The sequence below is a fragment of the Saccopteryx leptura genome, chromosome 2, assembly GCF_036850995.1.
Source record: "Saccopteryx leptura isolate mSacLep1 chromosome 2, mSacLep1_pri_phased_curated, whole genome shotgun sequence".
Lineage (NCBI taxonomy): Eukaryota > Metazoa > Chordata > Mammalia > Chiroptera > Emballonuridae > Saccopteryx > Saccopteryx leptura.
The window spans coordinates 346,957,587-347,095,806 of NC_089504.1; the positions used below are offsets into that span (position 1 = coordinate 346,957,587).

General features: G+C 53.4%; 6 protein-coding genes and 3 pseudogenes across 11 annotated transcripts; 3 read left to right on the top strand and 6 right to left on the bottom strand.

Moving 5' to 3' along the window:
* Positions 1 to 9,893: 9,893 nt before the first annotated feature.
* Positions 9,894 to 11,921, top strand: LOC136392238 (microfibrillar-associated protein 1-like; annotated as a pseudogene).
* An 8,188-nt stretch (positions 11,922 to 20,109) lies between these two features.
* PGAP3 (post-GPI attachment to proteins phospholipase 3) lies at positions 20,110 to 37,846 on the top strand. Of its 3 annotated transcripts, XM_066364294.1 has the most exons (8): positions 20,110 to 20,377; positions 22,477 to 22,574; positions 23,352 to 23,504; positions 33,728 to 33,790; positions 34,400 to 34,461; positions 34,855 to 34,991; positions 35,251 to 35,455; positions 35,631 to 37,846. In XM_066364294.1, exons 1-8 carry the CDS (start codon positions 20,197 to 20,199, stop codon positions 35,689 to 35,691), a joined length of 960 nt encoding a protein of 319 aa, XP_066220391.1. In that variant the 5' UTR covers positions 20,110 to 20,196; the 3' UTR covers positions 35,692 to 37,846. The 3 variants fall into 3 exon arrangements, with proteins under 3 accessions (XP_066220391.1, XP_066220392.1, XP_066220393.1); XM_066364295.1 differs by lacking the exon at positions 34,855 to 34,991; XM_066364296.1 differs by lacking the exons at positions 34,855 to 34,991; positions 35,251 to 35,455.
* Positions 37,847 to 38,417: 571 nt separating this feature from the next.
* Positions 38,418 to 40,240, bottom strand: PNMT (phenylethanolamine N-methyltransferase). Its single transcript, XM_066366381.1, has 3 exons — positions 39,901 to 40,240; positions 39,076 to 39,283; positions 38,418 to 38,945 (listed from the first exon to the last, which is right to left on the bottom strand). Exons 1-3 carry the CDS (start codon positions 40,100 to 40,102, stop codon positions 38,510 to 38,512), a joined length of 846 nt encoding a protein of 281 aa, XP_066222478.1. The 5' UTR covers positions 40,103 to 40,240; the 3' UTR covers positions 38,418 to 38,509.
* Positions 40,241 to 41,921: 1,681 nt separating this feature from the next.
* TCAP (titin-cap) lies at positions 41,922 to 43,151 on the bottom strand. Its single transcript, XM_066364297.1, has 2 exons — positions 42,993 to 43,151; positions 41,922 to 42,767 (listed from the first exon to the last, which is right to left on the bottom strand). The coding sequence occupies exons 1-2, from the start codon at positions 43,100 to 43,102 to the stop codon at positions 42,374 to 42,376; spliced, it is 504 nt and encodes a 167-aa protein (XP_066220394.1). The 5' UTR covers positions 43,103 to 43,151; the 3' UTR covers positions 41,922 to 42,373.
* Positions 43,152 to 44,912: 1,761 nt separating this feature from the next.
* Positions 44,913 to 74,688, bottom strand: STARD3 (StAR related lipid transfer domain containing 3). 4 transcript variants are annotated; one of them, XM_066364300.1, is made up of 17 exons: positions 74,539 to 74,687; positions 57,710 to 57,846; positions 54,758 to 54,850; positions 53,574 to 53,846; positions 50,858 to 50,935; positions 50,405 to 50,482; positions 50,233 to 50,286; positions 49,729 to 49,846; positions 49,428 to 49,526; positions 49,162 to 49,217; positions 48,693 to 48,785; positions 47,989 to 48,051; positions 47,726 to 47,821; positions 47,311 to 47,390; positions 47,117 to 47,221; positions 46,029 to 46,122; positions 44,913 to 45,618 (listed from the first exon to the last, which is right to left on the bottom strand). In XM_066364300.1, the coding sequence occupies exons 4-17, from the start codon at positions 53,793 to 53,795 to the stop codon at positions 45,514 to 45,516; spliced, it is 1,341 nt and encodes a 446-aa protein (XP_066220397.1). In that variant the 5' UTR covers positions 53,796 to 53,846; positions 54,758 to 54,850; positions 57,710 to 57,846; positions 74,539 to 74,687; the 3' UTR covers positions 44,913 to 45,513. The 4 variants fall into 4 exon arrangements, with proteins under 4 accessions (XP_066220397.1, XP_066220396.1, XP_066220395.1 ...); XM_066364299.1 differs by having other exon boundaries at positions 54,758 to 54,921; XM_066364298.1 differs by lacking the exon at positions 54,758 to 54,850.
* A 488-nt stretch (positions 74,689 to 75,176) lies between these two features.
* LOC136392244 (small ribosomal subunit protein uS13-like) lies at positions 75,177 to 75,854 on the bottom strand (annotated as a pseudogene).
* Positions 75,855 to 75,908: 54 nt separating this feature from the next.
* On the bottom strand, positions 75,909 to 85,141 carry PPP1R1B (protein phosphatase 1 regulatory inhibitor subunit 1B). Its single transcript, XM_066364302.1, has 7 exons — positions 84,645 to 85,141; positions 82,919 to 82,979; positions 82,472 to 82,494; positions 81,995 to 82,070; positions 78,208 to 78,402; positions 76,805 to 76,924; positions 75,909 to 76,717 (listed from the first exon to the last, which is right to left on the bottom strand). Exons 1-7 carry the CDS (start codon positions 84,723 to 84,725, stop codon positions 76,668 to 76,670), a joined length of 606 nt encoding a protein of 201 aa, XP_066220399.1. The 5' UTR covers positions 84,726 to 85,141; the 3' UTR covers positions 75,909 to 76,667.
* Positions 85,142 to 105,709: 20,568 nt separating this feature from the next.
* NEUROD2 (neuronal differentiation 2) lies at positions 105,710 to 106,991 on the top strand. Its single transcript, XM_066366382.1, has one exon. It carries the CDS (start codon positions 105,710 to 105,712, stop codon positions 106,859 to 106,861), a length of 1,152 nt encoding a protein of 383 aa, XP_066222479.1. The 3' UTR covers positions 106,862 to 106,991.
* A 16,976-nt stretch (positions 106,992 to 123,967) lies between these two features.
* Positions 123,968 to 125,506, bottom strand: LOC136392343 (small ribosomal subunit protein eS1-like; annotated as a pseudogene).
* Between the last annotated feature and the right edge of the window lie 12,714 nt (positions 125,507 to 138,220).

Here is a 138,220-nt window from a genome sequence, read left to right on the forward strand (position 1 = left end):
CCAGGACTCCTTGGCGCCCAGTCTCGAATCTTTTAGGTGTCTTTTCCAGTATGAAAAGCATGGTTTTAAGAAGGTCCAGACGTTTGGGGAGCGAGGGTCAAATTGCAGGGACCTTCAATTTGAAGAGCATCCCTTGTTTCTTTACAACTAGGGCATTCAGCACCAATTTTTCCAACGTTCCTTCTTTCTCCCTTACTATCCATTAGCCCACTCAGTTCCATCTCCCCACCCTGCATTCTACCTGGAGCCCCAGGCCTTGTACTCAAGCTCCAGTGGGGGGGGGGGGGGTATAGGGAGTGGAAGAAAGGCATGTTTTTGTTAGAAATTCCAATAAAATGCTTCATGAGACATACCTCTTACACTAACAAATTATTCCTGTTTATCTGAAATTCACATTTAACTGGGCATCCTTATTCTTATTTGCTAAATCTGGCCACTCTGGTTGGAATGCCTCAGCCAAGGGCATGCTTGACCTGCTCATGAGGGGATCAGAGGCACCTACTAGGGACTGAAGAGTGGTCACTAGCATTTCTTAAGCTGTGTCTATATTCCCCAGCATGGAGACAGGGAGGAGAACTGGAGAACAGGGATCAGAAAGACCTGAGTTCAAAACTCCACTCTACCACATCTTAGCTGTGTGAACTTGGGCAAGTGACTGAGCCTTTCTTGGTCTGTTTGCTCACTTGTAAAATAACATCTGGCATTCTGTGGTAGGGGTTAAAGGAGATGATGCCTACTGAAGCACTCAGCACAGTACTTACTTAGCACATAGTAGTTGCTCAATAAATGGTCTCAGGGTTAGTTATACTGCTGCAGATCCAGGTTTTGTGGAGCCCAAACCTTATGAAATTTGGGAGACTCTCTAGGAAAAGAAATACAAAGTTTTGAATACAAGATTTGACACATGTTTCCAGCTCTAACAAGTGATACCTCAAGGATCAGTCATGAATCCAATTAACATAATCAAGACAAGTTTACTGTTTGTTTGCTTGTTTGTTTGTTTAATAGAATGTAAAAGATTCATGAACATCACATGTTGCAAGGGTGAATGTGGGTAATGGCATATGTGTCTTGACCATGAAGTCCAATGGATTTATTCTTTGGATGATAGTCACAAATGTTCAAGAAATACTATTGTGTCTAGGGACACAGCTGCCTTTCAGGATGGGTATCAACACCTCTATTTTCTCTAGGGTGCAAGTTAAGAGAGAGGGTGAGGGTCAAGGAAATAGAGGCTCAAACCAGTTAACCAATTTACCCAGGATCCTCTCAGGGCTAATGAGGAAAAAGTCAAACATCCAGCAAAATCATCCCTTTACCTTCACCCCATCACACAGCCCAAGACCTGGTCAAAGTGCCTCTCAGCCCTTCAGGGTGACGAGACAGTTTATCTGCCTCCAGAAGTCACTTGCTAGTCACACACAGGAGGGCTTATGCATGGATATGTGTGCATTAGGCCTTCAAGAGACCATCAGGGTGTTAGGGTCTGGGTCAGCGATGCCCCTTCTCTTCTAGGCCCACCCTCCCCTGACATGGAGTTAGAAGGGTTGGTTTGGCCAGGACAGCTGCTGTGGCACCATCCTTTACTGGATCCCCCATGCTGTGCCACTCTGTCCTAGAACCACACTCCTCAACTCACTGAGGAAGCGGGTGTTATCTTTGTTTTGCAGAAGAGGCAACCTGAGGTTCCCAGATAATGGGAACTGAGGCAGGAAGCTTTGCCTTCATCCATTCCACTCCAGAGCCCCAAATTAAGAGTACCATGAACCCACCTTCACCTCAGGCCTCTGCAAGGGAGCCAAAAGAGGGTCCTCCAGAAATCCTGTAGCTAACTACAGGTCCCACCCCCCTCCTGCCCTGCCAAGCCAACCCAAGCCAACCCAAGCCAACCCAAGCCAACCCAATCCAAGCCAAACCAAGCCAAGCCAAGCCCACCTCTCTGCATCCCAGATCCCAGAAGAAAACTCGAACTGAAGACAATAGTCTGCCCCAACGGGCTGCCAAGATGGGGCGGAGCCAGCGGGCTGGAGTGGGATGGGGGAGGAGCGGAGGTCAGAACTCACACCCCCAGGAGGAGGCTCGAGAAGGGCCGAGGCTCCCAGAGAGAATAAGCCCATTCAGAGCTGGGAAGGAAGGGAAAAAGGCTTGTCTGGTGTTTGACAAGAGGAGAGGAAGGGGGGCAAGGGTGGGCGCTTCTGATTCGCTTCTCCCCTCCACTGCCTGGCAGGAGAGCGGAGGAAAGAGGATGTCTGTGGGACAAAGGCTGAGGGGGGAGAGCACGGGGGGGGGGGGGGGGGGCTGGGAGACCAACATGGTTGCTGGAGGAGCCCGAGAGTTTGCCAGCAGGTTCCAGTGCGGACCCTGCGACACTGGAGGGAGGGAGACAGCTACAGAGAGGGGCGACCCTGCTACACTGGAGGGAGGGAGACAGCTACAGAGGAGAGGGGCGACTGCAGCACGGAGGGAAGCCAACCAAGGGGCAGAGGACGATGCACGAGAGGTGTTTGGGTGACAGGTGCCCGGCCTTTGGGAAGGAGAGGTGACCACTGGCACTTGGGAGGCAAGAAGGGGCTCTGACTTAGGGAAAGTGACCTCCAAGTGTTCATAAACCGGGGTCTGAAATCAGTGGCTTGTGAAATGCCAATCAATCATTGACCAGCACCCACTCACTGAGACTGGGGGGCACAGGAGGGGTGTGTGTGTGTGTGTATGTGTGTGTGGTGTGTGTGGTGTGTGTGGTGTGTGTGTATGGTGTGTGTGTGTGTGTCCGCACCAGAGTCTCCTCCTTCTGCCTACCTCACCAGCCAGCCTGGGTCAGAGGAGGACTGAAAACAAACAGAAAAGGGAGGAGACAGTCCACAGTCCAAGGTCTAGGCCACAAAGTGAGGCCTACCCCAAAGGGCCTTGAGTCTGGGGCATGGATTGCTGAGGAAGTGTTTGTATGAATTCGTTACTTGGAAGGAGTCCTCGAGAGTAGGCACCAGGACTCCCTGGAGCCACAGAATAATTTGGAACATTGTGATAAGAAAATCTGTACTTCCTAAAGGTGGCCTTTTAAGAATACCGTACTTGTGATCTGCCTGACCTGTGGTGGCAGAGTGGATAAAGCATCAACCTGGAACACTGAGGTTGCCAGTTCGAAACCCCTGGCCTGACCAGTCAAAACATGCAGGAAGCAACTATGAGTTGATGCTTCCCACTCCTCCCCCCTCCCTGCTACCCTTGCCTTTCTCTCTTTCTTTCTCTTTCTCTTCTCTCTAAAATCAATAAATTAAAAATAAAATAAAATCAATAAGTAGAATCTTAAAAAAAAAGATTATTTGCAATCTAACCACTGGAGGGTCGCTCTTTGGGCCCATGGGCCAGGTTCAGTCCCAGTTGCTAGGTTTAAAGAGGGGCATGCTGATCACCCTCCCCGGCCCCTCTCCCTGCCATCCCTAGGTCCTTCTCTCTTCCGAGGCTGCTTTGCCAAGACAGAAAGCACTCCTATACTCTCAGCCCACCTGGTTTTAATGCACAGACATGTGCTTCCATCCTGGCCCGTGCATCCAGGCTGTCAAGGTTTGTGTTCCTATGTCCTGTGCCGGCCACTTAACCTGTGCGGAGGTCTTTCCTAAGAGAGTCGCTGGACTGTGTGGCCTTGTATAAGGCTTCACTTTGCTGGCTGAAATAAGCAGAGTTGGATTGAATGGTTCCCGGTCACAGCGTTTAGGATTTGGAGTGGGGGGCAATGACTCCTTTCAAAACTCCATGCTTATCCCTTGAAAGCCCTATTGAGCCATCCCTCTGCCCAATTTCCAGTTCTTTGTTTTCACGAGCACTGCTTCCTCCTTGTGTTCCATTTGGCCCTTCAGGACCCCAGCTCATCCCCCTTATGCGTCAACACAGACCAGTGGGGTTATGAAGGAAGACTTGCTTGCCTCTCTGGCTTTGGGTTTCAGGAAGAGGAGCCTAGTATGGGGGTTGGGAACGAGTCTCCCCAGAAAGTGCCACTCTGGCATGCAGATTATTTCGAGCTGTAAACAGTTAAAGCCCAACAAACTCTGGAAGAGTTTTGTTTTTGTTTTTATAACCTCCCCCTCTCCTGGCTAAAGAGCTTCAGAAAGAAAATCCTGCTTCAGGAAGGGAACCTTAGCATAATCACTTTAATATAAAATACATATGAATTAAGGGTGTCAGAGAGGATCCAAGCAAAAATCGGTTCACTAGATTGCCCTCTGCACCCCATTGTTTCTAGGTGGCCCTGCAAGAATTTGTTTACCAAGCCCTGGCCAGGTCACTCAGTTACTTGGAGCATTGTCCCCATGCATCGAGGTTGTGGGTTTGATCCCCAGTCAGGGCACATGCAAGAATCAACCAATGAATGCATAAGTGAGTAGAACAACAAATCAATGTTTCTCTCTCTCTCTCAAATATCAATAAATAAAACTTAGAAAAACAGTAATCAACAATGAATGCATAAGTGAGTAGAACAACAAATCAATGTTTCTCTCTCTCTCTCAAATATCAATAAATAAAACTTAGAAAAACAACAATCAACCAATGAATGTGTAAATGAATAGGACACTAGGTCGATGTTTCTCTCTCTCTCTAAAAATAAATAAATAAATAAAATTTTATATCAATAAAAAGATTTTGTTTACCAAATATTTGCTTCTTTTTGTCTGTGCTTACCATGCCCTCCTCAGTCCAAAATAACATTTATACATAATTTTGCCTATCGTCTTTAGAATTTTCATGCTTCTGTGAATTACCTCTGAGCATATATAAAAATTTTATTTTCTCAGCCTGACCTGTGGTGGTGCAGTGGATAAAGAGTCGACCTGGAACACCGAGGTCACCAGTTCAAAACCCTGCACTTGTCTGGTCAAGGCACATATGGGAGTTGAAGCTTCCTGCTCCTCCCCCCTTTCTCTCTCTCTCTCCTCTCTAAAATGAGTAAATAAATAAATTAATTAATTTTAAAAAATTTATTTTCTTTTTATTTTTTTTTTTTAGATTTTATTTATTCATTTTTAGAGAAAGAGTAGGCAAACCAAGGGCTTTTTTTTTCTTTTTTTTTTTCTTTACAGAGACAGAGAGTGAGTCAGAGAGGGATAGACAGGGACAGACAGACAGGAATGACAGACAGACAGGAATGGAGAGAGATGAGAAACATCAATCATTAGTTTTTCATTGCGCGTTGCAACACCTTAGTTGTTCATTGGTTGCTTTCTCATATGTGCCTTGACCGCGGGCCTTCAGCAGACCGAGTAACCCCTTGCTGGAGCCAGCAACTTTGGGTTCAAGCTGGTGGGCTTTTTGCTCAAACCAGATGAGCCTGCGCTCAAGCTGGCAACCTCGGGGTCTTGAACCTGCGTCCTCTGCATCCCAGTCCGACGCTTTATCCATTGCGCCACCGCCTGGTCAGGCCCAAGGGCTTCTTTTTAAGATTTTATTTTATTTATTCTAGAGAGCAGAGAGACAGAGAAGGCGGGAGGAGCAAGAAGCATCAACTCTCATATGTGCCTCGACAGGGCAAGCCCAGGGTTTCAAACCAGTGACCTCAGTGTTCCAGACGCTTTATCCTCTGTGCCACCACAGGTCAGGCCTGAATTTCTCTTGTTAACCTGCTGTCTTTTAAATTATTTGACCAGCCAGAAGAACTAAAAGGGTAAGGGGAAAGTTTCCTTGGCCCTGACACTAAGAAGCTTCTCAATGCAATCGTAAGACCTGGTCTGGTGGAGCTGTTCTAGTTTCAAGTGATGTCATTCACCAACCCCACACTGTTTTTTGTTTTGTTTTGTTTTGTTTTGTTTTGTTTTGTTTTGTGTGTGTCTGGGTGTGTGTGTGTGGCAGAGAGAGAGTCAGAGAGAGGGACAGATAGGGACAGACAGACAGAAACGGAGATATGAGAAACATCAATTCTTTGTTGCGGCTCCTTAGTTGTTCATTGCTTTCTCATATGTGCCATGATGGGGGGTGGCTACAGCAGCCTGAGTGACCCCTTGCTCAAACCAGTGACCTTGGGCTCAAGTTAGTGAGCCTTGCTCAAACCAGATGAGCCCACACTCAAGCTGGCGACCTCGGGGCCTCGAACCTGGGTCCTCTGTGTCCCAGTTCGACGCTCTATCCACTGCGCCATTGCCTGGTCAGGCAGGGGCCAATCATTCTATAAGATTTTGTCAATTCCTCTTCCAATTTGTCTGCACCTTCCCCACCCCACCACCATCTGGTCTAAGCTGCTATCCTTTGCCCACAGGTGGAGGCGCTGGCCTTTGATCTCCTGCTGCTGCTGCTTTCAATGTCCCCCCAGCCCCTCCTTCCCCACCACAGCCAAAGTGAATGTTTTAAATAAAAATCAGGTCGTTTAATTCCCTCCACTGCTAAAACACCTCCCAATTGCTTCCTTTGGCCTAAACCTTTCACCTTGACCTTCTTTTTTGTTTTTCAAAAATGCCAAACTTGTTTCTGCCTGAGGGCATTTGCACTGGCTGCTCTCTCAGCCTAGAACAATCTGCCCTGAGGTATTAGCAAAGCCGGTTTCTTCTGGTCTTGCAGGTTTCTGCTCAAATGTTACTTTCTTTTTCAAAAAGACTTTCTCTGACCGCCCAGGGTAGCCTCTCCCTCCTTCCTCATTCCCTTCTTCTGCTCTGTACCTCTCTACTACATTATCCAATTACATATAACTCAACACTTCACTATATGAAATTGTTCTTTTAACATTTTTCTTTATTTTTAATTGGTGATATAGACAGATGGTACAGAATTTTAATTTTTTATTTATTTATTCATTTCAGAGAGAAGAGAGAGAGAGAAGGGGAGAGGAGGAGAAGGAAGCATCAACTCCCATATGTGCCTTGACCAGGCAAGCCCAGGGTTTCGAACCAGTGACCTCAGCATTCCAGGTCGATGCTTTATCCACTGCGCCATCACAGGTCAGGGCCAGGTGGTACAGAATTTTAACGGTACAAAAATAAAACGTCTCTCACTTCGTAGACACACAGTTTTCCTTTTCCCAAATGCAACTATTTCCACTTTCTTATGTATCTTTCTAGATTTATTCTCTAAAATAACAAACATAATATACACCCATTATATATTTTTTAAAGATTTTATTTATTGGTTTTAGAGAGGGAGAGAAGGGGGGATAGGAGTGGGAAGCATCAACTCATAGTAGCTGCTTCTTGTTTGTTCCTTGACCCGGCAAGCTTGGAGTTTTGTTTTTTTGTTTTGTTTTGTTTTGTTTTTCTCCGGAAACGGGGAGAGACAGTCAGTCAGACTCCCGCATGCGCCCGACCGGGATCCACTGGGCATGCCCACCAGGGGACGATGCTCTGCCCACCAGGGGGCGATGCTCTGCCCCTCCGGGGGTCGCTCTGTTGCGACCAGAGCCACTCTAGCACCTGGGGCAGAGGCCGAGGAGCCATCCCCAGCACCCGGGCCATCTTTGCTCCAGTGGAGCCTCGGCTGCGGGAGGGGAAGAGAGAGACAGAGAGGAAGGAGAGGGGGAGGGGTGGAGAAGCAGATGGGCGCTTCTCCTGTGTGCCCTGGCCAGGAATCGAACCCGGGACTCCTGCACGCCAGGCTGACGCTCTACCACTGAGCCAACCAGCCAGGGCCAAATTTTGTCTCTTATTGAAAGCGAAAGGGAGTTCTTCAGATACCCTTAATCATTTTAGAGAACTTAAAACCAAATGACCCAGTTGTCCTTGTAAGTTAGGAGATTTCCATATCCTTCTCCCTCTATTTTCCAAAGAAAGGACAGGGCAGAAAGCCTGACTTTTCCTCTTTAAAATGGCGTTGCCGGCCCTGGCCGGTTTGCTCAGTGGTAGAGCGTTGGACTGGTGTGCAGGAGTCCCGGGTTTGACTCCCGGCCAGGGCACACAGGAGAAGCGCCCATCTGCTTCTCCACCCCTCCCCCTCTCCTTCCTCTCTGTCTCTCTCTTCCCCTCCCGCAGCCAAGGCTCCATTGGAGCAAAGTTGGCCCGGGCGCTGAGGATGGCTCCATGGCCTCTGCCTCAGGCGCTAGAATGGCTCTGGTTGCAACAGAGTGACGCCCCAGAGGGGCAGAGCATCGCCTCCTGGTGGGCATGCCGTGCGGGTGGATCCCAGTCAGGCACATGCAGGAGTCTGACTGCCTCCCCATTTCCAGCTTCAGAAAAATACAAAAAAATAAAATAAAATAAAATGGCGTTGCCAATACTAAGTTTTACAGCTCTCTGGCACCTTACCACAAAAGAAACTTCAATTTGCCTTTCTATTTATTTATGCATTCATTGGTTGATTCTTGTATGTGCCCTGACCAGGGAATGAACCCACAACTTTGGTGTATCCGGATAATGCTCTAACCAACAGAGCTACCCGGCCAGGGCTATACACTCTTATTTTTTTCACATGAAGTAACATGTATAGACACATACACACACATACACACTGTTTACATCTTGCTTTTCACACTTACCAAGAACATGAAGGTTTTCCCATGTCAGTACATTATAAATCCTCCCATTCCTATTAATTTCTGTTCAGCATTCCATTGTAATTGTATGGATTTTTCTCAATTAATGTAATTCATTCCCTATCAATGTACATTTAGTTGTTTCCTTTTCTTTTTCTATTGAAAATAGCAAACATTGTTGCCATGAATAGCTTTGTACTTAGACCATTTTGTACTTGTGTAGGTATACCTAGGAGAGAAATTGCTGGTTAGAAGGGTTGTGCAAATTGCTGGATTAAGAGTTATGTATAGCCTGACCTGTGGTGGCGCAGTGGATAAAGCGTTGACCTGGAAATGCTGAGGTCGCCGGTTCGAAACCCTGGGCTTGCCTGGTCAAGGCACATATGGGAGTTGATGCTTCCACCTCCTCCCCCTATCTCTCTCCTCTCTCTCTCTCTCTCTCCCCCTCTCTCTCCTCTCTAAAATGAATAAATAAAATAAAAATTAAAAAAAAAAAAGAAAAGAAAATATTAAAAAAAAAAAAAAAAAAAAAAAGAGTTATGTATAATTGCCTGACCAGGCAGTGGCTCAGTGGCTCACTAGAGCGTCAGACTGGGATGCTGAGGACCCAGGTTCGAGACCCCGAGGTTGCCGGCTTGAGCGCAGGCTCATCTGGTTTGAGCAAAGCTCACCGGCTTGGACCCAAGGTCGCTGGCTTGAGCAAGGGGTTACTCAGTCTGCTGTAGCCCCACGGTCAAGGCACATATGAGAAAGCAATCAATGAACAACTAAGGTGTCGCAACGAAAAACTGATGATTGATGCTTCTCATCTCTCTCTGATCCAGTCTGTCTGTCCCTATCTGTCCCTCTCTCTGAGATAGACTCTCTCTCTGTCTCTGTAAAAAAAAAAAAAAAAAAAAGAGTTATGTATAATTCATAGTCTAATAGTGCTAAATTATCCTACATAGTGATCATACCAATGTGCTCTTACATTAGCAATGAAATTATCTTTTTTTTTTTAATGTCAGTTTTTTTTATTTTTTATTCATCTTTAGAGAGGAAAGGGAGAGACAGAGAGAGAAGGGGGAAGGTGCTGGAAGCATCAACTCCCATATGTGCCTTGACCAGGCAAGCCCAGGGTTTTGAACCGGCGGCCTCAGCATTTCCAGGTCGACGCTTTATCCACTGCGCCACCACAGGTCAGGCTGAAATTATCTTAATCTTTTGTTTAATACTTGTTGATTTTGTGTACTGCCCGTCTCCCTCTCTGACCACCAGAAGGAAAGGGCCTTGTTCATCATTCTGTCTCCAGAGTCTCACACATGGTAAACTGCGATAAATATTTGAGGAATAAAGACCTCTCATTGGGTGTTTCTGTCAGTCGCGCTGCAGCGTCTAGTACCTCTAGGACCAGAAGAGGATTTTCTGTTCTTCGACATTGTAGCTGTTTACTATTGGAATCAGTGAAGTTTCGGGAGTACCGCCGCGGCCATGAACATGTCGGTCCCAAGCGCACTCATGAAACAACCGCCCATTCAGTCCACGGCCGGTGCTGTCCCTGTTCGCAATGAGAAAGGTGAGATTTCGATGGAAAAAGTGATGGTAAAACGTTATGTATCTGGAAAGAGGCCAGACTGTGCCCCTATGGAGTCCTTAGCTGAGGAGGATGAAGAATTTCATCAGTTCATTAAGAAAGCCAAAGAACAAGAAGCAGAGCCTGAGGAACAGGAGGAGGATTCCTAGCGACCCTCGGCTCCGGCGTTTGCAGAACCGTGTTAGTGCAGATGTGGAAGAGAGATCGGCTCGACATCGGAAATAGTGGAGCCTGAAGTGATAGGAGAAAGTGACTCCGAAGTAGAAGGAGATGCTTGGCGCGTGGAACGAGAAGACAGCAGTGAAGAAGAAGAGGAAGAAATCGATGATGAGGAAATAGAGCGGCGGCGTGGCATGTGTCAGCGAGCACGGGAGAGAAAAAATGAAGAGATGGAAGTCATGGACGTGGAAGATGAAGGACGGTCTGGGGAGGAGTCAGAATCAGAGTCCGAGTATGAAGAGTACACAGGCAGCCTGACCAGGTGGTGGCGCAGTGGATAGAGCGTCGGACTGGGATGCGGAAGGACCCAGGTTTCGAGACCCCCAAGCTCACCAGCTTGAGCACGGGCTCATCTGGCTTGAGCAAAGAGCTCACCAGCTTGGACCCAAGGTCGCTGGCTCCAGCAGGGGGTTACTCGGTCTGCTGAAGGCCCACGGTCAAGGCACATATGAGAAAGCAATCAATGAACAACTAAGAAGTCGCAACGTGCAATGAGAAACTGATGATTGATGCTTCTCATCTCTCTCCGTTCCTGTCTGTCTCTGCCTCTGTTAAAAAAAAAAAAAAAGAGTACACAGGCAGTGAAGATGAGATGGAGCCCTGGCCGGTTGGCTCAGTGGTAGAGCGTCGGACTGGCGTGCGGAAGTCCTGGGTTCGATTCCTGGCCAGGGCACACAGGAGAGGCGCCCATCTGCTTCTCCACCCCTCCCCCTCTCCTTCCTCTCTGTCTCTCTCTTCCCCTCCCGCAGCCGAGGCTCCATTGGAGCAAAGATGGCCCGGGCGCTGGGGATGGCTCCTTGGCCTCTGCCCCAGGCGCTAGAGTGGCTCTGGTCACAACAGAGCGACGCCCCAGAGGGGCAGAGCATCGCCCCCTGGTGGGCAGAGCATCGCCCCCTGGTGGGCATGCCGGGTGGATCCCCGTCGGGCGCATGCGGGAGTCTGTCTGACTGTCTCTCCCCGTTTCCAGCTTCAGAAAAATACAAAAAAAAAAAAAAAAAAAAAAAAAAATTTGAGATGGAGCCTCGTCTCAAGCCAGTCTTCATTCGAAAGAAGGATCGAGTAACAGTTCAAGATCGTGAAGCTGTGATCTTGGCTGAGGAGAGGCGCAAGCCCACACTCAGGACTGTAGAGACCAAGACAGAGCTGGAGGGAAACAAGCGGCCCCTGGCTGCACTGCTGCACTGAATACTGACGATGAAAATGGTGAGGGGGAAAATGAGGCATGGAAAGTTCCGGAGCTAAAGAGAATCAAGAGGGACAGAGAAGGAGAAGGCAGAAATCGAACGTATGAGAAACCTAACCGAGGAAGAGAGGCGAGCTGAGCTTCGGGCGAATGGCCAAGTTATTACCAACAAAGCTGTTTAGGGCAAACACAAGTTCTTACAGAAGTATTATCACCAGGGTGCCTTCTTCATGGATGAGGATGAAGAAGTATACAAGGGAGATTTCAGTGCACCTTCCCTGGAGGATCATTTCAACAAAACCATCCTTCCCAAAGTCATGCAGGTCAAGAACTTTGGGCGCTCTGGTCGTACCAAATACACCCACCTTGTGGTTCAGGACACCACCTCCATTGACTCAGCATGGGGTCAAGAGAGTGCCCAGAACACGAAGTTCTTTAAACAAAAGGCAGCTGGGGTACGAGATGTATTTGAACGGCTATCTGCCAAGAAGCAGAAAACTACTTAAAGTTCAACTACTAATTCTTCCAGTTGTGGGACACAAGGGGATGTCTCAGTGTCTAGTCCTTGATTTTTTTATTTACATGGCCATGTATCCAATCTATTGGACTTCCAACTGTAACACTTGGGGAACCCACTTTTTTTTAATTTTTTAAAAAAATTTTTATTTATTCATTTTAGAGAGGAGAGGGAGAGACAGAGAGAGAGAGAGGAGAGACAGAGAGAGAAGGAGGGAGAAGCTGGAAGCATCAACTCCCATATGTGCCTTGACCATGCAAGCCCAGGGTTTCGAACCGGCGACCTCAGCATTTCCAGGTCGACGCTTTATCCACTGCGCCACCACAGGTCAGGCGGGAACCCACTTTTTAAAGGTGCTTTGTGAGGTTTGGACTCATGCTGATAAACCCACAGAAAAGCATTTTCCAGGTAGACTATCTTCACTTAAAATTATTTCTGAGAAATCTTAGGTTTCATTATTGCTCTAGTTTCCCAGATTCACTTGGGACTATTCAAAGTTTCTTTTTCCAGCCCCTGAGCTTGGGTCAGAAACACGGGCATGTAAGTGTACAGCACATTACTTCTACCTTATAAGAAATCCACACTCATGAAACCTGTTTTTCATTTTTGGCTGGCATCAGTTTTTTTAAAAATCCATTTATGTACATGTCAAGAAATAAAAGAAACACATACCAAGAATTTTTTTTTTTGGTATTTTTCTGAAGGTTGGAAACGGGGAGGCAGTCAGACAGACTCCAGCATGCGCCCGACCGGGATCCACCTGGCATGCCCACCAGGGGGCGATGCTCTGCCCATCTGGGGCATCGCTCTGTTGCAACCAGAGCCATTCTAGTGCCTGAGGCAGAGGCCACAGAGCCATCCTCAGTGCCCGGGCCAACTTTTGCTCCAATGGAGCCTTGGCTGTGGGAGAGAAAGAGAGAGACAGAGAGGAAGGAGAGGGGGAGGGGTGGAGAAGCAGATGGGCGCTTCTCCTGTGTGCCCTGGCCGGGAATCGAACGCTGGACTCCTGCACGCCAGGCCAATACTCTACCACTGAGCCAACCGGCCAGGGCCGATACTTCTTTTTTTTACAGGGACAGAGAGAGAGTCAGAGAGAGAGGTAGATAGGGACAGACAGACAGGAACGGAGAGAGATGAGAAGCATCAATCATCAGTTTTTTGTTGTGACACCTTAGTTGTTCATTGACTGCTCTCTCATATATGCCTTGACCGCAGGCCTTCAGCAGACTGAGTAACCCCTTGCTCGAGCCAGTGACCTTGGGTCCAAGCTGGCGAGCTTTTTGCTCAAGCCAGATGAGCCCGCACTCAAGCTGGCAACCTTGGGGTCTCGAACCTGGGTTCTCTGCATCCCAGTCCGACGCTCTATCCACTGCACCACCGCCTGGTCAGGCCCAAGATACTTTTTGAGCTTGATATTGGAAATAAAATATGCAGGCTGACCAAAAAAAAAAAAAAGAACCCTTGTTATGCACTGTCCCCCAATTTTTGTTTTAAGAACACGGTCAGGCCTGACCAGGCGGTGGCGCAGTGGATAGAGCATCAGACTGGGATGCGGAAGACCCAGGTTCGAGACCCCGAGGTTGCCAGTTTGAGCGTGGGCTCATCTGGCTTGAGCAAAAAGCTCGCCAGCTTAGATCCAAGGTCGCTGGCTCGAGCAAGGGGTTACTAGGTCTGCTGAAGGCCCACGGTCAAGGCACATATGAGAAAGCAATCAATGAACAACTAAGGTGTCGCAATGCACAATGAAAAACTAATGATTGATGCTTCTCATCTCTCCGTTCCTGTCTGTCTGTCCCTGTCTATCCCTCACTCTGACTCTCTGTCTCTGTAAAAAAAAAATAATAATAATAAATAAATAAATAAATAAAAGAACACGGTCAGTTTGCCTGTGAGCCTAGAGCACACTGAACTGTTTGCTTTGTCTTTTTCTTCCCAAGGCTGGGACCATTTCTGATTCATCTTTCTTTTAAAGAGAGAGGAGGGGGTGGGGAATGAGAAATAGTTGCTTCACTCTAACTGTTCACTGGTCACTTGTCGTACATACCCCGACCAGGCAAGCCCCCGGCCCCAAACCAACGACCTCAGTGTTCCACGCCGACACCCTACCCACTGCGCCACCACAGGTCAGGCTCAGCTCTCTTTCTCTAGTTCAATGGCTGATACCCAGTAGGGCTCAATAAACCCGAGTTGAAGGAATGAATCCATGACTTTGCGGGATGTGATTCACATAGAAAACTGAATACAAGTTAGGTAGTAGATTAAGCTAAGGGGTCTCACTGTGAACAGGTGGCCCTGGAGTGAGACGTTGGGAGAGGGAACAGCCCTGTAATTGTCTAGAGATGCAGGGCTGTGCTGAGAAGTAAAACCCCCAAGAGATGTCCTAGAGAGACAACATGACAGAAGTCTCCATTGTCTGTCTCCTGCCACCTGAGCCTAGTATTGTTTCTTTTTTTTTTAAATTATTTTTATTTATTCATTTTTAGAGAAGAGAGACAGAGGGGAGAAGGAGAGAGAGAGAGAAAGAGAGAGAGAGAGAGAGAGAGAAGGGGGGAGGAGCAGGAAGCATCAACTCCCATATGTGCCTTGACCTAGCGAGCCCAGGGGTTTTTTTGTTTTGTTTTTTTAATTTTTAAATTTTATTTTATTTATTCATTTTTAGAGAGGAAAGAGAGAGGGAGAGAGAGAGAGAGAGAGAAGGGGGGAGGAGCTGGAAGCATCAATTCCCATATGTGCCTTGACCAGGCAAGCCCAGGGTTTTGAACCGGCGACCTCAGTGTTCCAGGTCGATGCTTTATCCACTGTGCCACCACAGGCCAGGCAAGTAGTATTGTTTCTTCATCAGGAATGTAGGCATGCATTTTCATGGACCTGTGAAATGTTTGAGACCTGACCTTTTTTTTTTTTTTTTTTTTGAGAGAGAGAGACAGGAAGTGAGAAAGATGAAAAGCATAAAAAATGTCACTTTACCCTGACCTGTGGTGGCGCAGTTTATAAAGCATCGACCTGGAACACTGATGTCGCTGGTTTGAAACCCTGCACTTGTCTGGTCAAGGCACGTATGGGAGTTGATGCTTCCTGCTCCTCCCCCCTTCTCTCTCTCACTCTCACTCTCTCTCCTCTCTAAAATGAATAAAAGAAAAAAAAAAAAGAAAAATGTCACTTTACCCTGACTTGTAGTGGCACAGTGGATAAAGCATTGACCTGGAATGCTGAGGTCATCAGTTTGAAACCCCAGGCTTGACCAGTCAAGGCACATGCGAGAAGTAACCACGAGCTGATGCTTCCCGCTCTTCTCCTCCACCTTTCTCTCTCCTCTCTCTAATATAAATAAATAAAATATATATATTTTAAAAAGTATCACTTTAGCCTGACCAGGTGGTGGCGCAGTGGATAGAGCGTTGGACTGGGATGTGGAAGGACCTAGGTTCGAGACCCCGAGATCGCCAGCTTGAGCGCGGGCTCATCTGGCTTGAGCAAAAAAAAGCTCACCAGCTTGGACCCAGGGTCGCTGGCTCCAGCAAGGGGTTACTCGGGTCTGCTGAAGGCCCGCGGTCAAGGCACATGTGAGAAAGCAATCAATGAACAACTAAGAAGTCGCAACGCGCAATGAAAAACTAATGATTGATATTGATGCTTCTCATCTCTCCGTTCCGGTCTGTCTATCCCTCTCTCTGACTCTGTCTCTGTAAAAAAAAAAAAAAAAAGTATCACTTTAGCCTGACCAGGCTGTGGCGCAGTGGATAGAGCGTCAGACTGGGATGCAGAGGACCCAGGTTCGAGACCCCGAGGTCGCCAGCTTGAGCACGAGCTCATCTGATTTGAGCAAAAGCCCAACAGCTTGAACCCAAGGTCGCTGGCTCCAGCAAGGGGTTACTCGGTCTGCTGAAGGCCCACAGTCAAGGCACATATGAGAAAGCAATCAATGAACAACTAAGGTGTTGCAACGCGCAATGAAAAACTAATGATTGATGCTTCTCATCTCTCCGTTCCTGTCTGTCTGCTCCTGTCTATCCCTCTCTCTGACTCACTCTCTGTCTCTGTAAAATAATAATAATAATAAAATAATAATAAAGTATCACTTTAGTGGTTTATTGATTGCTTCTCATGTAACTTGTGCCTTGTTGGGGGTGGAGGGGTTCGAGCCAGAGACCTTGGGCTTCAGGCCAGTGACCTTTGAGCTTAAGCCGGGGACCCCAGGATCATGTTGATGACCCTGCGCTCAAGCCAGGGACCTCGCACTTAATCAAGTCAGTGACCTTCAGTTTCAAACCTGGGACCTCAGCATCCCAGATCAACTCTCTACCCACTGCACCACCACCAGTCAGGTAGATTTTTTTTTTTCAAATTTTTATTTATTTATTCATTTTAGAGAGGAGAGGGAGAGACAGAGAGAGAGAGAGGAGAGGCAGAGAGAGAGCTGGGGGAGGAGCTGGAAGCATCAACTCCCATATGTGCCTTGACCAGGCAAGCCCCGGGTTTCGAACTGGCGACCTCAGCATTTCCAGGTCGACGTTTTATCCACTGCGCCACCACAGGTCAGGCCTAGATTTAATTTGATTTTGATTTTAGAGAAAGACATGTTGTTCCAATTATTTATGCATTCACTGGTTAATTCTTTCTTTTTTTTTTTTTTTTTTTTTTGTATTTTTCTGAAGTTGGAAATGGGGAGGCAGTCCGACAGACTCCCACATGCACCCGACCGGGATCCACTTGGCACGCCCACCAGGGGGCGATGCTCCGCCCATCTGGGGCATTGCTTTATTGCAACCAGGGCCTGAGGCAGAGGCCATGGAGCCATCCTCAGCACCTGGCCAACCTTTGCTCCAATGGAGCCTTGGCTGCAGGAGGGGAAGAGTGAGACAGAGAGGAAGGAGAGGGGGAGGGGTGGAGAAGCAGATGGGTGCCTCTCCTGTGTGCCCTGACCGGGAATCGAACCTGGGACTCCTGTACGCCAGGCCCACGCTCTACCACTGAGCCAACTGGCCAGGGCCCACTGGTTAATTCTTTTTTTTTTTTTCTTTTTTCATTTTTCTGAAGCTTGGAAACAGGGAGAGACAGTCAGACAGACTCCCGCATGCGCCCGACCGGGATCCACCCGGCACGCCCACCAGGGGCGACGCTCTGCCCACCAGGGGGCGATGCTCTGCCCATCCTGGGCGTCGCCATGTTGCGACCAGAGCCACTCTAGCGCCTGAGGCATAGGCCACAGAGCCATCCCCAGCGCCCGGGCCATCTTTGCTCCAATGGAGCCTTGGCTGCGGGAGGGGAAGAGAGAGACAGAGAGGAAAGTGCGGCGGAGGGGTGGAGAAGCAAATGGGCGCTCCTCCTGTGTGCCCTGGCCAGGAATCGAACCCGGGTCCTCCGCACGCTAGGCCGACGCTCTACCGCTGAGCCAACCGGCCAGGGCTCCCACTGGTTAATTCTTGTATGTGCCCTGACCAGGGATGAAACCTGCAACCATGGCAAATCAGGAAGATGCGCTTAATCAATTGAGCTACTGGGCCAGGGCATGAACTAATTTTTAATGTTAGCTCTAAAATATCAGAAAAATATAAAAATTAATATTTTATTAAATGTATACAAAATGTAACAATATGTCAACAATATTTTAAGTGATTTTTAAAGAGGGGTTAGGGGAGAAGTGGGAAGCATCAACTTGTAGTAGTTGCTTCCTGTATGTGCTCTGACTGGGCAGGACCAGGGTTTTAAACCAATGACCTCAGCATTCCAGGTCAATGCTCTATCTACTGCGCCACCACAGGTCAGACAATATGTCAACTGTTAACAGCAACTCAACTATATATAATTATTTGTTTTATTTAATGTGGGGTGTTGCCACATTATATTAATGTGTTTGATATAATATAGAATGAGGTCTCCAAAATTGGAAACTTGAAAGGGTTTTAAAAGGGCTTTAACCTGGCCTGACCTGTGGATAAAGCGGCAACCTGGAACACTGAGGTAGCCTGTTCCAAACACTGGTTTCCCTGGTCAAGGCACATATGGGAGTCGATGCTTCCTGCTCCTCCACCTCCTCTCTCTCTTCTCTCTAAAATGAATAAATAAAGTCTTAAAAAAAATTTTTGTTAAAAAAAGGGCTTCAGCGTGACCAGGCAGTAACGCAGTGGATAGAGTGTCGGACTGGGACATAGAGGACCCAGGTTCAAAACCCCGAGGTTGCTGGCTTCAGCGTGGGCTCATCTGGTTTGACCAAGGCTGACCAGCTTGAGCTCAAGGTTACTGGCTTGAGCAAAGGGGTCACTCGGTCTGCTGTAGCCCCCCCCCCCACCCCGGTCAAGGCACATATGAGAAAGCAATCAATTAACAACTACAGTGCCGCAATGAAGAATTGATGCTTCTCATCTCTCTCCCTTCCTGTCTGTCCTTACCTGTCCCTCTCTCTGTCTCTTTCTGTCTGTCACCAAAAAAAAGGGCTTTAGCTTGGCCTGTGGTGATGTGGCAACCTGGAATGCCGAGGTCACCGGTTCGAAACCTTGGGTTTGCTGAGTCAAGGCACATACGACAAGCAATCAATGAACAACTGGGCTGAAGCAAATATGAGTTGATACTTCTCATTTCCCATACCCCCTTCTCCTCTCTGTGAAATCAATAAATAAACTCTTTAAGGGGGGAGGGCTTTATAAGTAACTTGAAGTTCTACCTCATCCTCTTTAATCCTGAATTTCCTCATATAAACATTGATCCAGAGTTTTAGTAAGGACAAAATGAAATAAGGTATTAGGAAAGAACTGATCCAGCAGGTGCAAAGTAGTATTAGACCTGGTTGTTTCTTATCAGCTCCTGCAGGGGCTCAAGGGTTGTTGTTTTTTTATTTCGGTTTCTCAATCAATAGCAACCGGTGCTCAGGTGCTCCACTCCCAACCCCCAGGGACACTATTCCTGTTATATTTAACTGAAAGAGGAACCGTTCACAGAAAATACAATATGAATAGTGCCTCCTGGAGTTGTGCCTTGCCTCCCCCGGTGCTAGAGCTTAGAGCTCGGGAAATGTTTGCACGACCTGTGAATAAATGGAATCCAATTTTATTTCCTGCTCATTTCACCTCCCAAGGTAAAAAAGAAAAGTTGACCAGGGATGAAGAGAGTGGAGGAGGAGGAAAGATAGTCATTAATCTGTAAACACTAATTATGCATCTAACTACAAGGCTTCCATGCTTCAATGAGATGTGTGTGTGTGTGTGTGTGTGTGTGTGTGTGTGTGTTAGTAGTAGTGTGGAGGGGGTAATGCTAAAGCAAGTATCCTATTTTTAAAGGTCTTCCTCTTAATTTTCCTTGAAATATTACACCTCTCCTATTTTCAGCGTGATCTGCATCATGCTGGTGATCTGACAATCCTGAATTTGTCACCCAAAGTCTTATGCTTAATTATATTGTTCATTCATTAACACCTTCCTCCAAAAAAATAAAAACCAAAATACAAAAAACACGTTTTTAGCACTATCAGGAGCCAAATTTTGTATTAGTGTTGGATGTAGAGTAGTAAACAAGACAGCAGAGGTCCCCACCCTGCCTGGGGGAAACAGACCACTGTATGCTATATCACCCTCCAGGTGTTATCACCTGAGAAGTGTCGTTTAAATTGAGACTAGAAGGATAAAAAGGAGTGAAAGTAAGAGTAACATAGGGGAGACAAAGCCAGGAGGCTGGAGAGACATGGCCCCTTGAGGTAGGTCTGGGGCGGGGGGCAAATCGTGCAGGGCTTTTGGAGTTATTTTATCCTGAAGTAATTGGGAGCCAATAAAGAATTTTAAGAAGGAAAGTGACATGGTTAAATCTGAATTTTGGGAAATGGAGCGGGAACTGGAGGGAGCGAAAGAAGAGGCAAGGAAACTAGTTAAGAGGCTACTGAGGCTGTTTCAGCGACAGATGGTATCTTTCACCAGGGTGGCGGTGCCAGAGATGGAGAGGAGTGGATAGTTCCAAGTATCTTACGAAGTGAAATCCAACAGGGCTGTTGACAGCCTCAAATAGAGACCCTGGGTACAAACAAGGCGGATGCTGATGAAAGACCACTTTATTTTGCGTTTTAATCCACCTGGCGTCCTTCTTCCCTTAACCCTGTCACCTCTATATATGGAGATGAAATTAAAACAAGGGGCGGGGCAGACGCCCAGGAAAATCCGGGTACTTTTTATTTAAACGAAGTAGACGTCAGCAGAGAAAACAAAAAACCAAAAAACTTCCGGTTACTCCGGATGTGAAGACTCCTAAGCTTCTCCGCCGGCGGAGGGCCAAGGTGAAGGATGGCCGGCCAGACCGCGAGGCTAGTGTTGCTAGCTGGGGCGGCCGCGCTGGCCAGCGGTTCCCAGGGAGACCGCGACCCGGTTTACCGCGACTGCGTACTCCTGTGCGAGGAGCGGAACTGCTCGGGGGACGCGTTGAAGCACTTCCGCTCCCACCAGCCAATCTACATGAGTCTAGCAGGTAAGCCCCGCCCCTAGCATTGGCCCCGCCCTCTTCGCTCTCAAATACCTCTGCAAGCTCTTTTTTTAAAGTTGAGTTTATTGGGATGACACTGGTAAAATTATATAGGTGCACACTTCCACAACACATGTTCTGTACACTGTATTGTGTTCACCCCCCAAGTTAACTCTTGGTCCATCACCGTTTATCCCCCCATACTCCCTCCCAATCACACATACTGCAATCGCCACCCTCTGCAATCTCTGAACCTCAGGATCCGTTGTGAGTAGAGCCCCAGGTAATGAGAGGCGCATGAGCCAGTTTTATTTTCCCAGAAACTTTCATTTACTTTTTATTTATTCAGTCAACTGGATATTTATTTAATGCTCCTGGGTACAGGGCACTGGAATGGCACTGAAATCAGACCAGGGTTCTGTCCTTTGGGGCTCACAGTCCCCGCAGAGACATGAACCTTCGGAAGTGCAAGGTAGAGGATGATTCAATCCCTAAGGATCCTTAGATTAAGCGATAGGAGCATGTAAGGGAGGAAGGAATTGTTTCTAGCTTTGAGGGTTTGGGGGTAGCAATTATCTTGAAACATTTGGAGAAGGAAGAGCTTCTGGATGAATACATTAAATTTGGACCTGTGCCTGACCGGGCGGTAGCACAGTGGATAGAGCATCGAACTGGGATGCGGAGGACCCAGGTTCGAGACCCTTGAGCGCGGGCTCATCTGGTTTGAGCAAAGCTCATCAGCTTGGACCCAAGGTCGCTGGCTTGAGCAAGGGGTTACTCAGTCTGCTGAAGGCCCACGGTCAAGGCACATATGAGAAAGCAATCAATGAACAACTAAGGTGTCACAACGAAAAACTGATGATTGATGCTACTCATCTCTCTTTGTTCCTGCCTGCCTGTCCCTATCTGTCCCTCTCTCTGACTGTCTGTTAAAAAAAAACAAAAAAAAAACAAAAAAAAAAACTTAAAAAAAATTGGACTTGTGGCCTTAGCGGGCACCTTTTGTGTGACAGGTGTCAAAATAATCAATTTTAACAATCCTTTGAGGTAGATTCCGATTTTACAGATAGGGAATTCAGAGAGGCTAAGTGCCCTGCCCAAAGTCACACAGTCAGTAAGTGGTAATGTCAAGTTTCTAGTTCTAGCCTGTTTGACTATAAGTTTGTTCTCTCGTGTGTGTGTGTGTGTGTGTGTGTGTGTGTGTGTGACAGAGACAGAGATGGGAAAGGAAAGAGATGAGAAGCATCAATTCTTCGTTGCAGCTCCTTAGTTGTTCGTTGATTGTTTTCTCATATGTGCCTTGACTGGAGGGCTCCAGCTGAGCCAGTGAACTCTTACTCAAGCCAGTGACCTTGGGGTCATGTCTATGATCCCACACTCAAGCCAGCAACTCCAAGCTCAAGCTGGTGAGCTTGTGCTCAAGCCAGATGAGCCTGCACTCAAGCTGGTGACCTCAGGGTTTCAAACGTGGGTCCTCCATGTCCCAGTCCGATGCTCTATCCACTGTGCCACTGCCTGGTCAGGCACAAGTTTGCTCTCTTTACTATTCCTTTCCAATTTAGACAGAGGGAACAGACAGTGGAGGCCCTGGGCAAATGTGGGCACACCTAGAGCCTTGATTTACTCAGGGGTCAGCGTGACTGAAAAGGAGTATTATAACAAAGTTACAAAGACAATTTAGGGCCTTGAAAGTCAGACTGAAGAATTTGGGTTTCATTTTTATAGGAAAGGGTAAGCCGGCAAGTGTTCCTCCCTGGTAAATGGGAACACATCCTGTGTTCAGGAAGGGCAGTCATAAGTTCAGGTATCCATAGATGAGTCCATCAGATGTCAAGATCCTTGTCCTGAGTGAAAGGAGGTGAGAAGAAACATCTCTATTTGCTCACTGCACACTTCCACTCTCTAGAACACACACACCTTTCCCGTATGTGTATGTCCCACCATCTCTTAGCCATGCAAGTGGGAAACCAGAATTTTTAGATTTTGTTTTCTGCTTCTCTTCAACCTACAGGTCCTCTCGGCCTGCATTCAAGTTTAGGCCCCATTCCAGCTCTTTCTGTGCCTTCTATAGTGGGTAGTTCACTAGGCCAATCTGTCTGTTTCAGGCTGGACCTGTCAGGACGACTGTAAGTATGAGTGTATGTGGGCCACCGTTGGCCTCTACCTCCAAGAAGGTCACAAAGTGCCTCAGTTCCATGGCAAGGTGAGTTGAAGGGGTAGGGTAGGTATGGTGGTAGTCTGGCGGGAGTAAGACACCCCCCACTTGGACCACACAATCTGAGATTTGGGGTAATGAGTGTATTGGGGCAGGTGCCTATTCTTAAAATCTGCTGGTTTTTATTTGGGAATCAGATGGGACCAAGGTGTTGGCCTCTGGATTTGGAGTAGGATCTCCTCAGAGAGCGGTGCTGGGCTTCTTAGGGCTGTGGGATGCCCACCTTGCCATGGGAACACATTCCCTGACCCACCACAGCATCTTCTCTGTCGCTTCTTCAGCAGGAGTCTGGATGAAAACAGTAATACCCCTCAGATTGTCTAGTTTGCTGGTGCCTTTTGATCCAATAATGATCTTGTTCCAGCCTGTTGTTAGCACGAATTATTCTCCCAGCTTGTCACAGAGTAAGCTGGGGCTCAGAGGGCTGTGGTCAGGGGTAAAGGAGGTTATTAGGACCTCTGTCTTCTAGATGGCAGATCTATGCTGTTTCCACGAGGCTGTACTGAGCCATCTGCACCGGCTCGCCTGATCTGCCCAGAGACTAGGCTTACAGTGCCGAGTGCTGACCAGGACGGAGGGATGACCCCAGCCAGGCACTGGCAGGGAGCTCACTGACTCAAAGAGGGACTGAGCCCGAGGCTTTGGCCAGGCCCAGGGCTGAGGCACCAGCTCAGGACCGACTGATGCAGCAAGTCAAGAGAAAACAGATTGGGCCAACTGGGGGTTGCTTGCCCCTCAGGCCCCCTCCATGTGTTCCTTTTTCAGTGGCCCTTCTCCCGGTTCCTGTTCTTCCAAGAGCCAGCTTCTGCTGTGGCCTCTTTCTTCAATGGCCTGACCAGCCTGGTGATGCTCTGTCGCTACCGCACCTCCGTGCCAGCCTCCTCCCCTATGTACCCCACCTGCATGGCCTTCGCCTGGGTAGGTACCCTGGCAGGACTCCTGCTTCACACCCTCCCGAGGAAGGGGCAACTCTTTGATTCCTACTCTCACCCTACAGTGCTGCCACCCACCTAGCTTCCCCTCTGTTTCTCGGGGCTGCGATTGCAGGGTGGCCAGGCCTGGGAGGATTAAAGGGAAGGTTCTGAATCGTGTCTTACCTTTCTGGCAGAGTCCTATGACAAGCTGTTGGGAGGGAGGGAGAGAGGAAAGCGCTATTGTTCTTGTCCTGAAGAAGGAAGCCACTAAAAGCCCCAATAGGACAATTTACAAACATAGAAGGGAGCATGCTGAAGCCATGGTCTTTCCAAGGACTCCCCTGGAGAACTGGAAGTAATCTCCACCTCAGCCCAGGCCCGGAAGCAGTGGCAGCCACAGCACTCCATCCAGAGCTCAGCCTGGTCTTAGACCTGCCAGAGAGAAGCAGAAGTATGTTCCATCTGAGCATCTAGAGAGGGCTCTGAGCTTCACAGTGAGGCTGGTCGGAAGAGCCAGCAGCGAGGGCTGGGAACGATGTGAGCAGCACGGACTGTGGTACAGGTTTGAACTGTGACAACCTGGGGGAGGGGGTGAGAGTAAAAGGTTGCTATGGAGATGTTTAGATCAAGAGCTACCATTGTAAGCCTTAGGGAAACAAAGCCCCACTCACTCATCTTCCTGACATCAAAGCAGCCATTCTTTCATGTATTGAACACCTACTGTGTGCCAGGCACTTTGTTGGCTGTTGGAGATCCAAACAGATGGGTCCCTGCCCTCCAGTACTAATCACACAATTGAACGTAAAAGTGCAGCAGGAGAGAGGTATTGTAGGCATGTGTGATAGGGACTAGATGAGTATGGGGCGATCAGGGAAGGCCTCTCTGAGGAGGGGGAATACAAGGGAAGATCAGAATAGTGAGTGAATATTAGCTAGGTGAATTCAGGGAGAATAGGAGGAGTCGTCTAGGGAGAAGACTCAGAATGTACACAGACAGAAGAGAGCTTAAGTTGTATGAGGACTTAAATGGCCAGGAGGCCTGCTGTGCAGGAAGCCAGGAAATGGGGAGTGAGACCGGTGGACAGGTGGGCAGTAGCCAGGGCCAGCCCGTGGCGATCCTGGGGGTATACTAGGGCACTTTAGATCTTGACTTGCAAAGCATCAGGAAGCAATGAGGGTCAGAGAAAAGGAATTTCGTGAATAGATTGCTTGGAAGCTCATTCTGGCTACTGTACAGAGAACAAATAGGTGGGGGCAGGAGTGGATACAGGGGGCCTTGGTAGTGTTAGCATAGGGCACAGTAGCAAGAGAGGCGGCATGGGTCTTGGGAAGGGCTCCAGAGTCCACACTCTTATCGTCCTGGCTGTGCTGACGAGCTTCAGCAGAGGGCTAGATGAGGAGAGAAGAGTCAAGGATGACGCCTGTGTTTCCACTTATGAGACAGTGACAGAAGCTGTGATGAGAGTGGATGAGGTCACCAGGGAGGACTTAGGCAGCAAGAAGGGCAGGGGACTAGGATGGAGCCCTGAGGAACCCCAAAATGTAATGGCTGGACAGAGGAGGCTGAGGCAGCGATGGAAATGGGGACCACGGGGGACAGGTAGAAAACTAGAATGTTGTATGGTTGGGGGAGTCTGGGGCCACGGACGGGAAGGAAAGAGTAGGCTGTTCTCGCGAATTCTGCTGGACAGTCAAGGAAGAGAACTGAGGACATGAGGAAAACTGGTAGTGTGGGGGTGCCGAGAAGTCCAGGCTGAGCCCCAGGCTGGGGAGACGGGGACAAGGAGGAGAGCAGGAGAGAAGGCTGTTACTCCTCTGGGAAGTACTGATCCTCCCTAATACTGTCCATTCAACAGATATTAATAGTACTTGTTATGACTTATGGAACAAAAATCACATGATGGACCTTGTCCTAAGTACTTTACTTACATTTTCTCATTTAATCCTAATAGCACTATAAGGAAAAACTGCCTCAAGTTAACAGCCTGCCTGACCAGTGAGGGCGCAGTGGTGATGCTGAGGTCCCAGGTTCAAAACCCCCTAGGTTGCCGGCTTGAGCGCAGGCTCACCAGCTTGAGCATAGGGTCACTGGCTTGAGTATGGGATTATGAACATGATCCTGTGGTCGCTGCCTTGAGCCCAAGGTCGCTGGCTTAAGCTCAAAGGTTGCTGGCTTGAGCCCAAGGTCGCTGGCTTGAGCAAAGGATCACTGGCTCAGCTGGAGCCCCCTGTCAAGACATGTTTGAGAAGCAATCAATGAACAACTATAGTGCCGCAACTATGAGTTGATGGTTCTCATCTCTCTCCTTTTCCCTATCTCTCTCTCTCTCGCAAAAACAAAACAAAACTACAAAAACAAAAAAACCTAGTGATAATAAAAAGTAAATCAAATTAACAGCCAATAAGAGTGAATAGTGGAGACAGGATGGCATCCGGGGCTGTCTAACTCCAGGGCCCAAGCATTAAGCCCCTCTGCTGGCCTGTCTCCATGGACTGTAACAAATGCTGGTTGAGCACTTGCTGTGGGTAGAAACGGGGTTAGCACAGTGGGAATGAAGCCCCTGCCTCAGAAGCTGAGCCCAGTGGGAGGTGCAGGTCCAGCCAGGCTGGGAGGCAGAGAGCCGGCAAGCCGAGGAGGGCTTGGGTAGGAGGCCCTGGGAGTCATGATGCAGGGAGACCATATGGAGAAATCTGCAGGGAAGCCCGGGGTGGGGAGCCTTCCCATGGGATGTGCAGGCCTGGTCAGGCTTAGACATGTACACCTAGGGGAGAGGAGGTTGGATTCCGGCATTCCGGGCTGGCGGTAGAGCAGGAACGAAGGTACGGCAGCTGGAGAGTGTGGGGCCTCAGCAGACAGCCTGGGAAGGTCAGCCTGGCCCTGCGTGGCTGTGCGAATGGGACAGAGGGAGGGAAGGAGGAGCAGAGAGCACCTGGTACCAGACAGGGGCGGGGACTGTTGTGGAGGCAGGGGTCTGGCATCAGTCAGCACACACTGTCCCAGGCCTGGGTGGGCTGGAGCCCCCACTGCTGTTTAGGTCTCTCACAGAAAAGGGAATGTGGTCTGGTCTAAGACAGCAGGAAGGGCGGGGAAACAGGAGGGCGCACCTTCCCCCTTTCCCTTGGGGTTCCTCCAGAGACACTGCTTGTCTGGGCCCACTTCCCGCTCTGCCCTGGCCCTTGTCCCTAACAGAGAGCACAGGTCAGCCCGGCGGCCTGAACTCAGACCAAAGCTCAGAGCCTTGGACAGACCCGAGGGGCTGAGTGGGCCTCAGAGGGCCCCAGCTTTGGTCTCCATGCTGTGTGCCAAGAAACCAGCGGTTATTTCATGACTCTCAGGGACAGAACAGGAGCTGTTAGGTTGGGAGAGGCGAACACCTGGGTCCTGGGTGCTGGGGCACTCTACAGGATACAGTGTTCTGGGACGTGGAACCCCTCATGCCACCACTAGGCCCTGAGGGACAGAGCATCAGTGTCCACGCTCCCTTTGATCATCTAGTTTGGATACACCCTTGATCTTTTCATCCTCCAGGTGTTTGCAGGACGAAGGGATCCTGCCTGTACGGAGGGTGTGGCGGTGGACTTTGTCCCGGGCTGGGTCTCCTGGAGCAGGGGGGCTCCTGAGTTCTGTTGGGGTGGGGGAGGAAGGCCCCTCACCTGCTCCAGGTTAGGTCACGGGCAGGTTGTCTCAGTCTTTTCCTCTAGGAAATGAGGCGACCCTGCCCCCAGCAGGGCTAATCAAACTTTGACATTTAAGTCTGAGCTTGGGCTGGGCAGTGGCCAGGCTTTGGGGGAGCTTGCCAAAGCTTTGTACACCATGGACCTTTGACTTTATGGAACTGGGGGCCCCTGCTCTCTGCCAAAGCAGTTCCCTGCTCCTTCATCCAGCATGGAAAAGTCCTCAGGGGTAGAGGTGAGAGCATGAGGGGCCCAGGAAAGCCCAGACAGTCTCTGCAGGATGATTTATGGAGATGGAGATTGAGTGTGCTCTACCTTTGCTGAGGAAACTTCAAGAAGAGATAGAGTAAGGCCACAGCAGGGTGATGGTTAGACTTCAGGAAGGACTTCCCAATCTTCAGACAGAAGCCAGTGAAACAGGCAATGGCAGGAAATCAAAGAATCCTTTTGGATGGTGTAAAAAGTTTACCTCCTCCCATCTCCATCGGCCTCTTCCCCTACCTCTCTCAGGAGTGAACTGGGGCAAGCTTGCCCTGCATGAAGCAGGGGATGAGACACCATGGCCTCCGGGGGGTGGGGCAGGAAGGCAGCAGGCAGCAGGCGTCATAGTTAACATTCTGCCTCCCCCGCTTCTGAGACACCGAGCTATTTAAAGACCCGCTTGTCCCTGCAGCCACGGTGTCAGTGACAACCCCGAGTACTGGGGCTTAGCACAGGGGTCGGATGGATTCCTGACAGACCTGGCTCCCTTGGCATCCAATCAGTTTCACGGCTGTGATATTTCTGTCTCAATTTCCTTATTTTCCAACAGACTGAAACATCCTCTTGCTCTCTCCCCACCCAGCCTTCCCTGTCCCCCTTCATTCCCACCCTAACCGGCACCCTGCCCCTGGCCTCCCCCTTTCCTTAGTGTTTATAAGGAGTTCTTGGTGCCCGCTGGGCCAGCCCATCCTCCTCCTGGTCTGCCTGATTGGCCAGCTGCCCCATCTGCCTCCCCACTCTACTCAAGCTTGGCTGCGGACCAGGAGCAGCCACCCACTTGCATCTTGGGGGCTTTCCCTTCCTTCCACGTCCCTCTGTCCACTTCGCTTGAGTCTTGATTACAAACCAGGTGAAGGGAACTAATATCTGTCTAGTGCCTCCACTGAAGATAGTAGCTTAGGAGCCAGGAGAAGGGGGCTCTTCCTATAGCTGAGGTGTCTGTTTTCTGGGGTCAAGAGACCCCTGGTATGACCTGGTACATTGTGACCCTTGAGGAAGCGGAAGGTGGAGTCAGGTAAAGGGAAATGGTGTAGGGTCAGCCTGCTGGACATGGTGAAGAAAACACATTTATGTAGCACCTACTATATTCCAGGTGGCAGTAACGGCAGCCATCCACTGAGTGGCTTCTTAGTGCCAGGCATGTCACCGACATCGTCCTCACAGCCCTCTTAGGCATGAGTAATGTTACTAACCCTGCTTTGTAAGTGAGGCAACTGAGGCACAGAGAAGCTGTTATTTGCTCAAGATCACGCAGCTATTTAGGGAATAAGAACATGAACCAAGGGTCTACCTCTTCGGAAAGGCTCCAGACATTCTGTCCCTAGCCTGGACCTGTGCTGTGGGATGGGCCTGGGCAGCTGTGGGGAGACCTCTGCTTCTCCACCTGGACTTCCCCGGCCTGAGAGGCAGACTTGGCCTCTCCTGTCTGTGGAGAGATGTGAGGGTCTCATGCTAATCAACAAGGTGGGGAGAAGTAAAGTAAGGCCTAATGTTTTACTCTGTCCTGGGCACTGGGCTGTACACTGTACCTGGATTATTCCTTCAATCTTATCAACGCTATGATTATTCACATTTTACAGATGAGAAAACTGAGGCACAGCAAATACAAAAGAAACCTGCCCAAGGACACAGGAAGAGCAGAGCTGGAATTTGAGCCCTGGCAGTCTGGCTCTAGGGCCAACATTCTTTTTTTTTTTTTTTTAAGATTTTAGTTATTGATTTTAGAGAGAGGATAGATAAAGAGAGAGAAAGGGAGGGAGGAGTGGAAAGCATCAACCTGTAGTAGTTGCTTCTCGTACGCCCTGACCAGGCAAGCCCGGGGTTTCGGACCGGCGACCTCAGTGTTCCAGTCAACCCTTTATCCACTGTGCCACCACAGGTCAGGCAGGGCCTACATTCTTCTTCTTTTTCTTTTTCCCTTTTATTAAGTTATATGTAGCATTTAGTAGTTTTAAAAAATTGATTTTAAAGAGAGAGGTAGGGAGAGAGAGAGACAGGAACATCGATCTGCTCCTGTATGTGCCTGACCAGGGCTCGAACTGACAACCTCTGTACTTTGAGTCGACTATCCAGCCGGGGCTCATTTTTGGTTGTTTTGTGTTTGTTTTTTTTAAAGATTTTTTATTTACTGATTTTACAGAGAGAGGACGGGTGGGCAACAGAGAGTAGTTGCTTCACTCTAGCTGTTTGTTGGTTGCTTGTCATACGTGCCTTGACCACGCAAGCCCCGGATTTCGAACCAGCGACCTCAGTGTTCCGGGTCAGCACTCTATCCACTGTGCCACCAGAGGCCAGGCAGGACTTACATTTTTGTTTGTTTGTTTGTTTGTTTTCAAGATGTTTTATTTATTTGAGAGAGAGAGAGAAAGAGAGAGAAAGAAAGGGAGTGTGGGGAGGAACGGGAAGCATCAACTTGTAGTAGTTGCTTCTTGTATGTGCCTTGACGAGGCAAGCAGGGGTTTCTTTTTTTTTTTTTTTTCTTCTTATATTTTATTTTCTTTAGTGCCTTGACCAGGCAAGCCCGGCGTTTCGAACCAGTGACCTCAGGGGTCCAGGTCGACGCTTTACCCACTGCGCCACCACAGGTCAGGCCAAGCAGGGGTTTCTAACCAGCGACCTCAGCATCCCAGGTCTATGCTCTATCTACTGCGCCACCACAGCTCAGGCAGGACCTACTTTTTTTATTTATTTAAGTGAGAGGAGGGGAGATAGACTCCTCTATGTACCTAACTGGGATCCACTCAGCAACCCCCATCTGATGCTTGAATCAACTGAGCTATCCTCACTGCCAGGACAATGCTAAATCAATAGAGGAGGGGAAGGGGGAGAGAATGGGGAGAGGAAGGGCGAGAGAAGCAGATGGTAGCTTCTCTTGTGTGCTCTGACTGGGAATCGAAGCCAGGACATCCAATAGCCGGGCTGACGCTCCACCCACTAAGCCAACCGGCCAGAGCCAGGGCCTACATTTTTTTTTTTTTAAAGGGACAGAGAGAGAGTCAGAGAGAGGGACAGACAGGGACAGACAGACAGGAACAGAGAGAGATGAGAAGCATCAATCATCAGTTTTTCGTTGTGAGACCTTAGTTGTTCATTGATTGCTTTCTCATATGTGCCTTGACCATAGGCCTTCAGCAGACCGAGTAACCCCTTGCTCAAGCCAGCAACCTTGGGTCCAAGCTGGTGAGCTTTGCTCAAACCAGATGAGCCCTCACTCAAGCTGGCAACCTCAGGGTCTCGAACCTGGGTCTTCTGCATCCCAGTCCAATGCTCTATCCACTGCACCACCGCCCAGTCAGGCAAGGGCCTACATTCTTTGTGTGTGTGTGTGTGTATTTTTCTGAAGTTGGAAACGGGGAGGCAGTCAGACAGACTTCCACATGTGCCCGACTGGGATCCACCTGGCATGCCCACCAGGGGGCGATGCTCTGCCCATCTGGGGCGTCGCTCTGTTGCAACCAGAGCCACTCTAGCGCCTGAGGCAGAGGCCACAGAGCCATCCTCAGCGCCCAGGCAAACTTTTGCTCCAATGGAGCCTTGGCTGCGGGAGGGGAAGAGAGAGACAGAGAGGAAGGAGAGGGGAAGGGGTGGAGAAGCAGATGGGCGCTTCTCCTGTGTGCCCTGGCCAGGAATCGATTCCGGGACTCCTGCACTCCAGGCCGACGCTCTACCACTGAGCCAACCGGCCAGGGCCAAGGGCCTACATTCTTCTGAGAGAGAAACAGGAACATTGAGCTGCTCCTGTATGTGCCCTGACCAGGGAATTGAACTGGCAACCTTCACGCTCCAGAACAACACTCCAACCGACCAAGCTATCCAGCCAGGGCCAAGGGCCTACATTCTTTTTTTCTTTTTTTTCTTTTTTTTTTTTACAGAGGCAGAGATAGACAGGGACAGACAGGAACGGAGAGAAATGAGAAGCATCAATCATTAGTTTCTCGTTGCGCATTGCAATACCTTAGTTGTTCATTGATTACTTTCTCATATGTGCCTCAACCATGGGCCTTCAGCAGACCGAGTAACCCCTTGCTGGAGCCAGCGACCTTGGGTCCAAGCCGGTGAGCTTTTTTTTTGCTCAAACCAGATGAGCCCGCACTCAAGACGGTGACCTTGGGGTCTTGAACCTGGATCCTTCCGCATCCCAGTCTGACGCTCTATCTACTGCGCCACCGCCTGGTCAGGCATGGGCCTACATTCTTAATGACACTATCTCCCAGGTCTGAGGAGAGGGTCAGAAGAGGAACCCCTACCTGACCTGTGGTGGTGCAGTGGGTAAAGCATTCAACCTGAAATGCTGAGGTTGCTGGTTCAAAGCCCTGGGCTTGCCTGGTCAAGGCACATATGGGAAGCAACTATATACTATGAGTTGATGCTTCCCACTCCTCCCCACTCCCTTTCTCTCTCTCTCTCTCTCTCTCTCTCTCTCTCTTCTCTCTAAAAGTCAATAAATAAATAAATAGGAGCCCCCCACAATGGGATACTAAGAGAAGACTTCTCCAGGGTACGGAGGCAGTTGAACAGGGGACTGAGCAGCCTCCACCCCTGGGCCCTACAACTGAAGTAGCTAAGTCCTGGCCCCGTGCACAGCCCCGCCCGCTTCAGTGTTCCAACCGCCAAGCCAAACCGCCACTTAGATCAGTCTTTTTGTCACCTCCCCCTTCCTGCCAGTGACAAGGAGGCCTGGCTGGCTTCCAGTCCCTTCTGCCGTTCTCTCCACCTGCCTCTCACGCTGGCTCCAGGGCCATTCTCCCTAAGGATGCCCTTTCCTGTCCTGCCTGGGCGACCTGGCCCACGTGCTCACCCGGGGCTCCAGCCTGGAGCTTGCTCCTCTCCCCATGCTGGCTCGGAACATCACACATGGTGGGAGCAGTGTCTAAGAAGCCACCCTATTCTGTCCCATTCTCTAGGCTCCAGACCATGCCTCCATTACTGTTTCTGGGGAAGGGACAGCAGGAGGGACAGGACAGGATGGCCATCCTCAAAGGAAGAAACAGCCCAGCCTAGAACAATCACCTGACATCAGGGCTGGAAAGGGACGAGGGAGCACTTAGGCCAGCCCCTGGTTTGTCCCGAGGGAAGCCCGGACCTTGGCCAGGTCTTAAGCGTAAGCAGCGCGACTCGGCCCAGGACCCAGGCCAGGCGGGCGTGTACAAGGAGCCTCCAGAGACTCCCAGGGCCACCTTGCTTTGCAAGGAGAGCCCTGCCAGCGCCCTCCCCTTGCCTTCCCATTCTCTTAGAAGCCCCCTTGGGCCTTCATGGGGCAGCTCACCCTGCCGACCCAGAGTCCTACTGCACTGCCCGAGGGGGAGTGGCTTCTTACCCTGCTCCCTGGGTCACTGCCTGGCCAGTGTTCCTGGTGCACTGGACCCCAGTGAGCTGCCACTGGCCGTCCCCCTTCTCCTCTCGGGCAGGGTTGTCCCGTCCTAGTGCATCCCTCCCTCCCTCCAGGCCATTCAAACTGTTTCTTCCCTTGGCTCCTTGTCACTGGTTTCCCAGCCCTTCCTCCCAGCCCGGGTATGTGTCTCTGCCTCAGCTCACCCTTCTTTCAGTAATTTGGGCCTCTGGGTGGATAGGGTGGTCCCTGTAAAAAGTGCTGGCACCAACTCCCACCAGATCTAGGGCTCATTTGCAGGAGGATGTGTACTCTCTCCTTGCAGTTGATTTCCAGGAAGAAGGTATCAACGACTCCCCTGGGCCCTTGCCCACCACGGCCCCGCCAGCCCTGCTCCTCTGCTGCTTCCAGGGAACAGCAGCCACCGGTCCAGCGGGTTGAGCCGGCCCAACCAGGAGGAAGCTGGGCTCAGTTGGCAGCCTCCTCCTCCTCCGAGACTTGGCCCCAGTGGGATCTGCTTGATCTCCCTCTCTTACTTGCTTGCCCCAGACACACCCCAAGCTGGCTCGAGCCCCTCCACCCCACCCACTTCATTCCCGCCCCAAGAGGCTGAGGTCACTGGCTCCCCTGGCCTAGGTGGGCTGTGATCACCTGCAAGTTGGGGAAGGAGGCGAGGCCCCCCCGGGGGCTGTTGTCTTAGGATTGAGTAACCAGGGAAATCAACTTTGCCAGAACTGGTTCCCAGGTCAGGCCAGAAATCTATAGAGGCTTCAAGCCCCCTTTGGGGGTTCAGGGAAGCTGAGCCTGTGCGAGCTGGGCCAGGAGAGAGTGGAGGGGCCCAGTTTGTTTAGTGGGCTCCAGGAGCGTGGGGAAGCACTCCTTCCCAAAAGGGACCAAGTGTGAGCCTTCTGGGAGTCCTTCCCTCCTTGGGGTACCACACTCACAAGCCACCTCCCTCTTCAGGTCTCCCTCAATGCTTGGTTCTGGTCCACAGTCTTCCACACCAAGGACACGGACCTCACAGAGGTGAGCACCCCTCCTGTTCTGTCTCCTGCTCCCGGAGGTGGGGCAGAGCCCGCCCTTGGGTCTCCTGCTGACTCCGGTTAGGAGCACTTGCTCTGTGCAGGGCACTGCAGACCTGGGAGCGCACTGGAGCCTCACTTAACGCTTGTGAGGCGGGTGTGATCATTATTGGCTCTTCTTAACCGATGAGGCAGCTGAGCCTTGGAAAGGGAGATCATTGCCCAGGGCCACCCAGCTGGTAGAGGGCTGCAGTCAGGGTTGGAGCCACGGCTGTGGAACTCCAGCGGTGCTCTACATTCTGCGGCATTCTCTGATGTTCCGGAGTCTTCGCAGGCCCCCTCGACCAGTAAATACAGTGTCACTGCTTGAGCACAGTTTTTAAAAATTATGTTATATGAATACAAGGTTCAGTCTGTTAAATTCAGATTTGGAACTGGAATAGGCGGGAAAAGCAGAAGATACCACCCACACTGACCACAGACCCGGCTGTGCCTCTGCACCCGTCCTTGTCCCCGTCCCGGAGGGTGCTCTCTGGGCCCGGCCCTCCATTAAACTTTGTCCACTTGGTACTGCCCTCCCACTGGCTCCTCATCCAGCTCTCCCTGCCCTCAGAAAATGGACTACTTCTGCGCCTCCACCGTCATCTTACACTCCATCTATCTGTGCTGTGTCAGGTGAGCCCACCTTGGCGGCTGCAGGGCATGAACAGGCCCGGGGCGAGAGGGGTCGCAGCCACCTGGGGTAGGACGTGGGGCCCCGGCTCTTTCCCAGGAGCTGTAGCACTTGGTCCCAGGCCTTGGCGGCTGCAGGGCATGGACAGGCCTGGGCCGAGAGGGGTCGCAGCCACCTGGGGTAGGACGTGGGGCCCCAGCTCTTTCCCAGGAGCTGTAGCCCTTGGTCCCAGGCCCCCGGGAGGGAGGAGATTGGAGGCTTGCCCAGCTGGCCTGTGTGGATGGGGGAGAGGGGCAGGGGCTTCCATGTGCTGCCGTTGGGGGGAAGGGGTACCCCAGGGAATGCTGCTGGGGCTGGGCCACCCTCCATCTGAGCAGCTCCGGGTGGTGGGGCAGGACTGTGGGGCTGCAGCGTCCGGCGGTGGCCAGTGCCTTCCGGGCTCTCCTGCTGCTAATGCTGACCGCGCACGTCTCCTACCTGAGCCTCGTCCGCTTTGACTATGGCTACAACCTGATGGCTAATGTGGCAATTGGTGAGGCAGGACTGGGGTCCCCCGGGGCTGGGACAGCTGCAGAGCTGCTGGCTTGTGGTGAGGGTGGAGGGTTGGTGCTGTTCCTGGAGAAGAAGCTTCTAGAGGTCCTTCGTGGGGGAAGGGGGAAGATATGGGTCAGGAGAAAGGGGAGGCTGGGAGGAGAATCTGGGACGACCCTGGGGTCAAAGAGCATGGGGGTAGGGGACACTGTGTGGGGCGGGGGGAGCAGATCCGGGAGTGAGCCTCTCCCCACCCGCAGGCCTGGTGAACTTGGTGTGGTGGCTGGCCTGGTGCTTACGGAACCAGCAGCAGCTGCCTCACGTGCGCAAGTGCATGGTGGTGGTCCTGCTGCTGCAGGGACTGTCCCTGCTCGAACTGCTGGACTTCCCACCTCTCTTCTGGGTTCTGGATGCCCACGCCATCTGGCACATCAGCACCATCCCTGTCCACATCCTCTTTTTTAGGTGGGTACTACTCCCAGCCCAGGGCTCACCGTCCTTGAGCCCTTCCTCACTCACTCTATCCCGAGACTGAGTTCTGTTTTTTTTCCCCCTGCCAACTTGTCTGCACTCACCCGCCCCCACCCCTAGGGGGTGCTCTCAGAGCCAAACTTCACAGGGCTTTTTCCACTGCCCACAGCTTCCTGGAAGAGGACAGCCTGTACCTGCTGAAGGAATCAAAGGCCATCAAGCTGGACTGAAGGCCCTGGGAGCAGCTCTGCCCTATTGGGGATTCTGCCCCCTCCCTTCTGGTTCCTCTTCTCCCCACTCCTTGAGTTGATTTATTTTTTGAACTTAGTCATGAAGATGCCTGACCAGGCAGTGCAGTGGATAGAGCGTCAGACTGGGACGCGGAGGACCCGGGTTCGATTCCCTGAGGTCTCCAGCTTGAGCGCGGGCTCATGGGATTTGAGCAAGGCTCACCAACTTGAGCCCAAGGTTGCTGGCTCAAGCAAGGGGTCCCTCGGTCTGCTGTAGCCCTCTGGTCAAGGCACATATGAGAAAGCAATCAATGAACAAACAACTAAGGTGTCGCAACGAAGAATTGATGCTTCTCATCTCTCTCCCTTCCTGTCTGTCTGTCCCAATCTATCCCTCTCTCTGACTCTCTCTGTCTCTGCCACAAAAAAACAAACAACAAACAAAAAAAACCAACTTAATCATGAAGAGGTGGGCCCAGAATTATGTAAGTTGCCCACCACCTTGCTCGCCCTCACAGGTCGTGGCACCTGTTCAGATCTGACCTCTGCGGATCTGGGGCTAGAGGGTGGGCAGCCTCTCTGGTTCCTGCGCTGAACCGGGGTGGAACTGTGTTCTTCGCTCCGCTGAGAGAGCTGCCTCTGCCGCCCCGGCAGTCACGTCCTCACAGCCCCGGGCTGCTGGGGTGGTTGCCAGAGCCCTCCGTCTCGCTGGGAGACCAGGTGCCAGGCCTTCCTGCAAGAAGTGGGGTCCCCTTCTCTTACCCCTGTGCCCTCCAGGGACCACTAGGTGGCACTAGACTCTTGCTCTTTGGCTGCCCACATTTCAAGGCAAGTCTCATTCCCCCCATCAGACTTTGGGGAACCCTGATGTTGGGGTTGGGGAGCAGACTCACCCTGCCTCTGCTTGGGCCAGGACCCCAGAGAGCCCAGGACAGGTATCCCCCCAGGCTGTGGTGGTGTTCTAGTTGGGAGCCTGCACACAAGTGTGTAAGGGAGTGCGGACCAGAATGAGTGTGTAAGTGACGTAGTGGTGGGAACAGGCTTTCGGTGTATAAAATACTGGGTGGGACATTGCGTGAGCCCTGGGCTGGTGCCATGTGGAGAGTGGGTGGGGAGCATGTGAGTGGATTTAAAGTGTATGTGGGCCCTGGCCAGTTTGCTCAGAGGATAGAGCATCGACCCGGCATGCGGAAGTCCCAGGTTTGATCCCCAGTCAGAGCACACATGAAAAGCGACCATCTGCTTCTCTTCCCCACCCTCTCCTCCTTCTCTCTCTCTCCCTCTCTCAGCCAGTGGCTCGAGTGTTGGCGCTGGATGCCGAGGATAACTCAGTTAATTTGAGCATTGGCTCCAGATGGGGCTTGTTGGGTGGATCCTGGTTGGGGCACATGCAGGAGTCTGTCTCTCTATCTCCCCTCCTCTCACTTTAATAGTAATAAAGTGTGTGTGTTGGGGAGGAGCAGGTGAGTTAGTGTGGGTTAAGGGAGTATACATAGACTGAGTGCGAGTGCAGGTGAGTGTGCCACACAGTGAGGGGAGGTTGGAGCAGGGTGAGGGAGTGAAGTCACTGTCAACAGCCATTTATTGAGCACAAAGCCCCAGGCCTGTGGAAAGCCAGGATATTCCCAAGATCTGGCTGGGGGTGTGGGTGTCCAGGCTGCATGTGTGTGTGTTTGTTGCCCCCCACTTTGCAAACCACATAGGTCCCCCCCTCAAACTCAAGATCACCCCCCCCCAGAACCATCCCTTTGGGAGGCAGAGGGAGGAGGGAAGTGGGGTCTTCCAGGCCCCTCCAGCCTCCCTGTCTCCTCCCTCACCGCAGTGTCCTGCCTGCTAAGCCCCTTTGCTACAGCCTGGCCCTGAGGGAAGAGGGAACGGCTGTGGCTGGCAGGGGCCACGCTGTAAGGCTGTAAAGGTGACCCCTGCTAGTTTCTGGCAGTCCTTCAAGGATGGAGTGTGGAGCTCCAGAAACTTCCTATCCACAGGGAGTCTGTGATTGGAGCAAGGAGTCCTCTTGCTCTTTCCCTGCCGCCTCTCCCTCCCTGGGGGTAGGGGTCCTGTGCTTGGACTTCAACTGCGGGGACTTGGGTGGTCATGTTAATTTATTTTGACCCTGAGAACTATTTTAAAGAGGGACATTCTTAATAAACCAATTTTCAGCCTCAACCTTTGCTCAGCTCATTTGTGTGAGTAGGGCAGGCTGGAGGCAGCAGACAGGTGGGGTCCCGCCCTGGGCGTGTGAGGTGGGGATGGCAGCGGCAGCAGAGCTGGGCAGAGCTGTGGTCCAGTTAGTGGCGGAGCCGGGAGGTGGAGCGAGCGGGTGCTTGCTCTTCCTCTCTCACGTCCCTGGACCTTGGTTTGGGCCAGGATTGCAACCCTGACCCCTGCAAGTTCCACTTCAGTCTCCTAGTCTCCCCCACGCATACACTTCCCTCCTCTCTGGTCTGGACCTTGTGGGCTTCACCTGCGAGCGGGTAACAGGGCTGCTGCTGAATGTGAGGACCGTGCACCTAGTAAGTGCCTGGCACACAGCTGACGCTGACTGACGTCCTCTGACCTAGGCCTTCTCTAGTTCGGGGGAAAAATGAAGGATGCAGAAACCTACTTTCATGGAAGCTTCTGTATACAAACGGCTAGGGTTTGCTGCTTCCCACGCCCCCACAACACAGGAGAGCTCAGGCCCTTGTTGCTGCCCAGGGGAGCCGCGGACAGCACTGACACTCGGCAGCAGAGACGTTTCTTTATTAGGTGCCACCTCAGATAACAGGGAATCTGGGTGCTGAGAGCTGCCGGCACTGGGTGCACTGAGACCTCACACTCAGACTTTCTTCTGGGCCCAGGCGAAGAAGACGCCCTTGACATCGTCCACGCCTGTGCGGAGATGAGCAGGCATGGTGTAGGTGCGGAGGTCCCGCACCGCGTAGCCGCTCCGCACCAGGGCCTCCCTCACCTCCTTCTCACGCACGGGCACCACCGCCAGCCTGGCCTCCCCAGCCAGGTACCATGACTCCTCCAGGGCCCCGATGAGGAGCAGGTGCCCCCCAGGCCTTAGCAGGGTGGTGATGTGGTCCAGGGCCCGCTGGAAGCTGGCAAGGTCAGGGCTCACCGCCTCCAGGCAGAAGGCAGAGACCAGGGCGTCGGCGGGCAAGGGCACCAGGCTCCCAGCGCCCAGGGGTCGGGGCTGGTGCACGTCGATGGGGAGGACCCGCTTCACCTTAGCTCGCAGCTGGAGTTCCTTCTCCTGCCAGGACTCACTGTGCAGGGACAGAAGGTGGCGTCAGGGCCAGGGCTCAGAGGTGCCCTAGGCTCAGTCTTCTGTTGCTCCCCTCCCCCACCAGCCACTCCATGGGAGGCCCCTGCCGGACGCCATCTCCTAGCCCTTACCCCTTGCCCTCAATGAGGCAGACGTGCTGGCTGTACACGCTCCAATTAAAGGACCCAGGCTCTTCCCGCAGCCAGAGCCCCAGCTCATGGCGGTTCACCTCCAGGAAGTCTGTCATGGTGATGTCCTCGAAGTGGGCGCAGGCACTGAGCAGCTGGTATATGGTGGGGCCCGAACCAATGTCGATGAGGGAGTGTCCAGACACCTCACCTGGGGGTGAGCAGAGGAAGAGGGTCCTGGTGCCGGCCTATCCCGGTGGGTTCCCTGCCTCCATTCCTCCTCCCTTACCGGCTTCTCCCTCCCTGCCTCCCTCCCTCTGTCTCTCTCTTCCTTCTTCCTCTGTGTGTCTCTATCCGGAGAAGGCGCTGGCTCTGGAGTAGGACTAACCAGAGACTGAGTCCTGGCGTCAACAGCTACAAACTTACCTTGAGAAAGGAACTTAACCCCTCGGTTCCACATCTGTAAACCCACACCCACCAGAGAGGACCAAGTGGGCAAATCCTGGGGTACCTGGCAGTTTCTCCCAGTCGTGTCTCTTCTCTCCCCATTCTTTGTCTTCATCTCTTTCTCTGCGTTTCTCTTTCCTGCATCGCCCACCACATCTCTCAATTCTGAACATCCTCCCCTCCACACCCCTGTCCACAGGTCTCTCTCCTCTACCCCTCGTCTAAGGGATACTGCTCCTCTTCCTCTTCTATTTTCACCTCTTAACTACCTGCCCCTCGGTCCCCATCTGGCTCTCCTCGGTCCCCATCTGGCTCTCTCATGCGCTCTTTTAGCTGCCTGACGACTTCTTGTCCTCTGTGCCTCTGTTTCCCCACGCTCACCAGTGGCGAAGGTCTGCGCCAAGCAGCGCAGCTTCCAAGGCCCGACGCCGTCAGGGCTGCTCAGGTCCCCACGCGGGGGCGCATAGTTGTTGCGGAGGTAGGCGCGGGGTTCGAACCGCTGATAGGCCAAGGCGACCGCCATCTGGCCTGGGTGCGAGTCTTGGGCCGCTCCCGCAGCCTGACCTGGCGCCGCCGCGCTCATGCTGCCGCCGTCGCCGCCCACCCTGTGCCTGGCTGGCCTCACAGCCAGCCCCTTTATCTGCGGCTGGACCCTCCGCTGTGGGGGCGGCGGCGGAGCGCGGAAGCGCCCCGGGCCACGCGCGCTGCGCCTCCCCCTACCCCATCCATCTCCTTTAGTGTCGGGGCCGCAGACGCACGTGATGTGGGTGGCTGCTGCCGCGGGACCTTCTGTTCCCTCCCCTGCTCACGTTTGCTCACGGGGCCCCCCTCCACCCTTGCCTCACCTGTCCTGCTCTAAGTTACGCGCCTCAGCTTCCCACCCCGTCCTGCTCAGATCCCCGACCCCGCCAGCCCCTCAGCACTTTGCTCCCCTCCACCTCTTACAGCCGTACTCCCCTGTGGCCCGGCCTGCCATCCTTTCTCTTTGGCCAGAGTTCGAAATAGCCTGTCCCCAGTCCCCACTTCCCAGCGCTCTCCTCCCTCGCCCCCCGCGAGGCTCCCCTTCTGCGGAACACCCTGTCCAACATCCACCCCTTTCCTTGGTGAGGTTACCCCAACTCCCCTTCTCCGCCCCTCCTCCAGGCCTCTTTGTTGTACTTTTCTATTCCACCTCCGTCCTCCAGCGCCCCCCACCCATCCCCACTGCAGAAAGGACAGTCCGTTCCGGCCTCCATCACAGTCGCCCCGAGGCCCCAGAGCGGAGCTCGCCCCACCCGTCCGATGGCAGTAGCGATAGGGAAGACGAATGGGGCTAATGCACTTAGCGGATGGAACAGCTGGACCTCCCCTACCGGCCCTGCGGGCTTCGAGCCACTTATCTGGGGGGCTGCCGAGGGCGGAAGGCTCCGTATGTTCCACGTCGGGGGCGCGGAACTGCGGTTAGGACGGTAGGGTGCAGGCCCATTCTCCAGCCACCAGGGGGCGCGGCCTCAGGCTCTGGGCGCCAAGGGATTTGGGGTCCTGCCTGTCTTGGGTTTCTGACCCCCTTCCTCTCCCAGCCCACACTCCAGCCCCCTCTGGGGGGAGCGGGCCAAGCCAGGCCTGCAGGTACTGCTTGACGCTCTAGATACCAGGCTGTTAAGATGCCAAGGTCTCCTCTTAAACTCCCAACAGGAAGTGGACGCTGCAGGGCCATCTCCATGGTCTTCCCAGAGTAGCACCCCTCTGACTCAGTCCAGTTCCCCTCTGCCCTGGGCAGGTTACCAGCCCCTGCCGAGATGGGTCCCTGCCCTGTTCTGTGCACCTCTGTCTCCCCACTTCCTCCCCCACTTTGTCCTAAAGAGGAAAGTGTCTCCTTGTTGGTCCAAGCAGCCAGGTTGGAACATGACTCACCACAACAGCTGCAGGGGTCACAGACAAGAACCTGACCCCCACCCCCACCCCCAACAACCTACCCTGGGCTCCCAGGAGAGGGAGGGTGGAGCACTTGACCCCAGCCAAGGATTGCTTTTGTCTGGGTTCAGAACTGAGAGGCAGCTCAGTCTTAAGGTCACCAGTTCCATCCACACACTGAGGCACAGCCAAAGACGGTCCTAGTGCCAGCTCCCTTCATATTCTCCAAGAGATCGTTTAAACAAACCTTGGATGCCAGCTGGCCGCCTGGGCACTGCCTAGTGCCAGGGGACTGGACATGCAAGCCAGGAATGCCCAGCAATGAGGGCACCAAAGGGGGACTGGACAGGCAGCCCCGTTTACAGCTGTCCCCCTCCCCCAAACACGGGGTGTACCCAGTAGCTCTGCCATATTTAGCTCAGATGTAGGGCCTGTTCCCAGAAGTAAGTGTGGGAAGGGAGGTGACACTAATGGGCTGGTCCCCACAACCACAAGGAAAGACACAAAACTGGAACACAATTGAGCATTTATTGCAGCACTAACAGGGTGCTAGGGGCTCCACCCTGCCTCTGCCCTCTTCACATCCCCCTCCCTCCAGTCTTCTCCAAGCTCTTTCCAGAGCATTCCAGATCTCCTTACACTTCCTCGTCTTTCCCTGAAGCTCGGTCACCCCTCTCAGGCACCTCTTTCCCTCACCAGCATCTTTTGTCCCTTCTCCTGGGGCTAAGGGTACTCAGCAGTGCTAGCCCCTAGCTCTCCACTCTTCGGGCCCACTGTCTTTGCTCCCCTCCCTTTGGCAACTCAAGGGACCCAGGTATCCAGGCCTCTGGCTCTCGTGTCCCCTAGCCCCCAACTCTGGGCAAACTACAAAGCATCCGTGGCCAGCAGTTCCCCTCCATGGTCCTAGCCAGGAAGGGCCCAGCCCAGGGTGGGCATAGTGGAGCCTGAGTCACAGTCCCTCTCAGCCTCTCTGTGCTTCCTGGGACATGGAGCGGGACAGAGAGCGATGAAGGGTGCCTGGCTTGCTGACAGGCACCACAGGGGGCAGCTGCTTGGTGATCTCTGCCACATTCTGGCGCTTCATACACTGGCCACCCAGGGCTGTCTCCAGTGCCAGCAGCTCACGCAGCTGGATGGGGGTGTCCTCGCGATCCTCCTTGGTGGCACCCATCTTGGTGGGGGTGAAGATGGGCAGCGGCAGCACCCGCTGGTAAGGCAGCAGGTACTCCTTCAGCCCTTGGCCGAGGATGCCCATACGCATCACCAACCATGGGGAACGCTGCACCAGCGCCTGGCACTGCCCCTGCTGGTGGTAGGTCTCGTGTTGCTGGGTATCCTCCTCATGCAGGGAGCAACTGGGGAGGAGAGGAGAGGGGCGCTGAGCTCCTGAGAGCTGTTGCTTTCCAACCACTGGCTGTGCAAGGGGCCCCCTGGGCACAGGAGGGGTGAGCCCACCTTGCTCTCCCTGGCAGACACCCTCCTGTCCCCACCCACCCCGGAAACTGTGCTCTGGCCTCCTAATGCTCAGGGAGGGTGCTGTAGGGGAGGAGAGGAGGGACTCGCCGTCGGCCAGCACTCACCCCTCCTCGGGCCGTGTGGACAGTGCCAGATCCTTCCATTCCGCCCAGAAGGCCTCTCGGCGCTCACAGTCCTCCTCAGACACCTGGCAGCTCAGCTCTGAAGTGGCCATGATCAGCCTCCCTCTCCCAGCGCTGCTCCTCCCGGGCCCTTTAAATAGCCCCCTCCTGCCCCTCCTGCCTCTCCCCCTCCTCCAGGAGCTATTTTCAGCCCCAGTGGCGTCAGATGCTATAAGCAGAGCCAATACTCTGATGGGGGACTTTGGGCCCAGGGCTGGGGTTGGCTGGATGCTGGCTGGCCCCAGGTCAGAGGTCAGCTTCTGGAAAGTGGGGGCAGGGGTCTTCAGAGCAACACCTCCAGGTGCCTGACACTCCTTACACAGTCTGAGACCAAGCACATGCCCAGCCTCGTGCCACCTTGGCACCTGCTCTCTGCCCCACCCCTTCCCCCTCACTGAGGGAGGACAGTGGCTTGTCTGTAAACAGAGCCGGGAAGTGCAGGAGCTGAGGCCCCTCTGGGCTCTGTCCCAGGCTGCCAGCCCCCTCACCCACTGCTCTCCTTTACCAGGGTTCAAGGGCACATCCCCCGGCTGTGCCCTCCACAGGAAGAGACAACCACCACATCCTCAGGTGTGTTTCTAAAGCCCTGGTTCCTGCCTGCCACCACCACGCGGGGTACCATCAGTTCCCTCACCTGGGAGCCCGGGCACAAGCCTCCACCAGGTGTTTCCTACCCCATGGCCAGTGGTCAGAAAAGCGGTCTCCCAGGCCGAGCCCGTGCGGGTGTGGGAGTGGCCCCCAGCTCTACTCCCAATACCCTGAGTGGGGTGAAAGAGGGTGAGGTGGCCATGCAGGGGTTCCTTGAGTGGCAGTCAGCAGATCTGGCTTTAATCCTATTAGCCATAAAAAGTGTGACCATGGGGCAGTCCCTGCCCCTTTCTGGACTTCCTTTACCCCACTTTCTGGTCACAACAGCCTGAACAGAGCTCTGACGTGCCACCTGGGCAGGGCCTGGCCCTCATTCATGAGGAGCAGGATGACTGCTGGGATGGCACCCAAGAGAGAATTCATGGTGCAAGCTGGCACACAGGGCGACGGACACGGGGGAGGGGGAACGTGGGAATCGCTGAGTGGGCAAAGCAAAGGGCACCAGGAGACAGTCACAGGAGCTGAGGACCTTGTGGGGGCAGCTGACTCCCACCTGCCAGCACTGCATACTCTTGATTCTTGAGGCACTATACCTGACTCTTGGTATCTTTTAATCTTCTAAGAGCCTATGACATAATGAGACCCATTTTACAAAGTAGGAAATGGAGGCCAAGATGCAGATTTGCCCAGGGTCACACACCAGGAAGGACCAAGAAGCACCCCCTGCCCCCCACTCAAAGCAAGTTGGCTCCTACGGGAGCCTGCAGGCAGAGGGGAGAGCCGTGCTCTGGATCTGACTCGATGCTGCCCCTAGTGGTGCGGCGGGCGAGGGGAATGTGCATGGAGCAGAGATCCCAGAGCGGCCTCAGCGACCAGGAAGCCCAGGCCCCCCTCCAGCCTGGCAACCCCAGAAACAGCCAGGTCTTGCTGTGGGCACTGCTAGTCTTTACCTCCTCCCAAATCCTGGAGACCATAACCGACAGGAAGCCTGGCAGGGGGGTGGGGCATGTTTTTCTGACCAGTCACCTGCCCATTTGAACCATTCAGGAAAGTGTGTGTGTTCACTGCAGGGTATGAGAGGGCGTGTCCATGCATCTGGCCAAGAGCGCGCGAGCGCGCACACGTGTGTGTGTGTGTGTGTGTGTGTGTGTGTGTGTGTGTTTTCGCTGCAGGTATGAGAGGGCGTGTCAGGTATCTGGCCTCGATGGTGGCTCACTCCTTCTCCACCTGCACAGTGCTGCCCTCCCCTTCCCTCAAGAGGCCAAGCTGGAGGGGTTTCTTTTTTTCCTTCTGAGTTCAGGTTTTTAATTGGCTCAAATTACAAAGGTCCCCAAGGAGGCCCTGTGGGAGGGAGAACCTGGGAGAGGCAGAGGTGCACTGCCAGCACCCACCGTCCCCACCTGCCACCCACTCCCCCACAAGTACACATGGGAAAAAGGTCCCAGACCTTTTAAATAATCCCAAAATCCCCCGCGATGAGAGAGCAGGCAGATGAAGGGGCTCCTGGCGCTCTGGCCTCCCCCTGCCCCGGGCACTGGCTCTCAGTTATCACATCTGAGGCTCCCAAGCCAGACTCTGCCCTGGCTAGGGAGGGGACAGCAGATCTCCTCTTCCAGGAGGCAGGGATGCCACGTCAACATCAGCAGGACGAGACCCCTCTGGCCCCAGCGGCAGGCTCTGAGCCCACAACCTGCTCGTGGCCGTGGCTCGCTGGCGTGGAAGCGTGGTAGCTTGGGGCCAGGGACTGCCATGGAGCAAACGTCTTCCTCCCACGGCTTGAGGCCAGGTCCTCTGTGGGCAGCCCCACGGCCCCCCTCTTCGGCTCTGGAGGCTGTGGCGACAGAACCCTGGCCCGCAGGGTGGCAAGGGGGCACGGCTATGCCCGGGCCCCCAGCTCTCCGATGCGCTGCCTCAGATGAAAAGCAAATTCAAACATGGTGGCCGCGAGGCTCTGGTGGATGAGGTACCGGGGCAGGCGGCCCTGGGGAGGCAGGCGTTAGTTCCAGGATGGCTGGCCCTCAGCAGGGGCTCCTCCCTCCACAACTGGCACCAGCAGGGAGCGTTCAGGGTTAGAATGCAGGTGCAGCTCTGGAATGCGGCCTAGGCCGCCCTCTCCCCCTCCCGCTTGGCAGGAAGGACATGCTGTGCCCAGGTCTGGCACCAGCCACACAAACAGGCCTGGGAGGGGCTCGGCTGGCAGCCAGCCACCCTCCGCAGGGCCTCAGGAGCCAGAGGTACGAAACAAGAGGCACAGGCCCTTCAGTAACTGAGGGTGACCAGACAGTCCGCACCCCGAGAGTGGGAGGGAAGTGGGGTGTAGAGAAGGCCCTGAACAGGGCCAGGGGCCCCCTCCACTCCACTGCGCCTGCCCTGCGGCCCCAGCACCCTCACCTTGAGATCTGTATTAAGGATCCAGATGAAGGTGCAGACGCGGGGGTTACTGGCTGACTTGAGCACGATGAAGCCCCCAGGACCATTCTCTCCCCTAAGGAGAGAGGCTCCACTGGGGGCACCTCGGAGCCAGGCAAGGCCCCTGACCTGCCCCCCTCCATTCTTGGCCCACTTTGGACGCGGGTGGACAAGGGAAGGGAGCTGCTGATCGAGCACCTGCTACCGTGCCCGAGTGGGTCCCAGAACAGGCATCCCAGAGGCCACAGCTCTCCATCCCCCGCCACACAATGCACGAACACTCCCACAGCAGCCTGCCGATGTGCACACACCCGCAGGGGGCTCGCCACCCTCCCGGCCCTCAACCACCCTGTCCAGGGATTCTAGGTCAGCGCCAGACCAACTCGGGGCAGGCCAGTGCTGGTGGCCCTCATGGGAGGTGGTCAGGGCCTGGGCTGTGTCCTTCACAGCCCGACCCCATTTCATCTGCCCACAGCTTCACTGAGCACAGTTAAACCCATTCCACAGATAAGGAAGTTGGCACCCTGAGAGGAAACAAAACTGCCCGTCACCCAGTAAGTCTGTGGTGGCATGGAGACCAGGGCCCAGTGTGACACCCAGAGAACAGAACCCCAGGCAGGGAGGGGAAGCGAGGGGAAGGGTGGGGTATCCGGGAGGAGGCCGCCCTGGCAGCGGGTTAGGATGAGACAGCAGGAGGGCTGCAGGATGCCTGGGACAGGCGGCAGGAAAAGTGTAACCCCTCTTCCTCTGGCAGACTTCCAGGCGTGCCAGGACAAAGGCGAGGTGGTGGGGCAGGGAGAGGGGGAAGGGCTGGCTCTGTCCCCAGTCTACGCCTGGAGCTCCCTCCAGAGTGGGTGGCATGGGTCCAGACATTATTCCCTTGGTCTCCAGCACAGAGCAGCCGATTAGCAGGATTAGGGGCCGGGAAAGGCAAAGCCCAGTGGGACAGGGGACAGGAAAGCGGCCTCAGCAGGACAAAATCCCCCGCTGTACATACTGTACCCGGCCCTGTCCTCATAGCCACCTGGGGCGGGGCTGGCTGGGCTGACCCTGGGCAAGGCGAGGCTCACCTGACGTATTTGTGCGTTGGGGGCTTGGCGCAATGGGTGGTGGCAATTCCTGATGACAGGTATTTGTCTCTGCGTCGCTCGATGCGTCGGACATTCACAAAGTCCCTGGGGGAGGAAGGGTTAGGTGGGGGTGCCAAGCCCGAGATGCAGGGGCAGGAGGCCTGCCTGAGAGGAAGGGTGCAGTGGCTACTGACCTGGGGGAGACCACTCCGCCTGCAGCTCCCGCGGACACATCGTAAGAAACGAGGGTGTTGTCTTCCACTCGATGAAGGATCTGCGGGTGTGAGGGGAGACGTGCGGTACAGCCCACCCCAGGAGAACTGAGCACCTCAGTTCAGGAACCCCCAGCCCAGTCTGCTCCCTGCTCAGGTCCCCTTCCTAACAGCCACTCCCATTCGCGGGGCAGGGCCGGGCCGGTGCTCTGTCCATTCTCCCAGCCCTCCCCAGGCAACGCTGTTGCCCCCAGCCCCATTTTACAGATGGGGAACCCGAGGCACAGAGCTAGGTGCAACAGCACGACCTAGGTGCCCTGGGGGTAACTGGTCACACTGGGGCATGACTGCCCTGCCATGTCACTTGGCCCCTGACCCGAGAGGTGGCCGGGCTCACCTGGCAGGCGGTCACCGTCTTGTTCCACAGCACCATCCTCTCGGGCTGCAGGATCACCTCCTGGTACACCAGCTCCGCAGGGCAGGGCAGGAAGGTCTGGGCAGGGCAGGGCAGGCAGGGGGCTGGGTGGTGTGCGCTGTGCCCGGCACACAGCCCTCCCCTCTCAGTGGGAGAAACCTGCGGGGCCCCTCGGCCCCTACCTGGAGCCCCAGAGAGGGCAGGAGGCTCCGGGACGCTCCACAACACCCAGTTCTCTCACTCACCTTCAGGATAAACGTCTTGCCGTGAAAGGGAACCTCGATGGTGTACACAGTATCCCCATATTCCTGTGTGAGGGGCAGAAGGGTGGCAGGGAGGTGAGTGGAGGAGGGAAGGGCACACAGGGAGGGCTGGTGGCCCGGGAATGGGTGACAGATACATCAGGTTTCTAACAGCTCAGGGCAGAAAACCCCGGGAGTCTGGGGATATTTGAGCAGCTGTTAAAAGACAGCGATTCTGACAAGCAGAGAAAGGCGCTTGGTATCAAGTTAAAAGACGGGGGCATAGTTGTGGTTGCAACCACGAAGAACCATATCTCCAGGCCAACAAGGGCTGCCAGAGCAACTGGCCAGAGAAAGGGACATGGATGCTGTCTCTGTTTCCCAAGCCCTCTGCCGTCTTTTTAGATAACATGTTTTGACCATGAAACAAAATACTGAACACAAGGTAGAAGCCTGGCTTCCCCTTCAAAGCTGAGCCTAGGAAGCAGAGCGGCAGGGAGATGAAGATTGGGAGGAGAGCAAGGGGGAGAGGCAGTGGAAACTCCAGTCCCTCCTGACCTCCTGCCAAGTGGCTAACCCCTGCCCCAGCGTGGGGCACAGACAAGCTCCAACCCACGTAATCCTCGGGCTTATTTCTCAGGCCTCAGAAAAGGACGCAAAAATTCCCAACACACATGGGTGGGTCAGGCGGGAGAGAGGGGTCTTACATTATTCTTTTCGAATTTCCAGTTCTCCTCCTGGGCCAAGATCTGGTCCACCACAGCTGTGGCCTCCTTCCCCTGGCGAATGTACTCCCGCTCCTGGCCAGAAATGGGAGGCGGGGGGGTTGGCCTGGGGCCTTCACCCCACCTTGTTCGTGGCTGGTTCTTTCTTTCTCTGGACACTCAACACACCTCTTGTGGAAGCCTGGCCCAGCAGATAAGGGGTATGCGCTGGTCTCCCAGGCCCCGAGGGGTTCTGGGGCCCAGAGCTGTGGCCATGGCCGCTCCCCACGGGGCCCCGGGCACGAGGCACACTGATGAGCAGGACAGACAGTAGGGCTGGCACTCAAATGGGCACTGACTGGCATTCAAGCTGCTGAGGTACACGCTCTGCTGGGAAGCCCTACCCACCCTGACTGGACCTAGCACTGGCCTTTGCCTGGGTGCCCACTCTAAAGGGGGGGGGGCCAGATACCTGGGCAGAGAAGCTTTTCTTCCCAACAGCTTCTTCCTCGGATTCATTGTCAGACCCTGCAGAGAACAGGCACAGATGACAATGGGGAGAGCGGGGGGGGGGGGGTAGTGGGGTTCAGGTGCACATGTAGGCTGGGGGGGTGGACGTGTGTGGGGGGAGCACTGGTTTTCCCCAGGGGGACCACCGAAGGAACAGAAAGAACAGCCTACCCCATTCCTTCATAAAGCCCCTCCCTGAAGGCAGTTCCCCGACCTCCTGGCCCTCACCTGCAAAGGATTCTGGGGGTGAATAGAACTGGCCCTCAGACAGAGCTCCGGAGAAGAGCAGGGGCCCGCGGGCGACAGCGGCCTGGGCAGCAAGGTACCCTGGGAGAGCAGACACGGGCAGCCATTGTCCCCAACCAAGGACAGCTGAGCAGCCCGGGGTCCCCCTGGTCCAGGCTCACTATCAGGCTCCTGGAAGCTCCTCAGGTTGGCAAGGTGGCTCAGAACCGGCTAACATGTCTGACATTCTCCTCCCTTGGGGCGGGGATGACCCTGACTGCCCCCCCTTATCCCTGGCACTCACATCGCTCCTCCTCAGCCTCCTGCGGAAGGACTTTGAAGTCAAGGAACCAGGTCTCCAACCAGGCAAGGACAAAGGAGACAATGGGGAGCAGGTAGCCGAATGCCCCTTTGCTGAGCAGCTGTGGAGGGAGGGGGCTGAGCTCCAGGGCAGGGGGTCACCCCAAACCCAGAGAAGAGCCCCCTCCTGGGGCTACCAACCCCAGCATATATCCCACTCCTGGTACCAGCTGCTTGGGGACCCTCTGTGGCACATGCCTCTGAGATGAATTAATGAATTCTGCAGCAGGACAAACTGATGTTAAACTGGAGGAAGAACTTTCTGTTCTTGGGGTTGCAGGGGGACCAGTGGGAGAAGCAAGTAAAGAGGATTCCTTGGAATATCCAAGGAGAGGATACCCTCTCACCCAATCCAGACACCCCAAATTAGAGAAACGGGCCCTTCTTAGGAGAAGCCCATCCTTCAGGCCAGACGCCCACCATACCAGCCAGACCCTGAGCCACTGACCTCAGAGAGGATAACCTTGACAATGAGGAAGGCACTGGACACCAGTGTGGTGACCTGCCCAGAGAGAGGGAGGAAAGAGAGAGGGAAGTCAGAGGCTGGGGGTGAGTCCTCCACCCTGACCCCTGCACCAGCCCCACCAGGGCCCCAAAGCTGCCGGAATGTGGCATCTTACCGCAATCACCCACCAGTGCCGGAGCCGCAGTACTGCGTAGCCCAGGAGCAGTCCAGAGAAGCGGAAGAAGGCCAGGACCTAGTGGTAGTGGGGAAGCCATCACAGACGGGCCAATCCTACCCCTGCTGAAGGCTGCCCGCCCCCTCCAGCCGCATGCCCCCAGGTTCCCTCCCCACAGCACTGTCTACGCCTTGGGAGAGAATAGCTAAGTCAGTGTTTATTTGGGGATGATTCGGATCTGACCTTCTTGGACCTGGGTCTTGTCTTTCCCCTCCCAGTAGGGGCTCTCTGAAGGGGGGACTCATTTAGGAACCTTTTTAAAGACTGTGGGCTCCCTGAGGATGGGAACCGAGTCTCCCTGATCAGGTTAGCATATATGTCGCAGAGAGAACAGCGTCTAGCCAGAGCTGTGTCCCTGCTCCCTTTCTGTTCCCAGGCCCTAAGGCCACTCACAAAGATGTCAAAGAAGGAAGTTTTAAAGTTGTAGTGGATGATCTCCTGCTCCAGGTTCTTCCGAATACCTGTGTTGGTCTGCAAGAGGAAGAGACGAGCAGCTCTACGGGCAGAACCCGGTCTCTGGGGCTGCCCCTCTCCTCCGGGAGTGGAAGGACGCAGGGAGAGGCTGGAGCCTGGGAGAGAGGCTGCAGATGCTAAGCCACTGCCCGAGGGGGTCCCTGAAGCACCAGGGGAGCTCAGCCAGAGGCCTGGGACCCCAGCACTAAGACCGTCCCCCTAAGGATCCACGCAGCCCAGGCAAGCAAAGCTCAAGCACTGATGACTGTGGGCACAGCACCCTGGCAGGGGTGCACTGGGAGGGCCTCGGGGTCGTGCAGGGGAGGCACTGGAGTGCCTTGTACCGATAGGTAGGGCTGGCAGACAGGATTCTGGGAGACTGCCTCACATAAAATTCCACGCCCCTCCCACCACTCAGTGCTCCATCTTCCCAGTCAACCGTCCACCTGGGGTGACGGGGGCTGGCGGTGGGCAGCGGTGTCAGACGGAGCCCCAGGTGGCAAATCAACTGATTAGGTTTGTGCTTAATGGGAAAAATCCATCACATTGCTGGAGAGGATGTCGTGGAGAGTGAGCAGATTTGTCCTCGCCCCTGTCCCTGCCCTAGTCACCCACACACTTTCAATGGGATCCCTGAGACCTTGGCTGGGGGGGGGGGATGCTGGATGGATGGCGAGAGCCAGACTGCAGGCTGAGGGAGAAGACCCTTCACGACCCCCTAGACCCGGGGCTTCTAATCTCTGGCATACGCTCTGAGTTTGGGGGTGGGGGACTGGTTAAAGATACAGATGTTCAGACCCCTGAGTCTGAATCTTAGGGTGAGCTGAACATCTGGAATCTTTATAAAGCTTCCTGGTAATTCTGATGCTGAGGAAAGAAGCCCACAATCTGGACAGTCCTCTGCCCCCGCCACTGATACTGGAACCCCCTGAACACCCACCACACCGTCTACCTCACCCCGAACCCTGCGGAGTTCAATGCCCCCATGCCCTGGCCCCACCCCCACCCATCCAGGTCTCTTCCTCCCCCTTAGACTACTCCCTCTTGGGCTCCACAGCGCCGCACACCCCTCACGGTTACTGTCCCTCACAGCTCTGTCCTCCACTTTCTCTCTTTACAGAGAGTGTGCCCTCCGCCTGGGCACCTGCCCGCACTGACTGCATCAGGCCGCAGGCTCCAGCCCCTGCTTGGCCAGACCCTGGCCGCAAGCCCTTGTAACCCTGCTGGGGTCCTTGTAGTCAGTTAGGAAACTAAAAATAAACATGCTCCAAAATATAAAAATTAAAGTACAGAACTGAAAATTAATAGAACTTTAATTACCTACCAAGTGAAACATTATGTTAACTCTACTAATTGCTAAATGGAGCATTCTGAAATTTTCATTACATTTGAAAACAATCTGGAGGCTAGGCTTTCTCACTGTCCAAGAATTCCCAAGTATGCATGACGACTGGTGAGTTATTACAGCCAATATAACCAGATCATTTAAAAAGTAAAATGTTCAAAATATTTTCAGCTCTTTTCTGACAAGGCAGTATGGACTGAAGGAAAAGTTCAGTGCTTGCTTTGATGTTGGATGGGACCTTTAAAAGGAAGAATGTGAAGACCTTGGAAGCTCTTTGAACCACCCCGAACCTTGCTGGGCCTTCAGCTTCCTCCTTGGTAAAATGGTCCCTGAAGTCCCCTGTGGTTGTGGCACTACCTAGCTGACGGTGCCAGCTCAACTCTGGGCACCAAGGACAGTCACCCTCAGAGCCCTAGCTGCCCTACAGCTCCACATGCCCAGAATCAAATGTACCCTCTTCACTCCTAAACCGGCCCCTTCTCCAAATTCTTTGCTTCTATCAGCAAAGTCATCATTTTCCTGTCACCCGAGCTCGGGACCTGGAGGAAGGGCCTCTGCCAGCCAGAACTCTGACCCACTTTCCAGAAGGAAAACGGGGAGCTCAGAGAGGCTGAGTCCCACGCTGAGGTCACAGTTCATCCAGAGGGGCTGGGGCAGGCCCAAGTCTGGGGCGTTCTGCTCCCGCCTGTGGGCAGGTCCTGCTCCGCCCTGCCCGTGCCCAGAGGTCAGCCCGCCGCTGGCTGGCCCCGCACTGGCCAGGGGCAGGCGCAGCTTCATCTCCAGCCTGCGAGGTGGCATCTCACCAAACCTGAAGAGGCCGAACTGGGGGCACTGAAGAGTGTCCAAAATGGGGATGGAGAGATAGCAGCCACTAAGCACAAGAAGTGTTTACTGGTTTTCTCCCGCTGTACTCTCTGCTTTTAGCACAGTGCTGGAGACACAGCAGTGGCTCAAAACATGTTTGCTGAATGAATAAATGAGTAAGTGAATGAAGGCGGAGGGCAATGTAGGGCAGAAAGGCTCCCATCGCTCCAGCTGAGCTGGCTGGGGTCTCGCCTCCTTTTGCAGGAAGCAAAAGTGTGAACTCTGGGGCAAGAGGCAGGTTCAAGCCCTGCCTCCATGCTTGCTGAGAGGCCCGAGACCAATGACGCAACCGCCCTGAGCTCCCCACGCTTCCTCCGGCAGGTGAGAACAGCTGTTCTTCCCATTCCTCATTTGTCCTAGAAATCAACCCTCCCATTTGGCAGATGGACTAACTGAGGCCCAGGTGTCCCCAACACAGCTTGTGCCCTGAGCCTCCAGTCCACTCACGTTCAGCTCAATGATCCAGAGCAGGGAGATGAAGAGCAGGTCGAAGGTGACAAAGAGACAGAAGGTGCGGCGGACATCGGAGATGGTCTGGCGCTTCTCAAGAGGTGGCAGGAGGAAGTGTGACGAGAGGCTCTGGTTGTGGGACAATGAGGAGCTGAAGGAGGCCACGGCTGGCAGGCTGCGCTCCAAGTCACAGGCCAAATCCCTGGACAGTTTGCTCATCCTGGTGGGCCCCCACCTCGAGGCAGGGAGGGCGGGGCCTCAGCGGCACAGCTGGGGGAGGAGGCATGGTGGCGGGGTCAAGTCAAGTATGTTAGGGTCCTGGGGGTCTGGTCAACCTCCTCCATCCCTTCACACACAGCTCCCAGGGACCTCATTCACTCCCGAACACATCTGCCCCGCACAGCCCTTCCCAACTCCACTGCTCAGGGCCCTCTCTGCCCAAATTCCTTCCCATGGCCTGATTTCCAGTCTGGAGGGGTTTGAGCATCCCTCTCACCCTGTCTTCCTTCCTCACCACCCTCTGCAAAGCCCAGCAGCCCTACAGTTCACCCTTGGAGGGCTCTGGGGCCCCTCCCAAGCGCCTGGGGACACAGCCTGCTCGGACCAAGCCCAGCCCAGTGGTTCAGCCTCTGGTCCCTTCAACAGCCTCTCCCCGGCCCCCCACCCCCAGGAGAAAAGGGCCCCAAGCTCTGTTCTTTGTTTTCCAAGCACAAAGCCACATTCCCTCCCAGTAGCCAGCTCTACCCTCCCACCCCCTGATCCATGGCAACTGGGCGGGACTTCCTAGAGCAGTGTCTCTCAGAGCTAGTGCTGGGGCGGTGGGTGTGGAGAGGACATCTCCGTCCCTCCTCTCTAGCTCCACCCTGTCCACCCCCACCTGAGGCCCAACACCTCGTCCCTCAACTGGACACTACAGTCTTACAGGCCTCTCCCGGCCGCCCCTCTGACCCCACAACACACACTTCTCCACACAACAGCCAGAGAAAGCGCTTCAAAACATCAGCCAGACCCTGCCAGTTCCCGCTCCAAAGGCTCCCACCAGTCCTAAGAAAACGGTGCCCTCCCCAGTGCCCGGCCCTGTGGGGTGTAGCTCTGCCATGCCCCTCCCAGGAGGCCTCCCCCATCTCACCACTGTCACCCTGGCCTTATTTCAGGTCCCCAAATGTGCAGCTGGGTCCTACCTTGGGGCCTTGGCCCCAGCTCTTTCCCGCCGCTGCCTGGAATGCTCTTCCCAGCCCTCTCCAAGGGCAATTCAAAAGCCCAGTCCTCCTGACCTGTGGTGGCGCAGTGGATAAAGCGTCGACCTGGAAATGCTGAGGTCGCCGGTTCGAAACCCTGGGCTTACCTGGTCAAGGCACATATGGGAGTTGATGCTTCCAGCTCCTCCCCCCTGTCTCTCTCTCCTCTCTCTCTCTCTGACTCTCTCTCTCATCTCTAAAATGAATAAATAATAAAAAAAAGCCCAGTCCTTGCAGCCTCCTGCCCTCCTGTCCCCAGTCGGTGTCATGTATGTACTGATAGATACATGAATTCATCAGAACTTTCAGCTGCCCTTTTGCTGTGCTTGTCTACCTGACCCCACCCTTGCTTACTATCACCCCACTGCTTCCCAGAAGCAGAACAGTTCTGGGAAGCTGGTCGACTGCCCCAAGGAGAAGCATTTCAGGAAGCTGAAATCGTAAAACTGCAGAAGGGAGCATACCAGAACCGCTGACTCAATGCACACTTGCTCAAAGCTCTCCCCTACCCTAATAAATTTTGCCTCAAAGTCTGTTTTGGTGCCCTTCTCCCCAGAGAAGTGCCCGGCAGGGTTCCTTTCTTCCTTTCAATAAAGCCAGTTACTCTGGTCTTTTCGGATTCCCACGGATTCCAACATATACATTCTTCAGTGGACTCATCCCGATCTGAAATGATTCTATTTATTGTTCTGCAAACTCCGTGGGTGCAAGGCCTTTACCTGACTTGGTCACGGCTGTCTCCTAGTGCCTAGCACAATGCTTGGCACCTAATATGTGCTTAATAATTGATTGTTAGTAAAGATGATCCACAGGGTTACCTTGTTACTGAAGACAGTCAGGGAGCAGTGGGGAGTCTCTCCCATTGGCAAAGACAGTACAGGGGGAGGTTCTTACACTGGGCTCACCCAAAGCTAGAGAGATGAATAGAGAAGGCCTGAGCATGCCAAACCTAGCAAGATAATTGAATAGCAAAAAGCCCTCCCTTCCCTATCCCTACAAGAACCCGGGGCTTGAGCAGGGAGATGAGATGGTCTTTGAGACAGGGGTCCACCATCCTCCCAGGTTGCAGCACCTGAATAAACCTATTTCCTTTTGCACCAGCACCTGTTCCACGAGTTTGTTTTTTGACGCAGCAGGTAGCTGAGCCCACCTGTTCGGTTACATCCTAGCCCTCAGCAACGTGCTACCCAGCAGAGAGGACCAGGGCAAACACTAAAGAGAGTAAGAACCAGCCACTACCCAAGGCTGGCCCAGGGCCCCCGCCCACACAACACTGGCCATGGCCGTGTTTCCTGCCCACACAGGGCAGGACGGTTCTTCCTGTTCTAGAGAAGAGAGTCTATGCTCAGACAGGTGAATGGACTTGTCCATCCCTTAACTGCCTGTGCAACTATGAGACTGAAACTCTCATGAACCCCAGAGACAAAGGGGGCCCCCCCTTCTAGCACCCAGGCCTAAGATCTCTGCTCCGCCAATTTGCTGCAAGGAGCCCTAAGAGGCCCTGTCTCCTGGGTGAGGGAAGGAAAGGTTCAGTCTATGGCCAGAGAGGTTCTGACTCTGGTGGGGCCTGAGCTTCTAGGACTCGATCGAGAGTCTCCCTGAGTTTCCTCAGCAGCCAGCACCAGGGGACAGATTTGGGAGCCAGTGGAATGGGAGACCTAGATGTCTGTCCCTGACTCTGGGAACGCAAGATCTAACTAGTTTCCCTCCTGATTCGCTGTTTCCTCTAAACCTTTGCTGTATCTACCACCTGCCACAGTCCCCGCAGGTGGACTACTAGTCCCCTAGTCTACTAGGTCCAAAACAAGCCCCCAGTTTGTGGCTGCAGGAGGTTCCGAGCAAGTCAGCTCATCCACCCTTCTGCCTCTGCACAAGTGCCAGTGACAGCTCTCTGCAGAGGCGCCGGCCCAAGGCCACCCCCCAACACCACACTCCTGGGGCTCCCATAACAAGCTCATCTGGAGGGTACTGTGGGAGACAGTCAGAGGAGGGACGTGACAGGCTGCGGGCAATGGGGCCCCCCCAACATCTATCAGCCGGACCTGGTGCCAGACCGCACGCTCAACATATCCCTCACTGTGTCAGGGCAGCAGCTCCAGGGCAGGTGACATTTCCTAGTCTCTAATAGCCCTCTTGTCTCCTGCCAGGCCTGTCTACACCTCTCCTCTATCCTGTCTGTCTCATAAACCACCTTTCTGTCTTTTCTTTCTAAGTGTCTCTGTGCACCCTCTCCTTGACCGTATGTTGTCACCCGTTCTCTGGGTCTTCCTCCCCATCTCTCTCCTATCTCTGAGTCTTTCTCTCCATCCCCATCAGACCAGTCTTTCTCTCCCTTGCTCTGGTTTTCTCCTGTGTCTCTCTCTCTTGTCTCTCCTATCTGCCTTCACCCTGTCTCTCTCCCTCTCCCTTATGTCACTGCAGGGCACTATGGCTTCCCTCCTCCCAGCCTGCTCCCGTGTCTGTCTTTCCCCGTGGCTTTCTCCCTCCCTCCCTGGGGACAGGACTTGGATGACAGCAGCTTGGGTGAGAGACGCACTCAGAGTGGCAATAGCACTGACACCCACCCAGATGTCCCCGATGAAGACAGAGACGACACAGATGATCGTGCCAAGGTGCAGGGAGCCCAGGAGCCGCAGACATGGGGCATGCGGGAGCCAAGCCCGGGGCTCTGACGCGGGGGTGGGGGTGGCTGGCCAGGGTTGCAGGGGGTTTCTACATCTCCCTCCCCATGAAAGCAGCTCAGAGTCCAAGTAAGCAAGAGCTTGCAGCAGAACGAGCCATCTTGGGGCAGCCACTAGTCCTGAGTAACTCTGGGCAAGTCCTTCTCACCAAGGAAAAAGGTAAGTAGTTTAAAAAAACAAAAACAAAAAAAGAACAACCCTATTGTTGCCTGACCTGTGGTGGCACAGTGGATCAAGTGTCGACCTGGAACGCAGAGGTCGCCGGTTCAAAACCCTGGGCTTGCCAGGTCAAGGCACATATGGGAGTTGATGCTTTCCGCTCCTCCCCCCTTCTCTCTCTCTCTCTTCTCTCTAAAATGAATAAATAACATCTTTTAAAAAAACAATATTTAAAAAACCCTATTTTTAAGCAAGAGAAACAGGTAAAATGAAATAAAATAAAACCTTACTTGGGATCTCAATATAATGAAACAGATAAAAACAGGACTGTTATGGGTCCTGCTCAAGAAGGTGGCTACAGAGAGCCCCACTAGACTTTCTACAAACTCTGGGGTCACCCCTAAGTCACCTCCTTGGCACACTCACTCCGATGACTTTAAAAGGCCTCTAGAGCTCCCTCAAACCACCTGTGAGTCTAAGAGGTGAAAACTGTATTGGTTTGGCACAGCCCTCAGCAGTCCCCAAGCACTTGTCCTCTGGTCCCTGGCCCTTGAGGGCAGAAGGGGGCAGCGCCAGCAGAACGGCTGGCCTAGCCTCCACGCCACCTTGCCCACCTCCCCAGGAGGGGGAGACAGGCAGGAAGGCTGCGAGGCTGGTGACAGCAGGGCTTCCACCGCCTCCCTCCCGAGCCCGCTGCCTGCTGTCACCAGCCCCCCAAGCACCCTCAGAGGTGTCAGGAGTGGCACAGCACGTGTGGTGGGAAGGAGTCCGCCCGGGTTGGCTGCAGATTTGACATTCAATGTGTTTGCAAAAGCTAAACCGCTAAGGCTCCAGGAGAGGAGAAAGGGAGGGAGGGAGGAAATCGGAGGTTTTATAATCTTAGATTGGAAGGGAAGGAGGGGTGGGAAGGGAGAGCAAGTCAGGTCTCTGAGCACGGTGGACAGCTCAGCAAAGGGCCCTCCCCCTGCTCCCAGGCAATGCCAGTACCGCCAGCTGCAGCAGGAACTTTGGGTGGGGTTCGGGGCTCTGCTGATATCCCGGACGGAGAACTGGACTCTGAAATCAGGGTTCAAACCTCAGCCCGCCCTTAACTGGTTGTGTGATCTGGGGCACTTATCACCACTCTGAGCTTTGGTTTCTTCAGTTGCATTAATTAAAGGCAACAATAAAATATATTTAAGTCCTCACTTAACATCCTTAAAAGGTCCTGTGACTTTAAACGAAACTACCATAATGAAACTAATTTTACCGCCTGGCAGGCAGTGGCGCAGTGGAGAGAGTGTCAGCCTGGGACAGTGAGGACCCAGGTTCGAAACCCTGAGGTAACCGGCTTGAGCTTGGGATCATAGACATGACCCCATGGTTGCTGGCTTGAGGAAGGGGTCACTGGCTCAGCTGGAGCAACTCGGTCAAGGCACATATGAGAAGCAATCAATTGTAAACAACTAAAGTGATGCAACTATGAGTTCATGCTTCTCATCTCTTTCCCTTCCTATCCATCTGTCCCTCTCTCTTGTTCTCTCTCTCTTACAAAACAAAAAACAACAACAACAAAAAAAGCCTGGCCTGTGGTGGCGTAGTGGATAAACCTTCGGCCTGGAATGCCAAGGTTGCCAGTTCGAAGCCCTGGGCTTCCCTGGTCAAGGCACATACAGCAAGCAAGCAACGAACAACTAACATGAAGCAACTATGAGTTGTCACTTCCCATTCCATGATCCCCTTTCTCTCCTGTCTCTGTAAAATCAATAAATAAAGTATTAAAAATAAGAAAAAGAAGAAAAGAAACTAATTTTACCACAAACTAATTGGTATAAACAAGAGTGATAATGAAAAAATGTTGAACCAAACAAGGTTACTGGAGGACCTGCTGTACTTAATGCCACAGAATTGTACACTTAAAAATGGTTAAAGTGTGCCTGACCAGGTGGTGGCACAGTGGATAGAGTCAACCTGGGATACTGAGGATCCAGCTTCGAAACCCCGAGGTCACTGGCTTGAGCGTGGGCTCACCAGCTTGAGAGCAGGGTCGCCGGCTTCAGCATGTGATCATAGACATGACCTAATGGTCGCTGGCTTCAGCAAGGGGTCTCTGGCTCAGCTGGAGCCCCTGGTCAAGGCATATATGAGAAGCAATCAATGAACAACTAAGGAGCTGCAACAACAAGGTGATGCTTCTCATCTCTCTCCTTTCCTGTCTGTCCCTGCCTGTTCCTCTCTCTCTTTCCCTCTCTCTCAAAAAAAAAAAAAAAAAAAAGAAAGAGGCCCTGGCCGGTTGACTCAGTGGTAGAGTGTCGGCCTGGCGTGCAGAAGTCCCGGGTTCAATTCCCGGCCAGGGCACATAGGAGAGGTGCCCATCTGCTTCTCCACCCCTCCCCCTCTCCTTCCTCTCTGTCTCTCTCTTCCCCTCCCGCAGCCGAGGCTCCATTGGAGCAAAGATGGCCCGGGCGCTGGGGATGGCTCGTTGGCCTCTGCCCCGGGCGCTGGAGTGGCTCTGGTCGCAACAGAGCGACGCCCCCTGGTGGGCGTGCCGGGTGGATCCCAGTCGGGCGCATGCGGGAGTCTGTCTGACTGTCTCTCCCCGTTTCCAGCTTCAGAAAAATACAAAAAAAAAAGGTTAAAATGGTAAGTGTATAGTTTATTTTACCACGGTAAAAAAGGCAACAGTAATTGCTACCTCCTAGGACTGACATTTGTATATGACATCTATATATATATATGGCAGGTGCTTTGAGAGAACAAGCAGCTGGCAAGGCTGTTCAGGTGATTGGGAAATTGAGTGCGTGTGGGGAAGAGGGGCTTATTACACTATAGTGACGTGTAACAGAATTTTCGCAAAATGCCTTCATTAAAATCGGAGCCCTGTAAGCCACGTGCTGGGTGACCCAGGGCGAGCTCTCCGAGCCTCCAGTCCAGGCTCCCCTATCTGTTATATACATAAAAAGGGCCAAGATATCGCAGCTCCAAGTGAATGCCCATGTGGGGTGGGGGCAGAAAGTGGGGCGCCCCGCACAGGCTCCCGGGGAGAGTGCCAGGACTGGCCTCTGAGAACACCCCTTCCCACTGGTGCCTGCCCCACTACAGTTCCAAGCTCCTGTCCCCCTCCTAGCCACCCCAGGTCCCAATTTCCACAGTTTTTAGGTGGCAGGGGTACAGAAGGGGTCCTTGCTAGGCTTCAGTCACACTCAGAAGCTCCAACCATCTCTCTGCAGCTCGACACCCCAGGTGCCTGCAACTCCCGGAAGGCGTTTCCTGGCCACGGGAAGTCTCTAATCTGAACAATGCTCCTTCCTCAGTGTGCAAGCCTCAGAGGCCACATCTGGAAATGGGGATTGTCTGTCTTGATCCTGGGCTGTCTGGGGCATCAGAGATACCACTGCATGGGAAGGGCAGAGAATAGTGCCTGGCACTCCAATAAGCACTTAGCCATTCAGCACTGCCACCTCTGAGTCTCACCTTTCCCCCCCTCCCCCCCTCCGAAGTGCTGGACCAAACTGGGCAAGTTCTGGCTCCTTTGTTCCAAACAGTTGAGCTCTGTAACCCTGGGATAGGGGAACAAGTCTCATCTATATCCAACAAGAACCCACATGTGTGGCTTCTTCAAACCCTCTTCCAGAGCCAAGGGGACAGTTGACACAGGCTCTCAACATGTCTCCTGCTCTACATCCTTAGAAAACGCTAGCATTACCCCCAACTGCCACAGGGGCTTCTCAGCAGGGTCTCTAACTCAGCACAAATCAGGAGGAATCAATGAAGCCGAGAAAGAACTAGACTCCTAGCCAGAAGGTTCAAGCCCAGAATTTCCACCTTACTACTGAACCTCTCAGTGCCTCAGCTGGGGATGACAACAGCACTTACTTCTTACAGGTATTCTAATTGATGACTTTTTGTATTTTATGTTAATTATGTATTGATTGGAGAGAGAGAAACATCGATTTGTTGTTCCACTTATTTATGTATTCATTGATTGATGTATGTGCCCTGACCAGGGATTGAACCTGAAACCTTGGGGTATCGGGACAATGCTCTAACCAACTGAGCCACCAGGGCAGGGCAGGATTGATGACTTTTATTTATTTATTTATTTATTTATTTATTTATTTACTAGATTTTATATATTTGTTTCAGAGAGAGAAGAGAAACAGAGAGAGAGAGACAGTGAGAGAGAGAGAGAGAGGAGGTGGAGGAGCAGGAAGCATCAACTCTCCTATGTGCCTTGACCAGGCAAGGCCAGGGTTTCGAACCGGCGACCTCAGCATTCCAGGTTGAAGCTTTTATCCACTGCGCCACCACAGGTCAGGCAGGACTGCTGACTTTAAAACACAATTGCTTAGCCTGGCTTGTGGTGGCGCAGTGGATAAAGCATCGGCCTGGAATGCTGAGGTTGCTTGCCGGTTCGAAACCCTGGGCTCGCCTGGTTAAGGCACGTATGACAAGCAACGAGCAACTAAAGTGAAGCAACTATGAGTTGATACTTCTCTCTCCCCATCCCTCCCTCTTTTTTTTCTCCCAGTAAAAAACAAAAACCAAAAACAAAACCACAATTGCCTAGAACAGTCCCTGACACAGAATGATCTCTAAGGAAGGGTTAGCTAGCACCACATCCCTGCCTCTTCTCCAGAGAGAGATACGGTCTGGAGCTGACCGTCTCTGTGAGACGACTCCAGGCCAGGGCTGGACTTGTGGGTCAAGCTGACCCTGTAAATGCCCAGGTTAATGATGAATCCACAGGTGGGTAGAGGAAGAGGCTCTGGGTGTGGAAGAGGCTGGCCAGCCTGGGAGGGGGCTGGTTCAGGGAAGGCGGAGGGGGCTGGTTCAGGGAAGGCGGAGGGGGCTGGTTCAGGGAAGGAGGAGGGGGCTGGTTCAGGGAAGGAGGAAAGCGGACCGAACAGGCCAACAGACCATTCAGACAGCTCAGCGCCGAAGAAACACATCCAGCGGGCAGTGGCCTGTGTGGCCCCCTGCAGACACCTTCTCCTTGACTCATCAGGCCTCCGCCCTGTCCTGCCGGGAGCTGTGGAAGTGAGGAGGGGACAGAGGGGACGAGCTCGGGGAGGCCTGCCCACTCTCCTAGCCAGGACGGGGCAGAGCTCACCCCAGCAGCACACAGCCTGCCCTCCGCGCTGGACGGAGACCCGCTAAGCCCAAATGTAGCTGCTGACTCCAGAGCCTCTGCTGGCCAGGGAGCAGATGTTAAAAACCCCAAAGAGATTAACAGCCACCCTGCCAGTGCCTGTGAAGAGCCGAGGGCCCTGGTCGGCAAACAGCAGCTCGCGAGCCACATGCGGCTCTTTGGCCCCTTAAAGAGTGTGGCTCTTCCACAAAATACCACGTGCGGGCGCTACCTCGATAAGGAATATACCTACCTCTATAGTTTAAGTTTAAAAAATTTGGCTCTCAAAAAAAATTTCAATCGTTGTACTGTTTATATTTGGCTCTGTTGACTGATGAGTTTGCTGACTACTGGCCTAGGGTCCTACCTTCTACATCCAAACCATGAGCAAATGCTGTCAAAATCCAGCCATCATCTCTTATCACTACCACCACCATCACCCTGCCCAAGGTCTCATTTCTCACCTGCTACTGCTTCCTATCTCCTGTCCTAGTCCCAAGTCCATTCTCAACACAGCAGCCAGAGCAAACGGGGAAAAATCAGACCACACCTCCCCAATGCCTCAAACCTCCAATGGCTTCCAGCTCACCCAGAGTAAAGGCCAAAGCACCCTGACCTCTTCCCCTTGAACCTTCTGCTGTAGCCACATGAGTTCCTCTTTGTTCCCTGGACATATAAAGCATGCTCCCACTCCAAGGACCTTGTACTCCTGTCCTCTGCTCAGAACTTCTCCCCAGGAAGTCAGCAGTGTTTCCTTCCTCTCATTTAGGGAGCAAAACCCCAGCGCTCCTCTCTTGCTCTGGGGGGTTAACACCCCTCCCCCAATACTCGCCTGACCACTAACTGTTTCCAGGACAGCGCATGGCACAGCTGGCTGGTCTTCCTGGGAATGCCTCCACTCCCGCTGTTTCCTCATTCTGGACCGACCTCCGACCTCCCCCTGGGGGAAAATTCTGACTGAAGGGAACAGCTCAAATGTCACCATCTGAGCAAAGCTTCCCCTCACCCTGCAGGCTTCCCCAACCCCAGATCGGAGGGCTCTGGCTCAGTGTTTCCCTTACACAGGCCTCAGAGTTATCTTTCCTCAGGTCACACTGCCTGGCCGTGGTACAGGTCCAGTGAGTTTACTGGTCTGTGCATCCATAACGCCCATCCTGGAATAGGGGAAAAGCATGAGTCAAAAACCCAAGACCATTCTTTTTTTGTGTGTGTGGCAGACACAGAGAGAGACAGAAAAGTAACAGACAGGGACAGACAGACAGGAAGGGAGAGAGATGAGAAACATCAACTTTTTTTTTTTTTTTTTTTTTACAGAGACAGAGACAGAGTCAGAGAGAGGGATAGATAGGGACAGACAGACAGGAACGGAGAGAGATGAGAAGCATCAATCATCAGTTTTTTGTTGCGACACCTTAGTTGTTCCTTGATTGCTTTCTCATATGTGCCTTGACCATGGGCCTTCAGCTGACCAAGTAACCCCTTGCTCAAGCCAGCAACCTTGGGCTCAAGCTGGTGAGCTTTTGCTCAAACCAGATGAGCCTGCGCTCAAGCTGGCAACCTTGGGGTCTTGAACCTGGGTCCTCCACATCCCAGTCCAACACTCCATCCACTGCGCCACCGCCTGGTCAGGCAGCATCAACTCTTTATTGCAGCACCCAAGTTGTTCATGATTGCTCTCCCATATGTGCCCTGACTGGGAGGGGGGGCACAGAAAACTGAGTGACCCCTTGCTCAAGCCACCGACCTTGGGCTTAAGCTGGTGAGCCTTGCCCAAACCAGATGAGCCCGCACTCAAGTTGGCAACCTTGGGGTTTCGAACCTGGGTCCTTGGCATCCCAGTCCTACGCTCTATCCCAGGGGTCTGGAAGCTATAGCTTGAGAGCCAGATGTGGCTCTTTTGATGGCTGCATCTAGCTCACAGACAAATCTTTAATAATAAAAAAAAAAATAACGTTAAAAATATAAAACATTCTCATGTATTACAATCCATTCATTTCCTACCGCTCATGTTCATGGTTGCAGATGGCTGGAGCCAATCATAGCTGTCCTCCGGGACAACACTACATTTCTATTGGATAATGCATAACGTACACAGGTCGTTGTATGGCTCTCATGGAATTACATTTTAAAATATGTGGCGTTCATGGCTCTCTCAGCCAAAAAGGTTCCCGACCCCTGCTCTATCCACTATGCCACCGCCTGGTCAGGCCCAAGACCATTCTTTATTAGGTGGTGTGTCCTTGACCAAATCATTCTCTGAGCCTCCATCTCCTCATCTATAAGTGCCCACGTCACAGAGCTATTAAAAGGATTAGAAATAACACGTGCAAAGTGCCTATGCCTAATTAACAGTAGCTACTGCTCCCATTAGGGGCCATGGGTGCAGTGTTAGAGTTAGGGCCCTGGGCCAGGCATGCCCAAACTGAGAGTCCCATCAGTACTGGTGGACGGAGGATGGGCTCTCCGGGCTCAGGGAGCTGACCGAGGAAGGCACATACTAGACTCTCTTGTAATCCAAGGATCAGTGACCCATGCCATCAGCCTCAGAACAGGTGGCTGACTGGTCCCTACTCTGCCCCCACACAGGGGGTTTGGGTAGTTTCCTGGATAAGGAGGAGTTCAAAGAGAAGATACGTCAGCAGTGACAAATGAGACTGCAAAGTCGAAGCCAGGCTCCATTTCTCCCTTCCTTCTGGGGAACTGGAAAGGGAAGAGTCAAACCAAAACAGAAACTATATTCATCACTGTACACACTCCCCTCCCCAGCCGGGAGTTCTGACAGTACAGTTTACTGGAAAACCCTAACAAACTGCGACCTCTTAGCCCTCCTGCCCCCTCCGTATGGCAGGCCCTGTTAAGTGTCAGGATGCCCCAGCTCTGTGAGTCTATGACCCTGGCCTACTCAGGAGCTGGTGAGTCAGGCCTCACCCCACCCCTTAGTGCTATTGGGTAAACCTGGGGCTAATGAGATCAGTTCTCAAGGTCAGTCCGGAAAGGGCCAGTCATCTTCCGGGACAGATCCCAGTCCTATCAGCCCACTCCAGGAGGGTCCCCTGCTCCAGGAGGGTCCCCTGCAGGGGTAGAAGTGGGTCAGCTTAGACCCCTCCCTCATGGGATAAAACCCAGGATCAGCCACTTCTGAGACAGAAAAAGTTCACAACTGGGATACATAATTAGTCAGATGGAATGGCCTCCTTTTCCCTTATCCCACTGATGTGACAGCTGCCCCTTTGGGGGCTACGACTCTGAGGCAGTTCAGGACACAGCTATGGACCTGGAGTCAGGAGACAGTTCTTAAGTCCCTGCTGAGTGACCCTGACCTAACTGGCCATGTCAGCTTCCTCATCTATAAAACAGAGCCAACACTTTCTGCCACTCAATGGAACAAGTATGAGCTGTCAAATGTTCAGGATTTTTGGTCTCACCTGTACAAGTCTAGGTGTGCAAGAGCCCAATTTAATGCAGCACACATAAGCTAGAGCCTACAATGTGCCAGACACTGTGCTAGTCCCTGAGGACACGCAGCAGCTCCCGGTCTGGTACGGGAAGCTGACATAAATGAATGGTGCTACGCTGTGATCAGCGCTTTCAGGGAGGAATGCACAAAGAGGACCGTGGGATTCAGCGAAAGAAGCATCTGACCCAGGCTGGAGTGTGTGAGGTTGGGAAAGCCACAGGGAGGAGGTGCCATCTGACCTAGGCCTTGAAGAATCTATACATCTATCCCCGGAGGCAAGAAGGGTGAGCATTCCAGGCAGGCAAAACAGCCCAGCTTCTGGTCTAAAGCACAGACCCAGCCCACTGGCTGACCCTACCCCAGGGCGCTTGTCCCCAGACATTTGGTACCCCCTCAGGGCACGGTCCCTGCAGGCTAGCCCAAGGGGCACTTCCCCAAGGCTAAGGAAGGAAAGGAACCCGCAATCTCAGCATAGGGGCTGCTGCTTCGCTCCTCTCCACCTCAGCGCCTCCCCCAACAGGAGCTCCTCTCTCAGGACCCAGCTCTCCATTCTCTGAGCTCCCCGCGTTTCCACCTCCCTCTGGTAAGCTCATCCTCTTGCATCAGACCTTCTCATTAACTGTCAACAATTCTGGGAAACCATCCTTGGCCTTTCTCTGCCTTGGGTTCCCCGAGCTCTGCACATTGCTCTAGAATTAATACTTGCCATGTAACATTTATCCATTTCCAAATTCATTTACCGAGCAGACAACACACCAGGTCTGGGTCTTAAATCCCCACTCAATAAATCCAGATCTTGTCCCCAGTGCCGTCCACCACAGCATCTTACTCACTGACAGACAGCCAGGCTTTCAGGCTCTGGGCCAGAGTAAGTAAACCACAACTGTCTTCAAGCAGCTTATAAAATTAAAAGTCATAACCACTGCTCTATATTGTTTTCATACAAACAATAGATAACGATTATTTATTGAGCACCTGTGCTGTTTTAAAATCTTTTTTTTTTTTTTTTAGTCGATTCATTTTAGATAGAGGAGACAGAGAGAGAGAGAAGAGAAGGAGGAGCAGAAAGCGTCAACTCCCATATGTGCCTTGACCAGGCAAGCCCGGGGTTTTGAACCGGTGACCTCAGCATTCCAGGTCGACGGTTTACTCACTGCGCAACCACAGGTCAGGCCTGTGCTCACTGTTTTAAACCCTGTATACACATTATTTCACTTAATCCTCATGATAATTCTATGAGGTAGGCATATTACTATCTGTTTTACAAATGAGGAAACTGAGGCACTGACCTCATCAGGGTCACAAAACAGTATTAGAACCCAGGAAGCCTGATTCAGGAGTCTCATTCTCAACCACTATGCTATTATGGACAAGGTGCTGCAGTAACTTTTGTGGTCAAGCAAGTTTACTTTTATATTTTTATGTAAACAGATATATTAGTCCTTATCTTTATATTTGATCTGGGTTTCATTTCTTTCTTCCTTTCCAAGTGAGAGGAGGGGAGCTAGAGAGACGACTCCCACATGCAGTCTGAGCAGGATCCATCCGGCAACCCCTGTCTGGGGCTGATACTCTGCCCATCTGAGGCCATGCATAGGAGCTATTTTTAGTGCGTGAGGTGGAGGTTCCATGGAGCCATCCTCAGCACCAGGGGCCAATGTACTTGAACCAATTGAGCCATGGCCATGGGAGATAGAGAGATAGAGAGATAGAGAGATGAGAGAGAGAGAGAGAGAGAGAGAGAAAGGAGAGGGAGAGGGAGAGAGGGATGGAGAACAGATAGTCATTTCTCCCGTGTGCCCTAACCGGGAACCAAACCCAGGACATCCACATGCTAGCTGACGCTTTACCACTGAGCCAACCGGCCAGGGCTGGGTTTCTTTTTCCTAACCTAGACCCTCCCAACACCAAGGTGATGAATGTAGTCTTCTATATTTTTCTTAAACTACTCTGCTTTTATACTTTACATTGAAAAATGTTAATCAAATTGACATTTGTATGTGTGTGTGTAACATAGGAGAAAAGGGTAGAATTTTGTTTGAATAACTTTTTACTGCTTTTCAATTAGAATTTTATCATTTGTAACATTATTGCCAGAATTTATTATTTATTTTTTTTTGTGTGTATCAGAGACGGAGAGTCAGAGAGAGGGACAGATAGGGACAGATAGACAGAAATGGAGAGAGATGAGAAACATCAATTCTTTGTTGCAGCTCCTTAGTTGTTCATTGATTGATTTCTCATGTGTGCCCTGACCGGGGGCTACAGCAGACTGAGTGACCCCTTGCTCGAGCCAGCAACCTTGGGCTCAAGCTGGTGAGCCTTGCTCAAACCAGATGAGCCCGTGCTCAAGCTGGCGACCTCAGGGTCTCGAACCTGGGTCCCCCACATCCCAGTCAGACGCTCTATCCACTGCGCCACCGCCTGGTCAGGCGCCAGAATTTCTTTTATGTTTATTCAACCTATGTGTTTATTCTTGCTCCTTCCTACAATAAACAGGGCTTATTTGTTTTGTTTTTATAATCTGATGGAAAGATCCACTGCATTATACTTGTAAAAACTGCTCTATTTTCATTCGTTTTGAAATAAAATACAGTGTTAGTTAAAAGTCACACCTGCAATATTGTAATTGTGACTGCATAGAATTATGATCATTAATTTGGGAGAAAACTGGCATCTTTATTGATTGGGTTTTCATTTTCAGGAACAACATATACCTAATGCACATGTATGTTTTTGCTTTTTTGATTGAACTTTTCTTTCTTTTCAGCCCTCCACATACCAGTCTTTTTAGTTCTTTGATTGAAAGCAATAAAACTACTCTAACAAACAATTTTAAATCAACTGAACTCTACAGGTTAGTTCTATCGACAAGAAAAAATAATAATGGGTCCAGAAAGAACAGATAAGCAGAATAAATAGGTCTGGGGATCTAAATAGCAGCATGTAACGAACATCCCCAGCTCCCACCATAAAAGTGGGAGGCTGCTATATAAAACAGGAGGAAGCAGCAGTGGGCAGCAAAAAAGAAAAAAAAAAAGCCTCTATTTTAAGCTTACTTTTACTATTATTAAAGTGAATAGCATGACAAGTTTTACTCTTGATGATCAGTTCATCGTTCCTGGTATTAGATACTGTATTTCCCCACATATAAGACGCACTTAAAAAAATAAAAGTGGGGTCTAAAACCTGGCTGTGTCTTATACAGTGCTTACAGATTTTTTTACTTGCATTTCCCATTTTTTCGTGCTTGTTTTTGCGCTCATTGTTGAAGACAGTGATTCATCATCAGACACAAATGAGGACAAGCTAATGGATAGGAGTTTTGACAGTGATGAGGAGTTGTATGAATTTTATGATGACTAAAACTTGAGTTCAATAACTTTATGTAATATTTTCAAATGTCAGGCCCAAAATAAAGGTGCGTCTTATACATGGGGAAATATGGTAAATCAATTTTTTTCACTCACCTTTCTTTATTAACATTTTCTATATTCTTTCAACAATTTGAGTATTCTCTTTTCTCTTTGATTGTCTAAGCATTCAAAAATATATGTATATAGGCCCTGGCCGATTGGCTTAGTGGTAGAGCATCTGCCTGGTGTGCAGGAGTCCTGGGTTCAATTCCCGGCCAGGGCACACAGGAGAGGCACCCATCTGCTTCTCCACCCCTCTCCCTCTCCTTCTTCTCTGTCTCTCTCTTCCTCTCCCACAGCCAAGGCTCCATTGGAGCAAAGTTGGCCTGGGCGCTGAGGATGGCTCTATGGCCTCTGCCTCAGGCACTAGAATGGCTCTGGTTGCAACGGAGCGATGCCCCAGATGGGCAGAGCATCGCCCCCTGGTAGGCGTACGGGTGGATCCCAGTCAGGCGCATGCGGGAGTCTGTCTGACTGCCTCCCCGTTTCCAACTTCAGAAAAATTCAAAAAAAAAAGTATATATTATTTTGTTTCTTTCATTCTAAAATCTGTTACTAGATCTTATCTTATTACATGAGATAAAGTATACCCCAATATACAGTGGTGATTATCACACTTTTTTTCTTCCTAATTCTAACAGTTCACCATTCAATATAATTTTTTCCCTAAAATATATGTTTTACCATGTTGAGAGTCTTACAATCACTAGGCTGAAATTATTATTTTTTAAATTAGGGTTGAATATTAAATTCTATAAAATAATGTTGGGATATGCTGAGATGAAATTTTTCTCCATTATTTTTGAAATTAGATGTTAATTAGGTTTGCTTTTGTTGAATCATTTATGCATTCCTGAAATAAAGCCTTTTTAGTTATGGTATAGTCTTAGAATAAGAACATTGGACTTGAGCCTGACCAGGCAGTGGCACAGTGGATGGAGCGTTGGACTGGGATGCTGAGGACCCAGGTTTGAGACCCCGAGGTCGCCAGCTTGAGCGCAGGCTCATCTGGTTTGAGCAAAGCTCACCAGCTAGGACCCAAGGTCGCTGGCTTGAGCAAGGGGTTACTCGGTCTGCTTATAGCCTCCCCGGTCAAGGCACATAGGAGAAAGCAATCAATGAACAACTAAGGTGTCACAACAAAAAACTAATTATTGATGCTTCTCATCTCTCTCCGTTCCTATCTGTCCCTATCTATCCCTCTCTCTGACTCTGCAAAAAACAAAACAAAACAAAACAAAAACATTGGACTTGCTCATATTATAGTGGTGTGATTACACTAATAATCTTCGTTCATAATTTCATTGTAACCATCTTTGGCATTTTTTAGTTTGGAATATCATGTCTTAAAACTAAGGCCCTGGGCCCTGGCCGGTTGGCTCAGTGGTAGAGCGTCGGCCTGGCGTGTGGGGGACCCGGGTTCGATTCCCGGCCAGGGCATACAGGAGAAGCGCCCATTTGCTTCTCCACCCCGCCCCCTCCTTCCTCTCTGTCTCTCTCTTCCCCTCCCGCAGCCAAGGCTCCATTGGAGCAAAGATGGCCCGGGCGCTGGGGATGGCTCCTTGGCCTCTGCCCCAGGCGCTAGAGTGGCTCTGGTTGCGGCAAAGCGACGCCCCGGAGGGGCAGAGCATCGCCCCCTGGTGGGCAGAACGTGGCCCCTGGTGGGCATGCCGGGTGGATCCCGGTCGGGCGCATGCGGGAGTCTGTCTGACTGTCTCTCCCCGTTTCCAGCTTCGGAAAAAAAAAACAAAAAAAAAAAAAAAAAAACTAAGGCCCTGGACGGTTAGCTCAGTGGTAGAGCGTTGGCCTGGCGTGCGGGAGTCCCGGGTTCAATTCCTGGCCAGGGCACAAAGGAGAAGCGCCCATCTGCTTCTCCACCCCTCCTCCTCTCCTTCCTCTCTGTCTCTCTCTTCCCCTCCCGCAGCCAAGGCTCCATTGGAGCAAAGTTTGGCCCGGGCGCTGAGGATGGCTCCAGGCGCTAGAATGGCTCTGGTTGCGGCAGAGCGACGCCCCAGATGGGCAGAGCGTTGACCCCTGGTGGGCATGCCGGATGGATTCCGGTCGGGCGCATGCGGGAGTCTGTCTGACTGCCTCCCCGTTTCCAACTTCAGGAAAAAAAAACAAAAAAACTAAGAATAAACTATTTTTCCTTTTTAAATGTTATTCCTTTAGGGCAGGTTTCTCAAGTTTGGTTCTCTAGACATTTGAGCCAATAATGTTTCGCTCTGGGTGCTGTCCTGTGCATGTAGGATGTTTAGCAGCATTTCTGGCCTATAGCTGCTAGAGGTCAGTAGTACAGCTCTCTCCTCCACCACCTTGCCCAGCTGTAACAATCAAAAATGTCTCCAGACATTGACAGATGTCCCCTGGCAAACAAAAAAACTTCCAGTTAGAAATCCACTGGTGTACGCTCCTAGAAGTTTAATGTTTGTGAAAATTTCCCTATAAAATCATTAGAACCTGGCATCTTTTGTGGAGTGGATGGAGTTGTTTCTTTTTGAATACATTTATCCAGTGGGGTAGTCAATATCACAATTTGAACAAGTCCTATGATAGCTCCCAATGTTCTCTCTTCTGCATGTTCCCCTTTCTTATTTACCCATTCTTCTTGAGCAAATGCATTTCCTCTGGTTACATATCATGCTTGCTTCCTACAGCATTCCAGATCTTCTCTCCTCTACAGACCTTCTGGAATTCCAGGTTAATATAGGTATCTGTGTTTTACATATATATTCCTGGATATTCCATAGGACCCTACACACCATACATCTAAAATACAGTTTATGGGCTCACACCTTCCCAAATCCCATCTTCTATGAGCTTTACATTCTCCATCACACATCACAGACTTAAGACCCAGACAAAATTTTGCTTTTCTTTCACTTCACTTTGAATAACCCAAGTTCTGTGGACTCTACATTTAAATATTAAGTATTATTGTCTCTTATTTGACACAGTGCTGTCATTTCTGCCTAGACTACTTGTATTAATGATGTATTATGTATTAGTGAAATAGTAACTCAGAATTTTAAAGGCCAGAAGCCATATTTATTTTACTGAATATTCTCCAACTATTAAAAACATCATTTGCCTGACCTGTGGTGGCACAGTGGATAAAGCATCGACCTGGAATGCTGAGGTCGCCGGTTTGAAATCTGCACTTGTCTGGTTCGACGCTCTGCCCATCTGGGAGTAGATGCTTCCTGCTCCTCCCCCCTTTCTCTCTCTCTCTCTCTCTCTCTCTCTCTCTCTCTCCTCTCTAAAATGAATAATTTTTTTAAAAAAAATTTAAAAAACATCATTTTACAGCAAGAAGGGAAAAGGCTAAGACTCAAGGCCTAATGAAACAATAAATCAAGAAATACATTAACTCAGAGAATTTTCTATAGAAAGAAGCCTTAATTTCTATATTGGCCCACTCAAATTTTGCTTTAGTTACTTTGTAGTTAAAGAATAATTGTCAAATTTTCAGAAGATTTAAAATTGGAATGCATATGTAATATATTGAGGGACTTAAGTCTGAAAAGGCATTTAAAAATTAAGTGTAAAGGCTGTATCTAACTAGGTCAACATAGTAGGGACACAAAGTTCTATACCTAGGTTCAAAAATTGAAACATAACTTCTAGTTTATTGCTAAACCAAGCAATATGGAGGTTCATGGTAACTAAAAGGAAAGAACTAGAAAACATGGGCACTGTAAAGGCCGTTTGTGGCTATTTTGGAAATGGAATTCTATGCTACTGTAAAAATTGTCATATATTTACATTATCAAAGGGTCTTAAGCAAGGTAGTGACACTATGAGACTTGTGTTTTAAAAGGATGACAGGAGTTACAGTTTGGAGACTGGCTGCAGGCAGCCAGGATTGGAAGCTGCTGGGAAGCCGCTGCAATCTGGTGAAAACACATCCATCCACAAAGGTATAACAGAAAAGAAGGAAGTTAGCTGGGCTAGGTCTCCGCTTAGATGTGAGAATTGAGGGAGAAGAGAAACTGTAAGATAATGCCCAGGTTTTTCACCGGGATGGGGCGTGGCTGGGGAAGAATGAGTCTGCAGGGGAAAAGACCCGTTCAAGTTCAAACACAATGAACTCCAGCTGAAGTGGTGGTGTCCAATGGGCAGGCAGCTAGCTGGATGCCCCAGTCTGGGGCTCCAGGGAAGGCCTGTATTTAAGTTGTAGATCTGGGCGCGTTTTGGTATTTCGGTGCTGTAAAGCTAAAGCCCTGGGTGTAGATGAGACTGTCCAGATTCGGTGTACAGAGTAAGGGATGGAGCCAAGGAGAATGTGACACGGTATTTCCACTGACGGGGCAGTAGGAAGAAAGTAAGGGGATGTTGTTGCGGAGGAGCCCCCCAAAATGGGAGGAGAGTACCTGTCAATCATGTCAATTAGGAATGAGTATCACTGGTGTTATGCACCTCTACGAACTGGAGAAAGATACTTTAAAAGGGCCCTTCTTTTTTTTATATATATCAATTAAAGTCATTTCAAAGAAGTTGACGGAGACCGGATATCAGTTGCACATAGACCCACAGGAACGCGTAGGTATTTTCCTCATTAGGAAAACCTGACCCGTCCCCATATCTAATTCCTGCCCTTAATACCCAGGGACCGCCCCCCTCGCCTCTCCCTTCACAGTAAACAGGGAGGCTCTAGAGAGCAACCCGGGACGCCCTCTCGGGACCCACTCCGGTGGGCGAGCCGTGGAGGGTCAGAGACCCCTGACCCAGCGCGCGAGCGAGAGAGGCCGAGCAGAGGAAGGGGGCGGAACCTAGGACGCAAGGGGTTTGGGAAAGGTCGGACGGAACCAAGAACGGACACCGGGAAGGAAGGCGTGATCCGCTAGCAAGACAGAACCCTCGCAGCACTACCCGGCACCGGGGACTTCTGCTGGACCCACCTGCTGCATGTCAGCCACCGGCCCGGCTCTTCTACCCAGCCGCACTCGGCTCCGCCGCCCCGGGAGCGCCTCGGAGCGGAAGGGGATCTCGCAGCGGCGCCACTTCCGGAGAGCGCACAAGGACGTGCGCAGGGCCTCAGCCTCCGCCCCCGAGCTCTCTAGCCCCACCCCCAGGGGCCGGAAATGGGGGCTGCAGCTTAAGTTAGACTTCAAGAGGGTCTCTCTCTAAGACTGAGGGAAGGGGAAAGAAGCTGTGGGGCATGGTCTTTATTGAGCCACATAGGCTTGGCACAGTGGAAAAAAGGGGATTGAATTTCCTAAGATGTGGCCTGTGATGCGGGGGAGGGGAGGGTGACAGGATTTGAAGGAATTACAATTACTTTAAAAAAAAATTTTTTTTTTTGAGTTTAGCTAAAGAGGAATGGAGAGAGAGAGAGAGAGAGGGAGGGAGGGAGAGAGGGAGAGAGAGAGGGAAACATCGATCTGTTTCAGTATGTGTCCTGACCAGGGATCGAACCAGCAACCTCTGTACTTCAGGACAATGCTCTAACCAACTGAGCCAGCTGGCTAGGACCACAGTAACTCTTGAAATACTTTTTTTTAGGTGTATAAACTATTTATTAACAAAGCCTACAGATTTATTTCTTCTTGGACACACCCACAGTACGACTCCTGGCCCATGGTCTTGGCGTGCTGGCCAAGACTCGAGAAGTGGTGCAGCTCTCTGTGGGCCTGAATTTTCTTCAGCTACTCCAGGTCTTCATGAATCTTGTTTTCTAGATCATTGTCCAAGACCTGGCTCTGTTTTCGATCCTTCACATCCTTCTGTCTGTTCAAGAACCAGTCTGGAATCATATTGGCGTGGATTCTGCATAATGTGATCACAGTTCCACCTCATCCTCTGTGTGCCCTCCTGCCGTCTTGGTGAGGTCAATATCCGCTTTCCTCAACACCCCATGAGCATATCTTCACCCCTCACCCTTAGGTGCAGTGAAGGCAAAGGCTGTTTTCCGCCACCCATAGATATGGGTGTTGAGTACTCACAAAATATACCAGAACTTCTCAGGAATCACTAGAGACATTGGGGCAGTAGCATGTAGGCCTCCTGTGGAAGCCTGAAGCAATCTTACTCTCTTTCTTCCCCAGCCTTTCAGCCATCACTACCAGGATCTAGAACTTTTTTAGTCCTTCCTAAGAGTGTTCTGAGCTTGTTTTCTTCAGGAAAGACTCCCAGACCAGAGGACTGGACAATAGGGTCAAGGCCCCGACCCTTGGATGACCACCAACCAAGTCTTCCACATAGGGCGGGGGGCAAAACTGTTACTTCCTCCTCCCTTTCCTTTTTCCTGAAAAAAGGAGTCTCAGCACAGTTATTTACAAAGATTTATTACAGCACAGGAGAGGTTCAGGTCTGGAGTCAGAGGGGAAGGAGGCAGAGCAGCTGGAGGACAAGAAGAACCTGGCTCCCCTCAATGTGTGCCCCCCTCTAAAGATGTATTCTAGGTGGCATTCCTGGCATCAAAGCACAAACAAAACACAACAAAGCAGCCTCTGCCAGCCCATCTTCCAGGCACCCAGGCTAGGAAGCAGGAGTGATAAGGGGAAGATTTCCAAAGTATAGAGGCTATGGAGAAGGATGCCTGAATCCTCAGTCCCAGTAGAAGCCAGTAAGAGGGGTGGTGACTGGAAACCCCCTATAGGAGGAGAGGGGATGGAGAAGGATCTAGGGCACCTACAGGTCTCTGTACCCTCTTTCCTCAGATCTTAGGGTCCTGCCCTGTGGGTTTTCTGTACCCAAAGGAGAGGGTTTGGGAGTAGAATTGTGAAGGATGAATCTTTGTCCCTCTATTACTGGATTTTCCAAGCAAGCTTTCTCACATCCTGCCTCCCGCTGGGTGAATAGGGAAATGACTGGCAGGGATAGGCATCAGGCAGCAAGTGCCTAGGACTCTGGGCATCAGCCAAAGGTGGGCAAACAAGCAAACACAGACCAGCTTTAGTCTTCTAGAATTCAGAAGCTGCAGCCCTAGCAAGTGAGAGGAAGGGTGGAAAATAGGGTGGGAAGAGTGGGTTTCTGGGGAACAGTGAAGCCCCCTCCACTTTCTTCTGGGAGATTCAGAGCTGAGTGCCTATGTGCCAGGCGCAGGGTGGGCAGGGCACTGTGGGTCCTCCTGGGGCTCTGCAAGGCAAGCAGAGGGACTCAGGGCCTGAACATGCCTGCCAAGATCCCAGCTCCACCTCCCCGTGCCCCACTCCCCAGCCTCACCACTTAGTGCGGGGTCCTCTACTCGGTCCGCAGAGCTTCCATCTCTCTGGGGCTCGTCCAGAGGGGGCGGGCGCTCCCAGGGCCCCTCCAGTCCCTGGCCACAGGTTGTTTTCTGCCCAACTGGGGACAGAGAAAAAGGGATAAAAACATCCGACTGTCCTAAATGATGAGCTGAATGGCTGAGGCCAAGCTTTCTGAGGCCGTCAGGGTATAGTGGAGAGAGTACTGGGCTAAGACAGCTATGCCAGCGACTAGATACGAAGGGATGACAAGAGGGAGATCGTGTAGATCACCTTAAATAAGAGAGCAGTTAATACTGTGCCTAGCCCAGTGCTGGTGTCCGGGAGCCACTCTGGGAGTGGTGGTAATTGATATAGCCCCTCAGTAGTCTTGTCATTGGTTCCTTCTGTTGCCTTTCCAGAGGGAACAGTCTCTTCTCCCCTCCTCTCTGCCTGTGCTGGGGGTCCCAGTGGGAGTCACTTAACTCTTCCAGCTAGAGCTTTCGTTCCCATGGCCGATGTCCCGATGGCCAGAGAAGCAGAGAGGAGGCCCAAGCCATTTTGTTAGGGTATAAAGACTGGGCACATCAAGCAGGGGTGGTTAACTGTTTTCATCCCCATAAATAATGGGACTAAAAAGTTTCGTGTGCACCAGGAGGAATAGATATGGTGCAGCCTTCCATGGTCAGGCATGGGACAAACAGCCATGAAGGTCTGAGATCTTCCTGCCTAGAAATTCTCTGGGCTTTGGGAACCTTCGTGGAGATTGTTGGATCCGGGGCCTCTGGCTATGAGGCCCTCTGTGTAGGTCTTAGGCCCCTTCCTCTCCCTCTCTCTTCTCAGGTAACTAGGGTTGAAGGTGCAGTGGACCACATTGGTTCTTGAATCCTAGATTCTCCATCTAGACACTAGAGGGCACCCTCTGACCCCGGCCTGGGAAATAAGAGGAGAAACAGTTACAGAGTCCTGGAAAGGACTTAGCCAACCAACCTCCTCTGCCTCCCAGCAGAGACCGGATCCCGCGTTCAGAAATGCAAGTGATGGAGCCATTTGACACCCTTCACCCTCTACCCCTGCATCTCCTTGTACCCCCTCACCACCATGGACGGGAAGTCCTTTCTTGGGTCCAGCTGCAAAATTCATATGGCTTTGCCTTAGTTCTTAGGGAAGAGAGGAATTACTAGGAAAAATCTGATTGGGAGAGGGACTGAGTCAAGGATGGGAGCAGCCCAGGTGTCGGGTAAGGCTGAGGGTGAGGCATCCCGTGGGGTGAGAGGATGGGGAGGCCCTTGCAGTGTGATTGCAGTTCTCACGTGTGAGAGACTGTGAAGTGGGAGGGGGGGTCTCAGGACTCCACCCGACCCGCAGTGGTGGGACCCAGGCTGCACGGCCCATGCAGCTTACCAGACCCCCTGCTGCCCTTCAGGACTTCAGCCTGGCTGTCCTCCTCCTCTTCCTCCTCGTCCTCCTCGTCCTCCTCTTCCTCTCTCGGGTAGCCCAGCTCCCGCAGTTCCCCAAGCTCATCCTCCTCCTCCGAGGCCTGGTTCTCGCCCAGGTTGCTGATGGACTGCAGGTGCGACTCAGCAATGCGCTGCACAGCTGCCGCAGCGGCACCCAAGAAGGCAGGGTCAGCCAGGCCCCAGAAACAGCCCCGTAGCTGGAGAGGCCTGTGGCCCAGCCCCCAGCCTCCTTCCATGGGCCTGAGGCAGAGCTTACTCCCTCAGGGCTCTAGTTCAGGAGCTGAAGGCCGGCCTAGCCGGTGGTGGCACAGTGGATGGGATGTCAAGCTGGGACGCTGAGGTCCCGGGTGTGAAACCCCTCGGTCACCGGCTTGAACACGGGCTCATCCAGCTTGAGTGTGGGGTCACTGGTTTGAGTGTGGGGTCATGGAAATGAGTCTATGGTCGCTGGCTTGAACCCAGAGATCGCTGGCTTGAACCTAAAGGTCCCTGGCTTGAAGCCCAAGGTCACTGGCTTGAAGCCCAAGGTTGCTGGCTTGACCCCAAGGTTGCTGGCTTGAGTAAGGGGTCACTGGCTCAGCTGTAGCCCCCCGTTCAAGGCACATATGAGAAAGCAATCAATAACTAAAGTGCCACAACTACGAGTTGATGCTTCTCATCTCTCTCCCTTCCTGTCTGTCTGTCTCTGTCTGTCTCTGCTGTCTGCCTGTTTTTGTCGCTCTCACTCTCGCACGCACACGAATGCGTGCGCGTGCGCACACACACACACAGAGCTGAAGGCTACAGGTCAGCCTCCTGGGGGCCAGACCAGGGCTGAAGCAGCAGGGGGTAGACTCTTGATTATACTTGGCTCTTAAGCTGCCCAAAGATGCTGGCCCCCTCAGAGGCTGGTACCAAGCTGGACAAGACCAGGCGGGCACAACAGCAGCTTAACATTCCCTGGCTGGGGAGGTTGCTTATTCAAGGACTTGGTACTGGACATAGTGTCCACCAGCTACAGCCCCAGGCAGAAGGCGCAGAGCCTCTGGGCCAGGGCCCAAGGGATTTGTCCCTTTCAGTTTTGGGGGCCTGCCCAGCTGGCTTAGGGCTCACTGCTCACCCCAATCCTGCCCACCCCTATTGCTGGGCTTTGTCAATACCTCCTGGCACTGCCCATCATAGATGTCACTTTTATGTGCCTCAGCACCAGTCTCTAAGAGGTAGGAACAATTCTGAGACTGAGAACACAATAGTCTGCAGCCAGAGAAGTCTGTGCCTGGGGATGTGGTGTGCTCAATGCGGCCTCCACAATCTTGACCCACATCCCCAAGCCTCCAGCTCCCTCTTTGGTGACCTAGAAAGCAGCAAACACCACCCACCCCCCAACAAAACCAAGGCCTGCTGGGATAGGGCCTAGCAAGGGAACTGTGTGGGCAGCTGGAGAGACGCTTCCAAAGGATGGAAAGGAAAAGCAGGCAGTCCAGAGAAAGGGCCAGGGCTGGGGGGGGGGGGGTCTAGGAAAATGGCAGGGTTGAGGGCACACTGTGAGGAGTGGCTGGGGCAGAGGCAGCAGGAGGGCCAGGAGCGGGTGGGGTTTTAGAGCATTTGGGTCCCTAAACTCATAGCCCACAGACAAGATGCTGAGGAGCTTGGAGTATAGGGCCTGGGGTTGCCACAGCTTCTCCTCTCAGAAAGCCCAGAGGGGCAGATGCAGGCTGGAAACCTCCGGTACAGTGAGCAGGGCGCCGCACTCCTGCCAACTCAGGGACAGGCACAGAGGGTGCATTGTGCGTGCCCACTGCCCCGCCCTGCCTCGAGCTCCCAGCCCAGTGCCTCCCGCTGGCTCTGGGCAAGCTACCCAGGCAATAAAAGCACAATAAATCACCCTGCCCTGGCCTTGGGGACGCGGCAAAGCTCCACCTGGAGCCAAGTGTGAGAGCTCAGCCTTGGGGAGACCCACTCAAGCCAAGACCCAGTGTTGTTCGCCCTCCCCAGGGGCCCCTGGCTTCGCCCCTACAAACCCTGGCCCTGCCAGGTGCCTTCCCTTGCCCAGAAAGGGCCCAAAGCCTACAAAACAGTGCCCTTCAGCTCCAGAAGGGTCCTCTGAGGGTTGGAGGGAGGGAGAGGGAGAAGGGGGTGGTGCTCTGGCAGCTGGAGGAGGCGAGTTCAGTTCGTGAGCCACAGTGACAACAATAGGTGTGTGCAGTGCCTGTGCTAGTGCCTGTGCTGGCACCCCGTGCTCTCCGCGTGTGCAGCGCCTCGTGCTCCAGGGCTCTGCCCCCCTCCGCTGTCTCCTTTCTCTGTCTCCACCTCTGGGGCCCTGAACCCCAACCCAGGTCTCCCTTGTTACGCTCAAAGGTCCCCAGCACAGCCCCAGTTCCCCGACTGTCCACCCCTGGCCTGGCCCCCTTCCACCCCCGGTTCACCCACTCAGACTCTCCGAAGGCAAAGTCCAAAGGGGCGGTGGAGTGCGCATGTCTGGCCGTTGCAGGGTGCCCGGGAAGCCTCGGCCCTGCTCTCTTCACCAGGCCCTCTGCCCCACGCTCACAGTCACTCAAAAGACCAACAGATGGTTTTTCCTCCCATCCACTCACTGCCCCTACAACCCAGGGCAGGGAGGAGGGATTTCTTATATTCTCTTTTGAGAAGATGCCCCCCATGCCTGCTTCAGGGGTCAGCCTTTCTCACATCTCTACAGGTGGTTAGTCCTTCCAGGTACTGAACCACGCCACTGCCTGCTTGCTGTCCCTTCATCTTCCTGTCCTGAGGGAAGAGAAAGGGCCCCTGCCTGTCTCTCCTCTCCTCTCGGCCTCTCCTCCTTGCTCCTAACCCGGGCAAGTGGGCTGACAGGTGCACCTGCTGGCCTTGGCTGGTGCTGGGAACTCATTACACCCACCTGGAGGGAGCGCTCAGCACAGCCTTGCACCCTCCCTCCTTCCTTCTGGGTTCCCTTCCTCTCTCTGGGGAAGGAGAGGGCTGGCCAGGCGGGAAGAGCCCCCGGGCAGGAGTTGAGTTGGGGTAGGAAGGCATTCGAAGGCTTAGCGGGGAATAGAGTGCCCCACACTCCAATCCATCCCACCTTCTCTCCAGGTGTGTCTCCCTCAGCTCCCTGCGTCATGCCAAGTCTCCCAGCTGGCCCTAAAGACCCCCGGGAATTCCCACCTCCTCCCCTTTGCACACCTCCTTCCTGGAATTCCGGTTCATCCTTCAAATCCAGGCTTACACATCTCTGTAACTCTCCCTGACTCTTTGACATAGGGCCCCAGGAGGAAAGGGACTAAACCTCACTCCCTTGTGTTGCCCAATGCCCACCAGTGAGGCCTGGCACACCCTAGGTATTGTGCTAGAGAAACGACTTGCCTTTTAATACAGAAAGGAGAAGCACTCAGCGTGCAGACCTGTGTATGCGTTCTGTGAATGGGAGAGGGGGCAAGGGGTGCGGCCGGGGAAGATGCCTCGGGAGCCGGGAGGAGCGGGCAGTGCGGAGCTGGTCTTACACGGAGGCCTATGCTTATGTTAAGCCAGTGCCCCCTTCTTTCACCCACAGCCGCCCCACCCAGAGTCTCCCAGTGTGTGTTTTTTTTTTTACAAGACCAAATTGGAACCGAATTGGTCTCTAAGAGGAGTTGGGGGACACAAGACAATCCCTCCCCACTGACAAAAGCTCAACACTTCCCTTCCCTTCCCAATGTCAGATGTCAGTGCAGTTTGAGGGGTCACAGGACAGCCAGACTGATGGGTGGGGGTAGTACCTTTCAGCGAGGGGGGGGTGTAGGCACAGGGGTTGGGCCTCTTCGACTTGAGGTGATGCCCCTCTCCTGAGGCTCTCTGCCAGGGAAAGCGCCAGGTTAAACGGGCTCACCACAGGCCCCTTCCCTCCCCTGTCCCTCTGTCCATCCCATCCATAGCAACCTGGGCCGACCGGGCTAGCCTCCACTAACAGGCCTAGGTGCTTGGGCCCCTCAAGTCCTGCACTAGGCTGAGGCCGCCCCATTGTGTTGGAAGGGCCTCCTGTGGCCTGGCTCAGGGTGGGGACCCTCGGTTCTGAAGGCCTCACTCCAGTCTAAGGAGGGCAGAGGGTCTGCCTGTGACACCCTGTCACCAGGAACTCTCACCAAAGGTACCGACTGACATGCTAATGTGCCCTCCTGGGTGGCACCCTGTGCCAGTGGGAAGTAGTGCCAGGCACCCCACCACATCCCTCCTTCCATCTGCCTCTGGAGACTCACCTGGTGGGGGGAGGCCTCCTCCTCTGAGGGAAGCCATCCATGAACCCAGGGAGGAGGAACAGAGAAGGGGGGGAGAAAGAAAGAGAATCCGAATTACTTTCCCCGAAGGGTCAAGCTCTGGGGAAAAAGAAAGCGAACCCTTTCCTTCCTAGAGTTGGGAGGTGCCTGGCAATAAACGCACTCAGGGAGAGCTGGGCTTCCAGACCTTACCCCCTCCCGCCCCCGTCTGCGCTATCTCCTACTCACGGGACTTTGGCAAGGGCCTCAAGAGGGCATCAGAGTCAGGGCGGGGCCAGGGCTGGGCAGGGGCAGGGAAGAGCCCACCTGGTGGGGCCAGGGCTGGGCAGGGGCAGGGAAGAGCCCACCTGGTGGGGCCAGGGCTGGGCAGGGGCAGGGAAGAGCCCACCTGGTGGGGCCAGGGCTGGGCGGGGGCAGGGAAGAGCCCACCTGGTGAGGAGTGCTCCGAGAGCCGGAACAGCATGGCAGGGGTTGGTCTCCTGCGCCGGATCTAAGGAGAGGAAGAACGAGGTGGGGAGGAGGAGGGAGCGCAGGACAGACACCTGCAGCCCATCCCTACTGAACACCCCCCCCCCCCCCCAGCAGCAGGGAACAAACAGTGCTTTGGAATCTCCAGGGAATCTTTGAATCAAAGACTGTCAGAGCTGAAAGGAACTCTGTAGTTCACCCAACCCCCTCATTTTACTCAGAAGAAAACCTCAGGCTCAGAAAGGTTCAGCAAAGTGCTCAAGGCCACAGAGCACATCACATCAGAGGAACAACTGACTCCCATTCCCATACCCATCCCACTCCGTGGCTACTCCACAACGGGCATCTTCCCTTTCTACTGTCCCCTACGAAGGCCCTTCCTCTCCTGTTTATTTTGAAGACATCAGACCTCAAGCGCTGAAGCTGTGGAAGGCGCCCCATGGACCACAGCACCCACGTGGGCCCTGCCCAACTAAGGTCAGCCCAAGGGCTCCAAAGAAACCGGATCCAGCTGCAGAGGGAGGCTGAGCCCAGTCGCTGCAGGGACCTCCAGCCTTACACAGAGGCTCAGTGTGGGCCTCAGCCACGGAGCCCTGGGGGCCTCAGGCTGTCTCTGGGGCCTGGGGCTGGACCATCTAGCAGTCTCTCTCAGACTGTGGAACTAACTCTTAGCCGATCCTCGTAAAAGAGTGAAGAGTTGCGCCCTCCTTGGTACACAGCCAAGCTGAATAGTAAGGGTATGGAGCAGAGTGGGCACAGAGCACTCCCAGTAACTCCCCCCACCTCAGCCTGGCAATCAGATCAACTGTCACTTAATTAGGTCCCCTCTGAGCTCCAGGGAAATGCACAAAGAGAACCAGGTGAATTGAGCTGAAATGGCCACCTCCCCTGCCAAGCTTCCGACACTACCCTGCAGACCAAAAGCTACTTAGGCCTAGGACCCAACTGCCCCCCTCTGTGGTCCCCTGTCTCCCCTCAAGATGACTTGGCCCTGCTCTCACTGCTCAGTTGGGAGCCCACTGCCACTCAGCAACAAGTGAACGCGACTGGGCTCTGGTGGCCAGGGCCTCCTCTCTTCTCCCTCCTACCATCCCCTCCCCACGTCTGGAGGCCTCCCAGCCACCAAGAAGGCTCTCCCAGAGACCTCAGTGTCCCCTGTGAACAGGTCTGGCTTCTGTGATGGTCACCCCCCCACCCACCCACACGCCATGCTGTGGCTCTGTCTAGGGCCTGACAGCAGAAGGAGATGAGACAAGGTTCAGGCGACACCAGCCCGGCAGACAGAGAGGACTAGCCCCGCCGTGGAGTTGGGGGCCCCGCTCTAGATAATGGGGCGACGAGGTTTCTCACGTCTGAATGGCCCAGGCTGGGCCCGGGAAGCAGCGGCCCCGGGGGCAGCCTAGGGACGGAGGACACTGTGCGGGGTCCAGAGGACGGTCCCCCCTCCCAGAGCAGCCTGGAACGGCTTGTCCGGACGCTCAGACGACCATCACCCGGGATTCTCCGGTGCGGGGATCAGGACAGAGGCCCCGGGAAAAAGTTGCACGAGTGTCCAGTGAACTTCAGGCGCTGCCCTGCGGCCCCGCCGGGTCCAGACGGCCTGGGGTTCTCCGTCGCCCCCTACCCCCAGGCCAGCGCGGACCCAGCGGCGCCCGGGGCGCTGCTGGAGTGGGGTGCGCCCCCTTACCATCTCCACCTGGCGGGGGTCCAGCTGGCTGGGGGGCGCGGGCACCGAGAACTGGATCTTCTTGCGGTCCTTGGGGTCCATGACGGGCTGGGGTCCTTGGGGTCCGGTCCGTGGGGCTGGGGTGCGCGGCTCGCGGTCCCGGGCGTTGCTACCGGCTCGCTGGCCGCGCTGCTCCAGGCGTCGCGGGGCGAGGGGCGAGGGGCGGCAGGGCCGTGCGCTCCGCGGTAAAAATACCGCGCGGTGAGGGCCACGCGGGAGGAGAGGGTCGCCGCCGCCCCGCCCCGGCTCGCCCACCGCTCAGCCCGCGCCCGGTCCCTCCGCGTCTCCACCCGTGGGTCCCCGCTCGCTCCTCTGTCTCCGCTGCTCCCCTCCTTCCTTTGCTCTGAGTGTCTCCGCGCGATTCCTCTATCTCCCTCTCGTCTGTCTCCGTCTGGGCTTCTCTCCCGGCCTCGCCCCTCAGGCCCCAGCCTTGGGGACCCCGGCCCGGCCCCTCACCTGGGACTGGCGCCCGGGGGGTTGATGGGAGGGCTCAGGAGAAAGTGGCCAATGAGCACCGAGGAGCGTGTTCTGGGCTCGGGTGGGGGGGTGGAGGGGGAGCGGGAGCCAGGCCCGGGGAGCAGGCTGGGGCCCCCTGCCGTCTCCCCAGAACTTGAAGCTGCATTATTGATGGAGTCCAACAGGGAGGATAATGTGGGGAGGCCGAGGGGGGAGAGGGGCGGCGGGGACTCTGGCTTTAACCCCTTCCTGGCCTGGGCCCTTGGAGTTTCACAGAGAGACCTGTTAGGTCACGAAGGGAGTGCCACCAGCATGTCACGCTGTGAATGGGGGTGTCCTAGAAAGCGAGTGAGTGTGAAAGAGAGGGTTGTGTGTGGGAGGACACGTGTCAGTCATCATGGCAGGGTGTGTGTGTGTGTGTGAGTGTGTGAGTGCCAGTGGCCCTGTGTTGCCTATAGCTGGGTGTGTGTGAGGGGGGTCGGTGTGGTATGAGTGCATGTTAACCCGTGAGTAAGTGTGTCAGAGTGTCAAGGATGCAGTGTGAGTGGCAGGGTGTGGGAGGACTATGTACGTGTGAGGGAGGATGTGGGTGTGGGGGAGGTTGTCAGAGGCTGTCAAGGTGATGGGCACGGGTGTGCCAGCTTGCAGGTGGCAGGGGTACTGTATCCCCAGCTCTAGCCTGTGTGGAAGAGGGACTGAGGTTGGGATCCTGTCTGATGTAAACTGGATTCACATGTCTCCTGCCTTTCCTCCCCAGATCTAACGGGAGGAAGACAGAACCAGCCCAGGGGGGCAGGGCTAGGGGTGGTGGGGGCTGCCTGTACCCGAACACGTGCCGTCACATGTGTGTGTTTGGTGCGTTTGGGAGCAGAGCTGAGGGGAGAGGTGCATGCTCGTTTCCGAGCTGTGAGCCTCTCTCTCTGCAGAGGTGCTTTTGTGTCTCTGGAGGCTGGACAGGGAAGGCGCTGGCCCTGTGGGTTGGATTGTCCCTGTTTCTCTGTCCGGGCCCTGAGTGTCTTTGCAGGAGCCCACGTTCCTTCTGTGGGCCTGTGGGTGAGGGTCTGAATGCCTCTCTGTAGCACTGACAGGGTGCTTGTGTGGATGTGTACAGATGCGTGTGTCTTTCTGGGGCTCTGTTTGTGTTGGCTGTGTTCTCTCCTGGTCTCACGCAGGCCTGGATCAGTCAGGAGCCCTCCCCCAACCTCCAGCAACTTTTCCACTCTAGCCCCAGCATGCTGGGCCCTTGGCGGAGCAAGGGGAGAGCAGGAGGCCAGAGGAGTCCTGTGGAAACGGGTCAGGGGCGAGATGTCGGGCCCCAGAGCTGATGTTCACTCTGGAAGTGAGAAAGAGGGTGGCAGGAGGGCAGAGCTCTGCTCATGGGAGTTGAAGGCCCTGGCTGCTAAGCTCCACACCCCCAACTCCAAGCCTGGCTCAAATCCAGCTATGTTTGTTGATTTATATGCTTGCCGGGAAACAGCCGGATGCCAGGTTGCTGGCCCAGGGGTGTGGGCATCTCTGGCAACCCCTAGCTTGGCCCAGACCCCTCTTCCAGATGGGGTGTGGTGGGGAGTGGCAAAGACTAGTTTGGCAGTGCCTTGGGAGGGTAAATAAGGAGGTTCTGAAAGTCAGGAGGACTGTGGGAAAGGCGCCGCCCAGGCTGTAATAATCTGAAAGGCCACTGGCCATGGTGGAGCTGAGGGGCCTGTGGCTTCCAGTACTGGAGGGTGGGAGGGTCCTGGGGTGGGATGAAGGGGACAGAGGACAGCTGGATAGGTAATGAGAGGTCAGGGGCAAGGGGCATCCCCACCAGTTACACCTTGGAGCCCATCAGAGCTAAGATAGACCTGGGACCACAGAGGCTGGGATGCATTTGACCAGGAAGAACTTGTTTAAGGAGCTTCTACCAAAAGGATTAGGAAAAATGCCCGTGATGCAGGCTAGGGCAGCTGGGAAGGGAGACCTTCCCTCTTAGCCATGCCTGGAAGATGGAGTGTTTGAAGACGGAGGGGAGGATCTTTACCCTCTTCCCCCAGCCTATGTGGGACTGAAAGCTCTGGCTGCTCAACCTTGAGGTAAAAAGGGGTGGGCAAAGCCGCCTGACAGAGGTACAAGCACAAGGGGTGGACAGACAGGAAGGAGGAGGAAGGATGATAGAGACAGGAAGCGAGACAGAGAAGGAAGGAGGTAGAAAAAATGGAAAAGAGACAGAGAAAAGACATGTGAGAGATGGAGAGACAAAGGGAGAGAGAGAAAGCGTCACGAAGAGGAGAGAGGCAGGCGACAGAGATGGAGAGAGAATAAAAATAACTCAGCATTAAGATAATTGCAGCTCACAGCTCTGCCCTCCGTTAGGAATTAAATGAGGTTTTATTACTTTGATTTTTCTCTCCTGGATCCTACGCGACTTCTCAAGAACTTAGGCAAAAGTTTTTCGGGTGGGTGGGCAGGTGGTGGGGGCTGCGTGGGTGACAGAGGAGGAAGGGAACAGGACTGCTGGGAGCTGGCGTGGGTGGAAGTGTGGGCGGGGGCAAGAAGTGGGGAGGGGCAGGTGAGGAGGGGAGCCGACAGAGGGAGGCAGCCAGAGTCAGGCCCACCCCAAAGGGGCTGAGAAGCAAGGGGCCAGGGTGACCTCCATTCTCTCTGACTTAGAATTCATCATATGCAAATGAGATGTAAAAAAACGATATGCCACTTTTCGAGTATTATTCTTGAGCTAGATGCACAGGTGATTATATCCAAGGGGAAAAATTCAAGACCTTGTTTGATATAACTCCAATTGAACTATGGGTCTTTCTACTTGGGCTGACAAAAAAAGTGTATCATAGGGTGTTTACTAATGTACCGTAGGTCTGAGCACACTATTTTAAGCACACAATTTCTCTTCACATCATTGCCTGGTGCTTGCCACAGTGCCTGGCATTACAAGAGGGACTACATTCACTGTCTCTGGAAGGTGAATTAAGGAGGGTGTTGTGAGGCCTTTGCCTTCTTTCTGGGAGGTGGGGAGAGTGGACAATCGGGAATATTCCATCCCTTCACCAAGCAATACAGTCTCATGGACAGAATATAAACTCAGGAGTTGGGCAGACCTGAGGAAGAATCTTAGGTCTATAATTTACTGGGTGACCTTAGAGAAATTTCTTAGGCTCTCTGGGCCTGTTTCCTTGTGTTTCAAAGCCCACCTCATATGTAGCTGTGACAATTCAATAAGAAATGAATAGAAGGCAGCAGGAAAGGAGAGAGACCAAATGCAAGATGGATGGACTATGTAAAAGAAACCATAGGCACGAGTCTACAGCTGCTGAGCAGGGCTGTTGGGTACAGGACATGTGGACCTCACTCAATCACAGGGCCACCAGGAATCAGAGCCAACTCAACTGCACGAACAACACACACACACACACACACACACACACACACACACCAGCACAGTACAGGGACACACACACACACACACCAGCGCAGTACAGGGACACACACACACACCAGCTCAGTACAGGGACACACACACACACACACACACACCAGCGCAGTACAGGGACACACACACACACACACACACACACCAGCGCAGTACAGGGACACACACACACACACACACACACCAGCGCAGTACAGGGACACACACACACACACACACACCAGCGCAGTACAGGGACACACACACACACACACACACACACACCAGCGCAGTACAGGGACACACACACACACACACACACACCAGCGCAGTACAGGGACACACACATACATACACACACACACACACCCAGCACAGTACAGGGTTCCTGGTAGGTCTTCAAGAAAAGTTTTGGCTACCCTGGAGGACTAGGGGGTTCAGTCCGAAAAGGGCCAGCAGATGGCGGTATCGGCTAGGGTTTGAGCGCTGCAAGGTTGGCACCTTGAGCCTGCAGTTAGGCATCGTACTCGTAACCTTGGCACCAGTGAGTTGACGGAACTGGCAGGTTGGCATGTGGCAGCTGGGAAGGAGCCCCCAGAATGCCCCAGAAGCAAACTTAGAGAAGCTGGGGAGCACTAGCTGGACACACTGGGGCATCTTTTCCTGCCCCTGATGGTGATGGTAGTGGTGGTGGCGATGATAGGGAGAAGGGGCGGGTGGGGAGCATTCCGAGTCCTGCCTCTGGAGAGGAGTGGATAGGGGCACTTCTAGCAGCAGCAGTCGTGGCACCGGGATAGGTGGGCAATCATCTGAGACATTCATATACACACTATTCATTCATCTACAATATTATGCATCCCTTTGCTCATTCAATAAATTCCCATTGGGTGCTTTTAAGAAAAAAATTAACTTTATTGACTTGCAATTTATATACAATAAAATGTACCAATTTAAAATACACATTTCTATGAGTTTTTGGAAATTTTATAACATGAGCACTATCACAATACAGATACAGAACATTTTCATCACCCCAAAATATCCTCTTTTGCCCCATGCAAATCAACGTCCCCTCTCCCTTCATTGGGTATATCATTAGTCTGGGCACACTGTTTTGAGATGTATCCTTCCCACTATCTGTTTTTGCATTATCACAGGCCTGCCACAGTGCCCATAATACAGCAAACACTACATGCTGCAGAGGGGCCGGATTGAAAAATGAATGAATCGTCATGCTTGATCTGTGGTGGTGCAGTGGATAAAGCATCGACCTTGGAAATGCTGAGGTCGCCGGTTCAAAACCCTGGGCTTGCCTGGTCAAGGCACATATGGGAGTTGATGCTTCCAGCTCCTCCCCACCTTCTCTCTCTGTCTCTCTCTCCTCTCTCTCTCCCTTTCTCTCTTCTCTCTAAAATGAATAAATAAAAATTTAAAAAAATGAATGAATCGTCCCAATACCACAAAGGTTGTGGGTTATAGTCTCAGTTAGGGCATATACAGAAACAAATCAATGTCTCTCTCTCTCTCTCTCTCTCTCTCTCTCTCTCTCTCTCACACACACACACACACACACACACGCACACGCACACGCACAGAGATAGATAAATGAATGGATGAATACCTAAGTCAAAGAAATTGACTACAGGTGACATATATGGAGCATTTACTCACTGCTGGGCACTGGGTTTAGGCCCTTTATATATATTACCTCATTTTATCCTCCGTAGTATCATTCCATTTTCCAGACGAGGCAAATGAGGCTCAGAACTTTTTGCCCAGAGCCTCACTCTTTATTGACCCTAGAGTATGTCTCACTCTTTACTGCATTTGATACATTCAGTATAGTCAAGTGGAAGATTGCTTGCATGTACTGAACCAATCTTCTCTCTTGGTCCAGTACTGGACCGGGTTTCTCTCTTACCCAGCCTAGTTTGGACCGATCTGACGTTACGGAAAGGTGAGGAGGGAGCAGAAATCAATGTGCTCAGGCTGCCATCTGGTGACAGACATGAGTACAGCAGTATCTGTGCTCTCTGGCGCCTCCAGGTGGGATGTTGTTGAGAAGAGCGACCAAGCCAGAAGCCCTTAGCGGGGGCAGCCTCAGCGCCGGGCACCTGGAGACCCCCTGCTCTGGCCACTGCCTGGTGCCCCCCGAGGTACCAGCTGAGGCTGCCCCCAAAGAATGCCAGCTGCTGGAGCCCGCCGCCTCCCACCCCCTCCACCAGCTTCACACACACTCCAATCCCGGTCCAGTCGGCTGCCTCCATTCCCTGAAGAAGAGGCCCTAAAGTTAAAACAGCTGTTAATTTATAAACCAATTTTTCCGTGACTGCTTAATAAATCGCCAGCAGCTGCTCTGCCCCCTCCTCCTGCCCAGGCACCCGGCCCTGAGGGCTGCGTGGAGAAGCTTAGAGCCGACAGCCTCCCCCTCCTGCCTCCTTCCCCCAACTCCTCAACTTGCCCCCATTTCCCCAGGAAGTGAGTGAGTGCGGGGGAAACCCCGATGAACCCAGCTTCTTTGGGCTCCAGTGGAGGTGAGAGGTGAGGATGGGTTTTCTTACCTAGTGAGCTGCAACCCAAAGGCCACCCCTCCTAATGCCCCACAACCCCACCCCACCCCGGGCCCCAGGACTCCCAGGCCCAGAAGTTAGGTGTCAAAGGTTTCCTTAGCTCTGGAGAGATGAGGGAGTCTGGATTCCCTAGAGAAGTTTCCCTGAGCCACTGGGAGGTAGGGGGACCCTGAGCTCATCCCTGAGAGCACTGGAATCTAAATTCCCATGTCAGGGTGGCCCCCCTGCCAGATGCTAACCAGCTCCCTGAACCTGTTGTTCTCAAGGGTGTGCTAAGCAGGTGCAAGGAATGAGGGGAGATGCCCTTGCACACTCAGCCCCAGACCAAAGAGAGGAGGGATCTGGGCCTCCTGAACATTCACTTTGCTCAACTCCCACATATTAAAGTCACCATGAGAACCCACGCAGGATCGTGGCTATGTACTCCCACATATTAAAGTCACCATGAAAACCCACGCAGGGTCGTGGCTATGTACTCCCACATATTAAAGTCACCATGAAAACCCACGCAGGATCGTGGCTATGTAAATGGCAGGCACAGGCATGTTCTTTCTCTGCATCTGCAAATTCCAAAGGCACCCAGGATGGAAAGCTTGCTGGCACTGTGATCTCTGACTCCTCTGGGCAAGGGGTCAATCCCACCATGTCCCTGTAGCCACAAGGAGCTCCACAGAAAAAGGGGGAGCAGAATGGTAAAACACATCAGGTCAGAAGTTCAAATCCCAGTCTCCCACACACTAGCTGTGTGACTTTGGGAACGTAACTTAACCTCTCCTTCCTCCTTGTCTCAATTTATAAAATAAGGATAATGATTACAGAATTGTTGTGAAAATTTAAAAAGTTTATGCATATACAGTGCCTGGCACATAGGAAGCGCTTGCAAAGTGACAGAGTATTATCTTCTCACCCCCTGCTGGATCTCCTGGATCCTGCAAGTAGCAAATCTTGGGGTGGGGGTACTCAGGCGATTTTCAGGGGGTAGGTAGGAGTACTGAAGACAAAAAAAAAAAACAAAAAAAAAAACACAAAAACCAACCAGACAGGATTCCTGAGTTATAAGGTTCTGACTGGGTTTCTTCATTCCGGACCGTTCTTCCACATGCACCCCCAATCTCTCCACCCCACCCCTCCCAGCTCTGAGAGCCATGCCCTCCCCAAGCCTGCTTCTTGGGAAAGAAGGAAAATCGACCTGCACTCCAGAGAACCTCTTAAGAATCAAGCTCTCTCCACAGTCTTACTGAAATCCCTTTTGTTTCTTCAACAGGGACTGCCATGACCCTGGCCTGCACCACCCCCATAGGAATGGGAGGCACCAGAAAGCCTGCTGGACTTTTCTTCTATCACACAGGCCACCGTGAGCCTGGCCTTCCACATCCTCCCTGTGTGCCCGGAGCAATTTAGTCAACATCTTTGGGCCTTGGGTTCTCCAGTTCCATAACAGGGAGAATCCCAGAAGGTACCTTCTGGGTTGTTGTGATGGTTGAAAGTGACACCATGAAGTTCTTAGCATCAAGCCTGGCTCTCAGCATGTGCTGAGGACATGGTGGTAGAAAGAGAGGTGGCAGAGTGTGGTGGGAAGATGCCAGAGCTAGACTGTCTGGGTTCAAAGCCCACTCCACTCCTGCCAACTCAGTGACCTTGGCGTAACCTTCCCGTACTCCTGTTTCTCCATCCCTGCAATGGGGACTGTAACTGGACCTATGGCACTGGGTGGTTATGAGGCCTCAAGAGCTCTCTGAAGGCCCTGGCCGGTTGGCTCAGCGGTAGAGCGTCGGCCTGGCGTGTGGGGGACCGGGTTCGATTCCCGGCCAGGGCACATAGGAGAAGTTCCCATTTGCTTCTCCATCCCCCCCCTCCTTCCTCTCTGTCTCTCTCTTCCCCTCCCGCAGCCAAGGCTCCATTGGAGCAAAGATGGCCCGGGCACTGGGGATGGCTCCTTGGCCTCTGCCCCAGGCACTAGAATGGCTCTGGTCTCGGCAGAGCAACGCCCTGGAGGGGCAGAGCATCGCCCCCTGGTGGGCAGAGCATCACCCCTGGTGGGCGTGCCGGGTGGATCCCAGTCGGGCGCATGCGGGAGTCTGTCTGACTGTCTCTCCCCGTTTCCAGCTTCAGAAAAATACAAAAAAAAAAAAAAAAAAAGAGCTCTTTGAATAGTTCTCCAGCTAAATCAATTTTTGCCTAACTCATAGTATTGTTAGTTGCTGTTACTATTACCCGCCCTGACTAAAGCACTGCTGCCCTTTAGGCTTGGCTCCACCCAGGGGCTTGTGGGTGGCAAAAGGTTGGCAGAGGTGAGCAGAGCCACACTGACACCTGTATTGGAGACCTCATCCAGGGCAGGCCCGCACTTCCTCAGCATTCCCACCACTGGCATCCCCTTACATTCTTGTCTGGGCCCAATAAGGAGGCACAACCCTCTGCCTCTTTGGGTCAATGGTCCTGCAAAGCAGCCAACCTCCTCCCTCTGCCCAGGTCTTGACTACCTCCTGGAAATAAAGCAGCATCCCAGGGGTCCACTCAAGCCCAGGACTGCTCTGCCAGGGTGCCAGCTGGTGCCCACAGGGTGGGGCAGCAGTTTGATCATGTGGAAAGGGAAAGTTGAAGGGAACCCTCAGCCTTGGTGGCCCCCACCAGAGGCAAAAAAAGACTGGAGCACCCAGGACTTCCTAGTAACTTCCTGCCTCTTGGGACAGGCAAGGAGGGGCACTAATCTTGGCCTGTCTAGTGCCTCAGTTTACTCAGCCATCTGGAGGTGGAATCTTCACTTCTGTTTCCTTACCCGTCCCCCCACCCCAAGGCCTTGCTTGGCATTGGCCTCTCACAGCTCCTTGCCCTCTTTCCTTTCTTAAAGAAACCTAGTTTAGCCTCCTCTTCCACCTGTATTCTCTCCTTAAAAGCCACATAGAAGGACACTTAGCCCCGGAGGGGCGGGTGGGGGGAGCTAATGCCAGGCTGAAGACCACCTCAGCAGAGTTTGCGGCTGCATCTCCAAGCCCACTCAGGGCGCTGCCCCTCTGGAGTCACTCCTGCGCTCCCTGCCTCTGCCCCTTCCTGCCGCCACTGGCCCTTTAAGAGCCTCTCCGCGCGCTGCCGTCCCGGATCAGCCAGAGAGACCATTAAAATTTTATGCAGAATGAAAATGGGCCAGGTCTCCAGCTTCCTCGCTCCCATCCAATGATTTATTACTCGCAAATACCACAGAACTAATTAGTATAGTAATTAATTAATACGCATTTGCATATTTGCATGTGCAATTAGTGCAGTGGAGTGATTACTAGGAGAATGAGGGGCCCCGGATTGTCAGATGTGAGGGGAAAGTGGCCTGGAAAAGAGTTAGTGGGAATGAACTTTGTAGGGAGCGCTAAGGCAGGAGGGAGGGGAGAAAAGCGGGAGCTGGGCGAGGGCTCCGGGGCGCGTGGGCGCCTGGCCCCCACGCAGAGCAGCCCAGCGCAGGGAGCGCCAGGCCTGGGGCTGCTTGCGGTCCTGGGACGCGGGTCGAGGTCGCGACCCGGCGCCCCCGCCCCGCCTGCGGCCCCGCCCCGCCCGTGCCGCGTGGCACTGCTCCAAGCGTGCGCCTGATTGTTATGCATTGTGTTTCTTGTTGCGAGCGGAGCCGGGCGAAATGGGGCTGGCACAAGCTGTTTCCCTGCCACGCGGTGGTGGCAACTTAAAGGGGCAGCGTCCTCTTCCCGCCGCTGCCGGCCCGCCCCCGTCCACTTGGCCCCCACCTCTGAACCATCCGATGGACTCCTTTCAAGAGTCAACAGTCGGCCCACGCCGGGCTCCCGGCGGGCTCCGGGCTAGAGGGCAAGGCGGAAACCGGCCAGGAGGTGGCGCGCCCCAGGGGGCGCAGGGCACGTGCCGAGGGAGCCTGGCGGGCAGGAAGTCAAACTACGAGTCAGGCTGGGGTGGCTGGGGCTCACCGGGCCCTGTGCCAGGTTCACCGCGGGGGCAGTGAGGAGAAAAAACAGGGAGAAAGTCAGAAGGAGAAGGACAAGGAGAAGGAGCAAGTGGCAGGAGCCCACTTGGTGCCAGGTGCTTCTTCATGGGACAACCGTTAGCTTGTAATCCTCTCAAAGATTGTGAGGAACGGCTCCTTAGTCTCATTCTCCAGACAGAAGAACAGAACCATGTAGCAGGTGGCTAGTAATAATCAAGTGGTAAAGCTGGGGTTCCAGCTGGAACATCTAGCTCCAAGTGCTCAACATGGTGACAAGGGCCAGAAGAGAATGGTGACAGTTCCTTAGGGGACATCAGAGAAGGCTTCCTGATGGAGGAAGCAATGTTGAGGAGGGCAACTTCTGAAGAAGCTGAGGGAAGATGGATACAGAGTGGGAGGAGAAATCCCATGTTTAATGTGACTGCCTCTCCCCAGATACAGAGGGGTCCCCTGCCCATCCATCAGTAGAAATGCAGAGACTAAGGCCAGGGCACTGGCTCCCATGACTTGGCACTCTGCTTGCCTCTCTTTTGCAGAGTATGCTGGTTCCACAGTGTGGAGGTCATGGGGGTTTTGGAGAAAGGAACACAGTTTGTAATAAGAGCATAAACTCAGAATCAGAGCTTGGTTAATTTTTTTATATTTTATTTATTTATTCCTTTATGGAGGGGAGAGAATGAGAGAAAGAAAGAGAGAAAGAGAAAGGGAGGAGGAGCAGGAAGCATCAACCCCCATATGTGCCTTGACCAGGCAAGCCCAGGGTTTTGAACCAGCGACCTCAGCATTCCAGGTTGACGCTTTATCCACTGCGCTACCACAGGTCAGGCCAGAGCTTGGTTCAAATCAGGCCCTACCACTTAGTAGCTGTGTGACCATGGCCTTAACCTTTCCCACTGCTGCTCTGTGCTTTAACGTCCTTGTCTTTAGGTGGAGGACCTCCAAGTTCATGGCAAGAATGAAGTGAGATGATGCTTGTCAAGCTCAGTGCCTGGCACCGATAATGCTCACTATTATACTTGTGGATTACATATTACATTATTACAGAGAGCTTTGCAGCCCCAGGAATAGGAGGACCCTAAAGCAAGAATCAGACTCCTAATTTCTAGTCCCAGCTTGTTTATTGTGTGACACCAAGCAAGTTGCTTCTCCTCTCTGTGCTCTGGTTTCTGTAAAATGGGGCATTGGTTCCTGATGCTCCCACCCCTAGACTGTTCCCTTTCCTCCCTGGCCCCCATCCCGGCCCCTCAGAGTAGTGAAGCAGGGAAGTAACGGCTAAGTCTCTCATGCACACTGTCCTGGGCTCCATACAGTCTCCCCACGGGCTGAGCCAAGAGGTCTCTGGTTAAATTGTGATCTCCTGCCCTGGCTGTTTCCTCCATATACACACCCCCATGGGCGTTTAGGGTTGTCCTCCTATGCAGCTGTGGGTCACCTGTGCTCACTGCCAGCCCCAGGTGCCCCCTGAGAAGCATCAGAGAACTGTCCAGTATCAGTCTGCAGAAGTCCCTAGCCCATATTCCTGGCTCTGATTTCCACGGGAGGAAACCAGGAAATGCCCAGTTGCAGGGAAGCTCACAGTTGAGCCACCTGCAGGAAAGGGAGCCCAGGACACTCCCCTGTCCTGTGCTCTTCCCATGGCCCTGCAGTGCCCCATCAAGTACCCACCAACCTCCACCCTCAGGATGTAACCCGAACATTTCAAAACCAACTGTCCTTTTCGTCCTGTCAGTGCTGAGGGAGATGAGCAGGTAGGCAGGTGGCACTGTTCCCATTTTACAGATGAGGGAGAAGAAAGTCACATGATGAGACCCTGGTGATTAGACCCTGTTAAGTCCAGAGCTCTTCTGGCCACCTCCCTCTTAGTCTGACTGCCTTCTGGTGTCCCTTGGAGGGACAGGAGCAGGACATCCCGCCTGCTCACTTGGAAAACTGACAAAATAAGCAGGACAAAGATGTGGTGATGAACAGAACTCCAGGAACAAATTTAAAAAATAAAGTTGACCAGGAATGTTAGGAGAAATCAGCCATATCTGGACAACGTGTGGGTTGAGGCAGCATCTTCACACCTGCTAGCCCATTTAACGCTTGGTGACAGGTCCATTTTATAGGAGGGAAGCCTGACTTCCACATCAGTGCCAGGTGTGGGGGGTGCTGATGGTAGAGGAGGGGCTTCCTGTGAGTGGGTGTCCTGCCCTGGCTGCAGCTTTCAATTTCTGGGGTAGAACTGGCACCTCCTCCAACAGTGGCAAGAAAGGCCTTTTGGTGCCACGACCACTTGTTGAAAATATTCTGTGTGCTCTGGGCCCAGTTCCTGCCTTGTAGGAATGTGTTATCAGTTTGGGGAGACTCATGAGTCAAGGTCATGACCTGTGACTCTGCAGAGGTGTGAAAAGGATGGGCATCTAACCCAGAGAGACTTCCTGGAGGAGATGATGCTTTAGCTCAAAGGCGAGAAAAGGGAAAAGGGCACAGCTCAGGCAGAGGGGAGAGTCTAGCAAAGGCTTGTAGGCATGAGGCTTGTAAAAGTGGAGCCAATTTAGAGCCGCTGAGGGGCAGAGGTCAAGACAAGGATTAGTGTCAAGGGAGCATTAGACGGCAGACTGATTGGGGTGTCCTTAAGGAGTATGGCTTGATCCTAGGGATAATGGGGAGCCATTGAAGGTACCTGAGTAGGAGAATACCATGTTCAGATTTGCCTTTCAGATAAGAGAGTAAGATGGGCAGCCTTGATCTTGTGCAAGACCAGAGGAGTGAGGTTCTGTGGGAAGTCAGGAGGCCTTCCCAGAGGAGGAGGGTGAGCCAGGCCCATATGACAGAGGGGTTCTGAGATATTGGAGGATGGTTTGGGGGAGGAGCATCAGCAAAGAAGAAAAGGCAGCCAGAGCATGTGCCTGGATCTCATCTCCCTTCAGGGAGTTTATTTACCCCGTGCATGAGAGGAGTGGGGAGGGGGGTAGGAAGGAGAGGACCTCTGAGCCTGCTGAGAGGGGTGGGGCCCACACAGGGGGTCTCCAGCTGGACAGAAACCAGCCTGCCAGGGCCACATGTGGTCTCAGACCCAGAGCTTGGTGCCCACGGAATGGAATGAAGGTGGAGCATTCCTGGGCTCAGCCTCCATGCCCTAAGCCAGGGGTCCCCAAACTACGGCCCGCGGGCCGCATGTGGCCCCCTGAGGCCATTTATCCGGCCCCCGCCGCACTTCCAGAAGGGGCACCTCTTTCTTTCTTTCTTTCTTTCTTTTTTTTTCTGTATTTTTCTGAAGCTGGAAACGGGGAGAGACAGTCAGACAGACTCCCGCATGCGCCCGACCGGGATCCACCCGGCACGCCCACCAGGGGGTGATGCTCTGCCCACCAGGGGGTGATGCTCTGCCCATCTGGGGCGTCGCTCTGTTGCGACCAGAGCCACTCTAGTGCCTGGGGCAGAGGCCAAGGAGCCATCCCCAGCGCCCGGGCCATCTTTTGCTCCAATGGAGCCTCGGCTGCAGGAGGGGAAGAGAGAGACAGAGAGGAAGGAGAGGGGGAGGGGTGGAGAAGCAGATGAGTGCTTCTCCTGTGTGCCCTGGCCGGGAATCGAACCCGGGACTTCCGCACGCCAGGCCGATGCTCTACCACTGAGCCAACCGGCCAGGGCCCAGGGGCACCTCTTTCATTGGTGGTCAGTGAGAGGACCACCACTTCTGGAATACTGTATGTGGCGGCACCGCAAAGCGTGGTGTCGCTCATGTACAATACTACTTCCGGTGACGCAGGATGCACACGTCACGGCTCCGGAAGCACGTCATATCACTTGTTACGCCTAGCACGACAAATATGGAACCGGACATTGACCATGTCATTAGCCAAAAGCAGGCTCATAGTTCCCATTGAAATACTGGTCAGTTTGTTGATTTAAATTTACTTGTTCTTTATTTTAAATATTGTGTTTGTTCCCGTTTTGTTTTTTTACTTTAAAATAAGATATGTGCAGTGTGCATAGGGATTTGTTCATAGTTTTTTTTATAGACCGGCCCTCCTACGGTCTGAGGGACAGTGAACTGGCCCCCTGTGTAAAAAGTTTGGGGACCCCTGCCCTAAGCCTTCTCACTGAGGACCACTTTGGGAAGGATATGTGATACTGCCCCTCAACTTAAATTTGGGCAAAAGATAAAAGGAGAGGGGGCTCTGGGCGTGACCTGGGAGCCTGGGGCTCACTGCTTTAGAAGATTCTCCAGAGAAGTGTCCCAAACCCTCTAAGCCAGCCAGGCATTAATGCACCAAGCATTTATTAAGCACCAACTCAATACAGCCTGTGTGAAGCACTGGACTGTTGAGATATATTCACCACCATGGTCAGGTTGGAGACATATGGGTAAATGGATCTTCTTAACAGAAGGTGGCAAGTACTGAAGCTGTCCTGCCTGAGGAGGTCAGGGAAGGCTTCCAGGAGGAGGTGTTGAACCAGGAATCATTTGACAAAAGGGAGACTCAGGGACAGGTACCCACCAAGGAAGGAGCTTTTAGCAGAAAGGTGGGGCTCAGAAGCCAGAAGTCAAAGGTTATGGGGCAAAAGTTACTGTACTTTTGGAGCAAGAAGATAATCCTGAGTGGGCGGGCTTTACTGAAGGCCTGGCAGGTCTCCTCCCTCCTCCATCACCCTTTGTGCCAGGTTGAGGGGGAGGTCAAGGCTGCAGCAGGAGTCTGAGGAATCTCGGCATCACACCAGGCCCCATGGGCGTTCGCCCACCAGTCTTTGGGTAGGGCCTAGACCCAGAGTGAGAACCCAGGACACAGGCAAAGGAAGTTGAGGAGAATCCTGCTAGTGTGCTGGAGGTTAGGACAGGAGGTCAGTAGGGAGGAGGGGGCTGCACCTCGCTGGTCCTCCCCCTTCCCCTCCCTCGTGGCACCACAAGGCACGCAGCCGCATATCACCCGTGCCAGCCCTCACCTCCCAGCAACGTCGCTGCATTCTCAGCCACGCCATCTGGCATGCCCGCCGCTCCCCAGAACACTGCAGCGGGCGGGGGGAGGGGGCAGCGGGGCAGGTGCCCACCCCAGAGCCGGGAAGAAGCGGCAGGTCCCCCTCCCCCAAGGTCCTTTAGGACTTGAGGTGGGGCAGGGGGCTGAGAAAGGGGTGGCAGGTGCTTTTATGCTTCAGGAGGAAGCTTCGAGCATCCCCAACTGATGGAACAGGCGCCGTCTGGGCAGTGCCAGCCTGTCCCCTCCCCTTCCTCCTCCCCCCACAGCACAGCTCATGCCAGGAGCACAGGCCCTCAGAGGGTCTCCAAATTCTTGCCCTTCCCCTGACTTCAGCAGTGGGGGGGGGAGAAGAACGGGCTGTCCCTCCTGCTCCCTCCCTCATTCTCTACCTGCCCGCACACCTCAGCCCAGGGAGGCCCCAGGAGGCGCAGTTATGACTGTGGCCAGGGAGCGGACACCTGGCTTCTAACCCACCTGCTCCCCGTGGCTTGGCACTTTGGTGGGAAATCAGGTCTCCTACGCCAGCACGCTTGCCCCCACCAGTCTTATTTGGGGCATGGTGGAAGTGGGGGCGTCTGGCTATGTATCCTTCTGGGCTCAGGGCGGAGTGGAGCCCTTGCAGATTTGTGTGTGTGTGTGTGTGTGTGTGTATTTATTTTGGTGGAACAGGGGGTGTAAGGAGAGTGGTTTTACAGGATGTTCATCCTGCCCCCTGAGCGAGATTCCCCTAGACTGCTCAGGAATGCCCGGTCCCTCCTCTGTCCACTCCTCACCCTGACGGAGCCCCTCGCCCTGCCCCTCAGGACCTGAGGCTGCACAAAATGGCTGCCACCCCTCTGAGGCAGCCATTTTAGGTGCCCAGACTGTGGCCTCCCTTGGGATGGGGCTATGTCTCCATGGAACCTCAGACCCTCAGCTCCAGGCTCCCCTGACGGGGGGTGGGGGTGGGCAGCAGAAATGGGGGTCTCCCAGACCTCGCTGAGGTGCACCCACCATTCCCCTTTCCCTCTCAGAGACCCGGGGGGACTAGGCCCCTCACCAACTCCCTTCCCCCAATGCCAGGGGGAGGAACAGATGGCATCTCTGGGTGTCCTTCTCCTTCCGTCTCCTTCCTTCCATTTCTGGCTCTTTCTGTCTCTCTGTCACTGCATCTCTGCATCTCTGGGTGTACAGAGAGGAGCATGTGTGTCCCCGTGTGTTCGTGCCTGCTCGTGTGTGTATGTGGGGGGGGGGACGTGGACGTGTGTGTGTGGGGACACGTGTGTGTGTGGGGACACGTGTGTGTTGTACCTCTTTCAAGCCCATGTCTGAGACGGGCCAATCCCACATCTCCCTCTGTTCCAATTTTTCCGTTGTTTTTTTTTTTTTTTTTTTTTAATTGTATCTTCTAAAAAAAAGTTGAAATGTGTTGAGTGAGAAAAACTTGTTCCATTTTTCTGAAGGAGGAAAAGACAGGGACAAGAAACAGACAGACAAGGATGAAGGTCCCTATACTCTCAGGCACAACCCCTACCTCGTCCCCTCATGCTTCCTTCTCTGAGAGGCTGAGGGGGCTTCTCAGACCCACAGAGCTGAGGTCGTTCCTGAGAGCAGACAGGGGACGGATGGGGACCTCCCAAGGACTCCCCTATCCTAAGCAAGGCTCTGCCTCCTGTCTCCTGCTTGGAGCTGGTAGGGCCTGTGAGGCTGGACTCGGACCTCAGTGTCCAGAGGAGGGAGCAGGAGATATCTTTCAATCCCAAAGAAGCAGTCACTTACTCATCTATTTATTGACCCATGAATTCAACAAAAACTCAGTTCCTATGTGAAAAAAGCATTCTAATGTGTGTGTGTGTGTGGGGGGGGGCAGTATGTGCACAAAATTAATATTGTAAAGCATGTCACAATTTACAAGGTGCTTTAATAAAAACGAGAGTTGGCATTTATTGAAGGCTCACTATATTGCTGGCGCTGTGCTAAACTCATTACATGTCTTATCCCATTTAGTACTAACAACAAGTCTATGAGGTGTAGCATAATTATCCCCATTTTATAGACAGAGAAATCAAGACTGTAAGATATTATGTAACTTGCTCAAGGCAATCAGCCTTTGTTAAAGCTGGTAAGTGGGCTGGCCAGGAATCAGAGCCCAAAGCATGTGCAGATAACCAAAATGCCATACAACTAGAGGACTCCAGAAGAGCCACGTGTTGTCAGGATTGAAGACTCCACGCCAAGTAAAGGGACAGTCAAGCTCTTGAGGCTGTTCCCAAACTTGGAGAGGGTCCTGGCCAGCACACTGAGTCTCTGCCTCACCTGAGACTTATCCTTTGACCTCTCTGCCATGGCCAGAATGCCCCAGACCATTTGCCACAGGCGGGTCTCTACCTTCCCAGACCCGGGATCTCTGAATGGAGGATCACTCACCATCAGCTTCTCAGGCTGGGAGACCACTGAGGCAGACTGTGGGGCTGTAGAAAGAGCACTGGGCTGGGAGTCAAGTCCCTGGCTTCTCCTCTCGGCTTGTGTGTTCCTAGGCAAGTCAGTCCCTCTCTATGAGCCTCTGTGGAAGGAGGAGTTGGGACCATTCTTTCTAAGGCTCCTTTTGGTTCCCACCAACTGTCTCTGAGAGCCTCAGACAGCGCCAGCCCCCTTTCTCCCAGGCCTCCTTAGCCGTTGTATGTGTCTTTATTTAGAACAAAATTCAGTCTACCAAGCATCAGATCAGTGTCTTACCAGCCCAAGAACCCCTCCAGAGGCTCCCAGAGAGAGAAAACTAAATCTGTCCAGGTTGAGGGGGAAAACCCTGTCTTTGCACTACCTACCACAGTGCTTGGCACACGGTTGACATCAAAGCGTGTGTGCTTAAGGTATAATTGAACTTGTCTGTGTTATATGTAATCTGGAGGGTGAGGGGAGGGACAGAAAATGTAGGTCTAAAGCACACACAAGTGCCTGAGTCAGGGTGTGGGCAAGGGTCGTCTCTCTACACCTGGCTGTGATGACCTGCTCACACACATGTATCTATCTGAGTAGAGATGTGTATCCATTTTGTGCACCACAGAGTGAGGAACAGGTGTGTGTGTGTGTGTGTGTGTGTGTGTGTGTGTGTGTGTGTGTGTGTCTAAAGTTACCTTCCTCAACCTGTGCCATTTGCATCTGTGTCTGGCCCAGTGAGAGGGTTGAAAGGTGAGCTGTAAGATAAAACAGCAATTTCCTACCTTCCTTATCAAGACATCTGTTTGACCCACCTCCCCTTGGTCAGTCTCAGGACTGCTGGACTTGGCTTCAGTATTTTTTATTTTATTTTTTTTCGCAGGGGGAGGAGAATGCTTGAGTCTCCTTCAGGAACTAGAGGCAATTCCCAGCCCAGCACTCTCCCCCCTCAAATAATCCAGTCAAAAGGCCAGGAGAGAAAAATGCTGGTAGGATGGTCACTTGTTTAGCAGGGAGAGGGGATGTTGGTTGGGGAGGAGTGAGAGGGTTCTGGGTTAGGAACCCAGATGGAGACCCTTTCCCCCACCCCCAGATGGTGGGTGCAGAGGCTCCTCCCAAGGATTCCTTTCTACTCCACCGCAACATAATATGCCCCCAAACACACAGGGAAACCTCTCCCATCGGCTGACTCCACAGATATATACACATGTCCCCACAGACACACACACGCCCATGCAGAGGCACAAACAGGCAAGTCTTTCCTTTTCTCTGTCTTTCCCTTGGTTTGAATTTTGTTCAGCCACATATGTTGTGTGTGTGTGTGTGTGTGAGAGAGAGAGAGAGAGAGAGAGGGTGGGTGGGGGAGGGGCAGACAGGGATGAGGGATGGCATGGTGCCAACATCTACCTATGGGGCTTGGGCCAGGGACGCCCCCCACACCCAGCCTGGGAGGGGGCCTCAGCTGTCCCTTTGTGGCCAAGGGGATTCTGGCAGAGGAGGAGCATAGAGGTCCCTTTTGCAGACCCAACGGTCTGGTCCCTGACCCACCTTTGGGGGTGTGCAAGGGAAAAAATGGACAGAGCAAGACTGTAAAGGATGCACAGAATCTGGGGCCACCACATCCTCCAGTTTCCAGTCTTGCCACCCCATTGTTCCCATATGGGGGTTCCATATCCAAGGGGGCAACTCCTCCCACCTACCTCTCAATCTCTGCGTTCCCTGTGTTGGGCAGGGAGGGGAGGGCGGCAGAGATATTTATTTATTTCCTTTATTTATTTAATTTTTTTTTTTTTTTTTTTTTTTTTTTTTTTGGAGTAGAGAGTGACAGATGGCGGCGGGTCCCGGGGGAGCCGGCTCTCCCCCAATGCAGACGCATGCCAATCACCGGCTCTCATGTGATAGCTGCTGCCCGTGACGTGCCAAGCCCATATGGCCTGGCATAGAGGCTGGTACCCCGCCTGGTAGAGATGCCACACTCGCTCCGCGGCTCGCATGGCGCTCTGAAGACGCCGGTGCCCGCCGCCTTGAGGAGCCGCTGCCCCCGCTCCCTGAAGATGGGGGAACAATGAAATAAGCAGGAAGATCGCTCTTCTCCCCCCTCTCTCTTCTGCCCCCTCCCCCTCCCCCCCCTCTCCCCTTGACTCCGCTCCGAGGTAAGTTGTCCGAGAGGGAGCGAGATCTGACCTGCCGGCTGGAGGGGGGGACGGCTGCTCCGGCCAACAGGAGGACCCCCGGTCCCCCCTTCCTGGGAGATGCCTCCTCGCGGAGTGGGCACTGGGGGCGCCGCGGGTCCCCTCTCCCCTGGGGGCTGCAGCTCAGGGGGCTGCAGAGGGAAGCGACCCGCCTGCGCTGGGCTGGGGGTGGGGAGCAGGGCCATGGAGGGCCGTGAGGAGGCTGAGATGGAACCCCCTCGTGGTTGTCCCGGAGGAACCTGCGACCCTTCCCCACGACCGAGAGAGAGAGAGAGAGAGAGAGAGAGAGAGAGAAGGAGAGAGAGAGAGAGAGAGAAACAAATTTGGATTTTCCCCTATTAATCCCTAAATACAACGAGATCTGAAGAGCTGTGTGGGAGGGAGGCGGTTTGGAGGGGGGAAGAGGGTCCCAGAGCGCCGGACAGACGGACGGTGCCCTCCGTCCCCAGCCTCCTCCCCGCGCCCGGTTCCCCAGCCCTCGCTGCCCGGAGCCCCGCAGCCGGCGCCGGGAGCTGGGGACGCGCGGGGAGAGGGGCCGGTCCTCCCGCCGCCGGAACTGGGGCCGCGGGGTGGGGGCCGAGCCGAGGGCGGCGCGCGGCCAAGTTGCAAATTGGATTAGGGCGCGCGGGGGTGAGAGCGCGGGAGGGGTGCGGGGCCGGGCGCCCGAGCCGCGGAGCGGGGCCGCGTCCCCACCCGCATCCACCCAGCCTCCTCGCCGCCGGGAGCAGAGGGTTTCAGGGAGAGTGCTGCACCTCCCCCGGCGACGAGACCTGCTCCCTAGAACCCCGGCTCGGTCCCGCAGTGACCCCGGGAACCCCGAGCTGGGGGAGCGGCCCCTCTCTCGGGCGCGGGGCGGAGCCGGGGCCCAGCGCGGGGGACCGAGCCCGGACCGAGACCTCGGCCGGCGGCCGGGCGGCGAGGCAGGGGCTGGGCCGGCGCTGGGCGGGGCGGGCTGGGGACGCGGCCCCAGGGCCCCCGGGCGGGAGCCGGCCGGGTCTCGGGGCGGAGGCGGTTTGGGGGAAGGCGTCTTGACCCCGGCATGCCCCTCACTCTGTGCTGTCTCCCCTCCCCGCCCGCGGGGCGCCCTCAGGCACCATGCTGACCCGCCTGTTCAGCGAACCTGGTCTCCTGTCGGACGTGCCGAAGTTCGCCAGCTGGGGCGACGGCGAGGACGACGAGCCGAGGAGCGACAAGGGCGACGCGCCGCCGCCGCCGCCCCCGCCGCCGCCGGGGCCTGGGGCTCCCGGGCCCGCCCGGGCCACCAAGCCCGTTCCTCTCCGGGCAGAAGAGGTGCCGGAGGCCGCGCTGGCCGAGGTCAAGGAAGAAGGCGATCTGGGGGGCGAGGAGGAGGAGGAGGAAGAGGAGGAGGAAGGGCTGGACGAGGCGGAGGGCGAGCGGCCCAAAAAGCGCGGGCCCAAGAAGCGCAAGATGACCAAGGCGCGCCTGGAGCGCTCCAAGCTGCGGCGGCAGAAGGCGAACGCCCGGGAGCGAAACCGGATGCACGACCTGAACGCGGCGCTGGACAACCTGCGGAAGGTGGTGCCCTGCTACTCCAAGACGCAGAAGCTGTCCAAGATCGAGACGCTGCGCCTGGCCAAGAACTACATCTGGGCGCTCTCGGAGATCCTGCGCTCGGGCAAGAGGCCCGACCTGGTGTCCTACGTGCAGACGCTGTGCAAGGGTCTGTCGCAGCCCACCACCAACCTGGTGGCCGGCTGCCTGCAGCTCAACTCGCGCAACTTCCTCACGGAGCAGGGCGCTGACGGCACGGGCCGCTTCCACGGCTCCGGAGGCCCATTCGCCATGCACCCTTACCCGTACCCGTGCTCGCGCTTGGCGGGCGCACAGTGCCAGGCGGCGGGCGGCCTGGGCGGCGGCGCGGCGCACGCCCTGCGGACCCACGGTTACTGTGCCGCCTACGAGACGCTATATGCGGCGGCGGGCGGCGGCGGCGCGAGCCCGGACTACAACAGCTCCGAGTACGAGGGCCCGCTCAGTCCCCCGCTCTGTCTCAACGGCAACTTCTCGCTCAAGCAGGACTCGTCGCCCGACCACGAGAAAAGCTACCATTACTCTATGCACTACTCAGCGCTGCCGGGTTCGCGGCCCACCGGCCACGGGCTGGTCTTCGGCTCGTCCGCGGTGCGCGGGGGCGTCCACTCCGAGAATCTCTTGTCTTACGATATGCACCTTCACCACGACCGGGGCCCCATGTACGAGGAGCTCAACGCGTTTTTTCATAACTGAGACCTCGAGCCCGCCCCTTTCTTTTTCTTTTGCCTTTGCCCGCACCCCTGTCCCCAGCCCCCCGAGCGCAGGGGCACCCCCACCTACCCTGGCGCGGGGTGCGGGGCGCGGGTCCCGCCGCTCTCCTCGTTTTCCCCAGGGGACTCGCCTTCTCTCTCCCCAGGGGGTTCCCTCCTCCTGTTCCCAGGGAGTTCTTCTCCAGGGGGTTCCTCTTCAGGCCCTCCCAGGAGACCCCACCCCCAGTCCCAATGCCTACACTTGGGCTTTCTTCTGCCCTGTCCCCTGCAGGCCCCAAGGCGTGGGTAAGGGGGCAGCTGAGCTGTGGGATAGTTTTCCCTCTCTCATTATTATTATTACTTTTAAAACAGACACCGAGCTGCCGAGCCAGGAAGGAGCCGGGCGTCCTCTCTTTCCTGAAGAGGCCAGAAGTCAGGGTGCCCAAGCCTGGACCTGGAAAGCCCTCACCCCCACCCCCTAGTCTCAGCGTTTTGTGATTTTAATTTTGGCGGGAGGGACTGTGGATTAAGAGGAAAGAGAGAAGCCAAGACAATTTGTAACTAGAATTTTTTTTCCCTTTCCCCTTTTTTAAAACAAACAACATAAAGGAAAAAAAAAAAAAAAGCTAAGAGGCGACGGAGGCCGAACGCAGAGTCCGGATCGGAGAGAAAACGCAGTAAGAACTTTTAGAAGCAATAAAAGGCAAAAAATACTACTACCAATAAAAAAGACACAAATATCTATGCAAGGAGGTTCTGACTGAGCCTAGCGGCCCGGCCCGGCCCGCGGGCCGCGCCGCCCCCGCGCGGATCTGTGCACTTTGGTGAAGTGGGGGCCGGCACCGCCCCCTCCTCCTCCCCAGGTTCTTACAATCAGTGACTCGGAGATTTGGGGCCCCAGTGCCACTGCCCTCCCCCGCCCCGTCCCCGTGGTGCGTCATGCTGTTTTTTAAAAACCTGTTTCCAAATTTGTATGGAATGGCAAATTGTTGGGGGGGATCGGTTTGGGGAGGGAGGGTTTGCATGAGAGACACACACACGCACACCACACCGCACGCACACACGGGCCGGGTGCGGGCGCCCAGGGCTGAGGGAGGAGAGCTCCGCGGCCCCCCGTCCACAGGCACCGCTCCCCCTTCCCGCCGAGAGGGCGGCGGCCGAGACCCCGGGCAGCCCCGCCCCGCCGGCTGCGCCCCGCGCGCTCCGGACGCGCGCTGGTTTCCGGTGGCTGGAGAAAGGTTTTTCGTCCGCGTTGACCTCTTGGCTCAGGCTGGCAGGTGGTCAGGGAGAGGGCCGAGGGCTCCTTCTGGAGGCTTCCCAAGAAAGGGGTGAAGGCAGAACTTCTCCCCACCGGAGGCAGGAGAGCAGGCATCCGAACACATGGTGAAATGCAAACCCACAGACCACACACCCACACGCTCGCCCACACACTCACACGCAATTTACCTTCCTCTTGTAGCGAAGATGAAACTCCCGTCGGACACCCGAAGTGCATTGCGTGTTTCTGTTCAGTTTAATGACGATTAATAAATATTTATGTAAATGAGATGCAAAGCCGGACCGGTTTCTCACGGTGGCCTCATTTCATTCCAGGGATTGAGCTGGGGCTCTGGGTGATGGAGACAGAGTCAAGTGACTGTGCAGAGGCCAGGTAGAGGGACCCTGGACATTTCCGGGTAGGATCCCACCCTCCAAAGCCCCTCACACCGACCCTTGGGCACCAAGGCAGCTGCACCGGCTGCCCCTCCCAGACCGTGCCCAGACGCACACGCCCCCGGCACAGAGCCCGGCACTAATCTCGTGACGCTCCTTCGGTTCCCAAACACGCACCTCCACGGAAAACAAAGTATTTTTTCATCACTGAAAAATGACTGAGTTGGGAGCAGCCGCTCATTTTAAAACCCTCTGCCCACTATTGCAAAAAAAAACAACAACAACAACAACAACAAGTGTGCAGGGGATAAAGAGACCACCATTTAAGCCAGACAGGGATAGTTTTAAATAAAAAAAATTATCAGGTCACGAGGATAAAATATTAATGGAGGAAGTCTTTTCAGTGTTAAATGTGTGTTTCAGTAGACTCAAGGGAAGGGACCGTTTTTAGCCTCCTGTTGGAAATGTGTAGGGGTGTTGATGAGGTTGGAGGAACCGCAGAACTCCATAGAAGTGCCCGAGCCTAGGCACCGTCAGGGAGAGCGCATCTTACCTAGCCACGAGCTCCCCCTGGCCGGGCAGGGGGAACCCCGATCCACAGCCTCCCTCCAGCCTGGCGATGCTCCGCTCCTCGCAGGGGGAAGTCCTCAGCCCAGGGAGGAGGGGGAAGGCCACCGCAGAGGAGCCTGTCCTGCCCACCTGCTTCCCCACCTCAGACAAGCTGGCCTCCCCCTTCGCCTCCTCTGAGCCTCAGGGCCAGAGGCATCTCTGAACCGACTTCCCTGAAAGGACCCCCCCCCCAGACACCAGTGCCCACTGGACCCCTGGAATGTTTGGAAAGGGGGGGCTAAGTCCTTAAGATGCACATCCCAAAGCTAGAATACCCTTAGGAGTACTGGAGCCTGGCTGTTTTCTAAGGCTACCTACTTAAATTATTATTTAAAAAAAAAACAACAAAACATTGTTGTTTGTTAAGGGCTGCAATGGGGGTTGTAGCATGGGTTGTGGGGCTTGAGGTCAGGCGTGCTAACAAGGCTCGTCAAGGTTGGATCCAAGATCCCGGAAGGACAGCTCCCTGGCAAGAGTGGGACAAGGAAAGGTAGTTGAAGAAGGAAGCCCTAAATGCAGAAGGGTGGGTCAGATTACACTGCCCTTCAGCTGGGCAGCTCCCCTATGTGAGCACCCCCAAACCTTCTCAGGCTCCTCTATTGAAACGAGGCCCTCCCTCCGCCACCTCGGGGCGGGTTAGGACCGAGCAGGGCCCGACCCGGGAGCTGTCCAATCCCGGGTGCTGACTCCTCGTGCAGCCCCGCGCTTCGCTCCGCGGAGGGAGGCCGCGCGAGCAGAACCCTCCGGAGCGCCGAGCAGCTTGAGGCCCTTCCCAACGCCCTGCTGGAATTCTGGGCGGAATCCTCCCCACTTTCCGGAGAACGTCACTGTAATTCTTTTAAAAGTCTACTGCCTTCTCTGGAATTCTCCTAAGATCGCCTCTCTAGAGTGAGATTAAGAACTGACCCATCATCCCCAGAATTTGCCCCTGTTTGTAGTTTAAGGGGTTCATATCGACCCCTGAATCACCCCTGTTCTTGGGAGAAAGGAGTTGACCCACCTTCCTCCTCCCCCACTTCTTGCGTGGAATATGGAGCCAGGGGCACATCCGAGACCCAGATCTGAAGGAGTCCGGTCTGCGCCTGGCTCGGGGCAAGGCCTAGCAGGGGCAGCCGGAGAAATAGAGCAGCTCAGCACCGTCCTGAGGCCTGAGTCTCCACCTGCTGCAAGCAAGGTTAACTGAGCGTCTGCCCGGCTCGATCAGTTTCCGTAACCCTCTCGGAAGCCCCGGGCTGGCAGCATCCAGGTGGCTTGGGGCCGGAAGTAAAAAGACGCTGCCTGTGACTCCCTCGGCCAAACCGCAGACTGAAGTTTTTACACCTCGCGGCTCACTCAGTTCTGTCTTCAAAGCCCGAGTGCAGCCCTTAACGACGGTTGTTGACGCCTTTGGGGCGATTGTCTCTATGGTCACCTCAGGTGGGTGGGGTGCCTGGGCCCTTTTCTGGGGTGCGGATCCCGAGTGCCTGGGCTTGTTCTGAATCCGGACACCCCCAGGGGTCCCTTTCCCCCGTCCCTGAGCCCTCCCCCGCACTCCGTGCCCTCTGGCTGCACTCTCTCCTCCCCTTGCCCTCCTCCCCAACACCCCGCTTCCCTAGTGAGCCGGTGAGATGAGCACGAGAAGAAGATGCGTGCGGACACGAGGCCCCAAACTCCCCCTCGCAGATCTTTTACTCTCGGTCGCTCTCCTGCTCGCGCGCGCACAGGGAGAAGCGCCAAGAACAGAAGCAGGTGGGGAGGGCGGTGGCGAGAGGGGCCAGAGTGACGGAAGGGAGGGGCTCCAGGAGAAGTCGCAGGAAGTAGGCCCCCCACGCCCCAGCCCGAGCAGCAGGGGGTCTCCACGCACCCACCCTGTGGCTCAGCTCCAACCCCTGGGCTCCCCAACTTGATGGCTGGAGCCAGGATTAACCAGGAAGGCGTCTTTCCCTTGATGTTCCCACCCCCGTCCAGTGTCAAACGGTTGGAAAAGACAGGGAAACAGAGCTCTCGGAGTCCAGGCCATTGATCCATCAGGGAGAAAGGGAGGAGAAGCCATCGCAGTTCCTCCCCTCTCCGTTTAATCCCATCCCAGCCACGAATTCCATGGTAAACCCCCGACTCCCAGTGAACCCCCAGTTCTGATTCCATCCCCCAGAGGGACAGCCCAGTACATAAACCGCCGCGTAGGATCCAGGTAAACAGCCTCACTGGAGTCAGTGCACGGAAGTCCTGCCACTCCCTAAACTCCACCAGGTTGTGTTTGCTTCTCTCTTTCTTCTCTTCATTGGAAAGGCTACCAGCTTCTGGGGGCGAGGACCCCCGACAGAGGCCAGAGGTTCTGTCCCCTCCTGGGTGCCCTTGCTTTTCCCGCTTCCCCAGAATCTATAACCCGAAAGTTGCCTACACCTCATAAGAATCTGTTGATTTGAGGGGACCTTGAAACTGATAGTTCTGTATTTCAGTTTAATTCTCAAGGAAAGCCGGAAGGAAGAGCCAGTGCAGGCCAGGCCCGACCAGCCTTGGCCTCAGCCTCCACTCTGGGGTCCCCCGTGTGACGACAGGGGGTCGGCCCAGGACTCCTCGCCTGACCTGCTCCTCTGTGCTCAGAGCAGACAGCTTCTTTTATTCAGGGAAGGGGACAGAAAGGCCCTGGCCGTCCTAACAGCCTTCCCAGCTCACGGTCACTTTCCTTCCTTTAGGGTCGGGGCACCCAGGCCCCGGCCACAGGCCCAGAGGGAGGTGACCACCCGGACTCTGAGAAACCACCTGCTCCTTTCCAAATCTTGAAGCGGTTTCTGTCCCGCATCTTTAAAAATTCTGGACAGGTTGCCTGGGGGAGAAGTGATGAGAAAGGGCACAGACACCTTGGGAAGGCTGTTCTGCTCCCTTCACATGTCTCCATCCTAAAGCGCTGGAGAGATCAGAGTGCCCTGCCCCCCCCCCCGGGATGCCCGCGGGAGAAGACCGGGACCAGCCAGGGCGCAGCGGGTTTGGGGGGCCGGACGCTGAGGGCCTCAGTCCCCCAGTGCGGGCTGGGGAAGCCGGTGCGCTGGTGGGAGAGGTGAGGAAACCCGTAGAGGCTGGCTGTGCCAGGGGAGCTGGGGCATCGCGCGGGGTGGGGAAGCTGCCCAGCTGTGCGCCCGGGTGTGGCTCTGACGCTGGCGACCGGCGCGCCCGCTCCGGCGCAGGAGCGCAGCGCGGCGCCCCTGGACAGGCTGGGGCTGCAGGCTCCACGCCCGCGTGTGTGTCTGCTGTTCGGTTATTCGAACCTTCCTTTCGGCCTCCCTCCACCTCTGTCTGCCTCTCACTCCTCTTTCCGAAATTAATTGAATTAGGAGCGGGTATTTCCCGGCGTTTCCGCCTCCCGCCCGAGACGGTGTTGGCCAGGAGGCCGAGGCTGCGAGGTCAGCTCCCGCCGGGGCCGAGGGAGCCCCCGAGTCCTTTTGGGGACCTGCACGCCAGTTCCTACCCTCAGCCAAGTGTTCGCCAAGGGCACAGCTGGGCGGGGTCTGGGCAGTCCGCCCGGCTTGGGACATCTGTTCTCACCAGAGTCGCATTAAAGGCGAGGGAGGGAGCGGGGGCTCAGAACCAGCCCCCGTCCCGGGCGGCGCCCGCCCTCTGGACCGCAGGCGAAGGCAGCAAGGGACTTCGGCTCGAAGAGTGTTTTCTTTCCTCTTGGGAAAAGAGGGAATAGGTGTGGAGCAAGTGGGGTTTTCTCTCCTGCTTTCCATCCCCCGCTCCCTAGTCAGATGCCACACGGGGCCTCCATCCTGGAGGGCAACAGGGTCCCCGTGCCCCGCGGGAGCCGCCTGGGAGCCCCGGGAGCCGCGGAGGCTGCGGGCCGGCGGGACGTGGCGCGGATCCCGCTTGCAGCGAACTCGCGCTCGGCGGGGCTCCGAAGCGGAGGCCGGGGCGCCGCGCAGGGGGAGGGTTAGAAGCAACTCAATTAGAACATCGAAACATTTGGGTTTATATTGGGGAGAGGGCAGTTCTTAAAAAAAAAATAACAATCTGAGAAGAACCACAAAGCCCCTAAGCAAAACCAAACCCAAACCCTTAACTACTGATCATTTTGTTGAAAATCAGGAAAATCCCTCAGACAGTTGTCCCTCGGTGCCGCCACGAAACAGCTCCCGTCTGGCCAAGGCCGCGCCTGGACACCCCTTCGCCACCTCAGAGCCCTGGCGCCGAGCCCAGGTCGCCCCCTGCCCACACTTCGCTCGCGCGTTGGTGCCAGTCTGTGCCACTCAGCCGGTGCCCGGTGCCCGGTGCCAGGCGCGGGGGGAAGGCGGGGAGGAGCCGACGCTCCAGCTTAAATTCCATGGCATCTGTTCATTATTATACAGTGAGGATTTTTATATGGACAGCTAAATTAAAGACAGATTTTTGCCAGAATTGCAGATCCCATAAAAATGATGACACAGGATGGGGGCTTTTTCTTAAAAAAAAAAAAAAAAAAAAAAAAGGGAAAGAAAGATTAAAAAACTCAGCCCAGCAACCCACAGCCCCAACCCCCTCTGTGCACTTCTTCTTCCACATTAGCGAGTGTCTTGTCCCCTCGGCCTGCCTCTTCCACCAGCAGGCTGCCCAGGGAGAGACAGACCCCAGTGGCTCCTCACGCCCGGCCTGTCACAAACGCCCAGGACCAACCAGCTTGCTCCACAGCCGCCGGGGCGGGCGGAGGCGGCCGGGCCAGGTCAGGTGTGAGGGGTCAGAATGGGGCCAGCAGTCCGGCGGTTTGACCTTTTCCCGTTCCTGGTTCAAAGGGCAGGCTGCATTTTTTGGCTGGTTGCCAAGGCTGGGGACAGCCAGTGAGGACCAGGCGAGTGGGGGCTCCCCATTCTGGGGTAACAGACAGCACCCCCTTTCCCCTCTAGTGGAGAGGGTGATACAAGGATTGGGCGGTGGGCGTACTTTGCCCAGGTGTGAGAGTTATGGAATTTCGGATTTCAGAGATCCTAGAACGCTGGAACCTGCACCTTGGTGGCATTCTGGAACTGGCAGGGATCTGGGGACTCTGGGGCCTGTGGGAGGGAGCAGACCTCCCAGACTTGGGTGGCTCTGGTTGCACTGACTCAATGTGAGGCTCAGGGATGACGTTGTGGGGCCGTGGAGGAGACGGGAAAAGTCTGGGCAGGCGACCAGGGGAAGAGGGAGGAGGCAGGGCCACTTTCAGGGGTTCAGGCATGTCTCCCAAATTAGGGGCAGCCTTTCTTATTTATCTTTCATCAATTCTTTTCCAGGGAAGAAAAAGCCATATCTGTGGAGTTCTGTGTCCTCCAGACAATTGCTCTGTGTGTGTCTGTGTCTGTCTGCGACTCTGTCTGTGTGGCTGTCTGCTCATCTCCCTTAGATTCGGAGCTGACAGAATTCATATCAGAAGAGTGAACGCAGGGACATCTGTGTTCGGAATGACTGTGCCTACTCGAACCTGCCAATCGCTCCTGGCACGCGCCGGGTAACAAATGCCTGTTACCTCGGAATGCTGGCGGGCGGGGTGGGGGAGGGCGCCTGGCACCTCCCCGCTGCCAAGCCCCCCTCCTGCCCTCGGCCCCTGCCCCGAGCTGGGAGTCCACGGAATTGGATTGCTCATTAATTAGCAGTGGTTGGAAAATGTGGGCGTCTCTCCGCTCAGGTGACCCGATACCCTTGGCCTCCAATCCTGACCCCTTCTCCCCTCCCGCCCCCCGTCCCTTTCCGGATTAACTGGGGTTTCTGCGGAGCGGAGGCCGGCGGCCAGCTGGGGGTGGGGCGGCCCGCGGAGGGGAAGGGGTCTCTGGAGGGAAGAACCCGCCCAAGTCGCCAGGAGGAGTTTCCGTGGCGAAGCGTGCGGGTCTGCGTGGAGGGCCGGCCCCGTGCGGGTCTGCGTGGGGGGCCGGCCCGTGCGGGTCTGCGTGGAGGGCTGGCCCCGTGGGGGGCTGGCCCCGTGCGGGTCTGCGTGGAGGGCTGGCCCCGTGGGGGTCTGCGTGGGGGGCCGGCCCCGTGCGGGTCTGCGTGGAGGGCCGGCCCCGTGCGGGTCTGCGTGGAGGGCTGCCCCGGCGCGATCGGCCCGGCGGTGGCAGAGTGGTGAGGTGGGCAGCGCCCGGGAGGGACGCGGGCTGGAGCTCTCCGGCCGAGACAGCAGCGAGCCAGGGCTGAGGAGCTGCGGGAGAAGGGGAGGAGCGACAGGAGAAGGCTGGAGGCCGCTTCTCTCGGGCCCGGGAACCTCCGGGATTCGGCCCAGCCCGCGGGCCTCCCCCGCCTCTCGGCCCAGGCGCGCTCCCTGGTCCATCAGCTGGTTCCGCTATCAGAGACGGGCGAGGGGGAGGGCGCCATGCCACAGCCAGTGCCAGCTGGGGGGGTGCTTGTGGGGAGGGGTGAGAGCACATCTAAAATTCCGAGACATCTGTTCACCCAGGGAGGAGACACGGGCGCGAGAAGGCTGGGCGCCCCCACCCCGCGGGCTCTGCCCGCAGTGCCAGGAGCGGGCCTCCCGCACCCACCCTTTCTCCTCCCCCCCAGCCACCGACTCTGACCAGCAGAACAGGGAGGAGAGGGAGCCGAGCGCAGGATGGGGCTTGGGGTGTGAAACTCAGGAACTGCTGACCTGCTGGTGGACCCTCAGGATGGGAGAATCAGCTCAGAGGAGGGACACGTGGAACAGAGGCCCTAAAAAGAAGGGTGTCAGGGATGTCTGTCAGACTAGATCTCCCCAGAGTACCCACAGACAACTCCGCACATATACACAGACACACAGACTACACAATCACACTCAGATACAGATCCTCCCATTCCTGGGAACACACATAACTGGCCCCCTTCACACTCAATCACTTATTCATTCGAGCAATTTTACTGGGTGCTGGTCTGGGCTATGTATTGGGGAGAGTCTTTCCTACCCACCAGGAGCTGTGAACACATGTGGATGCCCAAGTGCACAGGCCCACACGCTGCCCTCACAGTCACACCGACTGTTCTTAGTGGGAGAGGGACCTGCAGGGAGGGGGTTGCAGTAGCCACACTATCCTCCCTCAGCTGTTAAGCAGCTTCCCCCAGGGAAATGGACAGGGTCTGGGAGCCCCGACAGGGGGCTCTGAACCCACTGCCTGCCACTTGTCATCTTCTTGCCTACTCCCTATTGGCAGGAGCCCCTGCTCCCAGGTCCGGCCAGAACAAGGCCCAACCCCACTTCACACCAAGCCTTGATGACCACCTCTCTTTTTTCTGTGCCCTGGCTTGGCACCTGCCCCATCACCAGGGCTGCCCTAGCTGGGCCGACAGAGGCCAGGCCTCTCAGCTGGGAAATGTCCATGTGCTTGCTACTTAAAAACTGATTTATGAGGCCGTGGCGGCTGCGGAGGCTTGGCCTGCAGTCCTGGTAGTAATCAAGGGCATATGCCCATCTCGCCTGGCACTGCCCAGCTTGTGAGCCCAGCCCTGGCCTCTGCTCTCCTGCTGGGGAGAGGCATAAAAGGTACCAGATCTCCTTTCTCTTTGAGCCATTTCTCTCTTCCTCCATTCTCTTCCTTTTCCTCCTCCTCTTTTTCTTCCCTTTCCTTTCTCCCTCCTCCCTTCATTCCTCTTCCTTCCCTCCCTCCCTTTCTCTTCCTTCTCTCCCAAGTGGCACGGACCAGCCTGTGTGCCGGGCTGGCGCTCACAGCTGCAGCCCATCTGCTATGATTGAATGGTGACAGTGATGAGACAGGAGCTGGGGGGAATGGGAGGACATGGGGGCTGCCCTGCCACCCCTCACCCTCCCTGTGCCAGCTCCCACATGCTTCCTTGACCTCCAGGCTGATGCTATCGGATATGCCTGTGCAGGGTGGGGCTATCCCACCCCTCTAGGTAGTGAGGGAATTCCTTTCCTCCCAGGGAGATTCCTGAGAAAGAAGAGGACAAGAAAGGAATGGAAGGGTAGGTAGAAAAAAGGAAGGAACTGGGGTTGGAAGAGCAGTCAAGAAGAAACAACCCACATGTCCGCACCCACACTGACTAGGGCGGAGTACCAAGGCTCCAGTCTGGGTGGGGAGGCATGGATATAGGTCCAGGGCCCAGCTTTTCAAGAATCCAGGAGAGCACCCTTGACCGCCCCTGGTGGGTGCCTTGTTCCCTAGACCCAGTTGCTTGTCTTACCATGGGGTTCCCCCTCTGTACTCTAGAAATGAAGGTCTAGTTAAACAGGAAGAAACAGTTCCCAACCGATTCCAGTGCAAGACCAAGACACAACAACATGAAAGCGAACATATATTTGGAGCTTTTTATGCATCACTATCTGGCTTAAACATTTTACATAATGTGATAAGCATCTCAACCACCCTATGAAGTTAGGACTCTCATTAGATCTCAGACAAGGGTACTGGGGCACATATGCCAAGCTTGTATCCTAGGCTTGGCTTCTTCTCTCTTGGTAGAAAAAAGAGAGAGAATAATTAGGAGGCCCAATTAAAAAAATATTTATTGATTTTAAAGAGAGACAGACAGACAGAAACTTCAATCTATTCCTTTATGCGCCATGACCGAGGATTGAACAAGCAACCTTTGAGCATCAGGAAGGAGGCCCAAATTTTTAAAAGAGATCAAGTATTCTTTCTTTTCCACTTACTCCATTCTCCTGCCTCTCCTTTCTATGCCTGCTCCTCACCGTCAGTCAACCCAGTATCTACTCCCCACCGAACAGCCAGCAACAACACAACAACAGAGTGGCTTTCTCTTCCTGCCACTGCCCACATACAAATAGGTAGAAATACCCCCCAAGGGCACCCACTCTTCCCATCCCACCCATGAGGAAACCACATGCACAGACTTGACTACATCTGACCCCCCTCTATGCCAGGGCCGCTGCTGGCCCATAGGGTCTTTTGCCCCAAACTGTGGGCAGCGGGTATTATTGCAAATAGCTGCAGACCAGGCTGGACTTTTCGTCTAATCTGCCCCTCTAAAAAGATCAAGTGAAGCAAGTCGCTCCACCTGGCATATTTCTCCTGACCTTGCCCTGGACACGAGTGTCTATCTGGGTCACTCATGTCCCCTCTTGCTACTGTCATCTGCAGTTCCATGTTCCTCCTTCCTTTTTCTCCAAATTCTTTCCTCTTCTTTTTTTTATCCATATTCATATATTTTTTTTCTCCTTCCCTTTCCTCTTTTTGCTCTCCCCCATCCTCCCTTTTATCCCCCTCTTGCCTAGTTATATGATAAGCCCTTTGGTCCTTGAATGACACCTCCCATCAGGAGAGTGGGCATTACTCATGTTCCATAAATTTCACAAGAAAGGGGCTGGTGGTGGGAGAGGCATTCCTATGAGGCAATCCCACCTGGGGGAAGTTTTCATCTCCAGAGAGGGAGAGAGGAACCCATAATCCAATCTGGTGGCTAAGCGTTAAGCAGCCATTAAACCCCTGCAATCCCCAGGACAAATCCAGATCAGCATTGTTGTGCACTTGTCCAACACAAACCGGGATAAGAAATCAGATGGGAGGCTATTTGCAGGCTCCTGATAGGGCTGTCGTGGTGTCTGTCTCCTTCTCTTACCATTTTAAAGTCTTTCGGGACAAGGAGGCACCCCAAAAGGAACAACTGAAAGCCAACAAGAACCCCATATAGAGGGTCCTTCCACTGCCATGGCATCCTTACCGAACTCCTTCCATTTTTGGCCCTGAGGGTTAAGATGAATAAATCCTTGAGTCTGGGACTGCTCTTTGGCAGGGATGGGGGGCTGAGATTACCTTCCATTCTCACCTCCCAGTGTTCAGGCATCCCCTAGTTCCCTTCGGTCTCCTCTCCTCTCCTCTCCTCTCCTACCTTCCTCCTCTCCCCCTCTACTTTATCTGTGGACTTCTCCCTCCCGTCTCTTCTCCCTTCTCCATTCCTTCTTTCTTGACCACCACCCATCCCAGGTCTCAGCTTTCTGTAAGGAGGGCTGTCTGGTCTCAGCACCACGAACAGGTACAGGGGCGAGTCTGCCTAGCTGGGTGGGTGAGAGCCTAGCAGGCCTACTTCCACTGGGATCTGTGCAAGTAGTGACTCCCCATGAGTTCTTTAGGGTGTGTGTGTATGTGTGTGAGTGTGTATGTGAGCGTACTGGAGTCTGCGTGAACGCCTGTGTCTGTGTCTCTCTGAGACACAGCCTGTGGGTGTCTTCGGTTTCATCTGTGTGTTTGTATCTGTCTCTGCCGTGTCCCTGCCTGCTCCCTGTGTCCCTGGCTGAGAAAGGGGACAGGATGGGGACGCTCCGTTCTGGAGATGGGGGAGGCAGCGGGTGGCTTAGCATCCCAGCCGGGCCTGGGGGCGTCATCCTTGTCCAGACGCGCCAGGCACCATGTGGCATGTGTGCCAGCCGGCACAGGCTGAGGGCATTCTGCCCGGCATGGGGGGAGGGGGGAGATGCAGAGAGCTAGAGACAGGCAAGGAGAGGTAGGAGGCTGAGCTCAGAACTCAGCGCTGGGGCCAGGCCCTTTTCCTCCTGCGTGAACTCCACTCCTAGGCACACGCATGAAGAAATGTCCAAGTTACTTGACTTGGTTCTTTGGTTCAGAAAACCGGGATAAGAAATCAGATGGGAGGCTATTTGCAGGGTCTTAATAGGGCTGTCGTGGTGTCTGTCTCCTTCTCTTACCATTTTAAGGTCTTCAGAAAACCAAAGAACCATCACCTCACACACACACACACACATCCTGAGGGGAATGCACAGGAAGCAGGCCTGTTCTGGCTTGCACATGTGTGCAAATCACCTCTGCACACCAGTTCTTGCACAAATGCACATACATATACACAAACACCTAAACCATTCACAGAGGATGGGGGAAGCAAGAATTAGCCCTCTGAGTCACAGAACAGGACCCCTCACTCATTGCATGGATGGGCACTTCCCTCCTGTGATACCAGGCGACAGATCTAAAGGACTGGTAGCTCCTAGATGAACTGTTCCCTCCTTGACAGGCAGGCAGGTTTCCCAGCACAGTGCAGGCCCTGGGTCGGCATCAGAAGTGTCTGCCCTCCACACCCAGGAGGGTCTGGGAAATAATGCTGCCTCTGTGCTTCATCTGGGAAAGACCGAGTGAGGGGGAGGGAAAGGCATTTAAATACCCAAATAGCTCCTTCCTCCGCCAGGCAAGCAGTCCTCATCCCCCCAGAGAGTCTCCTGTGCTGGAGAAATCCTAGATTCCTCATCCCGATTTCAGGACTAACTGGTTATGTGACTCAGTGTGACTTAAATATGGTGATTTATGTAAAGGGCCTAGCTGAGGAGAGTTGTCATTAAGTGGCCACTATTAGTATTGTTATATTAACACTCTGAAAAGAGTGATGAGGGGGATTAGATGAAACGATGTAGCCAAACTTTCTGACACAGTATCTGACCCACAGTGGGTGTGCATGAATACGATTATAGTACGGATGCAGTGGGAGAATTTTAGAGATGTAGGTAGCTTAAAGGGGGCTGAGAATGACAGAATTCCTTTCAAATGTGGCAGGAGGAATGGAGGTTAGACCTGTAAAAAAGCTGAAGGACAAACAGGGAAGCAAGAGAGGGGTGGTGAAAGGGCGCCCTCTTGTGGTGGGGCATCCAGATCTCTGTCCTTCAGAGCCACGGAACCTCCTCAGGTCACCACTCCAAGTCTGAAATCACTTCTTTTTTTTTTTTTAATAACAAGACAGGATCTGTGGTTAGTTTTGTATCTGTAGCTGGCCCTTTGCCTCTCGCGTGCTTGAGCTCTGGCCCTAGGAGCTTACATAGGGTTCGTGTGGCTGTGAGTGTGTCCAGGGGCCTAACCAAAGTGCCTGTACACCTCTTCAGCCCTTTTAAGCACCAGAAATCAGGGTAGTGTCACACTCCTGGAGGAGCCCAGGGCCTGCAGGTCGGAGGTGAGGATCTTGTCCCCAGCCTTGAAGATGCGGCCCCAGGGGTGCCTGCTCACACGACGTGCACACCCCTTCAGTCTGGGCGCCTCCTGTACATGCACATCGTGGTGATAGTCCCTACAAGCACAGTGGTCTGGACCTCCAGGCCACGAAGCTTCACCTTCCGTATCACCTGGGAAAGGGACGGAGGCGGCTGGTTCTACAACTCCTGAGCAACACTGTCAGCACCACTTGGATGAAGGTGGAGTTGGTTCATCTGGCCAGAAACCTGCACATCTTTTCTTCTTTTTTAATTGATTTTTAAGAGAGAAGAGAGAGAGAGAAAGAGAGAGAGAGAGACATGGGAAGGAGCTGGAAGCAACAACTCATAGTAGTTGCTGTATGAGCCTTGACTGGGCAAGTCCAGGGTTTCAAACCAAAGACCTCAGCGTTCCAGGTCGACGCTCTATCCACTGCGCCACCACAGGTCGGGCGAAACCGTACAACTTGACCAACTGCCTTAGGTAGCTGTCTTGGCTCTTGGGCCCCTTGCACCACACCTGTTTGGTCTTTGTTGTGATGATGGCACCTACTTGTCTACCAAATCCGGATGGGTCCCAGGTCTGAACACCTTATCCACCTGTCTTCTCACCTGTTTCTTCTCTCGGCTTCCCCATTGTAATAGATTGCAGCACCGGGTTAGCTGCTCAAGCCGAAACCCGGGCATTGGCCTGGAGTTCTCCCTCTCTCTCCAGTGTGCACCCCAAGTCCAGGCTCTCCTCTCCTTTCTCAGCGCCCCACCCTAAGCCAGGTCACATAACCTCTCCTCTGAGTCTCTGCTCTAACCTCCCACCTTGTCGCCCTCTGATTCGTTCCCCCACAGCATCTAGGGTAAGCTTTAAAAAGACTGTATATATATATAAGCCTGCCCTGGCTGGGTAGCTCGGTTGGTTAGAGCATCGTCATCGTTGTGGAGCACGGAGTTTGCTGTTCAGTCACTAGTCAGGGCACATACAGGAATACATCGATGTTCCTGTCTCTCTCCACTCTCTCCCTTCCTCTCTCTAAAATCAATAAAATAAACATTTAAAAATATATATGTATTTAAGCCAGGCCCTGGACGGTAGTGCAGCGGATAGAGCATTGTCCTGGAGCCCTGGGGTGGCCGACAGGATCTCAGGGCTTGCCTCTGAGGACGCGGGTTTGAGAAGCAACCAATGGGTGCACAACTAAGTGGAGCAGTGAGTTGATGCTTCTCTCCCCCCAACCCCCCACTCCCTCTCTCTCAAGGAAAAAAATAATCTATAAGCCGGGCCTTTCACTCTAAGTCAGGTTTAAACTCTGTACTGGCTTCTTTAGCATATAAAATAAAACCCAGGGACTCGGCTGCTTTCTTGACCCAGAAATTCCCACAGCTCCCTCCCATCCTTTTCTTGGCTGGCTCCTTCTCATCTCTCCATTCTCAGTTTGTCTCCGCACCCCCACAGGAAACCTTTTCTGATGCTTTTATCCAGAGAGGGCTCTGGCATTTTCCAGTTCAGCTTCTGTTATTTTCTTTTCAGTACTTACCTGTTGACTTGTTATTTGCCTGCTGCTCCTTCTGGTCTGTAAGCTCTTTGAGGGTAGGGAGGTCTGTAAGCTCTTTGAGGGTAGGGACTGCAGTATTTGTTCTGTTCCCACAGAAAATGCTGGGCCCAGCATGGAGGAGGTACTTAGTGTGCTTGAATGGCTGAATTGATGGGTGCTTTGACATCTTCGAAGGGGGGGGTGTAAGACGGACCTGTAGCCTGGGCTCCAACCTGCCCCATTAGGGGTCTGTCTCATCTCTCTTTCTCTCAGGAGGCCCGTCAGGAGAGGCTGTCTGCTGGCAGCCTCCTAATTATATTCTACTTGACTATAAATCTTTCCGTTAAATGTAATTGAAAAACATACCTTTTGAATCATCGCATTAACCTAGCATCCACTCTGAGGCGATAATTAAAGACTTCCTAGAATCTCCCACTGGTTTGGGGAGAACTGATCAGAGATCATCCTCTGCCATCCCCCAATGTGTGGGCACCGGTCCTCCTGCCTCCCCAGAGAAGGTGGGGGCATGGGACCCAGGCTGCCCACAGTTCAGGCTCAGGGCGTAGGCTGTTCCCGGTCTTCTCTCCCCACTGCAGCGCTCAGACAGCTGGGAGCAATGCCCAGACTCTGCCCAGCATGCCTCTGGCCTAGGGTCTGCAACATTCCCCTCTCCCTGGCTCCCAGCTCCCAGACATCTCAGGTTGAAGGTCAGGAAGGAAGGAAGGAAGGGGAAAGAGAAGTAACAAATGCTCTCCCAGCGCCGTAAATGAGTCAGCTCTGTCCCATCAGTCTTTGCAGCTCCCTGAAGACAGGCTGAGGGAATTGGTGCAGTGAGACGTCTGCAATATGGCAGGGTTAGAACTCAGATCAAAAGGTCAACGCGTTAGAACCTAACTTGCACTATCGCCTTCTTTCAGAGTCCCAGTGCTGCCTTCGGTGACTGGTGTCCTGAGGCGAGCCCCCTCCATTTCCAGGACTCCAGTCCCTCAACTCTTCTGGGCTCCTAAGCCCCGAACTCTGGAGTCCTGGTTGACAATACTCCTTTGGGTTCCAGAGCGAATCTGCCGGCTCTGCCTTCAAAATAAACCCCGAATCTGAGCAGTCTCATCACCCCACTGCTACCACCCTGGTCCCAGCTGCCAGGACTCTCTCCTGCACGGCCACAGGCTCTGCTCTTGGTCCCCTTCAGTCTATTTTTGGTACAGCAGCCAGAGTGAGTTTTAAAATAACAGCTTCATTTTATTATTTTATCACAAATAGGATTTACTAGTAGTTTTTTTTTTAAAGACTTTATTTATTTATTTTAGAAAGGAGAGAAAGAAGGGGGGATGGGGAGGAGCAGGAAGCATCAACTCCCATATGTGTCTTGACCAGGTAAGCTCAGAGTTCAAACCGGTGACCTCAACCTTCCAGGTCGATGCTTTATCCACTGCGCCACCACAGGTCAGGCACAAACAGGGTTTTTTATTTTTTACCATTAAATGTCTGAATTTTAAACAGAGTCTCACACTGGCAGCTCACATCCATCAGCTCATTCAGCTTTGTCACCAGTAGTTTTTCCAGCACTGCTACCTTCACCATGAGTTTCCCCAGTTCAAACCTGGGCTTCTTCAGCATCTTGCCTTTTCTAACAAAGACATCACGGAGCAGATAAACAGATTGGCAGGCCTTTTCTATGTCTTTTCCAGTGCTATCTGGAGTCAATTTACTATTTGTTTCTTCTTTTATAAGATTTTATTTATTGACTTTAAAGATTTTATTTATTGATTTTACAGAGAGGAGAGAGATAGAGAGAAGGGAGTTGGAAGCAGGAAGTATCAACTCATAGTAGTTGTTTCTTATATGTGCCGTGACCAGGCAAGCCTGGGTTTTGAACCGGCATCCTCAGCATTCCAGGTTGATGCCTTATCCACTGCACCACCACAGGTCAGGCTATTTATTGACTTTGAGGGGAGAAGAGAGAAGTTGGGGAGGAGCGGTAAACATCAACTCATAATTGCTTCTCGTATGTGCCTAGACCGGGTAAGCCCTGGGTTTTGAACCAGTGACTTCAGCATTCCAGGTTTATCCACTGCGCCCGCACAGGTCAGGCTTATTGACCATTTTTTTCAAGTTGTTTGTCTGCACCTCTCAGGTCATGATTTCTATCAACTTCTTCCAGATTTGGTGGAGCTGTTGATGCTGAGAATAAAAGGTCTTCTGAATCTGTTGTGTTTTTTAGTAAAAACAACACAGAATAGATGAAGCAAATAACCACTGGTTGTCTTGACATCAACATGAGTTTTAATTATGGTCTGCCATTTTTTTGATCATGAAGCACATTTTGTCAAGGGTAAGATCCATGCCATGGAAATTAGCCCAGCAGTTTTTGCCCTGAACATCCACAGTAGTTAGTTTGAACTTTCTAAATGTATACTTCAACGATGATAACTTCATCGTTCTGATCAGCTAGGCTCTCTTCAAAAACAACCCTTGCCTGACCAGGCAGTGGCGCAGTGGATAGAGCATTGAACTGGGATGCTGAGGACCCAGGTTTAAGACCCCGAGGTGCCAGCTTGAACGTGGGCTCATCTGGTTTGAGCAAAAGCTCACCAACTTGGACCCAAGGTTTCTGGCTCGAGCAAGGGGTTACAAGGCCCACGGTCAAGGCACATATGAGAAAGCAATCAGTGAACAACTATGTGTCGCAATGCGCAACAAAAGACTAATGATTGATGCTTCTCATCTCTCCATTCCTGTCTGTCTGTCCCTGTCTATCCCTCTCTCTGACTCTCTCTCTGTCTGTTTAAAAAAAAATTTTTTTGTTAAAAAATTTTTTGTTAAATTTTTTGTTAACAAAAACAAACCCTTGACACCATCAAATTTTGGTTCCTTGAGTTCTCATGACCAATGTTTTCCCAATGTTGTTTATATCGACCATAGCTGCTGCTTTCACACTATACCAATTTTCCTTAGAAAATGAGTTCATCTCTTTTTTCTTGGCTCCCTTTTTGCTGTCTTTTGTAAGGCAATTGTTTTTGCCTGCTGCCATAGTGCTGCTCACAGAGCCAAAAGGCAAAATAACACCTTTATTAAGATATAATTCTGAACACACAATACAATACACAGATGATGTATTATAGAATTGTACAACTAAAACCTCTATTTTGTTAACCAATGTCACTCCAATAAATTCAATAATTTTTAAAGAGATATAATTCATTTAAACAATTCAATGGGTTTTTTTAGTATATTCATAAAGCTGTGTGACCATCACCACAATCAATTTTGAACACTTCACCATCCCCAAAAGAAACTTACTCCCATGCCCCCTCGGCCAAAACAAAATATCACCTCACCTAAGAAGCTTCTCCTAGGTACCCCATCCAAAGCTGCACCTCCTTTCCTCTCCTTTGCTTTATTTTTCTCTTTAGTATATATCATCATTTCACATGCTATATATGTTACACGTTTATTATGTTCACTGTCTACTTGCCCACATTCATATAAGCTCTCTGTCGGTGGGGCTTTATTTATATATAGTGCTACTCCCAGCACCTAGGACAGGACCAGGGGCATCCTGGTATTCCATAAACAAATGTTGCATGAATGAATGAATGAACAGACTCAGTAATAAAAATACTGAAGGAAGGATTTCAAAAGCGGCAACCAATAGGGCAGGTAGTGAAGACCCATCCTGGAGTCCAGCTCTTGGGTGACTGGATTTTTCTGTCTCCTCTTTCTCTTTTCCCTCTTGGTCTTCTTTTCTTTCCCGCCCTAGATGCATGTTCCACTCAGCCCTACGCCCTGGGCAATCCTCAACAGCAACTCCCTAACCCAGGGGTTGGGAAACTATGGCTCACGAGCCAGATGTAGCTCTTTAGATGGCTGCATCTGGCTTGCCAACAAATATTTAATAAAGAAAATAACGTTAAAAATATAAAACATTATCATGTATTACAGTCCATTCATTTCCTACCGTTCATGTTCATGGTTGCAGGTAGCTGAAGTCAATCACAGCTGTCCTCCAGGACAACACCAAATTTTTATTGGATAATGCGTAATGTACACGGGTCATTGTATGGCTCTCACGGAATTACATTTTAAAATATGTGGCGTTCATGGCTCTCTCTGCCTAAAAGCTTCCCGACCCCTGCCCTAACCTGTAGACTTGTTCCTCCCCCATCTCTTCTGTCTGCACTGCCCTGAGCAGCCCCTGGCTCCTCCTCACTTAGTTTTCACACTCAACCCTGGAGAACATCGAATGGGTGGTCCTTGGCCGGCTACTGGAAGAATAATCAATCTCACCACCTAAGTCCTTTAGGAATGATGGTGCTCACCCACTTTGCATATAACGAGGGCCAGTCTCTGAGTCGAGAGCTTTAGACCAGCACTATCAGATAGACCTTTCTGCAGTGATAGGAATGTTCTATTTCTGTCCTGTTCAGTACGGTAGTAATCACTAGGCAATATGAAGTTATTAAGCATTTGAAATGTGGCTGAGGAAACAAAATTTAAATTTTATTTAATTTAAATTAATTTAAATTTAAATAGTCACATGTGGCTAGTAGACTCAACCTCACTGGCTTCTGCCCACCCTCCATCCCTCCAGCTCACTAGGGACAGGTCTGCCTTATAGCCTGTTTAATGGCTGCTCCCAGAGAGCCACACTGCCAATTTCTCTACCTCCTGCAGGTCTTAGCTCACCCTTAATGAGGCCGACCCCAGCCTCCTACTTAAAATGGCAACTACCACCCCCAGGCTAAATCGCTTCTCCATGAACTTTTCCCCCATAGCACTTGCTTCCTTCTAACATAAAAACAATGTATATACTAACATACTAAGTCTCTCTCCCAGCTAGAATATAAGTGGCTTGAAGGTAAAGATCTTTGAAATATCCCAGAGCCTGGCACATAGTAGGACTATCCATGAAAATATGTGGAATAAAGGAACAAACCAGCCCCAGATATTTCTGCCTTTGCAGCAGGAGGGCTCGGGTTCTAACTTGAGCCCCTTTTCTTCCCTAGTTCATTCTCTCAAAGCTATTTTCTTTCAAGTATCGTCTCTAGTCCCTTCCCCAAGTTCTCTCCCTAAGGGTGACCCTGGGCTGGCCAGGAGTTCCCTGTTCCTGAAGTGTCTAGCCCAGGCAGGGATGTGAGTTCCTTTATGTGCCCTAAGCTCTGATGCCATTTCACTAACACTCAGAGACCCTCCTCCGTGCAGGGAGGAGCCCTGGGTCTGCTCAGGACACAGGACCCGTTCCTCTTCCCCTGCCTGGTTATTCCTCCTGTCGGTGGAATCCTGGGAACTCTCCACCCCACTCCACTCTGGGTCTGCAGTGACATAAAGGCAAGTAGGTGGAATACTCCCCATCCCCTGACTCCCCAGCCCATGAGGAAAGTGACAGAGTTATGTCTTCTCAGTGGGATGCAGGGGCAGGGGCTCTTCCTTGAAACTGGCAACTGGGGTTGCTCATGACTCCATTAGGAGGGATGGGAGTTAGCTAGCAGTAAGGACTTCCCAAAAGTTAAGGAATAAAGAAAAGGTATGAGGTCTCTTCCCCACTTAAGGGCTAAGAGAATTAAATTCATTCACCTTCTGCCCTGGCCAGTTAGCTCATCGTCTCAATATGGTTAGAGCATCGTCCCAATATGCCAAGGTTGCGGGTTCAATCCCCCTTCAGGGCACATATAGGAAGTGACCAATGAATTCACAACTAAATGGAACAACAAATGAATGCTTCCCATTTGCTTTCTCTCTAAAATAAATAAATAAATAAATAAATAAATAAATAAATAAATAAATAAAAGAATACCTCTGACCCTGGCTGGATAGGTCGGTTGGTTAGAGCATCATCCTGAAGCACAGAGGTTGCCAGATTGATCCCTGGTCAGGACACATACAGGAACAGCTCGATATTCCTGTCTCTCTCTCTCTCTGCCCCTTCCTCTCTCACTAAAATCAAGCAATCAAACAAACAAACAAAAAGAATGTCTCTCTGTTTAAAAAAAAGTCACTCACCTTCCTGAATGCCTTGTCCTGTACATCTTCTTAAATGGTCTAGGTAACATGTACCAATGACTGCTGGCTCGGGACTCCAGAGCTCACCCCTCTACCACTTCTCTTCTGCTCCTCCTCACCCTCATCCCACCTCCTTCAGTCTGAGGCCTCTTGCTGGGCCCAAACAGAGGCCAGCTTCATAATATGTATGCCAAGTATTAAATCATGTCAAGAGGGAACAGCTGACCTCTGATATGTGCTCCAACCACCTTCTGGCATAAGGCGAGAGAGAACGCTAGGGCTCAGGCCAGTCCCAGCTCTGCTGGATCATAGCTGTGTGGTCCAGAGAAGTCTGTCAACCTTTCTGAGCCTCTGCTTTTTCATCTGTAAAATGGGGCTAATAGTATCTGCCCTACAGCACTATACAATTTGGTAATGGCTCAGAGGAAGTTCCTAGCACAGGGTAGGCACTTAATAGTTTGTATTATTATAACTATTATTACTTAGGCTCCAGAAGGCCCTTTCTTTCATCCCCATGGATGAGAGGGGGCTTTTCCCCCTGTTGCTCTCCATCTGGGAATGTCATCTGGACCCGAGCAATGGTTTCCTTCCTGGCTTCCCTGCCTCCAGTCTCAACCTGCTCTAACTTGTGTATCCTGTCACAATCCTTTTCCTAAAACTCAATCCAAATCCATCACTCCCTGCTGAAAATTCCTCCAAAATTCCCCACTGCGTACCAGGACACAGCAAGCCTATTGACTAGGAATTTGGGTTCTGGTCGGATAGCTCGGTTGGTTAAAGCATTGAACTGAGTTGCAGATGTTGCTGGTTCGACCTCCGATCAGGGCACATACAGGAACAGATCAATGTTTCTGTCTTTTCTCATTCTCTCTAAAATAAATAAATTAATTTAAAAAAAAAAGAGTCTGGGCTCTGGGGTCAGACATGGGTTTGATGCTCAGCTCTGTCACTTTCTAGTTGTCTTTTAGGCAAGTTCTTTACTATCCCTGAGCCTGTTTATTCATTTGAAAAATAGAGTAACGGTACCTTCTTTGTGTGATTATTGTAATGAAGAAACAAGGCAATAGTTCTACCTATTAGAATGACAACATAAAAAACGGCCCTAACTCCTGAGCACAGCAAGCAAGGCTGTCTATAGGAGTTCAACAACTCGATTTTTAGAGCAAGATTGCCAGAATGAAGCACCTGGCCTGCCCATCCAACCTGCCTCCCGCTGTCTTCCACACAAACCCCCATATTTTGTGCAACACTCACTATCCCCTATGCTGAGACTATTTTAAAATTTTTTCCATTGATTTGAGGGGGGGGGGAGGCGTCAGCTCGCTGTTCCACTTAGTTCCATTTTAGTTGCATACTCATTGATGGTTTCTCACGTGCCCTGAATGGAGATCGTACCCACGACCTCAGCCGCCGGGAGGATGCTTTATCTACTGAGCCACCCGGCCAGGGCATGCTGAGACTTCTTTTGGTGCCTTTGCACATGTTGCTCTCGCTGCCTACACTGCTTTCTTTCCTATCCCACCTGGTAGACTGCTACTCATCAGTTAAGACCTTAGTCAAGCCTCTGTTTTCGGTGAAGCCCTCCCAGACAGACCCCAGAGCGAGGTGGATCATATATCCCGGTGTTCCACCATCCCAGCCTTTACCTCTGCTTAGCGTCAGGTAAAAGCCACAGGCCCAGGCTGCCTGGGTTGGAGCTACCTCAGCCACGCCTCCCTACCTGCCTCCCTACCTAGTGGGTGACCTCAGGCAAGATACTTCCTCTGTCTGTGCCTCAGTTTCCTGATGTGGAAAGTGAGGTGAAATAATAGTATCTGTCTGAAAGGGGTGTGAGGAACTACGATAGGTAAGGGATTTATTTCCACATTTGGCACAGACAAATGCCCAGTAAGGGTAAGCTGCTATAATCATTATTCCAACATCTCTTCCTTCCAGTGCAGGGCTCAGTTTACATGTTCCCCCCCCCCCCCGCCCCAGGGGCTGGGGCTTATTCACAAGGCTGGCGCAGAGTGGACAGTTGGCACTTCTAGACGATCAGTCAGGAAGGTTCTCCTTTATCAAGAGCTTTTTCATTTGTCCCTTAGGATAATCCTATGAGCTGGTACTAATGTTCTTCCCATTTTACAGATGAGAAAATTGAGACCTGGAAGTTGATGCCTTAGGACCCTAGTAAGTAAGCAAGTAGCTGAGCCAACGTCTACCCTTAGGCCCAATCAACCCCCTTGACCCTCAATTTCCTCATCTATAAAATAAGCCCACAGTTGCTCTTCCCCTCTCTCAGGTTTACTATGTGTATAGATGTAAATGTAAGAGGAGGAACAAGGGGGTTTGAGTCTCCCTTATGAACTAATGCTTTGTCTAAGAACAAGAACTATTCTAGAGGAGAAACTGGGGAGTAGCTGAGACTCAAACAGCCCCAAAGCCCCAATCAATTCACCCTCTCCCTAGGGTTTGTCTGGAGCCTGGGGCCAATTCAGCAACCTCCCCCCTTTCCTGGGCCCACTGCCAGCCCCTCCGCCCTTCCCCCCACCCATTGCCACTGGAAGACAATAGTGGGCAGGCCTGGCCTTTGTGAGAAGGGTCATGCCAGTTAATCTTGGGCTGGGTTGAGGAGGAGCATGTAGGGGGACCAGGGGACTGGAGAGGGAGCTGCCTTGGGGGACAGACAACAGAGGGCTTGTGAGGGTCGGGAGGACGTTGGAGGCCAGGGGCCCGAGGAGTAAAAGCTTGAAACATGCTTTGGGGAGCGTTTCCTCTGAATGTAGATTTGAGCTCCTATTAAACTTGCCAAAAATTTGTGTTAGCTAATGGATTCTTAATTCTGTCTAAAATGAGAGAGGGAAAATTATGCCATTCATCTTGTATTGGTTTGAAATTACATCTGACACCTAATCGATCATACTGTGGAACATTAACTCTTTGGAAGAGACCCAACTTTTCCTCTCTCCCTCGCTTTCCAGAGCTCTCCAGTCCCCCCACCCCCTGATTCCTTCTTTTGTATTTCATTAACTAAGCAAAGCTCTGACTGTCTCTGGGGGCGAGGGGTGGGAATTAGGGAAAGGGTTCATTTGAAATGAAGGAGATAACCAGGACCCCCGATCTTTTGCCCAAGACCAGAACTCCTGCTTCAACCTTCAAGTGACCTCTCTCTTCCTGCTTTTTCCTATGCATTCTGTGATCTGGAAATGCATCAGGGTGTGGGGTGACCTCAGAGCCACCTTGGGGGCACCAGGGAGAGGCGGGGAGCCAGGCAAAGCTGAGCTAGCACCTGGGTCTGGGGCAGGGGCCTTGGCAGGGGGCTCACCTGCGACTTGCTTGGCAGATGGGTGAGGAGGAGGAGGGCAGATGACAATGGATTTGCCTCTGGGGAGTGTGATGAGCTCCGACTGGAAACCCCAGCCCCAGCCCTGCTTTTCCTGGAGGAGGACTTCCTGGCAGCTGAGAGAACCCACTGGATGCAGACAGACCTGGGCCAGGATTCTGGCTTCACTCCTGACAAGCTGTGTGACCTTGGGCAAGTTACATAACACCTCTGAGTCTCAGTTTCCTTCTCTGTCAGAGTGGAATAGATAACAACACTGGCACAAGCCGGGTGGAAACTCAATGACAGAATCCAGGTAAAACTGGGACAGAGCCTGTCGCCTGGCACACAGTAGGTGCCCAAAAAAGATGAAGTCACTCCGTTCCCCACTTCTGCTGCTTCTCCCTCCCCTTGTTCTCCCCTCACCTTCTTCTCTTTCACCTCCAACTCCTTGGCCCCTCTCTCAGAGCACATCTAGCTGAGAAACCACAAGGTCAAATCAGGCCATGAGGGCCAGTCACTGTCGCCTCCTAAAAGGAAACCTGCAGGAGGCCTGGGCCTCCCTAGTCTGTGGCAGCCCCTCCACCCACCCCCTTCCCTCCTGGAGCTCCTCTCGAAGGTGTGGGGGTCATCTCCTCCACTGAGAGCTCTCTCAGCAACCCCCACTCTGCCTGGAAGGTGGCGTCTCTTTTTTTCTTTTTTTTGTATTTTTCTGAAGCTGGAAACGGGGAGAGACAGTCAGACAGACTCCCGCATGCGCCCGACCGGGATCCACCCGGCATGCCCACCAGGGGCGATGCTCTGCCCACCAGGGGGCGATGCTCCGCCCCTCCGGGGCGTCGCTCTGCCGCAACCAGAGCCACTCTAGCGCCTGGGGCAGAGGCCAAGGAGCCATCCCCAGCGCCCGGGCCATCTTTGCTCCAATGGAGCCTTGGCTGTGGGAGGGGAAGAGAGAGACAGAGAGGAAGGAGAGGGGGACGGGTGGAGAAGCAAATGGGTGCTTCTCCTATGTGCCCTGGCCGGTAATCGAACCCGGATCCCCCGCACGCCAGGCTGACGCTCTACCGCTGAGCCAACCGGCCAGGGCCTCCTTTTTTTTTTTTTTTTTTTTTTGTATTTTTCTGAAGCTGGAAACGGGGAGGCAGTCAGACTCCCGCATGCGCCCGACCGGGATCCACCCGGCATGCCCACCAGGGGGCGATGCTCTGCCCATCCGGGGCGTCGCTCTGTTGCTACCAGAGCCACTCTAGCGCCTGAGGCAGAGGCCATAGAGCCATCCCCAGCGCCCGGGCCATCTTTGCTCCAATGGAGCCTTGGCTGTGGGAGGGGAAGAGAGAGACAAAGAGGAAGGAGAAGGGGAGGGGTGGAGAAGCAGATGGGTGCTTCTCCTGTGTGCCATGGCCAGGAATCGAACCCGGGACTTCCGCACGCCAGGCCGACACTCTACCACTGAGCCAACCGGCCAAGGCCAGGAAGGTGGCGTCTCTTGAGGAATGGGCAGTTTAGGAAGTGAGGTCAGGAGGAAGGGCATTCCAGCTGGGAGAGAGCCACTTGCTTTCATGCATGCAGCCTGTATTTTACAGGGGAAAGGGGGGTTAGGCTGGGAGTGGGGGCTTGGTCCCTCAAGAATAAGGGAGAGCAAAGGGTACCAGGTGGGCATGAGAGGGGAGGAGGCAGAGACCCCCTACCTCTATTCCCCAGGAGGCACAATGGCTTCTTCCTTAGGTTGGATTTGGGTACCATGAGAAGGTTCCAGGGCCCTCCAGTTTCATGTGAAGGGGGTTATCATGGAAGAAATGTGGCATGAATCTGGCCTCTGGCACAGGCCAGCGTGGGGGGGGGGGGCTGAGGTGCCTCTTTCATGGAACTCTGGGCAGTCTCTGGACCCTCTAAGTCAGGGGTTGGGAACCTATGGCTCACGAGCCAGATGTGGCTCTTTTGATGGCTGCATCTGGCTCGCAGACAAATCTTTAATAAAAAAAAAAGTTAAAAATATAAAACATTCTCATGTATTATAATCCACTCATTTCCTACCACTCATGTTCATGGTGCGGGTGGCTGGAGCCAATCACAGCTGTCCTTCGGGATATCAAATTTTTATTGGATAATGTGTATGGTACACAGGTCGTTGCATGGCTCTCACGGAATTACATTTTAAAATATGTGACATTCATGGCTCTCTCAGCCAAAAAGGTTCCCGACCCCTGGTCTAAGTGTAGACTTTACTCTCCATAAGCACCCACAGTACCTGAATGAATGAATGAATGTGCAGGTGAAGGGCAGAGGCTGGTCACACAAGGAGTCATTAGCTCCTATCAGGAATCTGCTGCAAGTGCAGGAAATAACCTAAATTGCCCCTGCCATGTTCTTGGGCCTTGGGGAGGAGCCCCAATGTGCTGAAAATAACGGGGAAAGGGCATCCATACCCTTACTTTACAGAGGAGGAGCCCGGAATTCAGAAAGAGGGTATACTGACCAGGAACATGGGGTGAGGAAGGGCGGCCGAGGGCGTTAGCACCCGGCTCTCAATCCAGTGCTCTTCTCCGCCTGCATCATAAATCTGAAGGGACCTTATCCACTCCCAGCAGAGCCTGTGCTGTTTCTGGGGCAGGGCTGGAGTTTTGGGAGGGAGTGGGAAGAGCTGCTGAGAGAGGCTTTCCCTTAAGAGAGAAGAGCAGAGGGGGCTGGGGAGGTGTAACTCCCTCTCCCGCCCCAACACACAAACACACAGTGGCAGGAATTTTATTTCCAAATGTCCCTTCTCTAGAGAGCTCACTGTTTCCCAGGAGACGCCTAGTGGAGAGGCCCCTTCCTGCCAGCCTCCCTGGCAGCCACTAGGCGGCTGTGGCTCTATCTTCTGCTTAGATATGCCACAGTGAGGGTCTCTCTCATGTGGCTTGTATTAATAGGAGGTGGAGCCCAGGCCTATAGGTGCTGATGGTGGAGCAGGCCAGCCAAGGGTGAGTGGGCAGTCAGGCCAGTGGGTAGACTGAGGAAACTGCTCACAGGACCACATTAATCAAGGGCATGGCATGCCTAGATACATGTACTGACCTGCCTTTGGTCACCAGAGCAAAAAATTCCTCCCTAAGCCTGACCAGGCGGTGCGCAGTGGATAGAGCATCGGACTGAGATGCTAAGAAACCAGGTTCGAAGGCTCTGGCCGGTTGGCTCAGTGGTCGAGCGTCGGCCTGGTGTGCGGGAGTCCTGGGTTCGATTCCCGGCCAGGGCACACAAGAGAAGCGCCCATCTGCTTCTCCACCCCTCCCCCTCTCCTTCCTCCCTGCCTCTCTCTTCCCCTCCCACAGCCAAGGCTCCATTGGAGCAAAAGTTTGCCTGGGCGCTGAGGATGGCTCTGTGGCCTCTGCCTCAGGTGCTAGAATGGCTCTGATTGTGGCAGAGCGACACCCCAAGATGGGCAGAGCATCGCCCCCTGGTGGGCATGCCGGGTGGATCCCGGTCGGGCGCATGCAGGAGTCTGTCTGCCTCCCGTTTCTAGCTTCGGAAAAATACAAAAAAAGAAAGAACCCAGGTTCGAGACCCTGAGGTTGCCAGCTTGAGCACGGGCTCATCTGGTTTGAGCAAAAGCTCACCAGCTTGGACCCAAGGTCGCTGGCTCGAGCAAGGGGTTACTCGGTCTGCTGAAGGCCCACAGTCAAGGTACATATGAGAAAGCAATCAATGAACAACTAAGGTGTCGCAATGTGCAACGAAAAACTGATTGATGCTTCTCATCTATCCGTTCTTGTCTGTCTGTCCCTGTCTATCCCTCTCTCTGACTCTATTTCTGTAAAAAAATTCCTCCCTGACACTCCCCTTCCCCAAACTGGTAGTGTTTTTTATTGTTTTTACCTTGAATATAAAAGTAATGGAGGCCCTGGCCGATTGGCTCAGCGGTAAAGCGTTGTTGGCCCGACATGTGGAAGTCCCAGGTTCAATTCCCGGCCAGGGCACACAGAAGCGCCCATCTGCTTCTCTACCTTCCCCTTCTCCTTCCTCTCTATCTCTTCCCTTCCCGCAGCCAAGACTCCATTGGAGCAAAGTTGGCCCAGGTGCTGAGGATGGCTCCATGGCCTCTGCTTCAGGCGCTAGAATGGCTCCAGTGCAATGGAGCAACACCCCAGATGGGCAGAGCATCGCATCCTGGTGGGCATGCCAGGTGGATCCTGGTGGGGTGCATGCGGGAGTCTGTCTGACTGCCTCCCCGCTTCTAACTTCGGAAAAATACAAAAGAAAAAGAAAGTAATGCATAATTGTAAAAATAGATAATTCCAATAAAACGGGATAAATAAAAGTTCCTGACTCAAATTTTATAATCTGTCTTTTTCCCTGGGAAAGCAATTAGCCTCTGGCTGAAGAGTCCAGGGCAAGAGTCTGCTGTGTTCAGGAAAAAGGGGGAAAGCATCATAACCCTGTGGAATGTTCTAGAATCTGGAAGGTCCTCCTGCAGCAAATATCCTTGTAGTGAAGAGGCTGATGTGAGTGTCTGTTTTCCCCGCAGAGGATCAGTGGCTTCAGAGTGCATTTCTTCCCACCCACTTTGTTGTTCCTGCACTGCCACCTCCTGGGTGCACCATGCTGCCCCAGTGTGGTCACTCAGGAAATAAGGGTTGGAAGAATAAATTAATGAGCTCACAGATGAAGAACCAGACCAAGAGATGGATACTTAGTTGCCTGAGTGGCCCATGTTCACAGATGATCACCATAGTCTGGAAAAACTGGCCTCAAATTCTCCACCTTTCCAAGGACTGACAGGACTTTAAGATTGGAATTAGTCAAAAGGGCCAAGCCTGTATAATTCCCCAGCTCTGGCCCTTGAACAGGAGAGGGTTGAGGCACTAGAGGGAGACTGTCAGGACAAGAGAGAGAGAGAGAGAGAGAGAGAGAGAGAGAGAGAGAAGGAAAGAGGTGGTAGAGGGCCTGATGTGAACTGAAAAATTAAATCCATGCCATACAGATGAGGTGGAGAGCAGTTTTGCCTCTCTACCCTGACAAGGAAGCAGCTCTGGCTGGAAGGTTTCATGTCATCTTCTAGTTAAAGGGATTTAAGCATATTGAGGAGACTTACCTGCTTCAAGGAGCGAGGAGGGGTCTACCCAACACAGCAATGGAGATGGAAGACTGCTTCTCACCTCTCTTTATCCTTCTTGCCTGATAAACTTAGGTAGGGCCCTGCCATCAACATATTATTCCTTTTAGCCACTGACAACTGTCAGAGAGGTCTTAACCTCATTTTACAAATGAAAAAAACCAATGCTAAGAATGGTAAAGTCGCCTGACCAGGCAGTGGAGCAGTGGATGGAGCGTCAGACTGGGACACGGAGGACCCAGGTTTGAGACCCTGAGGTCGCCAGCTTGAGCAGGGGCTCATCTGGTTTGAGCAAAGCTCACCAGCTTGAGCCCAAGGTCGCTGGCTGGAGCAAGGGGTTACTCGGTAGGTGGTAGCCCCCCGGTCATGGCACATATGAGAAAGCAACCAATGAACAACTAAGGAGCCGCAACAAAGAGTTGATGATTCTCATATATCTCCCTTTCTGTCTGTCTGTCCCTCTCTCTGACTCTGTCTCTGTCTCTGTCTCTCTCACACACACACACACACACACACACACACACACACACACACACACACACAAAGGTAAAGTCATTTACCCAGCTCAGAAACCAAGTGGTAGAACTAGGAAGGCGCTCTTATCCCAGGCCTGGCCCCTAACTGCTCTTTCCACTGAGGTCTCACCTGAGTAGTTGGTTTCCTGGCAGGCCATGATTTTATGGCCAGACCACCCTGGGGTAGATTTCAGGACAGGTTCTCTAACTCACAGAGGCCTCTGGTCTTTTTTTTTTAGCTAAAATCCTAGCTGTGTCCTGCTTTGTTTTGGCAGACCTTGTCCCTATTTCCCCTGAGAACTACTTAAGGCGACCTGGGAGATAAGGTGATAAAGTATGTGTCCCCCCAGACCTTGGCCCACGTGATCAGTGCTCCTGGAAGATGTCACCTTTCCCATTTGGCCAAGGTTATTTCTCAGGAGTTCTCAGTCTGTCACTGTGCTCCCTCCGCACCCCAAACCCTTCATATCCTCCTGAGGATGGCCCAAAACCTTTGCAGAGGGCAGTCCCCTCGAGACAGAAACCCGCGGCATTTGTGGCCCAGGGCTGGCACCTTGGTCCCGAACTCCAAGCCCAAGGCAGCCTCGCTGCTTCATGGCGCCCTCCCTGACCATCGGGCTTGGGGGGTGGGTGTTGGGGGCCAAGGTCTGGCCTGCCCGTCCTCCCTCCCTGCCCTGCCTGGCCGCCAGCAGCAGAGAACCGAGGGGCCAGCAGCCCGAGGAGCGGCTGGGGGCGAGGGCCCTGAAAGGGGCCCGCAGATGCCGCCTCTGCCCCCCTTCCTTGGCCGGGGCCCCCACGGTGTCGGGGAGCAGGAGGAATCAATCAGGATAATGAAGCCGC

Coding starts and splice junctions, on each gene's coding strand:
- PPP1R1B (XM_066364302.1), bottom strand. CDS start 84,725: ATGGACCCCAAGGACCGCAAGAAGATCCAGTTCTCGGTGCCCGCGCCC. Junction 82,495..82,918: donor CTCGGAGCACTCCTCACCAG/GTGGGCTCTTCC, acceptor GGCTTCCCTCAG/AGGAGGAGGCCTCCCCCCAC. Junction 76,925..78,207: donor GAAGGGCAGCAGGGGGTCTG/GTAAGCTGCATG, acceptor CTCTGTCCCCAG/TTGGGCAGAAAACAACCTGT.
- STARD3 (XM_066364301.1), bottom strand. CDS start 53,795: ATGAGCAAACTGTCCAGGGATTTGGCCTGTGACTTGGAGCGCAGCCTG. Junction 50,483..50,857: donor CTTCCTTCTTTGACATCTTT/GTGAGTGGCCTT, acceptor CACTACCACTAG/GTCCTGGCCTTCTTCCGCTT. Junction 49,847..50,232: donor TCAAGGTTATCCTCTCTGAG/GTCAGTGGCTCA, acceptor CTCCCTCCACAG/CTGCTCAGCAAAGGGGCATT.
- PNMT (XM_066366381.1), bottom strand. CDS start 40,102: ATGAGCGCGGCGGCGCCAGGTCAGGCTGCGGGAGCGGCCCAAGACTCG. Junction 39,284..39,900: donor GGCGCAGACCTTCGCCACTG/GTGAGCGTGGGG, acceptor GCTCACCCCCAG/GTGAGGTGTCTGGACACTCC. Junction 38,946..39,075: donor TGCCTCATTGAGGGCAAGGG/GTAAGGGCTAGG, acceptor GTCCCTGCACAG/TGAGTCCTGGCAGGAGAAGG.
- TCAP (XM_066364297.1), bottom strand. CDS start 43,102: ATGGCCACTTCAGAGCTGAGCTGCCAGGTGTCTGAGGAGGACTGTGAG. Junction 42,768..42,992: donor TCCACACGGCCCGAGGAGGG/GTGAGTGCTGGC, acceptor TCTCCTCCCCAG/TTGCTCCCTGCATGAGGAGG.
- PGAP3 (XM_066364294.1), top strand. CDS start 20,197: ATGGCCGGCCAGACCGCGAGGCTAGTGTTGCTAGCTGGGGCGGCCGCG. Junction 20,378..22,476: donor AATCTACATGAGTCTAGCAG/GTAAGCCCCGCC, acceptor TGTCTGTTTCAG/GCTGGACCTGTCAGGACGAC. Junction 22,575..23,351: donor TGCCTCAGTTCCATGGCAAG/GTGAGTTGAAGG, acceptor TTCCTTTTTCAG/TGGCCCTTCTCCCGGTTCCT.
- NEUROD2 (XM_066366382.1), top strand. CDS start 105,710: ATGCTGACCCGCCTGTTCAGCGAACCTGGTCTCCTGTCGGACGTGCCG.